Source organism: Macaca mulatta, chromosome 5 (assembly GCF_049350105.2).
Source record: "Macaca mulatta isolate MMU2019108-1 chromosome 5, T2T-MMU8v2.0, whole genome shotgun sequence".
Taxonomy (NCBI): Eukaryota; Metazoa; Chordata; class Mammalia; order Primates; family Cercopithecidae; genus Macaca; species Macaca mulatta.
In genome coordinates this window covers 50,131,822-50,250,370 of record NC_133410.1, presented here as the reverse complement: position 1 = coordinate 50,250,370, position 118,549 = coordinate 50,131,822, and the positions used below count along the sequence as shown (strand labels likewise).

General features: G+C 41.6%; 1 protein-coding gene and 2 pseudogenes across 6 annotated transcripts; 2 read left to right on the top strand and 1 right to left on the bottom strand.

Annotated features, from left to right (window-relative positions):
- Nucleotides 1–10,754: 10,754 nt before the first annotated feature.
- LOC100423168 (large ribosomal subunit protein eL30 pseudogene) lies at nucleotides 10,755–11,098 on the top strand (annotated as a pseudogene).
- Nucleotides 11,099–16,713: 5,615 nt separating this feature from the next.
- Nucleotides 16,714–31,670, bottom strand: LOC144340943 (transcription factor NF-E4-like; annotated as a pseudogene).
- A 6,546-nt stretch (nucleotides 31,671–38,216) lies between these two features.
- Nucleotides 38,217–108,715, top strand: GPAT3 (glycerol-3-phosphate acyltransferase 3). Of its 6 annotated transcripts, none has more exons than XM_078003400.1 (13): nucleotides 38,217–38,556; nucleotides 39,175–39,434; nucleotides 47,136–47,202; nucleotides 83,709–83,979; nucleotides 89,655–89,729; nucleotides 90,579–90,668; nucleotides 92,596–92,689; nucleotides 97,221–97,336; nucleotides 99,965–100,020; nucleotides 100,541–100,626; nucleotides 101,176–101,304; nucleotides 101,773–101,852; nucleotides 107,436–108,715. In XM_078003400.1, exons 1-13 carry the CDS (start codon nucleotides 38,400–38,402, stop codon nucleotides 107,533–107,535), a joined length of 1,581 nt encoding a protein of 526 aa, XP_077859526.1. In that variant the 5' UTR covers nucleotides 38,217–38,399; the 3' UTR covers nucleotides 107,536–108,715. The 6 variants fall into 6 exon arrangements, with proteins under 6 accessions (XP_077859526.1, XP_077859527.1, XP_014993866.1 ...); XM_015138380.3 differs by lacking the exon at nucleotides 38,217–38,556 and adding an exon at nucleotides 38,614–39,026; XM_015138378.3 differs by lacking the exon at nucleotides 38,217–38,556 and adding an exon at nucleotides 38,622–38,878.
- The last annotated feature ends 9,834 nt before the right edge of the window (nucleotides 108,716–118,549 follow it).

The following is a 118,549-nucleotide window of genomic DNA, read 5'->3' as shown; positions in this document are numbered from 1 at the left end:
GGTGTGGTGGCATGCACCTGTAGTCCCAGCTACTTGGGAGGCTGAGGCAGGAGAATCTCTTGAACCCGGGAGGTGGAGGTCTCAGTGAGCTGAGATGGTGTCACTGCACTCTAGCCTGGGTGACAGCAAGACTCAGTCTCAAAAAAAAAAAAAAAAAAAATTGTGGGAATGGCTGGTGGCCCAGGCCTGTAATCCTAGCACTTTGGGAGGCCGAGGCCAGGAGTTGGAGACCAGCCTCGCTAACATGGTGAAACCCCATCTCTACTAAAAATACAGAAATTAGCCAGGCATGGTGTCAGGCGCCTGCAATCCCAGCTACTCCAGAGGCTGAGGCACGAGAATCGCTTGAGCCTGGGAGGCAGAGGTTGCAGTAAGCCAAGATTGCACTGCTGCATTCCAGCCTGGGCAACAGAGTGACACTCTGTCTCAAAAAAAAAAAAAAAGAAAAGAAAAGAAAAATATATATAAATATACTTTAAAAATTAAATTTAATTATAAAAAGATACTGAATGGGCTGGATGTGGCGGCTCATGCCTGTAATCCCAGCACTTTGGGAGGCTGAGGTGGGAAGATCAGTTGAGGTCAGGAGTTCGAGACCAGCTTGGCCAACACAATGAAATCCCATCTCTACTAAAAATACAAAAATTAGCCGGGTGTGGTGGCACACTTCTGTAACCCCAGCTACTAGGGAGGCTGAGGCAGGAGAATGGCTTGAACCCAGGAGGCAGAGGTTGCAGTGAGCCAACATCGTTCCACTGTACTCCAGCCTGGGTGACACAGCCAAACTCTGTCTAAAAAAAAAAAAAGAATACTGAATGGATAGAAGCTAAAAATGCTACAAAAACTAATCCAATTAGTTGCTGTCAATACTACATTTACATTTTTTTTCATTTTTTAAAGAATAGTAATTGTATATATTCATGGGCTACATAGTGTTTTAATACAAACAATGCATAGTGATCAGATCAGGGTAGTTAGCATATTGGTAATTTCAAAGATTTATCATTTCTTTGTGTTGACAACATTTAATATTGTAAGAATTAAAGAGGAGAGAAACACAGAAGATGGCTTTTCAGTCAACAGGGACAGGTTTATTTTAAACAAACCTGAGAGGGGCAGTTGGCCAAGTTAGGTTAGAGTCACACTCTCTTACAGGCTAAGAGTTTTTAAAGATTCAGGGTGGGAGAGTTTATGAGAGGCTTGGACTGCTTCTGTGTCTCTTTGTTGTGCTTCTCTGGGAGGGACAGTTGCATGTCTGTTCCCATACATCTTTTTGCAGCTGCAGGCATATCCCTCCGAGTCTGCTTTTAGCTTTTCTATCTTAGTGTACCTGAAGGGAAAGAAAAGTACTTATTAAGGCCACTGTTTTACTGGGGCCCATTGTATGAGGGTGAAGTTTGGCAGTTACCCCAAGAGACTTTCTCCTCACCTCCCTCTGTGCCCAAGTGGTCACTTGTGTTTTACTGTCTGCTCTTTCTGGCTGCTTGTAGTTAGAAGAGAAGTGATTTCCTTGAAATGCATGAGGCTAGAAAGGGAGTTGGAACTTAAAGTGGCAGTGTTTGTCCGAGATGACGGTGCTCCTGCTCTATCAAATATCCTGCCAGGCATAGTGGCTCACGCCTGTAATCCCAGCACTTTGGGAGGTGGAGGCCGGGGGATCACCTGAGGTCAGGAGTTTGAGACCAGCCTGGCCAACATAGTGAAAAAATCTCTACTAAAAATACAAAAATTAGCGGGGCATGGTGGCGCACACCTGTAATCCCAGCTACTTGGGAGGCTGAGGCACTAGAATTGCTTGAACCGGGGAGGTGGAGGTTGCAGTGAGTCGAGATTGCACCACTGCACTGCAGCCTAAGTGACAGAGCAAAACTCCATCTTAAAACACCCACACACCAACACACCCACACACCCACACCCACACCCACACACACACAGCAACATTCAGTATCTTCTCTTCTAGCTATTTGAAACTATACAATGCATTATTGTTAATTATAAGCAACCTGCAATGCTACAGAGCGCTAGAACTTACTCCTCCTATCTAGCTGTAATTTCATATCCTTTAACAATTCTCTCCCTGTCCTTCCCTTCCCAGTCTCTAATATCCTCTGGTTCCACTTTTACTTCTATTAGATCAACTTTTTTTAGCTTCCACACGTGAGTGAGAACATGCAGTATTTAACTTTCTGTTAAGATCATTTGCCTACTTTTTCTTGTTTTGTTTTTTGCTGTTGAGATGTTTGAGTTCTTTGTATCTTCTGGATATTAATCCCCTGTGGGATGAGTGTCTGCAAATGTTTTCTCTGATCCTGTAGGTTGTCTTTTCACTCTGTGGATTGTTTCCTCTGCTGTGTAGAAGATTTTTAGTTTGATATAATCCCATTCATTTATTTTTGCTTCTGTTGCCTGTGCTTTTGAGGTCTTATTCATAGAACCAAGCCTGCTGACCTCTTGATTTTGGACTTAGAGCTTCCAGAACTGTGAGAAACTACATTTCTTTTTAAGCCACCCAGTCTAATGTAACAAGAATATATGTAGATACATTTTGACTTCTCTCCCTGCCCCCACCAAATATTTAATGGTCAGAATAAATAATAGCAGGGAAGACAAACATGTTTTGTTTTGCTTGAGAATGAAATGCGCCTGATCGTAGTGGATTTTAAGCTCTTTCTGTAGATATACTGGGGGGAATGGCTGGATGTCTTTTTTCACAATTATTACACTAAGATCACATACTAGTTAGTAACTTCAAATAGGGCAGCCAGATAGGCTTCATTTGCCTCCTTCAAAGCACTAAAACCTATACTCTGGAAGCTCCAAGATCAGTGTTAAAGTCCTACACAATTTCTCACACCAGATGCTGGATGAGACATTTGAAAAATAAAAGTTTAGTGAACTTCTAACAATGTCTGGTTTCAAGGAATGCCAGAGTGCCAAGCCTGTAGTGATAAGATTTCTTCACTCCCTGGTTGATTTGCAGGCAATCAGCTTGGAAAGAGCTATGGTATAGAAAACTTGTTCCTTACCAGCCCCCTGCCTTTTGCCCGGAGCTCAGCAAGCTAGAGGTGGCACTGATGCCTGAGAGAGATGGCTGAGCAGCTGCAAACACAACTGAGAGAGGATCTTGGCTATGTAAATTTTATCTCAAAATAAATTGCTACCTTCACAAAGTTGTGGAAAAGTTAACTGCATTTAGATAGGACAGTTAGGCCAGGTGCAGTGGCTTACACCTTAATCCTACCACTTTGGGAGGCCGGAGCAAGAGGATTGCTTGAGCACAGGAGTTAGAGGCTACAGTGAGCTATGATTGCACCACTGTACTACAGCCTGGAGCAAAAACTTGTCTCCTGGAGAAAAGGAAGAAAAAGAGAAGAGAGGAGAGGGGAGAGAGAGAAAGAAGAGAGGGAGGGAGGGAAGGAAGGAAGGAAGGAAAGGAAGGAAGGAAGGAAGGAAGGAAGGAAGGAAGGAAGGAAGGAAGGAAGGAAGGAAGGAAGGAAGGAAGGAAGGAGGGAGGGAGGGAGGGAGGGAGAAAGAAAAAAGAAAGAAAGGGAGAGAGAGAGAGAGAAAAAAAAGAGAAAGGAGAGAGAGAAAGAAGGAAAAAATGAAGGAAAATGGACTCTGTATGTCCTGTAGGTTCATGCTAAAAAGTTAAAAAAACAAAATAAAATAAGGACAAACTCTTTGATAGCTGTTTAATGAGACAGAGAGGAAATATATATAATGATCTTATATATTACTGTGTGTGGTAGTTTGTCGGCAAACATGACCATCAACAATTTCTCCCACCTTATGCACTCATGCTGCTTCTGCCATCAAGTAGTCTATTTTCCCTTCCTTTTAACTGAAGTGGCCTTGTGACTTCCTTTAATCAATAAAATGCATCTTGTGTGACTTTGCCACTTCTACACCTAAGCTTTAAGTATTCTGGAAGCTTCCACCTTCAGTATCTTTGAAGTCAGCCACTGTGCTGTACAAAAGCTCAGGCCAGACCACTGAATGATGAGAGCCATGTGGAGAGACACTTTGGAGGATGTGCTTCTCTGGAATGGTTTGGCCCCAGGTGTGCTTCAGGCTGAGCATAACCTCATGAGTGACTTCAAATACAAGTGGAGTGGAAGAACCACCCAGCTAAATTCAGTCAACCTACAGAATCATGGGAAATAACAGATCATTGTTATTTTAAGCTACTAAATTTTAGTGATTTTTTTTTTTTATGAAGCAAGAGAAAACTAAAATATCTTATTTAAATGTTTATTTTTATTTTTTTGAGACAGAGTCTTGCTCTGTCACCCAGGCTGAAATGCACTGGCACAATCTTGGCTCACTGCAACCTACACCTCCCAGGTCTGAGTGTTTCTCGTGCCTCAGCCTCCCGAGTAGCCAGGATGAAAGGCATGCACCCCCATGCCTAGCTCATTTTTGTATTTTTAGGAGAGTCAGGGTTTTGCCATGTTGGCCAGGCTGGTCTTAACTCCTGACCTGAAGTAATCCGCCAGCCTCGGCCTCCCATAGTGTTGTGATTACAGGCATGAGCCACCACGCCCAGCCTAAATGTTTATGGGTTTATTTATTTATTTTTTGAGATGGAGACTCGCTCTGTTGCCCAGGCTGGAGTGCAATGGTGCCATCTTGGCTCACTGCAACCTCTGCCTCCTGGGTTCAAGCGATTCTCCTGTCTCAGCCTCCCAAGTAGCTGGGATTACAGGCACATGCTGCCACGCCCGGCTAAGTTTTTGTATTTTTCAGGAGAGACGGGGTTTCACTGTGTTGCCCAGGCTGGTCGCGAACTCCTGAGCTCAGGCAATCCACACGTCTCAGCTTCCCAAAGTGCTAGGATTATAGGTGTGAGCCACCGCACCCAGCCATTTATGTATTTTTTTAATCAGAAAAGCTAAACTTAAGAATATTTCTCTTTTTTGTGTATACAATAGAACCTATGTGTTCCTACCTAAAAGATATTTAATTACATGCAAAATATCACTGTTCTTTTGCAAATAAAGTCCACAACACACATTTTCTCCATGTTTATGTATTTGTCTTCACTTCGTTTGTTCAGAAGAGAAGATATCAGGGAAATAAAAATCATCTCATAAGAAAGTTTAATTCATTCATTTTATTTTATGCTACCTTATAAGAAATATTTCTACTTCAGGTATTGGCATGATTTATAGAGGAAAAGAATGCGCTAAATTCTTTTTTGGCTGGGTTCGGTGGCTCACACCTGTAATGCCAGCACTTTGAGAGGCTGAGGAGGGCAGATCACTTGAGGTCAGGAGTTTGAGAGTAGCCTGGCCAACATGGTGAAACTCCATCTCTACTAAAAATACAAAAAATTTAGCTGTTCATGGTGGCGGGTGTGTATAATCCCAGCTACTTGGGAGACTGAGGTGGGAGAATCACTTGAAAGTGGGAGGCGGAGATTGCGGTGAGCCGAGATTGCGCCACTACACTACAGCCTGGGCAATAGAGTGAGACCCTGTCTTAAATAAATAAATTATCTCTTTTTTAATGTAGTAAACGCTCTTTAAAAAAAATAAAACCTTGACCTGGTGTGGTGACTCACACCTGTAATCCCAGCACTTTGGGAGGCCGAGGTGGGTGGATCACCTGAGGTCAGGAGTTCAAGACCAGCCTGGTCAACATGGTGAAACCTTGTCTCTACTAAAAATATTAAAATTAGCTTGATACAGTGGCGCACACCTGAAATCTCAACTACTCGGGGGGCTGAGTGAGCCAAAGAATTGCTTGAACCCAGGAGGCGGAGGTTGCGGTGAGCAGAGATTGTGCCACCGCACTCCAGCCTGGGCGACCGAGTGAGACTCTGTCTCAAAAACAAAAACAAACAAAACATTTTTGTAGAGATGGGTTTTCCCTCTGTTGCCCTGGCTGGTTTCAAACACCTGGCTTCAAGTGATCTTCTCGCCTCCATCCCCCAAAGTGTTGGGATTACAGGCATGAGCCACTGGGCCTGGCCTTTCTGATGTTTTTAAATAAAAGCTTAACTTTAAATTTGTATGTACTTTGGAAGACTACAGAAACTTTTATGTAAATAATGACAATGTAGCTCTCATTGAGCTTATATAATGATAGCTTTTTCTTTAGAGCTCAAAGCTATTTAAACAGGTAGAAAGCTCTCAAGAGGACATGAAGGTTTATATGACTAAAACTGGAGGACCCTAAATTAAGTGATGTGCCCATTTAGTGGCATTGCCAAAGCTAGAACACTGGTTTCCTAATTCTTAGTCCAAGTGCTCTGCCCATACAATTGCGCTTTCTCCTACAAGGTAGAAAATGCAATTAAATAATTGTTACTTATGTGTTTATACTTATACACAATAATCCCTAAAAAAGTTTTAGGTAACAGGGATTTTTTTAAAATGTATATTTCTAGACTCCTTGGATACATATACAACAAAGAAAGCAGAATTAAATGTGACAGGGTCTTGCTCTGTTGCCCAGGTTGAAGTGTAGTTGTGCAACGATGGCTCACTGCAGCCTCGACCTCCTGGGCCCAAGAGATCTTCCCACCTCAGCCTCCCTAGTAGCTGGGGCTACAGGTGCACACCACCACACCTGGCTAGTTTTTAAATTTTTTTTGTAGAGATGAGGTGTCACGATGTTGCTCAGGCTGGTCTCAAACTCCCAGGCTCAAGCGATTCTCTCGCCTAGGCCTCCCAAAGTGCTGGGATTACAGGTGTGAGCCACTGTTGGACTTGATACCAATGGGCTAGGGGAGAGGTCCCCAAATGCCAGTGGGACCTTGACTCTGGTTGGTGTCCAGGCTCTTGACACCATTGCAAGAAAGAATTAAAGAACGAGTTGGTAAAGATAGTGAAAGTATGAAGATTTGTTGCAAAATGAAGAGTACACATTCAAGAAAGGGGAGTGCAGGTGTACTCAAGAGAGGTGCACAGTGGGGTCTGGGGTTTCTATCTCTATGAGTTTCTTTAATCAAGGGGTGGATAAAGAAATCCAAAAAATTAAAATTAAAATATATTTAAAAAATAAAAAATAATAAATAAAACAAAAATAAAATATAAAAATCAAGGCATGAAATATTTCATGAAGATTCCTGGAAAGGTAAAGATTTCCTGGAACTGTGGTGCCACCCATTTTTACACCAAATGTATGTGTTCCTGGAACTGTCATGGTGCTGGTGGGTGTGTGATCGAGTATTTTAATGAGCATATAATGAGGTCCTAGGTGAAACTCAGGTCAAATCCAGCACTATGATGGGTCTGGTCAGTCTTAGCCAGCTTGGTTCACACCTGGTTTTCAGGGTCTTATCAGCCCCTAGTTTATGCAGACATTTCAACAGTTTCCTTTCTTCTAATCATGTGTAACTCCTGCCTAAAATTTTCTATTCTCCTGTGACCATCCTGTATTCTTTCTGTTTCAGACTCACTGAAGCCCCAAACTCCTGGGCTCAAGAGATCCTCCCACCTCAGTATCCTGAGTGGCTAGGACTATAGACATCCACCACCAGTCAACTAGTTAAAAAAATGATTTTTGTAGACATGGGGTCTTGGTGTGTTGCCCAGGCTGGTCTGGAACTCCTGGCCTCAAGTGATCCTCCCACCTTGGCCTCCCAAAGTTCTGGGTTTATAGGCATGGACCACTGTGCAGAGTCATCTGCTGTTCTTAATCAATGAGACTGTGATGATAAATTGGGACATACGGTCTCCAAAGAGAAAGAAGCTGGATGGCTCATGGCCTGACAATTGATGTAGCTTTACTGAATGCTTTACAGATATGGAAAGCTAAGAGTAATGCAAAACTACAAGGGCTGCATAGTATTCCGTGGGGTATATGTACCACATTATCTAGTCTTCCATTGATGAGATCTTGTCCTTTGCAAGAATATGGATGAAGCTGGAGGCCATTATGTTACTGGTGGAAGGTATCTGAGTTACTGGTGGCAAATCTGTATGGGTCTGCAGCAACCTCAGTTCTTGCCTCCTCAGAAGAAAGAATTCAACTGAGAGGCATAAGGCAGAAAAGGAGACCCAGACAAATTTCAGAGCAGGAGTGGAAGTTTATTTAAAAGGCTTTAGACCAGGAAAGAAAGAAAAGGAGAATAGGCTTGTAAGAGACCCAAGCGGGCACTGAGATCAAGTGTGGTGTTTAACCTTGATTCTAGAACTTGATAGGCTGGCCCCTTTCCCCTGACTCTTCCCTTAGGGTGGGCTGCCCACACGCACAGCGCCCTCCTTATCTTTGGCTGCACGTGTTTAGGAAGTTGTACACCTGCCCATCTGAGGCTTTCTCCCCTTCTTCAGTGGTGTTTTCTTGGAGAGTCATACCCTACCATTTTATCTCTTAATGCGCATTCCTGGGAAGTTGCTTCTCCCTGGTGTCTGCCTTCAATTAACGCTTTAGTGCAAAAGGTGTGGACCATCAGGAAATGGCCTCTCCCTGGCACCGGCTGCCAATTTATCACTTTTAGAGAGGACATGTGATAATACTGAACCATCATCCACATTCTTAGTGGGTTGGGGAGTCTTCTCCCGCCCCACTCATGCCTAACTACCTGTAACAATTATCCTTAGCAAACTAATCCAGGAACAGAAAACTGAATACTGCATGTTTTCACTTACAAGTAGTAGCTAAGGCCGGGCGCGGTGGCTCAAGCCTGTAATCCCAGCACTTTGGGAGGCCGAGACGGGTGGATCACGAGGTCAGGAGATCGAGACCATCCTGGCTAACACGGTGAAACCCCGTCTCTACTAAGAAATACAAAAAACTAGCCGGGCGAGGTGGCGGGCGCCTGTAGTCCCAGCTACTCGGGAGGCTGAGGCAGGAGAATGGCGTAAACCCGGGAGGCGGAGCTTGCAGTGAGCTGAGATCCGGCCACTGCACTCTAGCCTGGGCTACAGAGCGAGACTCCGTCTCAAAAAAAAAAAAAAAAAAAAAAAACACAAGTAGTAGCTAAATGATGAGAACACGTGGACACAAAGAGGGGAACAACAGATCACTGGGGTCTGCAGGAGGGTGGAGGGTGGGAGAAGGGATAGGATCAGGAAAAATAACTAATGGGTACTAGGCTTAATACCTGGGTGATGAAATAAGCTGTACACCAAACCCCTATGACACAAACTTACCTGTGTAACAAACCTGCACATGTATCCCTGAACTTAAAGTTTTTTATTTTATTTATTTATTTATTTATTTTTTAGACAGTCTCGCTGTGTTGCCTAGGCTGGAGTGCAGTGGTGCAATCTTGGCTCACTGCAACCTTCACCTCCCAGGTTCAAGCGATTCTCCTGCCTCAGCCTCCCAAGTAGCTAGGACTACAGGCACCTGCCACCATGCCCAGCTTGGTTTTTTTTTTTTTTTTTTTTTTTTTGGATTTTTAGTAAAGATGGGGTTGCACTATGCTGGCCAGGCTGGTCTTGAACTCCTGACTTGGTGATCCACCCGCCTCGGCCTCCCAAAGTGCTGGGATTACAGGTGTGAGCCACTGTGCCTGGCATAAAATTAAAGTTAAAAACAAACCAAACAAAAAACTATAAGGGCCAGGCCCTTACTCAGGGTCTTTTATGGAACTTTCTCTCACTGGCCCCAAAGCAACACTAGTATAGCCCAAGTCTCAGTCCCACTACTACTGTGTGTAGCGTTAAGATTCTCTTCTCTCAGAGTCTAAGCCGAATGGCAGAAGACAAGATAAAGGAAAATTTTTCCTTCCTCCCTTCTAATGAAAGGTGCACTGCCTCACATTATTTTCTGTTCTAGAATCCGCCTCCCCTCAGGATGACTGCCAGTGAGAATATGCACCCCTCCAAGCGAAGATCTGCACCACCACAGAGGGTGTGGTCTTGCCCGCCACAACTCTCTTAGACCAATTGCCTCAGAACCCATTGAACTAACTTACTTTCTTTCTTTCTTTCTTTCTTTCTTTCTTTCTTTCTTTCTTTCTTTCTTTCTTTCTTTCTTTCTCTCTCTCTCTCTCTCTCCCTCTCTCTCTCTCTCTCTCTCTCTCTCTCTCTTCCCTCCCTACCTTCCTTCCTTCTTTCCTTCTCTTTCTTTTTTTTGACAGGGTTTTGCTCTGTCACCAAGGCTGGAGTACAGTGGCGCTATCTCGGCTCACTGCAACCTCTGCCTCCCAGGCTCAAACAGGATTCTTGTGCCTCAACCTCCAGAGTAGCTGGGATTACAGGCATGCGCCACCATGCCCGGCTAATTTTTGTGTTTTTAGTAGAGATGGGTTTCTCCATGTTGGCCAGGCTGGTCTTGAACTCCTGGCCTCAAGTGATCCGCCCACCTCGGACTCCCAACATGCTGGGATTGCAAGTGTGAGCCACTGTACCCAGCCCCATTGAACATTTAGATTAAATCTTTGGCACCCTTTAACAAGGTAATGGCATTTGATGCCATTTTAAGTAAATTAGTTAACACATTTATATCCCAACTAAAAAAAAGTACTAGAATATATGAATGAAGATTTTGTATAAGTAGCTGAATAGTGGGATTGGGAAGTAGTATAAATAGTAACTGGAAAATTAGGTTTTAGTATGCCAGTAATATATATGTCTATAGAACCCTATTATAAACCTGATAAATTTTAGTGGGAAGTCATTAAAGCCTGCAAAAATGGGGAAGGTACCTGAAAGGCAGAACTGGAGACTATGATTTTAAAAAATATTTAATGTAGGCTGTGAATAACTTTGCATTGTGAGAACTCCTTCCTTTCTTGCTCCCTGGCTATCTTAGTGGCAGCTCTTAACCGGGGAGCATCACATACCTAAGGCAGGAAGATGCTGGCTGCAGTGAAGATGAAAAAGTCACTGGAGTTGATAAACTCTAGGGTCCAACTCATTGTGAAAAGTGGACAGTACATGCTGGGATACAAGCAGACTGTGAATATGATCAGACAAGGCAAAGCGAAATCAGTTGACCTCACCAACAATTGCCCAGCTTTGAGGAAATATGAAATAAAGTACAATGCCACACTGGCCAAAACTGGTGTCCATCACCACAGTGGCAATAATATAGAACTGGGCACAGGGTGGGGAAAATACTACAGAGTACACACACTGGCTATCATTGACCCCATTCTGATATCATTAGTAGCATACCAGAGCAGACTGGTGAAAAGTAAAACAAGTACAGTTTTTCTTTCTTTGTTTTTTTTTTGAGACAGAGTCTCTCTCTGTCATCCAGGCTGGAATGCAGTGGCATGTGATTTTGGCTCACTGTAACCTCTGCCTCCTGGGTTCAAGGGATTCTCTCTCCTGCCTCAGCCTCCCAAGTAGCTGGGATTACAGGCGCCTGCCACCATGCCCAGCTAATTTTTATATTTTTAATAGAGACGGGTTTCACCATGTTGGCCAGGCTAGTTTTGAACTCCTGACCTCAAGTGATCTGCCCGCCTCGGCCTCCTAAAGTGCTGGGATTATAGGCGTGAACCACCACGCCCGGCAACCAAGCAAAATTTTTCTTTAATAAAACTTGCCTCAGCTTGTTTCAAATAAATATTTAACATAAAAGTTAAGTCATAATTTCTTAAGAAGAATAAACTATGTACAAGTGGCCCCATTTTCAAAAGTCAGACTCTTTCCCAAAACTTACTTTCTTTATTCATCAGAGAAAGAAACCAGTGATATACCACTGGGCATACTTTGAAGGTTGCATATATGCTACAATATTATCTCATGCAGCTGGACTTTTCAGGTCTTTTTCTTAAGATGGTAATTTTTTTCTTCACTAATGTATTTTTTTCATCCCTGTTTCATTTTATTTAGTTTTGAGATAGAATCTTGCTTTGTCACCTTGGCAGGAGTGCAGTGGCACAATCATGGCTCACTGCAACCTTGAACTCCTAGGTTCAAGTAATCCTCTCACCTTGGCCTCCCAAAGTGCTGTGCTGGGATTACAGGTGTGATTCACTGCACCCAGCCTATTTATGTGTGTGTGTTTGTGTGTGTGTTTGAGACAGGGTCTTGCTCTGTCTCCCAGGCTGGAGTGCAGCGGCACAGTTATGGCTCTCTATAGCCTCAACCTACCAGGATCCAGTGATCCTCCCATCTCAGCTTCCCAAGTAGCTGAGACCACAGGCATGTGCCACCACACCTGGCTAATTTAAAAAAATTTTTGTAGACAGAGTCTTCCTGTGTTGCCTAAGCTCTGTTTGTGTTTTAAATTAATCTTTGCTCATTATTGTGGTGAGTTACTCTTCACAGAAATGTGTCAGGAAATTGAAATAGACTTTTTTGTAATGTAAAAGTTGTGATTGGCTGGCTGGGGCTGGGACCAGGGGCAGGAAGTGGAGAAGTACTGTGTGTCTGTTGTGTTTGTACACTATTTCATTTCATAACAAACCGCTATTCTACTATATCAAAGTCATAGATTTAAAAATTTAGGCTCACAAAAGTTATTTGCTGAAGGCCATGCTCACTTCAGACCAGGCACTTTGCATTCATCATATTATATAATTTTGTCTCACTAAGATCCTAAGAGGTACTGTACTTTTCCTATTTAGGAAGAAACTGAGGCTTAATGCTTTCCTTCAATTCAAACTCACAGTTAGCTGACTCTAAGGTCTGCATCTTCACCTGAGTTCACTGTGAGTGAACCTGTATGTAGCCTTGGGACAGAGATCTTGTTACTGGAACACCAGGGGTTTGGTCTCTGTCCTGCTGCTTGCTGCATAGAAAGCCAACCACTGAAACGACGAGTATTACCAAGGAAGAAAGCTTTAGTCAGATGCTGTAGCTGAGGAGATGTGAGCTCAGTCTCAAGTGCATCTCCCTGACTACTAAAATGCCAGGTTTATATATCAGGGAAGAAGTGTAACAATGTGTAAGAAAACAAGAACTGGGGAGGGGCAAGGAAGCAATCATCTGGTGTGGTGATCTGGTGACTTTCAATTCTTTGATACTTACATTTTGAGAGGCCTGAAGGTCCTTTCCTGAGGAAGGAACTCTGAATAAAATAAATATAACGTTCAAGCTGAGACCAGAAGGGTCAATTTCTATGTTTATCAGAAAGAATAGTCTATGGAACTATTGGGCCAGTTTCTTTTTTTTTTTTTTCTTTTTTTTTTTTTTTTTGAGACGGAGTCTCGCTCTGTTGCCCAGGCTGGAGTGCCGTGGCCGGATCTCAGCTCACTGCAAGCTCCGCCTCCCAGGTTCACGCCATTCTCCCGCCTCAGCCTCCCGAGTAGCTGGGACTACAGGCGCCCGCCACTTTGCCCGGCTAGTTTTTTGTATTTTTTTAGTGGAGACGGGGTTTCACCGTGTTAGCCAGGATGGTCTCGATCTCCTGACCTCGTGATCCACCCGTCTCGGCCTCCCAAAGTGCTGGGATTACAGGCTTGAGCCACCGCGCCAGGCCCGGGCCAGTTTCAATCTTTTTTTTTTTTTTTTGGAGCAACATGCTGTTTTAATGAGCGCCTGGGTGTAGGCGGGCTGAGGCCTAAAATGGTGTCAGTCCCAAGTTAGGATGGGGCAAAGGTTTTATAGTCTCATGTAAACAGGAAGTGTCCTAGTCTGAAGTAACTGCTACGTCATATCCGGATGGCCTGTTTCTTGATCTTCAGGGGTATGTGTCTTCCGGCCGGCTCTCTTCCTGCTTCTGCTATCTTGCTGACGCACGCTGCTGATGCATGTGGCCTTGTGCCTTGGGACTGGGCCTGAGCACGGAGGAGTTACTCATCCCCTTAAGCTTTCAGGTCCCGGGGAGAATCTTACATTCTTGTCTATTTGGTTATAGAAAAGGGAAAAGGAATGACTTTCTCAATAACTACTTAAGGCGTGACATAGTGGGTGGCATGGGCACCTTGGAAAAAGAAAACCTCAATTTTTTGGGTATTCTTGAGAGATGGGTTGGTATCCACCATGTCGCTGTAGCAGGAGCATCGTCTGGATCTGGAAACACGTCTGTGCCTGTAAGACAGTTATGTTGAGAGGACAAGGAGGTGTCGACAGGGAGAGGCATGGCCTCATTTGCTGCTTTACGAATGAAAGTGTCTGGATTAAGGATGGGAGGTAATTCCTGAGTGGCTCAGAGTCTGGTAAGGGTGGAGGCTCCAAGACAAAAGTTTGGCCATACATGATTTCAAAGGCACTATAAAAAGAGGGTGCCTTTGGTGTTGTGCAGAGTCTCATGAGGGTGAAAGGAAGATTTTTTTGTCCACGACTGGTGGGTTTCTAGAGCCAGCTTGGTGAGTGGGGCTTTAACGACAGAGTTAACTTTTTCAATTTTGCCTGAAGATTGAGACCTATAGGGTGTGTGGAGAACCCATTTTATACCTAAGGATGTAGAGACGCCTTGGGTAATTTGGCTGATGAAGGCGAGTCCATTATTGGACTGGATGGATGTTGGGAGTCCAAAACTGGGAATTATATGCATGACGAGAGTATGTGTGACAATATTTGCACTTTCTGAAGTTGTTGGGAATGCTTCTACCAACCTGGAGAAAGTACAGACAAAGACTAGAAGATAGCGAAGCCCTTTATCGGGTGACATGCGACTGAAGTCTACTTGCCAATCTTGCCCGGGTACCTGGCCCTGGGCTTGGTGGGTAGGAAAAGACTGTGGCAGGAGGGAGCCCTGGGGTGACACTGAGTGGCAGATAGAGCAGGACTGGGTAATTTCTCGAACACAGATGGAAAGGTGAAGACAACTGAGAATAGGGCAGAGAAGTTGCAGGAGAGGTTTGTAACCAACATGGAAAGAGTTGTGGAGGCTTTGGAGGTGAGGAAGGCTTTGGGAGTAAGGAAGAATGAAGCACTGTTCCTTGACATACCATGGTCCTTGCTTTTTGAAGGTTTTGGGCTTGGAAGTCCTCATTTCTTCTGAGGAGTAAAGAGGAGAGAACAAGGATAGGGACAGAGCATGGCCGGGTTTAGACGGGAGCTGGTTAGCAAGGTGATGTGGGGAGTTTCAATGAATAGAGCATACAGTTGGAGGAGCCGTGGGGCAGGGAAGAGACTTAGTACACTGTGGTGAGCTAGCATGTCTTTGATATTATGGGTTGAATGAACTGTTAGGTTGGCGTGGACAGATAGTTTTAGGCTTTCAAGACTGAGGACAACAGCTGCCACCAATGCTTGGAGACCGGCAGGCCATCTGAGAACTGTGGCTTCAAGCTGTTTTGAGAGGTGGCAACAACCTGGAGGGTGGGTCCCTTAGACTGGGTTAGAACACCTAGTGCAACTCCATGCTGTTCATCAGTATAGAGGGAGAAAGGTTTGGTGAGGTCTGGGAGAGTGAGGACGGGAGCTGAGATGAGAGCCTTTTGGAGTAGACGGAAAGGTTGGGTAATAGGCTGTGCAGGTTTGAAGGCTCATGGAGAGGGCCTTTAGTGGCTTGGCATAACAGTTTGGCAAGTAGAGCAAAGGAGGGAACCCAGAGCTTAAAATATCCTGCTAGTCCTAGAAAAGAGAGAATTTCTTACTTAGTTTGTGGAGGCGGGAGGGACTGGAGGAGGGATATGAGGTCAGTTGTTAGCCCTCGGGTTAGCGGGGTAAGGACTAGGCCTAGATAGGTGAATGAGGGGGTGCATATTTGTGCTTTCTTAGGGGAGACCTGATACCCCTGTTCTGCCAAGAAGTTTCAAAGAGTATGGGCGTTGCAGTCTCTTTGAGAGGGGTGACACAGGAGCAGATCATTAACACATTGAAGGAGAGTGGATGGTTTCAGGGATAAGGTACAGATGTTACAAGCAAGGGCCTGTCTGAAAAGGTGGGGGATGTCTCTGAAACCTTGAGGTAGTACGCACCAGGTGAGCTGACATGAAATGTGGGTGTCGGGGTTTTCCCACGTAAAGCCAAAGAGGTTTTGGGAATCAGAGTGTAAAGGCACTGTGGGGAAAAAAAAAAAAAAAAAAAAAAAAGCATCCTTGCCGGGCGCGGTGGCTCAAGCCTGTAATCCCAGCACTTTGGGAGGCTGAGACGGGCGGATCACGAGGTCAGGAGATCAAGACCATCCTGGCTAACACGGTGAAACCCCATCTCTACTAAAAAATACAAAAAACTAGCCGGGCGCGGTGGCAGGCGCCTGTAGTCCCAACTACTCGGGAGGCTGAGGCAGGAGAATGGCGTGAACCCGGGAGGCGGAGCTTGCAGTGAGCTGAGATCCGGCCACTGCACTCCAGCCTGGGCGGCAGAGCGAGACTCCGTCTCAAAAAAAAAAAAAAAAAAAAAAAGCATCCTTTAGGTTTAGGACAGAAAAATGGGTGGTATTAGAGGGAATTGTGGAAAGTGAAGTATATGGGTTAGGAACTACTGGACATACTGGGAGTACAGCTTGGTTAATGAGCCTGAGGTCCTGGACTAAGTGATTAAGTTCCATCTGGCTTTATTAACAGGTAGAACTGGTGTGTTAAAAGGGGGATTTGCTGGGCGGAGTAGATGACCAGCGAGGTGATGAGAAATGACAGGCTTTAGGTCTATGAGAGCTGCTTGGGGATAGGATACTGCTTCTGTGATAGGAACTGGGTGGGCTGTTTAAGGGTAACGTGGACGGGGGTGTGGTGTTCTGTGACTGAGGGTGTGGAAGTATCCCAAAAAGCAGAGTTAACTACGGATGGGGGATAAGAACAGGTTGCATGTTTTAAGGTGGGAGGTTGGAGGAGGAGAAGAAAGTTAGACGCCCTGGAGGGGTCTAGGTTAATGTGTTGGGTACAATGGGGAACATGGAGGTGGAGAATAGTGTGAAGTTTTGAAAGGATATCTCTGCCTAGGAGCAGAGTTGGGCATGAGGGCAGGACTAAGAAAGAGTGAGTGAAGGAAAAGGTGTTCAGGGAGCAGAAAAATGAAGCAGGGGACTCGGGGTTTGGAGACGTCTCCATCAATTCCCACAACAGAGACTTGGGAGGACTGGGTGGGTCCTGAAAAATTAGGTAAAGCAGAGTAGGTTGCCCGGTATTAATTAAAAAAACATACTGGCCTACCTGCCACCATCAGAGTTACCCTTGGCTTGGATGAAGCGATGGTAGTTGTCGGGGCGTCTGTTCCAGGGCACCGTCAGTCTTCAGCGGCAGGGTAGGAGGTTCTGGCTGGCTCAGGAAGGGATGGGGGCGGTCCTCGCGGGAGCTGCTCACAGTCCAACTTCCAGTGGGGTCCAATGCAGAGGGGGCATGGCTTGGTGGTCTTATTTGGGTTTGGGCATTGTCTGGTCAAGTGGCCTTCATTGCCACACTTGAAACAGGTGCCAGGTGGAGGTGGATTGCTAGGAGGCTTCTGTGTGGAGCTGTGACCCCGTGGGCCTGCACGGTCTCTAATGGCAGAGGCAAGCATTTGGAACTCTGCCTGTTTTTGCCTTTTACTTTCCTCATCACGATTGTTAAAGACTTTGAAGGCTAAATTAAGGAGGTCTTATTGTGGGGTTTGAGGGCCGTCGTCAAGCTTCTGAAGCTTGCACCAAATATCGGGGTGGATTGGGAGATGAGCTGAAGGTTTAAAATAGTGGTTCCTTCTGGGTTGGTTGGGTCTAGGTTGGTGTATTTTCTCATGGCTTCAGTTAAATGAGAGAGAAAAAGGGCTGGGTTTTTGTCAGGACCTTGGGTGATTTCTGAAAGTTTTTCATAGTTTACCACTTTATGGGCACCCTTTTTGAGTCCTGCAAGGAGACACAATCATGTGGTCTTGATGGCAGCATCCAGAGGCCCCCGTCTTGATAATCCCAGTGGGGGTCCTGGTTGGGGACCGCTTTTGCGCCAGTAGGCTGGGCAGGAGCTTGGTGATGAATTGTATCAGCATGTGCCTGAGCTAGGGTCCAGATATGGTCCCAGTCTTCTGGGGTGAGGGTGGAACAGAGGATAATGTAGAGGTCATGCCAGGTTAGTTCATAAGACTGGTTAAGGTACTGAAACTCCCGAATATAAGAGGCAGGGTCTTCTGAAAATGAACCGAGTCTTTTGTTAATTTGAGAGAGAGCAGTGAGAAGGGAACATGAACTCTAACAATACCTTCAGTTCCTGCTACTTCCTGAAGGGGGCACTCTAGCACAGGCGCTGAAGTAAGAATGGGGCATGGACCAAAGATGGCGCCTGAGCGAGTGTGGGCAGGAGCAAAGGAAGAACCTGGAAGTGGTTCCGGCTGAGGGTTTGAAGGGGGAAGGGGAATTAACAGGCAGTGGAGGATAGATAGGGGTGTAAGCTGGCGGAATGGGTTTACAAGCTCCAGGAGAGGGTGGTGGGGGAGGAGAATGGGTCCAGGCAATACTAGAATTGTCCTTAATGACGTGATAGTGTAGGAAAAGAAGTGGATACAGCTGACTGGGAAGATGGGTGGGAAGATGGCAGCTGGGAGGATGGAGGCTGGGAAAATTGCGGCTGGGAGGATGGCGGCTGAGAAGATAATAAGGAGGCTCGGGGGGTTAAAGAAGATGGTTGAGAGGAAGAGTTAGGGCCTAGGAGAGGTGGACAGCAGTCAGCGGGATTGAATAAGGGAAAAAGAGGAAGGGTCAGGAAGAGAAAGGCGATCAGGGCAGCGAGAATGGAGGAGAAGGCTTTGAACAGGTAAGCAATAATTGCAGAGGTGGGGCTGTGATCTGAATGCAAAAAGGCCTGGACATAAGGAATTTCTCCCCATTTCTCCAGACGTTGGCAATAATTGCTTAAGTCAGTTAAAACTGTAAACTCGAATGTTCCATGTGGGCCATTTGGACCCATTATTTAATTCATATTGTGGCCAGACTGAATTGCAAAAAAAGACAAGGCGCTTAGGGCGAATATGTTGCCTGAGGCTTAAGGTTTGCTGGCGGTGGAGGAGGGGGTGTTTTTTTGTTTTGTTTTTAATGAGGCAGCCTACAGTGTTGTTTTTTGGAATGTAGGACCGGGAGTTTCCCATAACTGAGGGTAGGCTCCGGAGAACAGGGAAAAGTAGACCATCCTGAACTGCTAGTGGGAGACAATAAAAGGAGCAATCGTCACCGCTGCCTTTTTCGTTCTGGAACAGGATCAAATGGCTTAGAGGCGTCCCCCTAAGATCAAATGATCAGCGAGTGCCTGGCACACGCTCGGAACCTTCTTGGACCAACATTGGATTTTCGGATCGGAGAAACCAAGAGAAGCTGTGCAGATTTTCCCCTGTAAACCAAACCGGGCTCCCAGGGAAACTTACCAGTAAGCGAGATTAGTGATGGATGTGCATGCACAGAGAGGCGACTGGAGGCTGAGGAGCTTCCTTTGTCTGGATACTGTGGCCTGCTTTCTGAGGTGGAGGGGTAGGTCCACGGGGGACTCAGACCTGAGCCCCTCTCGGGTTTGGGCACCAGATGTAAGGTTATTGTATCGGTCTGAACCCTGAGAGCGTGCCTACAGACAACCTGAGGCGGTGTGGAGCAACATGCTGTTTTAATGAGCACCTGGGTACAGGCAGGCTCAGGCCTAAAATGGCGTTAGCTGGCCAGTTTCAATCTTAATCACATTGTTGACAAATAGACCACTTTCCAATTTAGGACAGCACTACTTGCAGCTCTCCACCGTATGACCTGTTACTGCAAATAAGGCTTCTGCAGTGATGATCAAAACTTGGGGAAAGGGTTGCCTGAGCTGAAAGAGAAAACTAAAATGTATTTTGGAATCTCATTTTGAGTCCACTGTGAACTGTTTCTTTGTTGTGGGAAATCATGTGAATGGACCCTTTAATTGCACAAATGTAGAGGAAGCACTTATCCTTCATTTTCAGGAGGAAACTGAAAGAAAAGATTGGAGATGTTTTGGACATAAGTCGGGGGCAGTGCCATTTAAATAATTGTGTATAGTTAAATGATTATTGTGCCCTGGGACTCATTTACTTCTGTGTTGAAAGGTGTTTTTGACTTTATTTACACCTGGTGAGTGTGGTACAGCAAAGGAGACCTTCCCTTGGGAAGATAGGTGTGAGCTTACTCAATAATTGCTTTAGTCTGGACAACATAGTAAGACTCTGTCTCTGCAAATTATTTATTTTTTATTTTATTTTATTTTATTTATTTTATTTTTGAGACAGAGTCTCACTCTGTTGCCCAGGCTGCAGTGCAGTGGGGCCATCTCTGCTCACTACACCCTCCTCCTCCCAGGTTCAAGCAATTCTCCTGCCTCAGCCTCCCACGTAGCTGAGATTACAGGTGACTGCCACCACGCCTGGCTAATTTTTGTAGTTTTTAGTAGAGATGAGGTTTCACCATGTTGGCCAGGCTGGTCACAAACTCCTGACCTCAAGTGATCTGCCTGCTTTGGCCTCCGAAAGTGCTGGGATTACAAGCATGAGCCACCATACCCAGCCTATTTTTGTATGTTTAGTAGAGATGGAGTTTCATCATGTTGGCCATCATTGGCCAGGGTGGTTTCGAACTCCTGACATCGGGTGATCCGCCCACCTCAGCCTTCCAAAGTGTTGAGATTACAGGAGTGAGCCACCACGCCCAGCTTACAAATTATTTTAAAAATAGCCAGGCATGGTGGCACACAACTGTAGTCCCAGCTATTCAGGAGGCTGAGGCAGGAGGATTGCTTGAGCCCAGGAGGTTGAGGCTGCAGTGAGCCATGATCTTGCTACTGCACTCCAGCCTGTGTGACACAGCGAGACCCAGTTGGAAAAAAAAAAAGAATTGCTTGCTGAAGATCAGCGATTTTGTCGCAGAGTCTTTACCCTCGACCAGGAGAGCAGTAAGGAGGGATGAGACTGCGCTTGGCATAACCCAACCTATGCTGGATTGTTGATAACTTACACATGACTATAAGACTGAGTAAATCACAATACACTGATGCTTGCTTTAGAAATGACAGCTGTAACAGCAGAGTGGAAAAGAGTTTGAAAGATGCAGAAATGGATTCGTTCTAGGTTACTTTGTATTTATAGGCCTTTCTTCACCAGGCACAGGGTCATTTTATTCATTAAACTCCTAAGATTCATCATCATATCTGGGATATATATAATATATTATGCCGTCCACATTTACCTATGGAATAAATGGACTTTTTCATTAGGAGATTACTAATAAAGTCATTATATAAAGTATGGAGTAAGATATCCCCAGATTGCCAGAATTTGAAAATAAGAATATTCTTTGAGAATGAGAATAATGTATATATTTATTTATTGCCTATCATTTCCCCCCTCAATTACTTATTCTGAATCAAGGGGATGAATGAAACTATGCGTAATGTCATTTGTAGCAATCAATCCCATCACAAAAAAACTGGTAAATGTGGTCCTGAAGAGATCTGAGGAACACCCATGAAGCTGACTTGAGTAGATTTCCCAGATAAATGACTGAAAATATGACTAATATGAAAGGAATTGGTGATCTCACTGGGTATTGTAATCTGTTTAAGGAAGGAAGACAGGGAATCCAGGTGAATCAGGAACAAAGGGAGACACCAGAGAGCCCCACCTGGACTGTGTGCAGGTCACCTGGCCAGCAGAGGCACTGCATGTTGGTCACTCATCCTTTAGCCACACAACAGTGGCCTCATATCAGGCTTTTCCTGGCCTGGATAAAAAAGCCGTCAACAGTATACTGCTCTCTCACTCTCATTTCTTCTTCTGATGAGTTTGGACTTCCTTCCCTTTGACACAGTGAAGGAGGAGGCATTATATTTCAAAGATGTTCTAGTTACTAGAAAAATACATACAGCACTGTACATGGCATTCTGACTTATAAAGTCTCCTGTGAATTTGATTATTATGAACTGACCACAAGATTTTTGATGAAATCATGGTTTTGATCTTAAAATTAAGAACCATGGCCGGGCGTGGTGGCTCACACCTGTAATCCCAGCACTTTGGGAGGCCGAGGCAGGTGGATCACCTGAGGTCAGGAGTTTGAGACCAGCCTGACCAACATGGTGAAACCTGGTGTCTACTAAAAATACAAAAATTAGCTGGGCATGGTGGCAGGTACCTGTAATCCTAGCTACTCAGGAGGCTGAAGCAGCAGAATTGCTTGAGCCCAGGAGGCAGAGGTTGCAGTGAGCCGAGATTGCGCCATTGTACTCCAGCCTGGGCCAGAAGAGCAAAATTCTGTCTGGAAAAAAAAAAAAAAAAAAGAGCCACTTCATGTATATCAAAGGGAGATAATCACACTTAAGTAGTGCTGTGCCTCTGTTTTTGACGTTCTGTCTCACTATAACAACACAGGACTCCTGCAGAAGGAACCTGTCTCATCAGGATAGCTCATTACTAGGCAATCTTGCAGGATCTCTACAAGAGATGTGTACATTTGCATGGCCTTGGCTGTAGGAATGCTGGGGAGACTGGGTCACAGTATTATCCAGGTCTCTTGGTATTATCTAGGTAGGAGAGGAGCTAGTAAGAAACTGCCCCAGCTGGGCACGGTGGCTCACGCATGTAATCTCAGCACTTTAGGAGGCTGAGGCAGGTGGATCACAAGGTCAAAAGATTGAGACCATCCTGGCCAACGTGGTGAAACCCTGTTTCTACTAAAAATACAAAAATTAGCTGGGTGTGGTGGCACGAGCCTGTAATCCCTGCTACTTGGGAGACTGAGGCAGGAGAATCACTTGAACCTGGGAGGCAGAGGTTGCAGTGAGCCGAGATCCCACCACTGCACTCCAGACTGGCGACAGAGCGAGACTCTGTCTCAAAAATAAATAAATAAATAAATAAATAAATAAATAAATAAATAAAAATAAAAAAGAAACTGCCTAGGCTCGTGGCTCATGTCTAAAATCCAGCACTTGGGGAAGCTGAGGCAGGAGGATCACCTGAGGCCAGGAGTTTGAGACCATCCTGGGCAACATGATGAAACCCTGTCCCTACTGAAAATACAAAATTAGCTGGGCATGGTGGTGCGCACCTGTAGTCCCAGCTACTCAGGTGGATGAGGCCTGAGAATAACTTGAACCTAGGAGGTGGAGGTTGCAATGAGCCAAGATTGCATCACTGCACTCCAGCCTGGGCAAAAGAGTAAGACTCTGCCTAAAATTAAAAAGAAAAGAAAAGAAAAAGGAACTGCCCCTCAGCAGCACTTTCATAAAGTGTGTTAGTGTTCTCCAGAGAACAGAACCAATACAATAAAGACAGAGGGAATTTGTTGGAGGACTTGGTTCACGTAATTATGGAGGCTGAGAAGTCCCACAACAGGCAGTTGCAAGGAGATCCTGGGATGCTGGTAGTGTGGCTCAGTCCAAGTCTGACAGCCTCAGAACCAGGAAAGCTGATGTGTAATTGTCAGTTTGAGGCCAAAGACCTGAACACATGCAGGGTTGCTGGTCTAAGTCTGAAGTTGCAAGGTCAGAGAGTCCGGAGTTCTTATTTCCAAGGGCAAGAGGAGAAAAGTGTCCCTGCTTCAGGAGGGGAAAAAGAAAATCCTGCTTCTCTTCTTTTTTGTGCTATGTGGGCCCCCAGCCAAATGCTTATATTGAGGGTGGATCTTTCCCACTCAGTCCACCAACTCACACGCCCATTCCCTCACAGACATGCCTGGAAGTAATGCTTTACCAATTATCTATTTCTTAATTCAGTCAAGTTGACATCTAAAATTAATCATCAGAAGTCAATCCCCAGCCAGCCACAGTGGCTGATGCCTGTAATCCCAGCACTTTGGGAGGTCGAGGTGGGTGGATTGCTTGAGGTCAGGAGTTCAAGACCAGCCTGGCCAAAATGGTGAAAACCCATCTCTACTAAAAACACAAAATTCTCATGGTATGGTGGCATGTGCCTGTAATCCCAGCTACTCAGAAGACTGAGGCAGGAGAATTGCTTGAACCCTGGAGGCAGAGGTTGCAGTGAGCCGAGATTATGCCATTGCACTCCAGGCTGGGTGACACAGAGAGATTCCGTCTCAAAAAATAAAAAAAAAAAAGTTTACCCCTTGTCAGCTTGGCACCCACATGTATCTCCTTAAAACATACTTAATTTCTAAGACAATAACAAGGTAAATAATTCTGATTAACATGATAGAACTGTATTGTATACAACAAAAAGTGCATGAATCTCTTCCCTAGAAAAGGGAATAAAGTCCCTGGTTGATGTTTACTCTTTTCCTGGTATCCTATAACTTAAATACTATGATGTAAAATTAGCAATACTTAAATACTGACTCAAAGTCAATATATTTTATAAGATGAATAAGGAACAAAAACAGGTCATCTGCTTAATATGTGTATATACACAGAAACATATACTTTTTTAAGCTTATTTATTTTTTATTTTAAGATAGGATCTCACTTTGTTGCCCAGGCTGCAGAGCAGTGGCAAAATCACAGCTCACTGCAGTCTCGATCTCCTGGGCTTAATCAGTCCTCCCACCTCAGCCTCCTGAGTAGCTGGGATTACACACATGCACCACCACACCCAGCTAATTTTTAAATAATTTGTACAGATAAAGTCTCACTATGTTGCCCAGGTTAGTCTTGAACTCCTGGACTCAAGCCATCCTCCTGCCTCAGCCTCCTAAAGTGCTGGGATTACAGGTATAAGCCACAATGCCTACAAAAATATTTTTAACAAAATAGTGAGGAAATAATCATGACAATTATAATCCTCAGTTCTGTAAGTGGTAATGTAGTTATAGTTGGTATTTATAACGACCTTCTTCCAGTACACATTCTGTATTCCTTTTGTCTTCAGCAGGCACCTCACTTGGTTGTGGTTCTTTACCTGGCAGGGTGACCCAAACCTTTATTTCTGAAGGGTCTTGGCCAGTCATAATCCTGCCTGGATTGGGTTGTAATTTCCCATTGACCTTAATCACAGGGCATGGTAATACTAGCAGATGCCCTAAGGGATCTCTAATATTCCAGACACATCCTTCCTTACCACCATTGTGGAATAATAGTCCAATTTCTCTTTAGTAATCTGATCAGTCATCCCAGTCAACACTGTAACTCCCTTCTTAGCCCCTTGACTCAGAAGCACGAGGAAACCAAAGTGACTGGGTGGCAGTCTTAACTTTCAGTTTAATGAAGTCATTGTTGTGAGTCTTGGTAGCAACATTCCTCCCTCTGGAACTGAGACCTCTAGGCCAGCAGAGCACATATTGCACAAACAGGAAGCAAGGATTTTGCTAGTTGGTCACTAGGGGTGATGGTGACTGGTGCCACTCCCATATCCCCCTGGATTCCTGGACTCATAAATCCTGGCAATGGGATTAATAGTACCATATATTGAATGCTGATTCAGAGCACATACAGCCTTCTGGAGAACCTTGCTCCAGACTTTCAAAGTATTGTCACCTAGCTGGCACCGTAACTGACTTCAAAAGGCCATTCCATCATTCTGTCAAGCCATATGCTTCAGGATGTTGGGGAAGATGGTAAGACCAGTGAATTCCATGAACAGGAGCCCGTTGATGCACTTCTTTGGCTGTGGAGTGAGTTCCTTGGTCAGAAGCATTGCTGTGTGGAATACTATGATAGTGGATAAGGAATTCTGGATTTTTGTTTTTGTTTTTGAGATGGAGTTTCACTCTTGTCACCCAGGCTGGAGTGCAGTAGTGCAATCTTGGCTCACTGCAACCTCTGTTACCTGGGTTCAAGCAATTCTCCTGCTTCAGCCTCCCGAGTAGCTGGGATTACAGGTGCACACCACCACTCTTGGCTAATTTTTGTATTTTTAGTAGAGATGGGTTTCATCATGTTGGCCAGGCTGGTCTCAAACTCTTAACCTCAAGGGATCTGCCCACCTTGGCCTCCCAAAGTGCTGGGATGACAGGTGTGAGCCACTGTGCCCGGCCTGATAATGCATTCTGTAAGTACATGGATGGTAGTTTTGGCAGAAGCACTGTGTGCAGAGAAGGCACGTCCATATCCAGAGTGTCTATTCCAGTAAAGATAAAATGCTGCCCCTTCCATGATGGAAGTGTTCCAGGTAACTGGTTGACTACCCTGGGGAATGATGCCATATCAGGGGCTCAGTGCTGGTCTCTGCTGCTGGCATATTGGACACTCATCAGTGGCTGTAGCCAGGTCCATCTTGGTGGGTGAAAGTCCATGATGCTGAGCCCAATCCTTATTGTTCATCCCTCCCACCATGGCCACTTTGTTCGTGAGCCCATTGGCCACTGACAGGGGTGACTGGGGTAAGAAGCCAGTTGGTATCCACAGAACAGGTCATCCTACCCACTTGATTACCAAAGTTTTCCTGTGCTGAAGTGACCCTTTGGTGAGCATTCACATGGGACACAAATATCTTCACGTCTTTTGCCCATTCAGAGAGGTCTAGCCAGTAACTCCTTCCCAAACTGCTTTGTCACCAGTTCTCTAATCGTGTTCCTTTCATGTCCCTGACCATCCAGCCAAACCACTGGCTATAGCCCATGAATTGGTACACATCTAGGAACATCCTCACAGATACATTCAGATGTAACGCTTTATCAGTTCTTTAGGTATTCTTTAATCCAGTCAAGTTGATACCTATCATCACAAAAAGGCAGATCAACAGGAAAATTTAAGAGGCTGAGACTTCAGTCCGTAGTAAGAAAACAGGTATTTTCCTTGATTCATTCAACACATTTAGGTAAGTGAATCACCTGCTTTTTAAGGTCTTTTATAATAATCTCATAAACTGGGCTTTTCCTGGTTTCAAAAAACACTTCCTGTAGCTTCAAGTTATTCAGAACGATATCACCATTCTCCCAGGATGCTCAAACAAGAGAATTCTCAGATCCCAGAGATGTTGTTTATATACTCTAACTTAATAAATATCAGGCTAGGCACAGTGGCTCATGCATGTAATTAATCTCAGTGCTTTGGGAGGCAGAGATGGGAGGATCCCTTAAGCCCAGGGGTTCAAGGCTGCAGTGAGTTATGATCACACCATTCACTCAACAGAGTGAGACACTGTCTCTAAAATTGGTTTTTTTTTTTTTTTTAAGATGGAGTTTCACTCTTTTGCCCAGGATGGAGTGCAGTGGTGCAATCTCGGCTCACTGCAATCTCTGCCTCCCAAGTTCAGGCGATTGTCCTGCCTCAGTCTCCCGAGCAGCTGAGATTACAGGCACGCGCCACCACGCCCGGTTAATTTTTGTTTTTTTATTAGAGACGGGGTTTTACCATGTTGGCAAGGCTATAAAAATCTTTTCTAAAAAAAGAAATATTGGATTTAAAGAGTAGGTGTCAGCCATGTTTTAAGTGCAAATTTGGCAATATACAAATCTAAATGGTTACTCATGAGGCATGTGCTAATTGTAGGTCATCCTATTAATGAAAGCCCAAACAAAAAATTTTCACAGGTGGCTTACAGGCCTTTGAGAGTGAGTCTGTGCCCCTCACCAGTTCCAGGGACCCCATTTTGAGAACCAATGAGAATTCTTTTCATAGGATTATTTTCTCATGCATTGCATTTATATTGATATCTTGCCTCAAATGTTGTCAGTCTTCTACAGAAAACAGTATCTGATAGATTTAAATGTAAGTAAAACAAAAAAGTTTTGTTAAAATAACAATAAGAATAGTGGAAATAAGTGAAGCATAGGAATCATGCTAGGAAATTAGGGTCCTTGACACCATTATCCGTTTCAAACTCCGGTTTGATGGGAAGTGTTTTTCCTTTGGAACTCTAGGAAGAAGATACCAGGAGGGGGTAAATAAGAGTAACAGTGGCCAGGCGTGGTGGCTCACGCCTGTAATCCTAGCACTTTGGGAAGCTAAGGCAGGTGGATCATGAGGCCAGGAGTTCAAGACCAGCCTGGCCAACATGGTGAAACCCCGTCTCTACTAAAATTACAAAAATTAGCTGGGCATGGTGGCATGTGCCTGTAATCCCAGCTACTTGGGAGGTTAAGGCAGAACTGCTTGAACCAGGGTGGCAGAGGTTGCAGTGAACTGAGATCGAGCCACTGCACTCTAGCCTGGGTAATAGAGCAAGACTCTGTCTCAGAAAAAAAAAAAAAAAGAAGAAGAATGGTTGAGGCATTATGAATAATAAAAATGTGTAATAACAGCCATCACCGTAGTTGAAGAGATTTTATTTTTAACAGAGGCCAGGGTACACTGAAGCTACTAATTAGTCAGCAAATTGTTTTCTTTTTAATTGTTGCCATCAGCTAGTTGTTCTCTGCTCAAAGTGCAGAAATAAACTTTAGCACTATATATTATAGGGTGGTGACAGCAGTCCATTAATTAAAGACAACTCTCTTGATTTGAACAGATTTTTAGCTTATGAACTTGTAGAATAAAAGAGTTTAAGACTAATTCTGGGAAAAATTTGACTGTTTATCAATCTACTTATTTTTATCCTGCTTTAGTAAAGGAAGGGTATGCCTTTTAATAACATTTAAAATATCAATTTCTAGTTTGGACCACCTATCTAAATAGTTAATTCACAGCTGCATTTTGTTTTTTAAAAATCTAATTTTTAAGTTTTTGGGCCAGGCATGGTGGCTCACGCCTGTAATCTCACCACTTTGGGAGTATTGCTTGAGTTCAGGAGTTGAGATCAGTGTGGGCAACATAGTGAAACCCCATCTCTAAAAAACTTTTTAAAAATTAGCCAGGCATGGTGGCACGTGCCTGTAGTTCCAGCTACTTGGGAGGCTGATATGGGAGGATTGCTTGAGCCTGGGAGGTTGAGGCTGCCATGAGCCATAATCGCACCACTGCACTCCAGCCTGGGCAATGGGGCGAGACCTTGTCTAAAACTATAAACTAAATTTCTCCCAAAGTTAGCTTGGCCTGCACCCAGGAATGAGCAAGGATAGCTTAGAGGTTAGAAGCAAGATGGAGTCAACTATGTCAGATTTCTCTTACTGTCATCATTTTGCAATGGCAATTTTTCTTTTCTTTTTTTTTTTTTTGAGACGGAGTCTCGCTCTGTCACCCAGGCTGGAGTGCAGTGGCCGGATCTCAGCTCACTGCAAGCTCCGCCTCCCAGGTTCACGCCATTCTCCTGCCTCAGCCTCCTGAGTAGCTGGGACTATAGGCGCCCGCCACCTCGCCCGGCTAGTTTTTTGTATTTTTTAGTAGAGACGGGGTTTCACCGTGTTAGCCAGGATGGTCTCGATCTCCTGACCTCCTGATCCGCCCGTCTCGGCCTCCCAAAGTGCTGGGATTACAGGCGTGAGCCACCGCGCCCGGCCGCAATGGCAATTTTTCAACTGCACCCTCTATCTCCCAGCCTCAAGCAATCCTCTCACCCCAGCCTCCTGAACAGCAAGGACCACAGGTATATAACACTTGGCCTGGCTAATTTTTAAAATTTAGTTTTTGTAGAGATGGAGTCTCACTGTGTTGCCCAGGCTGGTCCAAACTCCTGGGCTCAAGCAATCTTCCCACCTCAGCCTCTCAAAGTGCTGGGATTGCAGGTGGGAAACACTGTGCCTAGCCAATTCAAAGTTTTTACAGAACATTTTATGAGACCTTTGTAAAGGGCATCTGGCCTGTGGCTCTCTCACTTGTGGCTGCTGATTTACATATAACTAGTGTATAAATGAGTTGGGAAGAGGAGAGCCTGGGCTTTCTCTTCAGAAGTTTCTCTCCCCGTTTACACACTCCTTCAAGCTTCATACTTGCCCCTATGAGACCTCCCGTTCAATTCAGCAAGTGTGTAGTGACAACATCATTGTTTGCCCTGGGATGGAAATTCTCATCCCTAGCTCTCACTACTACTTTGAAGACTTGATATAGTAGGTTCAGGTATCAGATACTATGACAGTGGTTCCAATAAGACTAGATTAAGGCCCAGCACTTTGGGAGGCCACGGTGGGCGGATCACCTGAGGTCAGGAGTTCAAGACCCGCCTGGCCAACATGGTGAAACCCCATCTCTATTAAAAATACAAAAAATTAGCTGGGCGTGGTGGCAGATGCCTGTAATCCCAGCTACTCTGGAGGCTGAGGCAGGAGAATCACTTGAACATGGGAGGCGGAGGTTGCAGTGAGCCGAGATTGCACCATTGCACTCCAGCCTGGGCAACAAGAGCAAAACTCCGTCTCAAAAAAAAAAAAAAAAGACTAGATTAGAATCATCTGTGGCCGGGTCACATCCTAGTATTCAGTTAAGTTTAGCCATGGCCAGGTGTGGTGGCTCATGCCTGTAATCCTAGCACTTTGGGAGGGTGAGGCAGACGGATCACCTGAGGTCAGGAGTTCTAGACCAGCCTGGCCAACATGGTGAAACCCAGTCTCTACTAAAAATACAAAAATTAGCCAGGTGTGGTGGTGCATGGCTGTAATCCTGGCTACGTGGGAGGCTGAGGCAGAGAGTCGCTTGAACCCTCAAGGCAGAGGTTGCAGTGAGCTGAGACGGTGCCACTGCACTCAAGCCTGGGCAACAGAGCGAGTTTCTCTTTAAATAAATAAACAAATAAATAAAGTTTAGTCTAAAGCTACCTCATTACATATTTTAAGTTTGGCCTAAAGGTTTATCTGTACATAGCAAACTGGATGTGTAACTGGATGTGTAAACAGGCTATAACCTACTCTTGTAGCAAGAGCAAGAAGCCAACTCTCAGACAATCACAGCAGCCATACTTCAACCATTCACAGGTGGCCAACTATTTAAGCAAGAGAAACACTGAGTGTAACCAATCCAGCTCTTTCTATACCTCACTTCCATTTTCTGTGTGTCACTCTTTTTTCTGTCTAGAAATCTCTGACCAGGCAGTAGTGCCAGAGTTGCTCTGAATTTGTTTCTGGTTTTGGAAAGTGGGCTGTCTGATTCGTGAATCATTCTTTGCTCAATTAAACTCTGTTTAATTTGTCTAAAGTTTTTAACAGTAGATCCAAGGATTAGGCTCTAAGCCCACCCATAAAGAAAAAGTTGGATGTATCAATATCATCCTTGAAAAGTTCCCTGGAAATTCTCCATCATGGCGACCATTTCAGACCACCTCTCACCATGTTAGTTTTCCTTCTGAAACTGCCTTTGCAAAAATTATGACAGTAAAAAAAAATCTGTCATAGAAAAATTATGACAGTGAAAGAAATTTGACCTAACTGACTCCATCTTGCCTTTAACCTCCAAGCTGCCCTTGACAATTCCTGGGTGTAGGCCAAGCTAACTATGGGAGGAATTTAGCTTATCACTTAACTTTGAAACAAAGGAAATAGCTGTGATAACAAAGGTTCAAACGATTCTCCTGCCTCATCCTCCTGATGGAATTACAGGTGCCTGCCACCACGCCCGGCTAATTTTTGTATTTTTAGTAGAGACTGGGTTTCACCATGTTGGCCAGGCTACTCTCAAACTCCTGATCTCAGGTGATCCGCCCACCTTGGCCTTCCAAAGTGCAGGGATTACAGGTGTGAGCCACCGCGCCTGGCCTAAACTCTTTATTGCAATTCTCTTGTCTTAATAAATTAGCTTTATTTGGGCAGTGGGGAAGAAGAATCTGTTGGGCAGTTACACTTCCATTATTGGAATCGATTCATTGTTTCTTGGGCTGAGCACAGATGAAGTACTTATGTGGATTTTAGGGCTGAGTAGTTTGAAAATATAAACTATAGCTTTAAACACTAGGATTGCACTCCATAGAGAAAATGTTCACATTTTGAGAGATCCTCCCCCAGGAACTGAGACCTCTAGAAGGAAAAGCACATTTATATTCCCCATTTCAAAAAGCTCTCTGAGTGGAATGACGACGATTTTAATTTTTGTTCTTTACATGATTTTAGTCATATAGTTTAATTCACATATGTTAAATGGGGCATGGGGTATTAGGCAATTCCACTGTAGATAATGTACCTCCAAGCACTATTATTTTTTGTTGGATACTTACTTTCATGTAATCCAGCATTTTTCCAAGTGTAGCCCAGCTATTCCTGGAAGTCTTCGCCATCTTTCAGGGGGACTGGGCACTGTGGCTCATCCCTGTAATCCCAACACTTTGGGAAGCTGAGGCAGCAGGATTGCTTGAGCTTGGAAGTTCAAGACCAGCCTGGGAATAAAGAGACTCCATTTGTGCAGAAAAATTAAAAATTTAGCTGGGCATGGTGGTGTGCATCTGTAGTCCAGCTACCCTAGAGGCTGAAGTGGGAGGATAGCTTGAGACCGGTAGGTTAAGGCTGTAGTGAGCTGTGGTCATGCTACTGTGCTCCAGCCTGGGTGACAAAGTGAGACCCTGTCTGGAAAAAAAAGAAAACCTTTCAGAGGGTCCATGAAGTCAAAACTATCTTTTTTATAATACTGAGATGTTATTTTCCTTTTTTACCCTCATTCTCTCATACGTGTGATTTATTATCTTTTTGATGTCTCAACCTGGCCAGGATATAGTCTCCGGTTATTCAGGGGCTATAGTCCTCTAGTTACAATCTAGGTGTTACTGTGAAGTTATTTTATTGATGTGATTAAAGTTGAGTTTAAGTAAAAAGGAGATTATTTTAGATAATCTGGGTGGGTGGATTCAATCAGTCCAAAAGCCTTAAAAGTTGAGCTGAGGTTTCTTTGATGAAATTCCAACTGGACTTTTAGCTTCTTATGCCTTAGAATTTCAGTCAGCTCCATCTGATAGCCTTTCCTGTGAATTTCAGACTTGCCTTGCCTGTCCCCACAATTGCATAAGTGATTCTTTACAGTTAATCTCTTAATACATAATTCCTTCTGTTCTGATTAAGATTTTGACTGATAGAGGCCAGGCGTGGTGGCTCACGCCTGTAATCCCAGCACTTTGGGGGGCCGAGGCAGGTGGATCACTTGAGGTCAGGAGTTTGAGAACAGCTTAGCCGATATGGTGAAACCTCGTCTCTACTAAAAATACAAAAATTAGCCGGGTGTGGTGGCATGCGCCTGTAATCCTAACTACTCAGGAGGCTGAGGCATGAGAATCATTTTAATCCGGGAGGTGGAGGTTGCAGTGAGTGGACATCATGCCACTGCACACCAGCCTGGGTGACAAAGTGAGATTCCATCTCAGAAAAAAAAAAAAAAAAGATTTTGCTGGATAGAGATTTTGGACAGAATCATAAGAATGAGTTTTTGGAGTTGGTTTTCTAATCTGATTAAATTTGAAGGCACCAATGCCTCTATTTTCGAGGTAAAGAGGGCACTGGTAGTCCATGTTATGATATGGTAAGAGATACGCAAGGCATGGCCCCTGGATACTTCTAATAAAATATCTACAAGAGGCAAGGTTCTGGCCAAGTATTTACTTTGAGTCAAACTATGGAATATAATGAGATGGGCTGATTGTTCCTAACTTCACTGAGTAGTAGGAAAAGAAAAGGATGAGCTCAAGCCTTCAAATTCTCAGGTCATACTCCACATAAGAAACCTGAAAGCTTCTATGTCTGCCCTGAAATAAACCCTCATCTCCTGTAGCCACATGGCAAAGATTTCTGAAAACCAACCCCCGCGTCTCCCTCTGCCAAGGGCTGAATTAGACACAAAAGTGAGTCCTTGATTGAGAAGGAACATGATCCTGAAATTTCGTATGGGAACAAGGCAGATCTTGATGAAGCTGAGGCTACAGAATCCCTAAGTTCTGATGCATCTCCTTTGCCAGTTGGAGGGGCTTTCCACCACTCCCTGAAGAAGTTAGCCCTCCTATGCCTATGCCTGAAGAATGTGTCATGGCCTCCCCTGAGGTACTTGCCTTGCTCATTCTCCTCAGGACCTGCCTCCATCACTCCTGTCTGGTTCTAGACTAGAACTAGACTCCAGTCCTAGCACGTCATGAAAGGTGAGGTATACTATACTCCAAAGTATGTCCTAGGAGAAGGTATACTGTACTCCAAAATAACTGGTTTTTTTTTTTTTTTTTTTTTTTTTTTTTTTTTTTTTTTTTTTGGAGAGTTTCTTGCCCTGTCGCCCAGGCTGGAGTTCTGTGGTGTGATCTCAGCTCATTGCAACCTCTGCCTTCTGGGTTTAAGAGATTCTCTGCCTCAGCCTCCCAAGTAGCTGGGACAACAGGCATGTGCCACCACGCCCAGCTAATTTTTGTATTTTTGATAGAGACGGGGTTTTACCTGTTGGTCAGGCTGGTCTCGAACTCCTGACCTCAGGTGATCCACCCGCCTCAGCCTCCCAAAGTGCTGGGATTACAGGGGTAAGCCACTGTGCCCAGCCAAAGAACTGCGTATTTTTTGCAATGTATGCTGAAAGAAACCTGGAGAATATCTGTGGGAATGACGTGAAGGAAGTGGGAGCATGTCATCCTGGTTCACAAGTAAAACTAGGAGCTTATGTAGGGCAGGTGATCAATGGAGTTTTATCTCAGGTCCATCTTATATTGGGCCCAATGAGTCTTTGAACTCATCCTGTGGTTACTTCCCCAGTCCTGAATGCAAAATTGGGACAGACATGCTCAGCAACTGGTAGAATCTCCATGGTGGATCCCTGACCTGTGAAGTGAGGGATGTGGATGAGAACAGGAGACACGTGTGTGTGTATGTGCATTGGGGGAAGCACTGGGATGTGACCAAAGACCCAGAGAAGAAGAAACCCTGCATAAACCAGAAGGTGGGAAAGATTATTTTTTGGCATGTGATGAAATTTGGGTTGGATGCAGACTGTGGAATGCTTCCAGATCTAACCTAAAATGTTCAATATGTCATCTTTAACTTCTGGCTATTAGGTAGCATTAAAGTAACTAAATATGGTCTGAGAAGGACTCTGTACTTCTATATTTGAGTCCTCGTGGATGAACTGCAACCTAACTTAATAGGCAGACAAGATCGAAAAATCCAACTTAAGAGTATGTGCCTGGCCGATGCAGTGGCTCGCGCCTGTAATCCCAGCACTTTGGGGGGCTGAGGCAGGCAGATCACCTGAGGTCAGGAGTTTGAGACCAGCCTGACCAACATGGTGAAACCCCGTCTCTATCAAAAATACAAAAATTAGCTGGGTGTGGTGGCGCCTGCCTGTAATCCCAGCTACCTGGGAGGCTGAGGCAGGAGAATCATTGGAACCTGAGAGGTAGAGGATACAGTGAGCCAAGATCATGCCACTGCACCCCACCCTGGGCAACAGAGCAAGACACTGTCTCTAAATTCTAACCTAAATTCTGTTCACATTGGCCACAATTGCTGTCAAAGCAGAGGCTTGAAGAAGACTTGAATAACACAATGAGTTAACAGGTAAGGGCAGCTGTTTGGAATCAATTATTTTTGCTTTGATATCCAGACACTTAGCTGGACCTCAATTTTTTTTTTTTTTTTCCTTTTTAGACAGGGTCTTGTTCTGTTGCCCAGGCTGGAGTGCAGTGGGGTACATGTCGTCAGGACCTCCTGAGCTGTCATGAATATATATATATATATATATACACACACACACACACACACACACACAGAGCCTGTAATCCTAGCACTTTGGGAGGCTGAGGCGGGCACTTTCCCCGCTATGGATATGACCTATGGATATGACCTTATTTGGAAAAATGGTCTTTGCAGATTAATGCAAGAAAAAGATGGAGGATTTTTGCCCTTGCACCAGGCTGCCTGCTGATCTCTGCATAGAGCTTTGCATATATACAGTATACTGTATATATATTTTATATATATAAGTGTGTGTATATAATATATATACACATGTGTGTATATATAATATATGTGTGTGCATATATATGTATATACACACCTGTATATACATATACATACACACTTGAATATACATATATGTAGAGATCAGCTGTGTATATATATAATATATATACACACACACAGGTGTGTAAGTGTACCTATATACAGGTGTGTATATATATTCATAGTTACGGGTGTTAGGACTTGGACATATCTTTTGGGTAGGCGTGTATATATATACATGCCTGGATTAATAGGTAAAAAACAGGAGTATGGATAACTTCATTATTGAGCATTGACTATTAGCTACCATTTAATACGTACCCTTCATTTAATACATAGCCAATAACAACCTCGCCAGGTAGGTGTTACTATCCTCATTTTACAGAGATGGTAATTATAATGGGTTGAATTGCAGCCTCCCCAAAAGACATGTCCAAGTCCTAACACCCCTAACTGTGGATATGATCTTATTTGGAAAAAGGGTCTTTGCAGATTAAGTTTAATTCAGGGAAGAATCCCAAGATTAGATCATCCTGGATGAGGGTGGGCCCTAAATCCAGAATAATGTGTCTTTGTAAAAGAAAAGAAGGGAAGAAGAGACACAGGAAGGCCATGTGAAGACTGAGGCAGAGATGAGTGTGCTGCCACAAACCAAAGAATGCTGGGATCCACCAGAACCTGGAAGATTCTCCTCTACAGTTTTGGAGGGAATGTGGCCTTACAGATAGACACCTTGATTCCACACTTCTGGTCTCCAGAACCGAGAGAATCAATTTCTGTTGTGTTAAGTCCTTAAATTTGTGGTGATTTGTTAAGGCATCCCTAGGAAACAAATACAGTAAGTACAGGGGGTCCTGACTTCAGGGACGGAGTAGGTAGGTTCCTACCTAGGTTTAAGTCTCAAGGAATGGAGGAGGGAGGAGAGGTGAGGTAAGTGAAAGAGAGACAAGGAGAGCGGCAAGTTGGGACCACCCTTCCCTGACTTGAGACAGGGTCAGGATCACCCTACATTTCTTCTCTTCCCTCACCCTCCTCCAGCACTGCAAAGATGAGCCTTTGTTACCCTGGGGAGCCTGTGTTGGCTCTCCTGCGTTTTAGGCAAGAAAAAGATGGAGAGTTTTTGTCCTTGCACCAGGCTGCCTGCTGATCTCTGCATAAAGCTTTGTCATTTACCATGCAGTTTCATGCTCACAATCACTTTCAACCCTGAAAAGAACCCATCTTACTGATGAGAAAGGTGAAGCACAAAAGCACTTGCTCAAACTTACATGTGTCAAGCTGGTGTCAATCGAAGACTCCAAATTCCATTTTATTACCATTGCACCATACAGCTGTGGAAGAATAATTCTTCCGTAAGAGTTAAAACAAAACCAAAACCATTTTGTGGAGTTTGTTCATGAGCACCAAAAATCATTGGAGAGTGTGTGCACTCAGCACACGCAAAGTTGTGTATATTATCTCCGTTGTAGGGTAAACTTTGGTACAAGGATTCAGCCTTCCTTAGTCATCTTGGTTTGAGGAATAAAAGGAAAATAAGAGTTTTGCCTGAACATATGGTATTAAATATGCCAATATAATCTTTGGAGTTTTGCACTAAATATATATAGTTTTTGGAAGCAAGGACTTTGGGCAGCTTTCGGTAGTTGTGTTTTCCGTGTTTTTCTAAACTAGCCAACCCATACAGAGGTTTAATTTTGAGAAACCAAGCTCCTAACACGTCTTCATTCATAATCTGTTTCTTTGTTTCGTTTTTGTTTTTTGAGACGGAGTCGACCAGGCGCGGTGGCTCAAGCCTGTAATCCCAGCACTTTGGGAGGCCGAGACGGGCGGATCACGAGGTCAGGAGATCGAGACCATCCTGGCCAACACGGTGAAACCCAGTATCTACTAAAAAAAATACAAAAAACTAGCCGGGCGAGGTGGCGGGCGCCTGTAGTCCCAGCTACTCGGGAGGCTGAGGCAGGAGAATGGCGTAAACCCGGGAGGCGGAGCTTGCAGTGAGCTGAGATCCGGCCACTGCACTCCAGCCTGGGCTACAGAGCGAGACTCCGTCTCAAACAAAAAAAAAAAAAAAAAAAAAAAGAGACGGAGTCTCGCTCTGTCTCCTAGGCTGGAGTGCAGTGGCACGATTTTGGCTCACTGCAACCTCCGCCTCCCAGGTTCAAGTGATTCTCCTGCCTCATCCTCTTGAGTAGCTGGGACTACAGGCGTGCGACACCACGCGGGGCTAATTTTTTTTGTATTTTTACTAGAGATGGGGGTTTCGCCATGTTGGCCAGGCTGGTCTTGAACTCCTGACCTCAGGTGATCTGCCCACCTCGCCTCCCAGAGTGCTGGGATTACAGGCGTGATCCACCGCGCCCGGTCCATAACCTGGTTTTAATCATCAACTTATAATTTTTTCCGTTCTTAGTGCGGGAGGGGGCTTGTGACAGTTACCTGGCAGTAAGTACATAAGGCAGACATCTACATTATTTACAGAGGGTCTTCTCACTTTCTTGCCTCCCCACTTCCTCCACACCCTGGGCAGGGACCATTTTCTCTGCAATATTTGCTATCAACGCTGTTTCAATTCAGTTTGCTGGCCCTCCCAGTTTTTCCAGCTTGAAACAACACCTGAAAAGTACCTGTAAGATATTTTGGTCGAATTCAGCGGCAATCTGGAAAATCCCTTCTCAAAATCCCTTCTGCTCATTCCTTAAAATAGTTCAGGTCTCTAAGAGAACTGCAATGGAGTAAATAACATACAGGGTTTTGCCCTTCGTTGCTCTGATAAGGGCTGGCACGGTAGAAGCGCGGAGCCTGAACACCCAGGAGACACGTGTCAGCTTGGTGAATGAAGGCTTGCGCCGGCCTGGCATTTCTGCTACCTCTAAGCGCGGAGAGTATTAGCTGAATGGTAGGGGAGGGTGTGGTTGGAATCTTCTCCAGGAAGGGAGTGACAGATAGGTTTCAGTGCTAGGGAGATGGCGGCTCAATGGGTTAGGCGACACGTGGACAGAGCTTCCTAGTCTCGGGATAAGCAAGATTGAGCCCCACAGCTGTAGGCCATGCGGGGAAGGAGGTGTGGGAGCCTGAAGCGGCGTACACGGCTACCTGGTGTGCTCTGCATTTTCCTGTCCTTGGAAGTCCTTCCCAAGAGTTCGTTTTACACCCACACAAACAAGACCTCAAGCGTCCCAGAAACGTCAGCAGTTCATTCTGCGGGTGAAGAAAATATTAACATTTTTCAGATGAAAACTCTCCTCCTGAAAGGACCTTTGCTGAGTGCTGGGGGAGGCGGGGCGCAGGGAAAAACTGAGACCGCCCAGGAGGCTGCGGCGCTCCTGGGCTAAGTTCTGCCAGGGAGCTCCCCCGTTGGGTGACGGAGGAGGTGGGGCGAGGGCAGCGCGCAGAAATAGGGCTCTGGACGCCCGAGCGCAGCCAGCCTCCAGCACAGCCCGCGGCCCGGTGCGAGCTCCGCCCGCTGCCCTGCCGGTGTGCCAAAGTGCGGTGGTCCCGCAGGGAACCGGGCTCGGGGAGGGCCTCTGTGAGTCATCTGCTGAGTTGTCGCAATCACCACCCAGAGGAACTCAGGCACCGGGCGGGGCGCGTTCCCGGCTGCGCTCGCGCGCTCTGCCGCGCTGCGGTGTCCCTCCGCTTACCCGCAGCTCCAACCACTGGCTCGCGCTACCCAGGTCTGCGCACGCCGCGGTGGCTTCAGCCCAGACCTGGGCCGCCGGCGGAGAAGGAGTTAACTGACAGGGGCGAGGAGGAGCCCGGGGAGGAAGGAAGGATATTGCCGTAATTCTGAAAGTTTTTTTCCTTCCTCTCTTCCCCTCGCAGAGGTGAGTGCCGGGCTCGGCGCTCTGCTCCTGGAGCTCCCGCGGGACTGCCTGGGGACAGGGACTGCTGTGGCGCTCGGCCCTCCACTGCGGACTTCTCCCGAGTGGGTGCGCCGAGTCATGGAGGGCGCAGAGCTGGCCGGGAAGATCCTTTCCACCTGGCTGACGCTGGTTCTCGGCTTCATCCTTCTGCCTTCAGTCTTCGGAGTGTCTCTGGGCATCTCCGAGATCTACATGAAGATCCTGGTGAAAACTTTAGAGGTGAGTGCCGGGAGGGATGCAGCCAGCCCCACGCCACTGCGGGCTCAGAACCCTGGGGTCCAGCTCTCAAGGTCAGTGGTCGCGGATCAGGGGTGTGTGTGCGCGCGTGTGCATGCGTGCGTGCATTTCTGTTCCTTGCCCGCGGCAGTGCGAAAGTCAGCATCTCGGCGGCTTTTGCGGACCTGGAGGGATTTGGGCTGAAACCACTGGACCACTATTGTTCCTCTGGTCGGAAGCAAAAATCACTCCATTCCCTGAGCATCGTTATTATTTTACTGATTATAATAACAATGCGACCAACTTTTTGTATCAGAGGATTTGCTTATATCCATTATGCAGTGCAGTTTCCCCTTCACCCGCTTGTTTTTACAGCCCCAGGTTTCAGAGGTCCTTTTGTGTACTCAGGCATCCTGTTCAGAAAGGCATCGTGTTCTTCTTTATGCCCAAGATAAGAGACCAATTCCTGGATGGCAGAAAGAAATCGTATTTTCTTTTAGTGGAGTCATGGAATTTTATCTAACTAACAGCACTTGAAATGCCATTGAAAAGGTATATATTCTTTGACCTCAGGTCTCCCTACCCTCCTGTTTCCAAATTCTGCAAAGAAAAATGTTAGATGGAAGTGGGCCTGGTAGAGAACAACTGCAGCTTACTCTTAGGGTTTTATTAAGTGTCAAAAGGCTGGGTAGGGTAGGGAGGGCAAGTGCTATCCCCCTTTTACAGAGAGGGAAACTGAGAGTCAGAGATCAGTGGTTTGTTTGAATTAACTGTTAGAAGCAGGAGTCTTTTTTTAAAAAAAAATTGTATGTATATAATTTATATCTACTTGTTTCAAAAATATATATATTTATATGTTACATATACTTTTTTTTTACATAAGAGACAGCGTCTTGCTATCTTGGCCTGGCTGGTCTTGATCTCCTGGCCTCAAGCAATCTTCCTGCCTTTGCCCCCCAAAGTGCTGGGATTACAGGTGTGAGCCCCACGCCTGGCCAGAAACAGGAGTCTTAACTGAGTACAGCCTAGTGGTTAGGAGTAGAGATCCTGGATACAGGTTTGCTTAGATTTGGTACCAAAATTGTAGCTCTGTTTCTCAAAATGTGACCTTAAGGAGGTCATGTACTCTTGTGCCTCATTTTCTTTATCTATAAAATAGGAGTAACAATAACTCCTATTTCCACAGGGTTGTTCAAATAAGTTAAAATGTATCAAGCACCTTAGAAGGCTGCCTGCATCGACTATATGAATGTTTGTTGCTATTAAAAGAATAATATGATTACTGAGATTCTAGCATTCCACAGTGCCTTCTTATAAGTTTGGTTCCCATTTTTGTGACCTTATTTTCTCTCTGCCCTTAGGATGTGGCTTTATCTGCTCTTCTTCCTCAGCTAATTGGGGAATACATCTCTAACCCACTGGACACTGTCTTGTACCTGCTAGCCTCCTGTATTGCCCTAGACTCTCGTTTGTGGCTATTTCTTTGCCTAGTCTTTGAAGTTGTATGTGATTCTTCATTCTCAGTGCTCATGCTTTTAAAGTTTTATTGTTTCTACTTGGGAGCTATTTCTGTTTTGAACTCTTACTGACTTTACATTGTGAGCTTGGTCACATTATGCTGTGAATTTCTTAGCTGCCTGCTACTGTTAGACCTTCTTCAGAATCCTCTCCCATAGCAGATGATCCTCTTCAGCTGGTGTTCTGTCTTTCTCTGAACTCTGAAATGATTGAACTGTTCTCCCATACAGTAATGTCTTTTGGAATTTATACCCTGTTTAAGAATGGTTTAAGGTAAATCATACCCACTGGCTTCCAGGGGCTCACTCCTGTTTTTCTTTAGTGACTCAAGGTACAGCTAAGGGCAGAGGCCAGCTGGTTGCTGTCAACCTGGCAAATTATTGCACCTGATAGGATGATCTCCAGTCCAGGATCTGACTTTCAGTTTGACAGGGCCACAGATTTTAATTTTTGTCCTTCTGCACAACTCCAGAGCTGAACTCCTTGTCAATCAAACTGTCAAGAATGCCAGTTTTCTAATTCTGGTGGGAGAAACTAGATAGCTTGGAAACTAGGTAGGTGACACATAAGGAACCCACCCTGTCTGCTGAGACTAAGTTATTAGGTCAAAGAGGTGCTTGATGTATGTGGAATTTGAATACAGATTCATTGTGTGAGCCAGCTCTGATTTGTTGGCTGTGACTGCCTGGAACTCCTATGGGAGCATCTGAGCTCATCAGGAAGGAGAGCTGTGATCCCATAGTGATTTCTGCTTTAGGTGCAGGAGAACAGTAACCCAGGATCTTCTATCCTTCAACTAGAACAGTGTTAGATGTTTCAAAGACATTTCTGTTAGACTGGGGTTAATATGGTGGACTGCTTTTCTCAACTATAGGAATAATTCCTTAAGGGATTATGTTGATGTTTAGCATGAGAAAATCTTCAGTGCTGGACAAATACACTGCCTTTTTGTAGACTGCATTCAAGGCCCAGCCCTTGTATCACTCCTTGGTAAATTCTTAATTGATTTAGTTGTTTCTTTCTTTACATTTCATTCCCAAGAATATTCTTTGAGCTCTGATCATAATTGGATGTTTCTCAAGTTTCTTTGCTTATAATTTATGTACCATTTAAAAAGATCATTTAGTTTTGTCTATTATATGTTTACTTTGACAAGTTTTACTGTCAATGGGTATCTTTCTCATGACCATAAACGCAAATTCTAGAAGTTGAAATGTGTGTAGGGTACCTTCTAAATTGCTGATTTTGATAATTGTTACTTGTTAACTCACTGAGCTTTATGCTCTTCTCTGACCCCTTCTTAAGCCACTGGTTCAAGTAATAATCATTTATTGAGCACCTACTTCTACTTTCTTCTGCATTGCTGGGTATCTCTAGATGTATGCATAAGTCACTGATATGACAAGATACTTGAGGATAAGCCTTGAATACTTAGAATAAGTTTAGTGATTCTCCAAGCCAGTGATTTTCAAGGGATATATGATAATTTGTTGGATATGTATGCTAATATTACAGCTTTATATTCGAGAAAATTGTTTTAGGAATACAAATTATGAAAAGTAAAACTTGGCCAGGTGTGGTGGCTCATGTCTGTAATCCCAGCACTTTGGGAAGCTGAGGCGGGCGGATCACTTGAGATCAAGAATTTGAGACCAGCCTGGCCAACATGGTGAAACCCCATCTCTACTAAAAATACAAAAATTAGCCAGGCATGGTGGTGTGCACCTGTAATCCCAGCTGCTCAGGAGGCTGAGGCAGGAGAATCACTTGAATCTGGGAGCACAGGCTATAGTGAGCCAAGATTGTGCCACTACACTCCAGCCTGGGTGACAGAGCAACACTCCATCTAAAAAAAAAAAAAAAAAAAAAATCAGACTTAAAGCCATTTCTTTTGGTGAATTTTGGACAGCTACCTTTTTCCCTCCAAGAGGATTTGGAAATTAGGTGGAAAGATAACTTCATTGATAAGTATCTTTCAACTTTCCTGGGGAGGCAGAAACTGTGGGTTGTTAGAAGCCACTTTTGTACTTTAGGACCATTTTGCTGACAGAGCTGCCTCTTTTGTGATGCCTTGAGGCAGATATGTTCTGATATACCCCTGTAAGAGATTCAGAACGTCTGGAAGAGATATTCTGTCTTTGTATTTGGGTTGATCTGATTGGCTAGAGAAGCTGGCATGGTAAAAGAGAAATAACTATTTATGGGGAGAAGCACTGGACAGTCTGGAAAAAACTGGCCATTTCAGAGGCCTGAAATGTGGAATATAGGGAGGAGGAAGCTACTTTGTGGCCTGCTGTGTGGTAGGCAGGAGCTACATTATCTCCTTTAGCCTTTACAGCCACCTTTGGTATTGCCCCTGTTTTATTTTTATTTTATTTCTTTTTGTGAGACAGAGCCTTGCTCTGTCACCCAGGCTGGATGGAGTGCAGCGGCACAATCTCGGCCCACTGCAACCTCCCCCTCCTGGATTCAAGCGATTCTCCTGCCTCAGCCTCCTAAGTGGCTGGGATTACAGGCGTGAGCCACCATGCCTGGCTAATTTTTGTATTTTCAGTAGAGACGGGATTTCACTATGTTGACCAGGCTGGTCTCCAACTTTTGTCCTCGAGTGATCTGCCCGCCTTGGCCTCCCAAAGTGCTGGAATTACAGGCATGAGCCACCCCGCCTGGCCTTGTCCCTGTTTTAGAGATGATGAAATGGATGCCCCAAGACGTTAAAGTCTCTTGTGTGAGATGATTCCAGCCAGGAAGTGGCAGAACTGCAATTCAAATGTATATCTATCTAGCTGCAAGGCACAGGCATGTTTTTACTTTCAGTGGAGGGTCATCCTACAGAAGAAAAGGGTTTTCTAGTACAAATTCCCTTAGGTACTAAATGTCTGCTTCTTCAACCTTAACATTTGCATATCTTTTTTTTTTTTTTTTTTTTTTAGGCAGGGTCTCCCTGTCACCCAGGCTGCAGTGCAGTGGCATGATCACAGCTCACTGTAGCCTCGACCTCCTCAAGCAGTCCGCCTCAGTGGTTGGGACCACAGACGTGTACCACCATGCCCAACTAATTTAAAACTTTTTTTTTTTTTTTGGAGAGACAAGGTTTCACCCTGATGCCCAGATTGGTTCGAACTCCTGGACTCAAGCGATTTTCCTGCCTTGGCCTCCCAAAGTATTGTGATTATAGGCATGAGCCACAGTGTCTGGCCTAAAATGTGCTTACCTTAACACAGTAATTGTGTTATGCAGGGTAGACCTTTAGAGCTATCATTTCAGGAGACAGAATGCATTCTGAGACTTGTCTGGTGCCAAAACATGGAGTGCTTTTGAGCAGATCATGCTTTTTGAGGAATGTCACTGTATTAGTTTGCTAGAGCTGCTATAAGAAAGTACCACAGACTGGTGGCCTAAACAACAGAAATTTATTTTCTCAGTTTTGGAAGCTAGAGGTTCAAGATCGAGGTGTCAGCAGGTTTAGCCTCATTCTGAGGCCTCTCTCCTAGGCTTGCATGTGACTACCTTCTAGCAAGAAGGTGTGGTATCCTCACATGGCCCTTTCTGTGCTCACATCCTTGTGTCTATTTGCGTGTCCAAGTTTTCTCTTCTTACAAGGACATCAGTCAGATTGGATTAGGGCCCACCCTGAGGGCTTCTTTTTAACGTAGTCACCCTTTGAAGACCCTATCTGTAAATATAGTCACATTCTGAGGTACTGGGGGTTAGAGCTTCAACATATGAATTTTAGAGGGACATAATTCAACCCATTAACAGGCACAGAATACCAGCATTTTCCATCACATGAGCATGGAATAATAGTTCTAGTCTAAGGTAACTACTATTTGTATAAAATAGAAAATCACTCGCCCACAATGAAAAAAAATGAGTCTGAAATGAACAATGATTGATTGTTTACAACATTTTATTTTAATTATATCTTTGGTTTACTTACAAATGATAATAGGCCCTGAAGCTTTAAGTGAAGAACTATGAAAACAGTTACTTCAGTTGAGAAAAGCTGAGTGGTATTAGTCCAGAGTTTGAGAACTCGTGCACTAAATCTGCAAAAGATAACAGGATGCAATCAGATTAAGACTGAGTCTTATGATTTAGTCACTTGTCACTGGAAGCTGGAAAGACTGGCCTCTATTTATAGGCTGTTTTCTAAGTGCAAATGGCATGTTCTTGTTTGGCTCTGTGGGTTGTTTTGAAGGGTCCTGACGTAGTCAGATATCATGCGTTACTCCCTGACCTTGATGTACGTTTTAGGTTATTTATTCTCTATCAGTTACGTTCTTATTTGAAAAAATTTTTAACCTCTCGTCAACAAACTCTTTTGAGCCTAGCAATAACTGAGGTTTTTGACTTGGCCTATTAATAAATCTGTCTCTGGGCTGGGTGCGGTGGGTCACACCTATAATCCCAGCACTTTGGGAGGCTGAGGCATTTGGATCACCTGAGGTCAGGAGTTTGAGACCACACTGGCCAACTTAGTGAAACCCCATCTTTACTAAAAGTACAAAAATTAGCTGGGCTTGGTGGTGGGTGCCTGTAGTCCCAGCTACTTGGGAGGCCGAGGCGGAAGAATCACTTGAACCCGGGAGGCGGAGATTGCAGTGAGCCGAGATCATGCCATTGGACTCCAGCCCGGGCAACAAGAGCGAAACTCCTTCTCAAAAAATAAAATAAAGTAAAATAAAATAAAATACGATATAAAATGGTAGCTCACTCCTGTAATCTCAGCACTTTGGGAGGCTGAAGCCAGTAGATTGCTTGAGCTCAGGAGTTCAAGTACAGTCTGGTTGACAAGGTGAAACCCGGTTTTTACAAAAAATCTAAAACTTAGCTGGGAGTGGTGATGCGGGCCTGTAGTTCCAGCTACTCAGGAGACTGAGGTGGGAGGATTGCTTGAGCCCAGGAGGTCAAGGCTGCAGCAAGCCCCTGTCTCAAAAAAAGAAAAAATTGTCTCTGCCCCTTCAAGGGTACTTATGTTCAATTATAATTATTACAATACTTTTTAGTGTAAGAGCCCTGGGGATTCTCTAGAATGAGAGACTTGAAAAGTTCACTAGCAGTTTTTGAACTATGATGTTAATAGTGAATAATTTGGGAAGTGTGTAAAAAATGTATAAAGAAAAAAAAAAATCACATCCGGGTACATTTTTTTATTTCCTAGGTACCTTCAAAACAACACGAGAGTTGTTTTCCAGTTCTTAAATTCCCTAAAATCTGTAGATCTTCATAATTATAACATTTTCCTATGCATCTTCATAAGTAACCATGTGGACAGACGATTTTCTGTAGTTAATGATTTCTTTTTCTTTTTTTTTTTTTTTGAGAGAGTCTCACTCTGTTGCCTAGGCTGGAGTGCAGGGGCCTGATCTCTGCTCACTGCAGCCTCTTCCTCCCTGGTTCAAGCAATTCTGCTTCAGCCTCCAGAGTAGCTCCAGCATGCATCACCATGCCTGGCTAATTTTTGTATTTTTAGTAGAGATGGGGTTTTGCCATGTTGGCCAGGCTAGTCTTGAACTCCTGACCTCAAATGATCCACCCTCCTGGGCCTCCCAAAGTGCTGGGATTACAGGCGTGAGCCGATCGTGCCTTAGTTAATGATTTCATCGAGTCCTTTCCAGCTTTCCAAGTCTGTGCTGCCTCTTTCTGCAAGCTTATTTCTGATGCATCTTTGAGTGTGTCCTACCCCTGAATGTCTAATTTGTTGTGAAAATACTTATACTTTATGCCCTACATTTTAGGCCCTTACATGTGTCATCTTGTTTAATGTGACAGCAACCCTATGGGATAGGATCTATTATCCTTATTTTACAATGAGGAAACAGAGGCCTATAGGGAATAAGTAATTTTAAACCCAGACATTCTTGATGCCGTGACCTGTACTCATGCCCCCCATGCTTCACAGCCTTCTCAATGAGTAATTTATCAGGACACCCATGCATGTGAGGTGGTTGAGAAAGGGTAAATATTGTCCTTCCCACATGTTATTAGGGCATTATCAGTAACTGATATAAAAGTATACTTGGGACTTGGAATACTGCTATATCAGAGATTCACTGGAGTTATCTCTTTAGTTCAGATACTGTCACAGCTTGATGTGTAATTTCACTTGTGTATAATATGGTTGAAGTATTTTATGTTGTGTCTGTGGGACAGTTTAAATTAGTATTTCTTGTTTTTGAACAGTGGGCCACAATACGAATTGAAAAAGGAACCCCAAAGGAGTCGATTCTTAAAAACTCTGCTTCTGTTGGTAAGTTTTCCTTTTCATTATGATTGTTACCATATTCAAATTGCGTAGATGTAAACCTACCCAATTTGAACTTGAAATATGCAGAGAGCAGTATGTTCTATAGGCTTTGGATCTTTCATAATTCTGTCAGTGTAAAATAGCAGCTGCCTGAGTTTTCATGGACTTTTTATTATAAAGGTGGTAATATGTGTTAGCTCCTCTATGTGTTCTTATAGGTATTGTTTTCCTTTCTAAGGGCATGCATTTGAAGATGGCTGTCCATGGTTTTAAAGATGTAGTCAATGGCCAAAAGAAAAAAGAAAAAGAAAAAGAAAAAGGCTAATGGGAGTTCCTGCAAGTTAAAACCTATTATTGAGGTTTCATTAACCAACTTGTGGTTCTCAAAGTATGTTCCTCAAAATACTCTTTTCTGATGAAGGCTGATTGGTAATACATGAAATAAAAAATAATTTTCTTGTGAAATAAGCTTAGGAATCATCACATACTCCACTTTCCTTTTGGAGAGTCTATTGCATACTAATAAAGGCTCAGAAAAGTCCTGCAATAAAGAAACATGCTTGACCAGGTGCAGTGGCTCACGCCTGTAATCCCAGCACTGTGGGAGGCTGAGGCGGGCAGATTGCTTGGGCTCAGGAGTTCAAGACCAGCCTGGGCACATGGTGAAACCCCGTCTCAACAAAAAATACAAAAATTAGCTGAGTGTGGTGGTGCGCACCTGTAGTCCCAGCTACTAGGAGCGGGGCTGAGGTGGGAGGATTGCTTGAACCATGGAAGTTGAGGCTGTAGTGAGCCGTGATCACACCACTGCACTCTGGCCTGGGCAATACAGTGAGACCTCATTTGGAAAAAAAAAAAGTCAAACTATCAAATACTTTATTGGAAGGAATTTATCTTCTGGAAGCTTTTCTAAAAGGAATTGTAGAAATTGTATTCTATATCGAGTTTTGGAAATAACAAAATATTTGACTGAAAACATTGGAGTATTTTTGTAAAATCAAATTATGATTTTCAAATGATTGAAGCAACTAGTAGAGCTTCATTGTGTATACTTAAACACCAAAATATTATCACCAATAACATTTTTACCAAGTCTGGATATTTCTGGCTATATTTTATCCTTTATAGCCAGATACCTTCTCTGAGATATAGCAGATCTATAATTTTAAAAAATTATTCTGAGTTCATTTAAAAATGTATGTCCTTATGATTTAAGGAAAGAACAAACTTTCTTGCTGGTTTTCTGTTGTGCTTGGTGAGACTGAGCTGTTGATCTTGAGTGAAAATCAGTGAGCCTTAATATATTGGGGTGATTGCGGTATATGTTTTGGGCCATGAATTTTAATTTAATTTAATTTTCTTATTTACATTAAATTAGTTAAATTTTCTGCTTTTGAGACAAAGTCTCACTCTGTCCCCGAGGCTGGAGTGCGGTGGCGAGATCTTGGCTCACTGTAACCTCTGCCTCCCAGGTTCAAGCTATTTTCCTGCCTCAGCCTCCTGAGTAGCTGGGACTACAGGCGTGTGCCACCATGCCCAGCTAATATTTGTGTTTTTAGTAAAGATGGGGTTTTACCATGTTGGCCAGGCTGGTCTCAAACTCCTGACCTCAAGCGATCCTCCCACCTCAGCCTCATAAAGTGCTGGGATTACAGGGCATCAGCCATTGCACCCGGCCAGGCCATGAGTTTTAAAGGACACAAAGTATTTCAATTTGGCAGGTGATGGGATTAAAAAATCAGTAGATGAGAGGGTCCAGTAGCATGGGTTTAGTTTTTTTTTTTTTTTTGCCTATGCAGAAATGAGAACTTTTAAAATATTTATACTTAGTGGATTACTATTTTTATTGCAATCTTTGTCAAACATCTGCTTTTTCTATTTTTGATCTTTGTCTTTCCCATGGTATCTCCAGGAAAGAATGGAAGTGAACAGGAGGAGAAAATAGAAATCATAATATTTTAGAGTAATGCTGATGCCTGCAAAATTTGTCGTATTTCATTCAGAGTGTCTGCCCTTCCTTGTAGCCTGTGAAATTGGAAATTGACTCTCATAGTTATTGAACAACTGCAACATGTAGGGTTGACAAAGGATCCAAAGTTGATTAAGACATGGTCCCTGTGGGGAGATAGGCATTTCACAGACCACTGTGATAAATACTGAAATAGGTGCATAAGCAAAGGACAGTGTGAGATCTCATTTCGGCTCTGATATGTACTGCTTTCGTCTCTGCTAATCCCACAACTGTGCATGGTATGCAACTCTGCTCCCCTCCTGACTTGGTGCTTGGGTATCCAGGGGTACTTAGTACCAGGGGTATTAAGTAAGGGGTGTGTGCCCTGTTGATACATACTAGTGTTTGGAGTCATCTGAGAAGTAGTGTCACAATCCTAGACAGACTGATAGAGGGTGATGATGAAACATTGAGTACTTGTGTGCTTGGCTGGTGCAGTTTTTGGCCTTGAGAGCACCACGTCTCTGTATCAAAGTTTAGGCAAGGGTCACAGGCAGGCCAGGGACCCCAGGAGTGTGGGTACAATTTTGAGATGTGTCTGAATGATATAGTCCTGAAAATAGATTTTGAGGAGCTGAGAGGGAGAGTTATGCTTATTTTCTGCACTGAAAAACTTCCTTCTGCTGCTCTTTCATTTAGTGAAACACACTTTTTTTTTTGAAATGCATTTCAAGTCTCCCCAGTTAAATCCCTCTTGCATTGTATTTCTTCTGTGCTTTTATTGAATAAGCCAATTGAAAGGTGAGCCTAGGCAAATTATTAACTGTGGTTAAATAATTCTCTTCTGTCTTTGGTCATATTCTGCTGTGTCTTTTATTTAAAAGCTATTTAATTTGTTGAGCTTCAGATATGATTATGGGTAAATCTTGTTAAGAAGTCATGTTATTGTACTTTCACCTTCCTCTTCTTCTTTCTTTTTTTTTTTTGAGATGGGGTCTGGCTGTATTGTGCCAAATTCCTGGCCTCAAGCAGTCCTCCTGCCTCAACCTCCCAAAGTGCTGGGATTACAGCCATGAGCCATAGTGCTGGGCCGTACCTTACTCTTCTAAGCTTAAGGACTTTTCCTCATTGTTAACACAAAAAAGGGTAAATCTTTTTCCCCACTTCAAGTAACTATTTTATTCTGAGCATTAAGCTTCAGTGGAGAATATAGTTACCCTTCTACCCTAGTTTTGTCCCCTGAAAGCAGAAGTGCTAGAGCCACAGCATAGAAGGCTAGGACAAGAAAATACAAGAATAATGGCTTGTTTGCTTCTTTTTATCAGCTGTGCTTTTGTTGCTCCAGCCATAGGACAAATGCATCTCCTCGGACCCTGGGACTTGGTCTGACTGAGATCTTAGCAACTTTTATTTTAGCCTGTTTTAAATATACAAAGGATCGTTTGACTTTTAAGAGGCACCGGCCTTACTCTTTGGGCATCTGATTTTCAGGGATTATGATGCTGTTAGGTTTGAGTTTGAATTTGGTTCATAGCTTTGATAGTAATTGTGATTAATATTAGTAATTATGTAATTTTAGTGACTCAAGATGAATTCTACTCTAATTGCATTATGACACTAGGACATTTTGAATGATTACCATGAAAAGTCACCAAGCATGAATAAAGGCCTGCATTTACCTGGGAGTGAGTCATAAACACCACAAATACATAAAGGCGGTAGCTTGTCTTTTGGCATTGTTCCCTTAGAGGGTGATGCTGGCGTGACTCAGCATTGTTGGCCACAAAGTGCACACAACCACTGCAAGTCCTACACCATCCCCTGCTCCAGCAGCACTGCACACGAAGACTGTGGTCGCATGGCCTGCTGTTGATTTAGCCCCTGTGCTGAATTTCTCTCTGCCTTGTGTCTCATGCCCCCAAGTCTCTTTTGCCCACCTAAACACTCAAAAAGGAGAAGGTACTAAGGTGAAACTTCTGTTGTTATACCTATTCAGAGAGAATTCAGGTTGCCTAACATGGCCCTCTAATTTTACTTTGGGAATTTTTTTCTGTGAGGCAATTGACTAACTACATGAAATCCTGTATACATTGGTTATATGAACATTAATAAAATCTTATACATTCACAGAAAAATATAGGATCATATTTTGTGACAGAAGTTTGGAAATATGAAGTCAGGTGGGGTCATGCATGTCTATAGTCCCAGACACTTTGGAGGCTGAAGGGGGAGGATCTGGAGTTTGAGGGTAGCCAGGGCAAAATAGTGAGACCTATCTAAAAAAAAAAAAAGAAAGAAATTTGAGGAATATTTTTATACACTTATTTTGTTTTGGGCAGGCCGTTTTTGATAGTCTAAATTAGCTAACTTAATTAATGGTGTACACTCTGAATACAAACCAGTATGTGTTGCCCTCAAGAATATGAAGTATAATGCATCTAATGGGGTTATCTTATTGATACAATACAGGAAGTTGTCATATATATATATATATATTAAACATGTATTAGTATGTGAAATATATAAACTTATCATATATATGAAACATTATGTATTAGTATGTGAAATATATATTATTAATACATAATATATACATAATATATATTATTATTATTTTTAAGACAGTGTCTCACTCTATCACCCAGGCTAGAGTGCAGTGGTGCAATCTTGGCTCACTGCAACCTCTGCCTCCTGGGTTCCGGCAATTCTCTTGCTTCAGCCTCCTGAGTAGCTGGAATTACAGGGGTGCGCCACCACACCTGGCTAATTTTTGTATATATTTATTATTATTATTATTTTTTTGAGATTGAGTCTGGCTCTGTTGCCCAGGCTGGAGTGCAATGGTGTGATTCCGGCTCACTGCAACCTCTGCCTCCCGGGTTCGAGAGATTCTCCCACCTCAGTCTCCTAAGTATCTGGGATTACAGGCATGCACAACCACGCCTGGCTAATTTTTACATTTTTAGTAGAGGTGGGGTTTCACCATGTTGGCCAGGATGGTCTCAATCTCCTGATTTCATGATCCACCCACCTAGGCCTCCCAAAGTGCTGGGATTACAGGCGTGAGCCACTGCACCCTGAGTTGTTAAACTCATTTTTGGGGGTTAAATTGATATTGTAAGCATAAAAAATAGAAAACCTCAACCAAATAAAACATTAGTAATCATTCAGCTAATGTTTATTCTGACAAATAGAACTAGTTATATATGAATGGAAGATAGGTACCTTCTTGAGGTGTGATTTGATGGTTATCTGCTCCAAAACAGCTCCATTCAGCCTGACCAGTGCCTGGAATTTAAACTTAAACCTATGGAACAAAAGAGTTTTTAATAAAAATACATTACCTCTTAGAGCTGGTTTTCTCAACCTCAGCACTACTGATACTTTGGATTGGGTAATTCTTTGTTGTGGGGAACAGTCCTGTACAATGTGAGATGTTCAGCAGTATCTCTGGCCTCTACCCAGTAGATGACAGACAGTAGCACACTCCCATTTGTGACAACCAACAATGTGTGCAGACATTGCCAGTTGTCCCCTGGGGGCACTTCTCTCTCTTTCCCTCATCCCACCCCTGCTCATTTGCGAATCACTGCTCCTAGAGAAGAATGCATTAGTGTATTGGTACCCACTATCGTTAGCATGATTTTAGTTTTCTAACAAGTAGGCCCTTGAAGGAGCAGAATTTGATTTCTACAGTTTTTGGTGGTTGATTTGGGGAAGAATGGAACGACAAAGTAAGGCATAGGTGGGGGTGGTTAGATGAGCAGCAGGGTTAGCAGATGGTAGAAGAGGAGGCAGGTTCCTTAAGGAAAGGTAGAAGCAGACAAAGAAATCTTCCTTCAAACTTTGCCTCATAATCTAATGAGAACATACTGGTCTATTTTGGAGGGACCTTTACTTTAAAATGGATTAGAGACTGGCATATAACTGTGCTTTATGGACTGAATGTCTATGTCCCCCCTCCCTAAATTGATATGTTGATATCCTAACTCCCAAAGTGATGGTATTAGGAGGTGGGGCCTTTGGGAGGTAATTAAGTCATGAAGGTAGAACCATAATGAGTGGGATTCGTGCCCTTGTAAATAGGGGCCCCAGGGAATTGTGTAGCCCCTTCCACCATGTGAGGACACAGTGAGAAGATAGCCATCTGGAAATCGGAAAGAGAGCCCTCACCAGAACCTGACCCCACTGGCCCCCTGATCTTAGACTTCCAGCCTCCAGACCTGTGGGAAAATAAATTTCTGTTTTTTGTAAGCTACTCGGGCTATGGTACTTTGTTATAGCAGCCTGAAGTGACTAAGGCAGTGCTCTAAACCTCTGAAACTAAATGACTTAGCATTTAACTTTGACCACTGATGAATGAGCAGGATGAAGTGGTTCTGGCAGGAAATGAGAAGGTAAAAGGTCAGATCAGGGCTATGGTCTTGTAACTGCATTGCGAAGTGATGGGTGTGAAGAGAGGGAAATAAGCCTTGAATCACAGAAAGGAAGGCTCCCATCTAAGGAAACTAGCTAGGACATTCATAAAATGTCTTGAATTATTTTTTAGATTGTTTTTCTTTTCAAATAGTAGTAACAACATGGATAATATTCCTGTGCCTTACCTCTATTTTCAGTGAAACTAGTTTTAAAATTTTCTGTCTCTAGCACTAACTGCTGAAGTTCTGGTTGGTGATTTAGCTGTATTAGTCCAAAGCCCCTCAGCAGCTTGGAAGAGGGTACTTGCATCTCAGAGTTGTGGAGGTTTGAAAAGGTTGAGTGAGAACTGAGATTCAAAGATTATTTGAGGTCTGGTGCAGTGGCTCACACCTGTAATCCCAACACTTTGGGAGGCCAAGGCAGGTCGATTGCTTGAGCCCAGCGGTTCAAGACCAGCCTGGGCAACATGGTGAAACCCCGTCTCTACAAAAACTACAAAAAATAGTCAGGCATGGTGACTCAGGAGTCTGAGGTGGGAAGGTCTCTTGAACCTGAGAGGTCAAGGGTGCAGAGAGCTGAGATCGCACCACTGCACTCCAGCCTGGGTGACAGAGTGAGAGCCTGTGTCAAAATAAATAAACAAAACAAAATAAAATAAAATAAAATAAAATAAAATGAAATATTTGAGAGTGAGAAGATAATAGGATCAGACAATAGTCCCTTATAGTCAGCTCAAGAATACATAGCCTTTTATTTATTTATTTAGGGAGACAGGGTCTCCCTCTGTTGCCTAGGCTAGAGTGCAGTAGTAAGGACCACTATTTACTGTGGCCTTGACCTCCCAGGCTCAAGCTGTCCTCCCACCTCATCCTCCTAAGTAGCTGGGAGACCACAGGTATGCACTACCAAGCCTGGCTAATTTTTTCCTTTTTGCAGAGGCAGGGTCTCATCATGTTGTCCAGCCTGGTCTGTAACTCCTGTGCCCAGGTGATCCTTTCGCCTTGGCCTTCCAAAGTGCTCGGATTAAAGGCTGCCTGCCTTATTTATTTAGGGAAGTTCTCTTCACTGTTGATAGGAGCAGACCTCTTAGCCAGTATCTACCGCACTGAAAATCCAGCTTGTCATTTTAGAAGTATTTCCCAAACCAGGCTCCCCACCCTCTGTATATCTCCTGGTCTCTTTATCTCCCAGAGAAAAATCCCAATTAAAACTCCAAAGCTTCTTTATTTTGTTTCTATCTTTTAGGCAAGAACCTGTCAATAATAGTAATCATAGTCACCACCATTTGTTAAATATTGGCCCCACTCTTCCAAATTATTTATTATATATGAGGGGGTCTTGTTAACCATCATTTTACTTGCTCTACATTGCATGGCTGGTCAAAGGCAGCTTGAAAAGAATCCCAGTTTGTCTGTTCTACTCAAAAGCCCCTGTTACCACTTCCTACTATTCTCTTACTATGCCTTCCTTACTAGCTCCTCTGGGCCATACTTTCTGATTCTCCTTTTGATGTTTAAGGTGACTCTTCTACACATGGAATGGAAGCTCCCTCTTCTTTTCTTTTTTTTTTTTTTTTTTTTTTTGAGATGGAGCCTTGCTCTGTCACCTAGGCCGAAGTGCAGTAGCGTAATCTCGGATCACTGCAACCTCTGCCTCCCAGGTTCAAGTGATTCCCCTGCCTCAGCCTCCTGAGTAGCCAGGATTATAGGCGCACGCCACCATGCCTGGCTAATTTTTGTATTTTTAGTAGAGACTGGGTTATGCCATGTGGCCAAGCTGGTCTTGAACTCCTTATCTCAGGTGATCCACCTGCCTTAGCCTCCCAAAGTGCTGGTATTACAGGTGTGAGCCACCGTGCCTGGCCTCCTCTTCTGAGAATTGGCTTTGTCACTGTGATATAATAAGAAATATGTATTGGACTTCTGCTCCCTCTCCCTTTCCTGGCACATAGGTCCTAAAACCTTTGGCATCTCTGCAGTGATAAGTGATAGTATCTTTGTATATGCTGTTGAGATGACTGGTGGCTGGAAGCTCCTGGATAGCCTTAGGATGGTGGCTGATTGCCAGGGGAGCCAAACATGTGATTAGAGGGTTGGAACTTTCAGCTCCCCTCCATATTGCTCCCCAAAGGGCAATGGTTTAATCGATCATGCTGATATCCTGAAGCCTCCATAAAAACTCAAAAAGACAGGGTTTAGAGAACTTCCAGGTTGTTGAACACATCCAGCTGCCTGGTGGGAGGTGCACCCCAGCTTCATGGGAACAGAGGCTTCTGTGCTAGGGACCCTTCTGAACCTTGTCGTCTGTGCAGTCTTCATCTGGCTGTTCATTTGTATGCTTTAAAATATCCTTTGTAATAAATCAACACTAGTAAGTAAAGTGTTTCCCTGAGTTCTGTGAGCCATTCTAGCAAATGACTGAATCTGAAGAAGGGGCTATGGGAACCCTCAATTTATAGCTGGTAGATCAGAAGTACCAAAGGCTTGGACTTGCAGTTGACACCTGAAGTGGAGGTGCTCTTGTGGTCTTGTAGAACTGAGCCCTTCATTTGTGGGATTTGACTCTTAACTCCAGGTAGATAGTGTCAACATTTAGTTGAATTATGGGACATCTAACTGGTGTTGAAGAATTGTTTGGTGTGGGAGAAAAACCCACACATCTGGGGTCACAGGAGTGTTCTGTGTTGTGGTGAGAGTATAGTAGAAGAAAAGTCAGTCTGTTTTTGTCTTGTTATGTAGTCACTTACCAGGAAGCTCATGACAGTTTGTCCTCAAGTCGTCAATGACATTTTTGAAGAAACAAATCTATTGAGAATGTTTAGCATTACAATCAAAGATACTCTACATAAATGCCAAACCACAAGGCTGACATTTTAAGTGAACTGATGGTTCATTTGACAGTGGAGTTTTATGAATGCTTCTGTGTTGTGGGATTTCTTGTTTAATCAAATTAGCTGTGTCCAAATCAACAGAGTTAATGTGTGCTGCCAGCCAAGATGTGGGTCAACTGTGTGTTGAGTGAGTTGTTAAAATGTTAGTCATTAAAATGGAACTCTGTTGAGACCATTCTGGCCAACATGGTGAAACCCTGTCTTGACTAAAATACAAAAAAATAGCTGGATATGGTGGTGCACAGCTGTAATCCCAGCTACTTGGGAGGCTTAGGCATGAGAATCGCTTCAACCCAGGAGGCGGAGGTTGCAGTGAGTCGAGATTGCACCACTGCACTCCAGGCTGGGTGACACAGTGAGACTCAGTCTCAAGAAAAAAAAGAAAAAGAAAAAGAAAAGAAAAAAAAAAAAAAGAGGAACTCTGCCTGTTGTTCTCAACACTGGTTTTTTTTTTTTTTTTTTTTTTTTTTTTTTTTTTTTTTTTTTTTTTAGTGCTAACTGACAACTAACTGATTAGTGTCCACAGCTCCACCCCCACCCCCATTTAGGCATCAAAATTCACAGTTAATTATGTGGCTAATACTTATATTTGGGGTTAAAATTTTCCTATTTTATAATCAGCATTGATTATTTTGTAAGTTTTTGGAGAACTACTAGAATATGTAATGATGAAAAAAGAAATAGATTTTCTCATCTACCTTTCTCAAAAAAAAAAAAGTAAATTTATTACTTCTAGCCTGGTATTTTTCTTTTTTCTTTTTTTTGAGACCGAGTCTTGCTCTGTCACCCAGGCTGGAGTGCAGTGGCGCGATCTCGGCTCACTGCAAGCTCCGCTTCCCGGGTTTATGCCATTCTCCGGCCTCAGCCTCCCGAGTAGCTGGGACTACAGGCGCCCGCCACCTCGCCCGGCTAGTTTTTTGTGTTTTTAGTAGAGACGGGGTTTCACCGTGTTAGCCAGGATGGTCTCGATCTCCTGACCTTGTGATCCGCCCGCCTCGGCCTCCCAAAGTGCTGGGATTACAGGCTTGAGCCACCGTGCCCGGCCTAGCCTGGTATTTTTCTTAGTCCACTCAGGCTGCTATAACAAAATACCATAGAGTGGGTGGCTTATAAATAACAAACATTGATTTTTCACAGTTCCGGAGGCTGGAAAGCCCAAGATCAAGGCCCAGCTTCCTATTTGTACAGGTTTGTACAGAGCTATCCTTTTGCTGTAACCTCACATGATGAGGGGAGTGAGGGATCTTTTTAGAACCTTTTTTTTTTTTTTTTTTTTTTTTTTTGAGACAAGTCTCGCTTTGTCGCCCAGGCTGGAGTGCAGTGGCTCAATCTTGGCTCACTGCAAGCTCCACCTCCCAGTTTCATGCCATTCTCCTGCCTCAGCCTCCCAAGTAGGTGGGGACTACAGGCGCCCACTACCACACCAGGCTAATTTTTTGTATTTTTAGTAGACGTGGGATTTCACCGTGTTAGCTAGGATGGTCTCGATCTCCTGACCTTGTGATGCACCCACCTTGACCTTCCAAAGTGCTGGGATTACAGGTGTGAGCCACCACGCCTGGCCTAGGACCTTTCTTATAAGGGCAATAGTCCCATTCATGAAAGCTTCACCCTCATGATCTAATTACTTCTCAGAGGTCCCACCTCCAAATACTCTGACATTGGGGATTAGGTCTCAACACATTAGTCTTGGCAGATACGAACATTTAGTCTATAGCAGTACTTTTAACTTGGTTTTAATAACTGAGAGATGCTAGCAGAAAATTACTCAGTTATAAAAAAAAGGGGAGGGGTGCAAATTATTCTGTTACAAATATACAAACCATGTAGAAATGGGAATATTGAAGTTACCTTTATTTTAGTAAAGCTTTTGATTCTATTGTAATCCCAAGTAACAGGGTCAGCAAATCCATTCTGCCTGTTCCCTTGCCATCATCCTGGCAGACATCACTAGTTGATGAAGTCTGACTCTAACTCAGGGGTATCCAGTCTTGTGGCTTCCCTGGGCCACGTTGGAAGAAGCAGAATTGTCTTGGGCCACACATAAAATGCACTAACACTAACAATAGCTGATGAGCTTTAAAAAATTGCAAAAAATTTCATAATGTTTTAAGAAAGTTTATAAATTTGTGTCGGGCCTCATTCAAAGTGGCCCGAAACAAATTTATATGCAGCCCATAGGCCATGGGTTGGACAAGATGCCCTAAACCGTGATATGGCCTCAGAACTCTTTCATGCAATCCAGCAGACAGCTTCTCATGTCTCACTGTTTTGGAGTTGGCCTTTGCACCACCTCTCATCTGGAGGATAGGTAGGGGTTCTCATGCTGTGTACCAGAGAGGGTCACTAACTGAGAGTTGGGGAACCTGTTGAGTAGCTGGGTTTTGGCATGCATTTGATTTTATTGTTTGAGGTAGTATTAATGAATTTGACATAATGTAAAGGGCAATGTAGTTGATTGGAGACTCTTAGAGTTTTAAACAATGTAGGAAACCGGATTTTAAAGCCATCTTGATTGGGTGTGGTGGCTCATGCCTGTGATACCAGCACTTTGGGAGACCGAGGCGGGTGGATCACCTGAGGTCAGGAGTTCAAGACCAGCCTGGCCAACATGGTGAAATCCCATCTCTACTAAAAATACAAAAAAGTAGCTGGGTGTGGTGGTGCATTCCTGTAATCCCAGCTACTAGGGAGACTGAGGCAGGAGAATCACTTGAACTGAGGAGGCAGAGGTTGCAGTGAGCCAATATCATACCACTGCACTCCAGCCTAGGCGACAGAGCAATACTCTGTCTCAAAAAAAAAAAAAGTCATCTTGATAGTTTTGATGAATGAGCCATCAGAGAGCAGAACTACTTTCAAGATTGTTTACCCATAGATGATGCTCTAAAATGGCATTAAAAAAACTGGGCTGGGTTATGTGATAAAGGCGTGCCACATAATGGCAGAGGCAGAGGTTTAGACAACCAAAAGGTGAAAAACAAGGCAAAACATAGAACCTAAAAAGATGCGGCAATGCATATCAGAACCAGCACGTTCAACTACACAGCCATGACTGAACCACTCACCCTGGTTTCCGCATGCAGTATGAAAGGAGATCATTTTGGATGGGGGACATTGGAAAATGTTTTTTGGTGGATATGTTGGTGTTGAAGCGGCCATGTGGAGATGGATTGGGATTAAATAAAGTGAGAAGACTGTCTAAACTGGAGGGATGAGGGAATAGCTTAATTAGCAATGGGAGTGTATTTAGTTTAAAGAAGGGACAAAACATAGAAATAAAGTTGTAGGTAGGCAAGATTGGGTTCTGGAGGCCCTAAAAACAAAGCAGCTTGGCTTTGATGTAAAAGCATAGATAAACCTAGGTTTACTGTTCATATTAAGGGTGGTAAAGAGGAAATTCTGAAGCCTAAAAAAATGGTTAAGAGATCTGTGAATCTGTTAAATGAGATCTGTGAAGGCTGATTACTGAATTTAGAGAAAAACCAAGGGATGACTCATATTAAGTTGGTTAATTAAGTTGGAAAGAGGAAGCAAACCCACGGTTTCTCAAATTCTTAAGAGGTGGAACCAAAAGATTGGCTTAAATGGAAATAAAAGAATTAATATTGTATATAAGAAAAAACTTCTTATTAGCAAAAACTGATTAGAAAACTGGACCAGATTAACAGGTAGATTATATGAGATCTTTTACAAGTAGGATAAATAGTTTAGAATTTTGGGAGAGGTGTAAGTTACATAACAAAGCTCTTTTCATTTTCTTAACAGTGCCTGGCCATCTTGGTTGTAAAACACCTCTATAAAAATTTTAAATGTCTGTTTATTTTTAAATCCTTCTTTAGGCAGTGTTTATAATTGTGGGACTATCTCATGTGGATTACTTAGTATATAGCAGATAAAGCAGGAAAGTGTTTTTTTTTTTTTTTTTTTTTTTGGTGATGGAGTCTTGCTCTGTCCCCCAGGCTAGAGTGCAGTGGCCCAATCTCTACTCACTGCAACCTCTGCCTGCCGGGTTCACGTGATTCTCCTGCCTCAGCCTCCCAAGTGGCTGGGATTACAGGCGCATGCTGCCACGCCCGGCTAATTTATTGTATTTTAGTAGAGATGGGGTTTCACTGTGTTGCCCAGGCTGGTCTCGAACTCCTGAGCTCAGGCAATCCGCTTGCCTCGGCCTCCCAAAGTGCTGGGATTACAAGTGTGAGCCACTGCGCCCGGAGAAAGCAGGAAAGTTTTTCATCAGTTCTTTTAATCTGCCAGCGAGTATCAACAATCCTTTCATTCTCCTTTGCCTTTTCTTCTTTCTCTAAAAGGTTTTGGTAATGGAATTTCCCGTTTTTCTCTGTCATCTCACTGAAGCTCCTGGGACCCATGCATTCTCATATGAACAAGAAGATGAGGGGGGCAGGTGGCAAGGCATGCTTTGTACACAGAAGGCTGGGGAGATGGAAGTAGATAACAGTGCTTCTGTTTGTTGAGAACAGGCTTTTGGGCTCAGAGAAAGGAGACAGCCAATTGGACTTGTGATTAGACAGAATCCTTTTCTTGGGTTGGAGTAGGAAAAAGCCATTGATGTCTGGATGCCCAGGGAGCAGGCAAAACCTTCAGGCAGGAGCTTTGGTCTTTGTGAGGCAGCCTCAGAATAGTATAGTGGAGGCTCCACTGTGGATCCCCTTCACTGACTTTTCTAGACCGGGTGCCTGGTGTTCCTGCTCTCTTCCTCAAAGCTCTGTTTTGTTTTGTTTTTTTCCCAAAGATTGGGCTGGTGAAAGAAGAGCTTTGATTGCCTAGAGGCCCATCAAGTTTCCAGAAGGTCCCTCAGGGAGCAAACCAGTAGACCTTTACATCTTCTGTAATTTCTGAGGAACAGCTGGTGAACAAGAGCAAGAGGAAAGTGCGATGTGGCCTGATTTTCACCAGTTTGAGCCTCAGCATTTCTCCCTGGGGTGGGTGGGCGTTGCCTCTGAACTTCTCTGGTATGGTGCCCAGGCAGCCCATACCTGCTCATTTCTTATTTATTTTTGTTTAAATTTTTTTTTTTAAATTTAAGTGACATCACGGTCATACGTACCTGCTCATTTCACCTGAGAAATAGGAGTGGACCCTGAAGCATGAGGATGCAGGGGATACTGAGGACAGATTTTTGTGGGTGGGATACTTTGGCCCCTTTACCTTTGAGTATCTGGGAAAAAGCACTCTATGCAGAGGACTGCAACTTGGAGGAATACTGGTGATACAGTTTGGATGTGTCCCCGCCCAGATCTCATGTTGAAATATAATCCCTGGTGTTGGAGGTGGGGCCTGGAGGGAGGTGATTAGATCACAGGGGTGGGTTCTTATGAGTGGTTCAGCACCATCCCCGTGGTACTGTCCTCATGACAGTGAATGAGTTCTCACAAGATGTAGTTATTTAAGTGTGTGGTACCTCCCCTCCTTCTCTCTCTTGCTCCTGCTCTGGCCATGTGATGTGCCTGTCCCTGCTTTTGCCTTCTGCCATGATTGTAAGTTTCCCGAGGCTTCCCCAGAAGCAGATGGTGCCATGCTTCCTGTACAACCTGCAGACCCGTGAGCCAATTAAACCTCTTTTCTTATAAATTACCCAATCTCAGGTATTTCTTTATAACAATGTGAGAACAGACTAATACAACTAGCATCAGGCCTTTATAAGAAGTTAATGTATTTTGGAGACAGTGTATAAACATAGCAAATGACACCCTTCTTCAAGTTATTAGAGAAAACAGCACAATGGGGGGTGATTTCTAGTATCCTTTTGCAACCAGCAGTATTCTCTTGGTTTAAGTGGAGAGAAACTGATAATGAATTCCAGAGGCTATCATTTTAATATAACAAAACAGAATTTTTTGAAGAAAGGAGATTAATGCCAGAAAGAGATTACAGGCTTTGGCTATGTGTAATTAATAACATGCTTGGTAGAATATGTAAAGTACTTAAAGTCTTTGCAAGGTGTAAGTGCATGTTCCTTTTTTTTTCAAGATTGGCAAGCTGTTTATTTGTTGATATCTGTCAGTGTATCATTTATATCCCTTCTTCTTCTTGCCTCTGCAATGACGTTGGCACAAATGTGCTAAAATAAAATAACATCCTCGTTTTCACTGACTCATTGTCCAAATCAGTGAGTTTACTTGCCAGTGTGTAGGCCGACCCACATGACCTCCCACAAATAATATCAAGTGTGTGGTGTGAGCAGGGATTGCAAAATTAGAGCATGTGCTGGTATTCAGCATCTGATGTTCCACTGGCGTCCTGTACAAAAAGTATAAGCCCAACAGTGCTAATCGATAAAGAAGCATGTGTATCAGGGTTTGTGTGAAGGAGAGTTAAAAACAGGCATTTTGTAATTGAGAAAGATAACATAAATAATGTTCTTTTTCTTCCCTTTTTGGGTTAAAAAAAAAAAAAGAAAGAGCATTGCCTTGCCATTCCATCCTTATCTCCATAGGACAAGGCATCTATCATGTTCTTTAATATAAGCCTGATTTAATTTTAGAAATTTGGAAATGATATTTCATAAGTTTGATATAAATTGGTCATTTTTTGGTCTTATAATCATTTAAGACAACCCCTTATGTAATGAATGGAGTCATGAGCTCAAGGAAAATAAGAAACAAGACAATAGAGTTCTACTGATGTGAAAACTGAGAATGATTTCAGGGAAAGGGGCATCTGGTAGAAGAAATTGTAAGCAAAGGCAGGAGGTTAGGAGACCCTAGGAGATATTAGACACCCAATAACTGATTTCTAGTTATTATATATATATTATATAGTTTGGCTGCAGCTAGAAGGCATGAAGATGAGTTGGGCATGGATGGACTTGAGATTGAATATGCAGCTTTACATTAAATCCTAAAAGGCTTTAAGTGAATGCCAGGCTATGAAATTCATTCCTGAGAGGAGGAGATCACAAAGTTTTGAAAAGATGAATCTGGCAGTTTTATGAAAGTGGGATTAGACAGGATGTGTGTGGGGGAAGTGGAGAAAGGAGGCGTAGTAGACAGGAGGACATTGTAGAAGATAATGGGGGCTTGAACCAGAGCAGTGGCATTGGTGGAGTTTCCTAGCAGCTGTATAATAATGTGAGCCTGGGGAAGAAGTCAGGACTATAGGTACGTATTTGGGAGTTATTTGCAGAGGGTGAAAGTTGTAGATTTAATGAACTCACAGAAAGTGAAAGACATTTACAAGGGCTGGAGAAAAATTCATAGAAAAGGGGCAGGAAGAGATGAATGAACGAGACAAAGATCAACGAGGAAAGAGAATAAGAGCAGAGAAAATGGAAACAGAGAGAGAGAGAAAGAGATAGAGATAGAGATAGATAGATAGATAGATAGATAGATAGATAGATAGATAGATAGATACTTCTAACTATATATATATATTCTCTCTCTCCTCATTCTTCTGTCCACTGCTACTCTTGTGGGCTATATTTTTCTCCCAAGAATAATAGAAGTTGTCTACCAACTCCTCTTCAGAAACAAAAGTATTGAATGTCTTATCTGTAAACTGTGCTTTTCTGTGAGTTAATAACACATATGAGGCGGGGGATTATTAGGGGCTTCTAAAGCTAACACAGAAATTAAGTATTTTATGTAAGATTTGGAATGAAAGGGTAACACTAGTTATCGGGAGAACCCACTCCTGATGGTTACGTAGGTTCTTTTCTATTTCCTAGGTGTCTTGGCTGGTTTGAGAAATAAAGGGAAAGAGTACAAGAGACAGAAATTTAAAGCTGGGTGTCCGGGGGAGACATCACATGTTGGCAGGATCTGTGATGTTCCCCGAGCAGTAAAACCAGCAAGTTTTTATTAGCGATTTTCAAAAGGGGAGGGAGTACATGAATAGGGTGTGGGTCACAGAGATCACATGCTTCACAAGGTAATAAACTATCACAAAGCAAGTGGAGGCAGGGCGAGATCACAGGACCACAGGATGGGGCAAAATTAAAATTGCTAATGAAGTTAGCAATTGTCATTGATAACATCTTATCAGGAAACAGGATTTGAGAGCAGACAACCTGTCTGACCAAAATTTATTAGGTGGGAATTTTCCTCCTCCTAATAAGCCTGGGAGCGCTACAGGAGAACCAGGATTATTTCATCCCTTCCGCTTTGACCATAAAAGATGGCACGCCTTAAGGAGCTGTTCATAGGTCTACCCTCAGGGCGCATTCTCTTTCTCAGGGGTGTTCCTTGCTGAGAAAAAGAATTCAGCGATATTTCTCCTATTTGCTTTTCAAAGAGGAGAAATATGGCTCTGTTCCAGCCGGCCCACCAGCCGCCAGAAGTCTTACCTCTGATGTTCCCTGAACATCACTGTTATCCTGTTCTTTTTTCAAGATGCCCAGATTTCATATTGTTCAAACACACATACTCTACAAACAATTTGTGCAGTGTACACAATCACAGGGCCCTGAGGTGACATTTGTCCTCCTCAGCTTACAAAGAAGATGACAGGATTAAGAGATTAAAGACAGGCATAGGAAATCACAAGGGTGTTGATTGGGGAAGTGATAAGTGTCCATGAAATATTCACAATTTATGTTCAGAAATTGCAGTAAATACAGGCATAAGAAATTATAAAAGTATTAATGTGGGAAACTAATAAATGTCCATGAAATCTTCACAATTTTTGTTCTGCTGTGGCTTCAGCTGGTCCCTCTGTTCGGGGTCCCTGACTTCCTGCAACACTAGTTATGTGGAAGGCACCATAATCCAGTTTTACTTTGTTTCATCTTTACAATTCTGAGGACATGCTGAGCCATCAGACTGATGTTATTCTGGGAGGGCTAGTACTAGTGGACAAACACACAAGGGATATGTGTGTGCAAGTTATTGTGTAAACACTTTAAATTTGGGTTTTACTCATCGTTTTGAAAACGTTTTAATTTTTTGCATAAGTAATAAACTCACATCGGTCAGAAATTATAGCAATTTAAAAACATACGCTTTAATATATGTAGCTTCCACTCCTATTACTGACTACCTCTATCCCAAGTTAGTTTCTTATGTATCTTTCTATTGTTTATTTATGCTATTACATCACAAACATGTTATTCTAATGCAAGTATTTATTATTTTCTTTTTTCTTTCTTTTTTTTTCTTTTTTTTTTTTTTGAGGCGGAGTCTCACTCTGTCGCCCAGGCTGGAGTGCAGTGGCCGGATCTCAGCTCACTGCAAGCTCCGCCTCCCGGGTTTACGCCATTCTCCTGTCTCAGCCTCCCGAGTAGCTAGGACTACAGACGCCTGCCACCTCATCCGGCTAGTTTTTTGTATTTTTTAGTAGAGATGGGGTTTCACCGTGTTAGCCAGGATGGTTTTGATTTCCTGACCTCGTGATCCGCCCGTCTCGGCCTCCCAAAGTGCTGGGATTACAGGCTTGAGCCACCGCGCCCGGCCTCTTTTTTTTTTTTTTTGAGATGGAGTCTCACTCTGTCTCCCAGGCTGGAATGCAATGGCATGATCTCAGCTAACTGCAGCCTCCGCCTCTCAGGTCCAAGCGATTCTCCTGCTTTAGCCTCCTGAATAGTTGGGATTATAGGCATGCACCACCACACCCAACTAATTTTTGTGTTTTTAGTAGAGACGGGGTTTTACCATGTTGGCCAGGCTGGTCTGGAACTCCTGACCTCAGGTGATCCACCCGCCTTGGCCTCCCAAAGTGTTGAGATTACAGGCATGAGCCACTATGCCCAGCCAAGTATTTATTATTTTCTTGACTTGCTAACACCAAACATGATGTCCTATAAGCAGTATTCTGAGCCTTGTGTTCTTCACTTATTATATACCCCATAAACCTTTCTATATTATTACTTAGAAAGTTTCTTCTTCTTTAAGAGTTGTAAGAAATTTCATTATATGAATGCAAATAGTTCAATTTACCAGTAGTTCCCAACCTTTGCTGCTTAAAAAATGATGCTGAAGTAAATATATCTGTAACATGAATTCTTAGCAATAGGATTGCTCTGTCAGAGAACATGTGTGATTTGGATTGATAGGGTCAAACTGCCCTCCATAATGACCTCTATTATGGAGGCTAGTGGGGCTATGAGTTCCCGCTAGGAGTGTATGCAAGTGCCTGTCTCCCCACAGCTTCACCAATGTTGTAAATACATGTCTAACTTTTGGATTTGTGCCAATCCAATAGACAAGAAGTGGAAACGCAGTTGGGTTCTAATTAGCATTTCTCTGATAAAGAGTGTGCGTTTGAGCATGTTTTCATGTTAAGGGTCAGTTGCATTAATTTTTCTGGGAGCTATCTACTCCTGTTTTTTGACCTTTATTCTATCAGGATGTTCTGTTTCTTTGTTTTCTAGGACCTTTTCATATATTAAAATGATTAGTGGTGGGTGTGGTAGTTCAGGCCCATAATCCTGGCAGTTTTGGAGGCTAAGGCGGGAGGATAGTTAGAGCCTAGAGTTCAAGACCAGCCTGGACAACATAGCAAGACCTTGTCTCTACAAAAACTCAAAAAATTAGCCAGGTGTGGTGCTGCATACCTGCGGTCCCAGCTACTTGGCAGGCTGAGGTGGGAGGATCACATGAGCTCAGGTGGTTGTGGCTACAGTGAACTGCGATCATACCACTGAACTCTAGCCCGGGCAACAGAGCAATACTCTGTCACAAAGAAAGAAAAAAAAAGGATTAGCTTTTGTCTGTGGTGAGAGGCAAATATTTGTTTCAGTTTGCAATTTGTATTTTTACCTCTGCTTATCATACTTCTTATTGTGTAGACATATTTTATTTTTATATAGTCTAATGTATCAATATTTTTTTTCTAACTTCTGGATTTTGAGCTTTTAGTAGAAAGATTTTTTTTTCCTCTGCTAAGTTTTAAGGGAATTCTCCAAAGTTTTCTTCAATTACTTTCATGGTTTTATTTTTTATGTTAAAATCTTTGATTCATTTATTCTTGTGTGTTTTTCCAGATGTCTGTCTAGTTAATTGTCTCAACACTCTAAAAAAATCCTTTAACCAACTGATTTGAGATGCATCTTCAATAATTTCCAGAATTCCATTATACATTTTATTTATTTATTCATTTATTTATTTATTTTTGAGATGGAGTCTTGCTGTGTTGCTCAGGCTGGAGCACAGTAGCGCAATCTCAGCTCACTGCAAACTCCGCCTCCCGGGTTCAAGTGATTCTCCTGCCTCAGCCTCCCAAGTAGCTGGGATTACAGGTGCCCACCACTATGCTTGGCTAATTTTTGTATTTTTAGTAGAGATGGGGTTTCACCACGTTGACCAGACTGGTCTTGAACTCCTGACCTCAAATGATCTTCCTGTCTCGGCCTCCCAAATTGCTGGGATTATAGGTGTGAGCCCACATGCCCGGCCTCCAGTTTATACATTTGGATCTGTTTCTGAGCTATTTTATTTCATTTGTGTACTTGTCTTCTCATGCACTGTTATCATATTATCTTAATTATTGATTTTTTTTTTTTTTTTTTTTTGAGACAGGATCTCGTTCAGTCGCCCAGGGTGGAGTGCAGTGGTGTGCTCTCTGCTCACCACAACCTCCGCCTCTAGGGCTCAAGCAATTCTCCTGCCTCACCCTCCCTAGTAGCTGGGATTACAGGCACCTGCCATCATGCCCGGCTAATTTTTGTGTTGGGGATACCAGCCCCACACCACTCGGCGTGTACTCCGAGTCCAGCAGAGACAAAGCAATTGGAAAGAGACAGAATAAGAGTTTAAAAGGCGGTCAGGGGTCCGGAGCATCGGAGGCTTGCTCACAGCCCCAAGCTCTTCGTCTCCACCCAATTTATTGGTTTACAAGCTCTTTGTTCTTAAGGCAAATGGGAGGGGTAGGAAGGGATGAAGAAAAGGATTCATCAGTGGAGGAGAACTCTGAATTTCCTTGAGCAAAGGCGTGTGTCTAAAGTACTTCAGATCTTTAACTTATCAGGACTGAAGTCAGTAGGAGTGGGTTTCAGGAGAAACCAAGATGATTAGACTCCACTGCTTCAAGGGGGTGTTATTTCCCTGAGCAACCTGTGGAATGCCAGAGCTGTTATGCTCTCGGGGCATAAAGACATGAAGGCAATAAGGAGACTTTTCTCCTCAGAGGCCGCCCATGGCTCTCCATGGCTGTCTCACACAGGGAAGACCAACTCATCTGGCATCCAAGAAACTCTCTTTCCCACATTTTCGTATTTTTGTAGAGACGGGATTTCACCATGTTGGCCAGGCTGGTCTCGAACTCCTGACCTCAGGTGACCCACCTGCCTCGGCCTCACAAAGTGATGGTATTATAGGCGTGAGCCACCAAGCCCAGCCAATAGTTGTTTTAGTGTCTGGTAGGAATAGTTGTTCTTATTGCTTTTCCTACTTATTCTTTTTTTTTTTTTAATTAATTTGTTATTATTATTATTATTATTAATAGAGACAGGGTTTCACCAGGTTGGCCAGGCTGATCTGGAAGTCCTGACCTGAAGTGATCCACCTGCCTCAGCCTCCCAAAGTGCTGGGATTACAGGTGTGAGCCACCACGCCCGGCCTCCTATTTATTCTTGTTTTCTTATTTTTCCATATGATCTTGAGATTCAGCTTTCTGTGATACAAGGACATACAACAACCCGTTTTTATTGGAGTTGCATTAAATTTGTAAATTTATTGAGGAAGGTTTGACATTCTCTATGTTGGGTTTTACTTTCTGAGAACATTATATCTTTCCATTTGTTTAGGTTTTCTTTTTTTTCTCCCATTTGTTTAGGTTTTCTTTTTTTTCCCCCCCATTTGTTAGGTTTTCTTTTGTATCCTTAAGAGATGTTTTAAAATTTTCCTCAGATAGGTGTTGCACATTTCCTCTTAGTTTTGTATTTTAGTTGCTATTATAAATAGGGTGTGTTCTTCCATTATATTTTCTAAATAATTGTTGTTCATGCATAGGACTTACTACCTTACTTTATTAGGGTAGAAGAATATAAAATTAAGAATTCTCATGCTGTATATGGTTTTTCAGGAATTTCCTTTTGTTCAGATATATAATTATTTTATCTTCAGATATTGATAGGCCTGCCATTTCTTATTCAATTTTGGTTTGCATTTTATTTCTTTCCCAGTTCGTACTTCGTTTTTTTCTCTTGTCTGGTTGTGCTGGCTGATACTCCATGCAGTGCTGAACAGTAGTGGTGCTAGTTGGCATTCCTATGTGGATGGTCTTCAGTGCCTTTAGGGTCTTCCCAATAAGGATCATGTCAGCTTTGATCTATTTTTCCATCTCATATTAAATAGTTGTTGTTTCTTGTTTTGTTACTTTAAATTAAGAATGAATGTTGAATTTTTCATGCTTTTAAAGCATGTCTGATGGTGAAGATAGATTCTCCCCCTTAGACCCATTGTAATGAATTTTATTAATAACTTAAAAAATGTTTGAATTAACTTTGCATTTATGGAATAAACATTACCTGGTCATAATATAATGCTGGAAGTTGTCTGCCAGAATTGAAGTTAGGATTTTTACAGTTGATTCTTATACTTGTGATTAGTGTATTACTTACCTATCTTCCTTCATTTCTCCCTCCCTTGTCAGTTTAAATGTGTGGTAGAATTCCTTAAAAAAAGGTCTGGTCTGGGAGTGGTGGCTTACCTGTAATCCTAGCACTTTGGGAGGCTGAGGCAGGTGGATCATTGAGCTCAGGAGTTCAAGACCAGCCTGGGCAACATGGCAAAATCCTGTCTCTATTTTAAAAAAACAACAAGAAAGCCTGGGTCCGGTGCTTATTGGTTGGTTAGGGTGCATATATAAGTATTTTTTTTTGCTCCCTGCAACGTTATTTCATCTGTGCAAGTGGTTCTTTTTAGCATGTTCATCTCTTGGTGTCAGTAAAGCTTTGAACAATTCTTTTTTTTAATAGAAAGTTGTGTATTTGCCCAGATTTTTATTAAAGTTATTTGCATAAGACTTTGTGTAGAATTCTTTCTTATGATTTTTATGATTTTCTGTTTTTTCTTTGCACATTTTCATTTTGTATTGTATGTGGGCTTTCTCTCCTGCCCTTATTTTATTTTTCTTAATTGGGTTAAATAGTGGGGTGTACAGTACTTAAAGTAAACTTTACCCTTTGTCACATAAAAAAAAATTGATTGTAACTTGTAACTTTAAATGTGCCAACCCAGGCCACGTTACTAGGGGGAGCGTGAGAAATTTCATAACTTGAATGCTTTTTTTCAAAATAGGCAGTCATGATTGAGTCATCATGATTGAGTAGTGCTTAGGAAAACCAAGGGAGATGCATTTATTTTGAGCACATTTCATGTATATTAAAGGTCATCATAGCTGTGATGACTTCTTCCGCTTTTCATTTTATGGACCTATTGTATGGTGTATCATAATCTATTTCTTCTAAGGCAGGGTTGTTGCTACCAGGAAACCTGTGAAACTTTTATGTAGTGAGTTTTTTTCATTTTTCAGTTGTATTCACTTTTTTTTTTTTTTTTTTTTTTTGAGATGGAGTTTCACTCTTGTCGCCTAGGCTGGAGTGCAATGGCATGGTCTTGGCTCACCACAACCTCTGCCTCCTGGGTTCAACTGATTCTCCTGCCTCAGCCTCCCAAGTAGCTGGGATTACAGGCACCCGCCACCATACCTGGCTAATTCTTTGTGTTTTTAGTAGAGACGGGGGGTTTCACCATGTTCGCCAGGATGGTGTTGAACTCCTGACAGGTGATCCACCGGCCTCAGCCTCCAAAGTGTTGGGATTACAGGCATGAGCCACCACACCCTGCCTGTATTCACATTTTTCTTTTTTTTTTTTTTTTTTTTTTTTTTTTTTTGAGATGGAGTCTCGCTCTGTCGCCCAGGCTGGAGTGCAGTGGCCGGATCTCAGCTCACTGCAAGCTCCGCCTCCCGGGTTTATGCCATTCTCCTGCCTCAGCCTCCCAAGTAGCTGGGACTACAGGTGCCCGCCACCTCACCTGGCTAGTTTTTTGTATTTTTTAGTAGAGACGGGGTTTCACTGTGTTAGCCAGGATGATCTCGATCTCCTGACTTAGTGATCCGCCTGTCTTGGCCTCCCAAAGTGCTGGGATTACAGGCTTGAGCCACCGCGCCTGGCCCACATTTTTCATTTGTCATCCTCTTCAATTTCCCCACTTCCAATAATTGAGAAACTTAAAACCTTAAAATAACAACAAAAGTGCCTAACAAGGAGCAACCCCTCTTACTAGTACATTGCTAATGTAACCATTAAATAGGTAAAATACTATTCATAGTAAGTGAAATTAAGTGGAAAGATGTAATGTGTTTCTGTGACCTCCCAGTGTTCTAATACTTATTGGTAATAAGTTGGTTCTCCCATCTTAAGTATTTCTCCTAAATCAGCTTCATTTGTAAGGTGAATGGTTTAACATAGATCTGTTGTTTGTATCAACAAAATGATAATGTTATTCAGAGGTAGGGGCAAGTCCAGGTCTTGTGGGGGCTTAAAGTTTATGTAATTTGGAGGCCTTCTTTAATAAGGAATCCAAAGTGACCCAGGCAAAAGTAAGTACAGGACCTTGGAAGGGGCCTCTGCAAGTTTGGACCCTGAATTTAACCTTACTGGCTTCATGGTTAATTTGTCTTTTGCTCAAAGACCTTGAACTCAAACCTGGAGTGGTGACTGAGGATGTAGCAGGGCTGCTTGACTCTTCAGAACAAAAAAGAGAGACCATTTTCTACAAACCTTGCCTGGCTGACAGTCCAGGTTATTAAAGATGTAAAAATGGTGGAAGGTGTGAGAATATATGTAACAACAATAACACCAACAACAAATCAAGGGTGATTATCCTTTCTAAACCTTGACTAAGCCGTAAGATGTGTAGGGAAGCTGCTGCTGCCGTGTAGAGGCCTTGAAGAGTAAGGATACTGGCAGGATGCCTGGGCATTGATGTTACAGTCTTAACAGAGGGCGGAATGGTCTCCTTGGACACCGTGGACCTGGCTGAACTACAGCACTGGGGGACCACTGGGTGCACCACAGCCCGGGGGATGGTTTTGTTTGTTTGTTTGGCTTATGGTAGGATGGTCCAGAGATTCTAAATGAGAGGAATTTAAGTGGGTTCCAAGCTATAAAAGATCCCTGCCTCCGTTTAAAAAAAAAAGGTAAATTGAGTCACAACTTGCTGGGAAGAATGATCAAGTGTAAGTGAATTATAAGTGCATCTCTAGATTAATGTTAGATAGGGGCCATATATAGATTTTCTTGTATTAATTAAAGTTCTCTTTCTTCCCTCAAAGGTAGGAGAAATGCTAGGAAGAGCTGCTACTCAGGGCTTTCTGTTTGGCAAGGAAGAACTGGGGGTGGTGTGATATTGACGGGAAATATCTTACATATTTGGGATTCATCAGTGGGCAGGTATTAGACAGAGTGATGTGAAACTTGAGGCAATAACATATGAGGAAGCACTTGGTTTTGGAGTCACTGACTTGGTTCCAAATCCTAGCTCAGTTCCTTCTTCTCTCTGGCCCCAGGCAAGTTACTCAACCCCTCTGAACTTTAATTTCCTCATGTATACGTTGGAGATAATAAAGAATACCTCATAGGATTGTGAAGACTACAAAAGTGTAGGTGTCAAGGGTTTTATATACAGCCTGGCATCAGGAAACCCTCAGTCAATGTCAGCTGCCTTCTAGTTTGGGAAGGAAGACTTTAAAATATACATGGGAAGATAGATAGGATTGGCTAGAGCCTTTAGCTGAAATTATAGCTAGAAATTTGAGAGAACTCTTTTTTTTGAGACGGAGTCTTGCTCAGTCACTCAGGCTAGAGTGCAGCAGCATGATCTCGGCTCACTGTAACCTCCGCCTCCTAAGTTCAAGCGATTCTCCTGCCTCGGCCTCCTGAGTAGCCAGCACTACAGACGTGCACCACCACACCTGACTAATTTTCGTATTTTTAGTAGAGACAGGTTTTTACTATGTTGGCCAGGGTGGTCTCGAACTTCTGACCTCAGGTGAGCCACCTGCCTTGGCCTTGCAAAATTTTGGGATTACAGGCGTGAGCCACTGTGCCCGGCTTGGGAGAACCCTTAAAGGTAACCTTTTTTCTCTGATTAAAAAAAAATTGAGGTATAATTTACGTCTGTTAAAATGCACATATTATATGTACAGATACATGATTTCTTACATATTTGTAGGCTCATGTGATTACCCTAATCGAGCTAAAGAACACATTTATGATCTCAAAGTTCTCTTAAGCCCCTGCTCAATATTTGCCCTTCATCTCTCAGTCCCTGTGGTACTCTGTCTTCCGATTTCTGTCAGCATCTGTTTTTCACATTTACATAAATGGAATCATACATTGTATATTCTTTGTGTCTGTTTTTGTTCCCACTCTGTATAATATTTGTGAGATTTCTCCATGTTGCATGAATCGGTGGATTTTTAAAAATAATTGCCATGGAGTATTCCTTTATATAATACCAATAGTTTGTTTATTATAATGTTGATTGATAATTGGGCTAGTTCCAGTTTTTAGCCATTAGGAATAAAGCTGCTATAAACATTGTACAGACATTCTTATGACTGTCTGTGCCATAGGGTAAGCAAGTATTTGTTGAACTTTATTAGAAACTGCTACATGGTATTCTAAAATGTTTGTACACTCAGCAGCAACGTTTGAGAGTTCCAGTTGGTCCCTAGCATCTCCAGCACTTGGTATTTTTGGCCTTTTAAAATTTTAGCCATTTTTGTGGGTGTGTAGTAATATCTTATTATAGTTTTAAAAATAACATCTTAAGTATTTTTCTCAATGTAAATTAATATATATACTTTATTGAAAAATTAGACATTGCAGAAGTATAAATAAGAAAGTTAAAAATCAGCCATATGAAATACTTATTAATCAGAAAAAGCCTAATATTTTTATGTATTTCCTTATAGTTTTTCCCCATTCATATATATATATGTATGTGTGTATATATATATATATAGTTTTGTTGTTGTTGTTGTTTGAGATAGTCTCCCTCTTTTATCCAGGCTGGAGTACAGTGGTGCCATCTCGGCTCACTGCAATCTCTGCCTCCCGGGTTCAAGCAATTCTCCTGTGTCAGCTTCCCAAGTAGCTGTGAGTACAGGTGCTTGCCACCACACCGACTAGTTTTTGTGTTTTTTGTAGAGACGGGGTTTCACTATGTTGGCCAGGCTGGTCTCAGACTCCTGACCTCAGGTAATCCACCCCCCTTGGCCTCCCAAAGTGCTGGGATTACAGACGTGAGCCACTGCGCCTGGCTTCATATATATATTTTTAAATGTAACTGACATTTTATTTTAATATATCTGGGAGTGGGCCCTGGTGTCTGTTTTTTAAAAGATTCCAGAGAGAATTATGGAATGCAGCCATGCTTGAGAACCACTGAGTTAGCTTAACCCTTTTTTTCTCTCTTTCCCTTATAACTTAGTATCTTGTCTGGTGCCTGTCACTCTTTATATATTGACTAACTGAATGAATGAGTGAATGATTTTTTAAAATTTAGATGAGGAAATTGATCCTCAGCTAAGCTGGTATCTCCAACAAATTTCTTAAGTGCATTTTTAAGCATAGTATTAATTTTTTAAAAGTAGAAAGAATAGTACAATTAGTCACCTTATACCCATCACCCACATTCAACAATTATCAAGAATTTGCTACATGTATCATTTTATTTCAGGTTTTCCTTTGTGTAAGTATTTTTCAATTTAAAAAATTAATTACAGAAGCAATATATGAGCAATGTAGAAAGGTAGAGAACACCAGTAAGTAATTAGAAATACCATAGTCTCATCTTCATGTATATCCTTTTATGAAAGTATTTTAAAGTTAATTGCAGATATCATATCCTTTTACATACTTCAGTATACATCTCAAAAAATGGACTTTTTGAAAAATATAACCCTAATGCCATTATTACGCTTAACTAAATTAATAACAATTAAAAAATTTAAAAATGTTTGGCAAGGGAAGCAGTGATAATCAGGATCACAAAGGAGTCACTGTGAAATGAACTTAGCCGTGTGGCCTAACTTATGTCCTGGAAATCCGGGCTTGACTAATGGCTCAGGGAATGGTTTGGATTTGGTATATCTACAGTTTAGCCTTGCAGTGTTACATCTAAATTATTGTGAGAAAAGGTGGCAAAAAGTGGACTGGAAATCTGTGCAGTTAGGTGACTATGTTGTTGATGCAGTAATTAACATATTAACATATCTAGTGAGTAATGAACTGTAGAAGGACAAGATGGAGATCAGTTGTACGTTCCTGGGATCTGTCCTTGGTACTAGCTTGTTAAGATGGTATAATGATCTTTTTATTTTTATTTAATTTAATATTTTATTTTTTTGAAATGGAGTTTTACTCTGTCGCCCAGGCTGGAGTGTAGTGTCATGATCTTGGTTTGGTTCACTGCAACCTCCTCTTCCTGGGTTCAAGCAATTCTCTACCCCAGCCTCCTGAATAGCTGGGACTGCAGGTGCATGCCACCGTGCCTGGCTAATTTTTGTATTTTTAGGAGAAATGGGGTTTCACTACGTTGGCCAGGCTGAGTCCAAGTGCCTGACCTCAGGTGATCCGCCCACCTCAGCTTCCCGAAGTGCTAGGATTACAGGCATGAGCTACTGCACCCAGCCATAATGATCATTTTAGTCTTTACATCTAGGTGATTGCTTGAGTATGGGCCAGGCCTCTTCCTTGACATTGAATATTTCTGCTCTTTAATCCTAGTAGCACTGGTCCATCTCATTCCCCAATGTATACATACAGTTGGTCATTATACTACCTTATCGTGGTCTCTTCTTTAATCACACTAATCACATTTATGGGTCAGGGAGGAGGTTGGGGATGGTAGGGAAGGATCTAGACCTGGCTTCTTTGCCAAGGATCTGAGCCCCTCAGAGGAGCTTCTCATGCCAGGAAAAGTACACTACCACCAATAATTGGTGCTGGAACAGGTAAACTCCTCCCTGCCCAATTTTAAAATAATTACATACATAGACAGGAGTGTGAAATAATAAGTGTACAACTTCATGCATTTTCCAAAATGAACTTGCTCATATACCTCTCATCTAGCTAGGTCAATAAATTGAACATTACCAGTACCCCAGAGCATTCCCCCAAAGCCCCCTTCCAGTCTCTGTGGGATTTAGAAGTATATTTTTGTCAATTCCAAACTAGATTTAATTAAAAATTTTCCTATAGAAACAGTGTTAAGAGAGACTTTCTATTTCATGCTATTACTGCTCTGTGATCACCTGTTTTTGAGTGAGTTAAGCTTATGACTGGGTAGGGTTCCTGCTCACACAGACCACTTCAAACAAGGCTTCCATGACAAAGTGTTTTTCATGCTGAGGGTTTTGCTGCTGTGTTTGGAACACAGACCATTGGTAGATTAAGGGTCTACTTCTGTATATAAGCTACTATATCTTCTTTGGTCTGCAGTAGACCCTGATTTTCTTAACTGCTTGCTTAGGAAGTTTGCTTTACAACTGGAGGACAGAAAAACTAGTGTGATTTATAAATGCACTGTTATTCTAAGAGTTCACTCAGCTAATTTAGAGTTAATTATGTTTGAGATGGTTTCAACTTCTGCCTTCATTTCCACAGGCCTTTCATGTCTGGTATTATTTATGTACAAGTGACTTGGTAAGGCACAGGGGCACAGGGCAGCTTGTGCAATTAATTGCTTGCGTGAGATAGAGGGACAGTTGTAATTTTATCTTCATCCAAGCATGGACTGTGTTGGCTGGGTGAAAGCATTTGGTGTAAGAACAAAGTTCAAACGTTTATGGCTTTACCCTTTTAAAGCTGACTTGTAAAGTAAAAGGAATTTTTTTTTTTAGAATTAGAGTTTTACCAATTTAAGAACTGTGGACTGCTTTGAAGGATCAGGATTAACTTATTAAAAATAAGGAGATTGCTTTAATGATAACAAAACTAATATAATTGAATCTGTGTTAGCTAATCTGATATGTGTTTATTTCTATGTATTTTGAAGACTTTTGGTCTGCTCACGAACATTTCTTGGTGCCAAAAAAAGATTTCCTCTCTTCCTTTCTGATCTGTAATTTGAGGTCTGATGCATAGTGAGTGTTCCTTGTATCTTGATTGAATTGAATATTTTTTTCTGTCAGAGCTTATATTTAGGTAAATTGGATCTGTAACTCAGACCCTCAATAATCAACATATTTCAGGAGAAAGTAACATTATGTTTTCAGTCGTGCTCCTTTTGACATCTTATTTTATTTTATTTTATTTTATTTTATTTTATTTATTTATTTTGAGACGGAGTCTCACTCTGTCGCCCAGGCTGGAGTGCAGTGGAGCCATCTCGGCTCACTGCAAGCTCCGCCTCCCGAGTTCACGCCATTCTCCTGCCTCAGCCTCCCCAGCAGCTGGGACTACAGGCGCCCACCACCACGCCCAGCTAATTTTTTTGTATTTTTAGTAGAGATGGGGTTTCACTGTGTTAGCCAGGATAGTTTCAATCTCCTGACCTCGTGATCCACCCGCCTCGACCTCCCAAAGTGCTGGGATTCCAGGCAAGAGCCACCGTGCCCGACTGACACTTAATTTTATAATAGTACCCATTTTCAGATATTGTGTGCCTAATATTAGAGCACTCATAGTCTGGTACCTGCTCTTTTACAATACAGATTTTCATCTTAGGGACAACTGTCAGTTCCATGTAGCACTTTATTTTTTGATTATATCACATATGTACTTGCCACCTCATTTAATAAATACAACATTACAGAAACAATGGAATTCTCCTAGGTATCCTTTCCTGATCCCTTACCCTGCTACTCCTTGGAACTACTACTCTGACTTTCATGCTTATCTTGATGCATATTTTCTTTCTTTTTTTCTTTTTTTTATTTTTTGAGACGGAGTCTGACTCTGTCGCCGAGGCTGGAGTGTAGTGGTGTGATCTTGGCTCATTGTAACCTCTGCTTCCTCGGTTCAAGTGATTCTCATGCCTCAGCCTCCCGAGTAGCTGGGATTACAGGTGTGTGGCACCATGCCTAGCTAATTTTTTTTGTATTTTTAGTAAAGATGGGATTTCGCATGTTGGCCAGGGTGGTCTCGAACTTCTGACCTCAAGTGATCCGCCCACCTCTGCCTCCCAAAGTACTGGGATTACAGGTGTGAACCACTATACCCAACGGAGTGAGAAAATATCATTTTAAAAGACACATAGTACTTACTCATTAAGGCCAGAATCATCAATAGATGGTAATACCATGGGTGAAAGTTTGAATATACAAAGTTTGATATCCTAAATATCCATGGGGAGCAGGTTATTTACATAGTCTCAAAGTATCTCCCCTTTATAGATGCTTGTACATAATAAATACTTACTTATTAATCATAAGGAGAAAAAATGCTAATGTTACATGGAGAAACCTGGAAGTACCACTTTAAGCCAAGTGATCAAAGTCACACATCACCAGTCATGACACACTGTCTCCTGATGAGATGCACTGAGAGCACCACATTCCTTACATTGTATTACTTCCAAAAGTATACAGTCTGCATCTAATCATGAAGAAACGTTAGGCAAATCCAAATTAAGAGCTACTCTACGAAATAAATGGCTCATACTTTTAAGAAATGTCAGTATCTTGAAAGACAAAGGAAGGCTGAGGAACCTTTTCACATTTAAGGGAACTAAAAAGACTTGACGTGTAAATGTAAGGTGCAATCCTGAACCAGGAAAAAAGAAATTGCTGTAAAGGATATTAGTGAGACAATTGTCAAAATTTGAATAAAGTCTGTAGATTAGATGCTCATATTGCATTAATGTCAAGCTCCTTGATTTTGATAATTATAATTTGGTTAAATAAGTGAATCTCTGTGTCCTAAGGAAACATATGCTGAAGTATTTGAGGGTAATGGGTATGATGTTTACTACGTATTCTAAGTGGCTCAGGAAACTTTTTTTATACATATAAAGATAGAACAATAAAGCAAATGTGGCAAGATGTTGGCAATTAGTGAATCTGGGTGAGGTGACCTATTGTTGCAACTTCTCTGTACGTTTGAAATTATTTTTTAAAAAGATCTTCCTAGGTTATACCTGGGAGTGAAATTGCTAGGTCATAGGCTCTGAATATCTTTGAATTTACTGGCTAGTGCCACGTGGTTTTCCAGGATGGTTGTACTAATTACATTCCGTTGTTCCACATCTTTACCAGTACTTCACATTATCAGATTAAACATCTTTATCAGGCTTATGGGTATGAAGGAGTATCTCATTGTGGCTTTTTTTTTTTTGAGACAGGGTCTCGTTCTGTCACCCAGGCTGGAGTAGTGCAGTGGCGCAATCTCAGTTCACTGCAACCCCCGCCTCCTGGGTTCAAGTGATTCTACTGCCTCAACCTCCCCAGTAGCTGGGATTACAGGCGTGTGCCACCACGCCTGGCTAATTTTTTGTATTTTTAGTAGAAACGGATTTTCACCATGTTGGCTAGGCTGGTCTCAAACTCCTGACCTCAAGTGATCTTCCCACCTCAGCCTCCCAAAGTGCTGGAATTACAGGTGCGAGCCACCATGCCTGGTCTCACTGTGGTTTTAGTTTGCATTTCTTTGATTATAGTGAAGCAGAACATATTTTCAAATGTTTCATCAGTAAGGCTACTCTTTTATGAATTGCTTGCTATATTCTTAGCCATTTTTAAAACAGAGTTCTTTGACACTTTTAAATTAATTTATGTATTAATATATTCTGGAAATTAATCCTTTGTCAACTAGATACATTGCAGTTACCTACATACTTTTGAAAGATGCTTAACTAAAATATAAAATTGAGTTATATTTTATTTAAGTTACACAGAATACACTAGGTAAGAAGGCAGAGAAAACATTGCACAACAAGTGTGTAGGGGCTGGAGGGCTGGCATTGTTTGCAGATCTCTTCTCTCTTGGCTCAGTCTAATAATATGGGGCAACTTGAACTTGCATTCTTATCTCTGGCCCCTCTGAAAAAGGTTATTTTTAGGAAGGCTATCTGTCCCCAGTGTATTTCATTCAGAAATTTGCTGAAGAATGTATTCTTCCCTCTTGCTGTAACGAAACTCTTGCACTGCTAAATACTGGCCAGTACTTGGATTGAGTAACGGGCTTTGAGTGGTATTGCAGTGCCTGTAGAGCAAGAGGGTAATTCAGTAGGCACGGTATCGTGGTTCATCCTCTAATACTAATTAAACTTCTTTTGGAGATGGTGAAAAAAGATTAAACCACTTAGACTTGACTTCTGAAAGAGAACCTAGTAATCATTCAAGAACTTAATTTTTTCCTTCCTTCCCTTCCTTCTTTCCCTCCCTTCCCCTCCCTCCTCTCCTTCCTTCCTTCCTTCCTTCCTTCCTTCCTTTCTCTCTCTTTCTTTTTTTCTTTTTCTTTCTTTCTTTCTTTCTTTCTTTCTTTCTTTCTTTCTTTCTTTCTTTCTTTCTTTCTTTTTCTTTTCTTTTCTTTTCCTTGCTTCCTTCCCGCCTTCCCTCTCTCTCTTTCTTTCTTTCTTTTCCTTCCTTCCTTCCCTACTTCCTTCCCTCCCTCTCTCTCTTTCTCTTTCTTTCTTTCTTTTCCTTCCTTCCTTCCCTCCTTCCCTCCCTCCCTCTCTCTCTCTTTCTTTCTTTTTCCTTCCTTCCTTCCCTCCTTCCCTCCCTCCCTTTCTCTTTCTTTCTTTCTCTTTCTTTCCCTCCCTCCCTCCCTTTCTATTTTCTTTCTTTTTCTTTCTTTCTTTCTTTCTTTCTTTCTTTCTTTCTTTCTTTCTTTCTTTCTTTTCTTTCTTTCTTTCTTTTTCTTTCTTTCTCTCTCTCTCCTTCCTTCCTTTCTCTCTTTTCTTTCTTTCTTTCTTTTTCTTTCTCTCTCTCTCCTTCCTTCCTTCCTTCTCTCCCTCTTTTCTCCCTTTCTCTTTCCTTCCTTTCCTTTCCCTTCCCTTCCTTTCCCTTCCCTTCCTTTCCCTTCCCTCCCCTCCCCTCCCCTCCCTCCCTCCCCTCTCCTCCCCTCCCCTCCACTTCCCTTCCCTTTCCATCTCATTTTGTCACCCAGGCTGGAGTACAGTGGCATGATCACGGCTCACTGCAGCCTCCATCTCCCGGGCTTAGGTTATCACCCTGCCTCAGCCTCCCAAGTAGCTGGGACTACAGGCACATGCCACCATGCCCAGCTAATATTGGTATTTTTTTGTGAAGACAAGTTTCACCATGTTGCCCAGGTTGGTCTCACACTCCTGGGCTCAAGTGATCCGCTCGCCTTGACCTCCCAAAGTGTTGGGATTACAGGCATGACCCCCCATGCCCAGCCCCTATTGCTCTAATTCTTAAGGTGACTAGGTATAAACTTTGCATGCGGGACAAAAACAAACTCCAAAATACTCATATATCCCAAACCTAAAATCATAAAACATTAACCCTGTAAGAAAACTAAAATTGTTTCCATTCTCTCAGTTTATAAAAGACATCAGTCATGGAGCTGGAGGTTGTCCTAAACAGGACTTGGCTTTTGACTCCAGGTCCTCTTTCCTTTCTCCTCTAGTATTAGTCCTTCCAAAAACTGGACTATTACAGCTCTTTCTACTGATACACATATAACTCTTCCTGGGGATAGGTAATACAGCACTGTCCATTTTACTCATTGATTTCCTAGTAAACTGGAAAATGAGGTGATCAAAAAAGATCTTCTTTCAGGGAATTTAACATTTTAATCACTATCTCAAAAGAAAATATTTTTCTTTGTAGTCTAATGTCAGAAGTAACCTTTTGTGATACACCCCAAAGGAAGCAATGAATGATCATATGACTGTGTATGTAGTTACTCTTTATTCTTTGAAGACGTTCTCATTTTTTGTACTTAGTAGTTAGAACTGAATGACAGTAGTCATTTTTCAATTCATAAAAATTTATGCTGCTTTAAAAATCATGGGATTATTTTCTTGATGGAAAATACAATAACAGTATAGAGAGGAAAATCTAATCCTATTTTCTAGAAATAACTACTTAATGTTTTCATTTTGACATTTTTTCTATGTATAGTAGTTCATAGAGTGAAGCTATAGTTTTAGATTCTGTCTTTTCTTGATTAACATTATAGTATTTAGTAATGGATGCATTTTATATCATTGTGTGGATTAATTCTAATGAAGAATGCTACAGTGAACACCCTTGCCTACATTTGCCTACATTTCTAATTATTTTCTGATGACAGATTCCCAGAATTGGAGTTACTGATCATCAGCAAAATTATCTTCAGTCTTTTCATGCCAAACCAACTTTGACCAAGTTGCTACTACTTCCATACTTGTACAAGTTGAATATGAGAGTACCTGTGTCTTTCAAGTCATTGAATCTTATCATTGAGTAAAATGCTGCTGATTTGCTACTGTAAATAGGCCTTTGTCTAATTCACATTTCTTTTTTCACTAGTGAAAAGTTTTGTGATATTAACTATTAATATTTATTTTGTTTCTGTGAACTTTGCTTACTTTTATGCAGAAGGCTGTGTTTTTCTTATTAAATAATTTTCATATATTAAAAAATCGGCTGGGTGCGGTGGCTCACTGTAATCCCAGCACTTTGGGAGACCGAGGCAGGCAGATCACGAGGTCAGGAGATCGAGACCATCCTGGCTAACACGGTGAAACCCTGTCTCTATGAAAAATACAAAAATTAGCCGGGTGCCTTGGCGGACGCCTGTAGTCCAAGCTGCTCGGGTGGCTGAGGCAGGAGAATGGCGTGAACCCGGGAGGCAGAGCTTGCAGTGAGCCGGGATCGTGCCACTGCACTCCAGCCTGGGCGACAGAGCAAGACTCCATCTCAAAAAAAAAAAAAAAAAAAAAAAAAAAAAAATCAACTTTTTGCCATTTACAGTAAATCTTTTGCCATTTTGCTTGCTTTTTGATTTTATGGTTTTTGTCAGGGAGAACAGAAATCTTTGTTTTTACACAACCTAGAGCTATACTTGGGGAGGATTATTTTTGTGTGCATGAGTTCTTTGGCTAATGGTACACAGGGAAGAAATCCAAGCAAGAGGATTATGGAGGACCAAAACTCCTGTTTATAATTAACAAAGATCATGGGGTAGAGACCATTCCATGCAGACACAGTGATTTCACCTCTTTTCCCATTGCAATTGTTTGTCTCTTACTTCTAAAGATGGCTGATGTCACCCATTAAACTTATTTACTTGTTTTGCATATTTAACTTCTACACAGTTAAAGTTGCCCCTTTGGTCAATTCTTCTGTCCTATGGCATTTTCTTATGTCCTGATGCTTTCTTTTAAGGTATTATCCAAAGAGATGAGTCACCCATGGAAAAAGGGCTCTCTGGTCTACGAGGAAGGGACTTTGAGCTGTCTGACGTGTTTTATTTCTCCAAGAAGGGATTGGAAGCCATTGTGGAAGATGAAGTGACCCAGAGGTTTTCCTCAGAGGAGCTAGTGTCATGGAATCTCCTCACAAGAACCAATGTAAATTTCCAGTACATCAGTCTGCGGCTCACTATGGTGTGGGTGCTGGGCGTCATAGTGCGCTATTGCGTCCTACTGCCTCTGAGGTAAGTCACGTGCCTGGTAATTTGATGATATGCTTGACTCAGCTTTCTTTTTGAATCATGTACATAGTGGCCATATAAGTGTTCTGTGGTGCTTATTCCACCCATTTCTACGTAGGAAATGCTACCAAACATGACCTCTGCAGGAATGTATTAAGTCTCCATTTTCCTTTCACAATTTTTCCCCAAATGAAGTTGTATATTCAGAATCCAACGTGTATCTTAGAATCTGGATCCACTTTGCTATTAGAGTCCGAGCTAACTTGAGGATGGAGAGAAAAGGGAAGAAGAAGAAAGAAGAAAGAAGAAGAAGAAGAAGAAGAAGAAAGAAGAAGAAAAAAAAGAAGAAGAGGAAGAGGAAGAAGAAGAGGAAGAAGAAGAAGAGGAAGAGGAAGGAGAAGGAGAAGAAGGAGAAGGAGGAGAAGGAGAAGGAGAAGAAGAAGAAGAAGAGAAGAAGAAGAAGAAGAAGAGGAGGAGGAGGAGGAGGAGGAGGAGAAGGAGGAGAAGGAGAAGGAGGAGGAGGAGGAGGAGGAGGAGGAGGAGGAGGAGGAGGAGAAGAAGAAGAAGAAGAAGAAGAAGAAGAAGAAGAAGAAGAAGAAGAAGAAGAAGAAGAAGAAGAAGAAGAAGAAAGGAAGAAAGAAGAAGAAGAAGAAAGAAAGAAGAAGAGATCATTAACAGTTTCATGTTCACTAGAGCATCAACTAAACTGTAAGAGCTGACGAGAACCCACTGCCTTTCTTTGCCAGTCCATTGCACTTCATAATTGAGTGTGGTTACATGTGGGAGACAGCCATTTAGAAGTGTGAGTTTGTTCCATCTAATTCATTGTGATCACCTGGGTCAGCTTCTGCTTCTGAGCTTGAGTGCCACCTGCTGAGAAGGCGGTGTCAAGCCTAGTTTATGGAAAGCACGATGTGGAACGTGAGTAGAAGGCACTGCGTGGTGGGATGAAGCTGTAAGTGGCCGAGATCTGATTAGCATGGTGGTAGCAGTAGTAGGCATGTATACCAGCCACAACATTATTGTTGATCATCTTGCTTCATTTCCCTGGACATGGGCTTGGCATCCTCTCAGCAGAGCTTTCCAGGCAGTGGCTACCTGCCAACTAAACTTGGCACATGAGTTGAAATCTTTTTACTACCCCCAGGGTGGCCTGTGCTTGCCTCATTCAGATTTATTACCAGAGAAAGTATTGCTTAACTACAGGCAAATGTAGATTTCTAAGAAATTCTTTCTTTCTTTTTTTTTTTTTTTTGCCCATATTGCTAGTTCAGACATTGGGGCATAGTATGTCTTTTGGGAATCATTTCAGCTGTGATAGTGAAGCAAAATTCAAGGTTTCACGTACACTTTTGCCTGAACCTTAAACTAGTGCCCCCAAAGTGGGGTTCATGTACTCTGGGAGTGTACAAGACTATCCATTGGCATGCAGGAAGGAAATATTAGAGCTCTTATTTATTAAAAGCTTCTGTTCTGGCTGGACGCAATGGCTCACACCTATAATCCCAGCATTTTGGGAGGCCGAGGCAGGCGGATCACGAGATTAAGAGATCGAGACCATCTTGGCCAACATGGTGAAACCTTGTCTCTGCGAAAAATACAAAAATTAGCTGGGTGTGGTGGCGCACACCTGTAGTCCCAGCTACTCGGGAGGCTGAGGCAGGAGAATCTCTTGAACCTGGGAGACAGAGGTTGCAGTGACCTGTGATCGCGCCACCACACTCTAGCCTGGCAACAGAGCGAGAATCCGTGTCAAAAAATAAAAAAAAGAAAGAAAAGAAAAAAGCTTCTGTTCTCTTTATAACTAGCACTTCCATTTATTCTGTTTTCATTCTTAAAAAGAAAAAGGCTAGGGGCATAGTGGCTCACACCTGTAATCCTAGCACTTTGGGAGGTCAAGGTGGGTGGATCACTTGAGGCCAGGAGTTCGACTGGCCTGGCCAACATGGCAAAACCCCATCTCTACCAAAAATACAAAAATTAGCCAGGTGTGGTGGTACGCACCTGTAGTCCCAGCTGTGTGGGAGGCTGAGGCAGAGAATTCCTTGAACCCAGGAGTCAGAGGTTGCAGTGATCCAAGATCACGTCACTACACTCCAGCCTGGGTGACAGAGTGAGACTCTTGTCTCAAAAAGAAAAAGAAGTTTGGCCAGGCATAGTGGCTCATGCCTGTAATCCCAGCCCTTTGGGGGGCCGAGGTGGGTAGATCAGTTGAGGTCAGGAGTTCTGTATCAACCTGGCCAACATGGTGAAACTCCATCTTTACTAAAAATACAAAAATTAGCCAGGTGTGGTAGCATGTGCCTGTAGTCCCAGCTACTTGGGAGGCTGAGGCAGGAGAAATCACTTGAACCCGTGAGGCGGAGGTTGCAGTGAGACACTGTATTCCAGCCTGGGTGACAGAGTGAGGTGAGGCTCCATTTCAAAAACAAAAACAAAAAAATACACGAAGCTTTAGTCAAGTTCAATATATGGATTGGTTCATATCCAAGGTAACCTGAAGGAAGAATGAGGAATTCTACAGCACAGTGCTTGAGATGCCCTTGTTTGTTATTGGTTAGCTTTCACCGTCCTGTGGGGGCCCAGAAAATGCTGTTGTGATTCCCTTATCTACTAAACAAATGCTCACAAAGTAGATAAGTGACTTAAAATATTTTTGCAAAGAAACTGATTTAAGATAATAAAGCAATGTAAACATTTATCACTTCTTGGCCTTTGGGCTAAGATCAAGTACAGTGATACAAGCATCTGAGAACAAAAAGAAAATGCAGAGTTAACACTCCTACTCTTAGTAGATACTTTTCAGTGTGGAAGAATTGCTTTGTAAATGCTTTTTAAAAGAAGCACCTAGTACAAAATGAGCTTTTCAAAAACCAGATTGTATTAAGATAGACTGTGGTGATGGTTGCACAACTCTGTGAATACACCAAAAACTATTGAATTGCATACGGCGCTATCTTGGGTCACTGCAACCTCTGCCCCCTGAGTTCAAGCGGTTCTTACGCCTCAGCCCCTCCAGTAGCTGGAATTACAGGCATGTGCCTCCGGGCCTGGCTAATTTCTGTATTTTTAATAGAGATGGGGTTTCGCCATGTCAGCCAGGCTGATCTCAAACTCCTGACCTGAAGTGATCCACCTGCCTTGGCCTCCCAAAGTGCCAGGGGGAACTCATTATAGACGTGAGCCACGGTGCCTGAACTGAATTGCATATTTTTATGGGGTGAATTGTATGGCACATGAATTGTATCTCAATAAAGCTCCTAAAATGCAGACTGTGGCTGAAAACTTATATCATCTATGAGAACTCTAACATTGGCTCACTTAAACTGGGATACATAATGTTCTGGCCTGTTAATCTAGCAGGTAAAAAGTTTCAGTAGTTTTGAACCCAATTGTTAAACATGTTAAAATGAAAGTCCTTCTGATTTAATGGACAGGAACAAGTGATTCTCCTTGGGGCAAGATGGCAAAACATTATTTTAAAAGTTTTGCATAAATGATGATGAGATTAAACAATAATTTAGTTATTGCATCAGTAACTGACAAGAAAAAAGAACCTGACCTTCAAATTGCTATGTCAAATCTTTAACAAGATTTAACACCTTATTTAACAAGGTATTTATAGGAAAGCATATTCAAAAAGCTTTCTTCTCGCTCAGAATAGTAATAGTATTAATTATACTTATTAGCTATAGTAATATATCATGCTATTAAATTATAATTATACAATTGATAACATCATTACATACAATTGATAATTATAATAAAATTAATAATATGTATTTATTAATGTATTACTATATTATCCTATTTTGAGTGAGGACAAATTGCAACATTAATATAATTTCAAAATACTGTATTTTTTCATAAAAATACATATTTTTTTTACATTCTTTATGTTTCCAGATGTTTTATAATGTACATTATATCAGTACAGCATATGCACATTATTCTTAAACATATTGGGATACCTGTTCAGATATGTTATTGATGGAGTGTGTCTCCAACTGGGTTGAGACCACTGCTTTTTACGCCGTTTCTTTTTTTTTTTTTTTTTCCTTTTCTTTTTTGAGACAGTCTCGCTTTGTTGCCCAGGCTGAAGTGCAGTGGCACGATCTTGGCTCACTGCAACCCGTGCCTCCTGGGTTCAAGCGATTCTCGTTAAAGGGATGTGCCACTATGCCTGCCTAATTTTTGTGTTTTTAATAGAGACAGCGTTCACCATATTGGCCAGGCTGGTCTCCAACTCCTCACCTTAAGTGATCCGCTCGCCCGGGCCTCCCAAACTGCTGGGATTATAGCCATGAGACACTGCTTATTTCATTTTAAATAATGTTAAACTGCTATGTTAAATAATAATAATCTCCTGAAAGACAGAATAACATCATGCTTATGAAAATGAATTCTGGAGCCAGACTCCCTGGGTTCAAGTCCTGGCTCTGCTGCTTATTGTCTGTGTACCTTTGGGTAAGTTATTTAGCCTTTCTATGCTCCAATTTTTTCATCTGTAGAATGGGGATAATGATAATATTATTGCCTCATAGAGTCTTGGGGATGATTAAATGTGTTAGATACAAAAGGTGCTTAGAATATTGCCTGGCATACAGTGTTAGCTGTTGCTTTATCATCATCTAATGTAAAACCTGGAATTGGTTAAGACAAACAATTTTATGCTCCAACTATCTGATCAGGAGGTAAAGCAGTAAATGAGCTTCACCCTGGAGAGGGTTACTATTCCTGACCCTTGACCGTAGGCAGCCATTGTAGCTTCCCCAAACACACAGGGTCCTTCTGATACTGCAGTGATGGTCCCCTTCAGTCTTCTTACTGAATACCTCACGCATTCAGCAAAATGTGTATGCTCTTCTGGGAACAGGAAGACATAGATAGGCCTCTGGTTTGATTTGAGAGAGCAATGAGATAATCTAAAGTTTCTGCTTTCTTCATTTGACAAAGATGATTTAAAGAATCTTATTAGTAAAATGTGATTCAACTATTGATTTTTCCTCTTTTAACTAAATCCTATTTATTTTGAAAGATTTTAAGTCTTAACTTTCCTTTTTGAATAATTCTATTTACATTTCTAGAAATTACTACTTTCCTTTTGAAGTCATTGGAATGTATATTAAAAGCACTTTTCAAAAAGAAGGCAATGTCTCTATGGAGGTTAGAGGTGCTATCAGTCACCTTGTTTGCTAACTTCTGAGTTATCTTGAACCATGCAAAGGGACAACAGTTAGATTTGCATTAAAAGATGTCTACACGGTGATATATTTTGGTGTTCTTATTATTAAAGCACCTTTAAATGTATTCCCTTCACTAGCCCTCTTAACCCTTTGATGATTATATAGATTTAACTTGATAGTTTTATGAAAATTTCCAGGCCTTCTCTATGCAGGTACAGACTTGTTACACATGTGCCTGTTGTTATTTTGCAGATGGCATCATATTCTGTACTTTATTCTGAAACTTACTTTGCTTTTTGTCTCTCAAAATGCATCGTGGAACATTCTTCCGTGTTAGATCTATGTAGATTTACCCAGTTATTTTAGTGGCTGCATCATATTTCATCATGTGGATACTCTACAACTTATTTACAATTTTGTTATTTATGAGCTTTTTGGTTACTTCCCTACTATGTGTCAAAATCTTATATGACCCTTTCTTTTCTTTTTCAGGGTTACCTTGGCTTTCATTGGGATCAGTTTGCTGGTTATAGGAACTACACTGGTTGGGCAGCTGCCAGACAGCAGGTGAAATGTTTCCTTCCATCCAGCCATACATAGGATTGTTTTTACTCTTAGCTGTGTCCACAAAGAGAATATTTGTTTGATTCCTATGTATTGCATCATTATTATTATTATTATTTTTGAGACGGAGTCTTGCACTGTCGCCCGGGCTGGAGTGCAGTGGTACGATCTCGGCTCACTGCAACCTCCAGTGAGGATTCTCCTGCCTCAGCCTCCTGAGTAGCTGGGATTACAGTCACCCACCACCATGCCCAGCTAATTTTTTGTATTTTTTAGTAGATACAGGGTTTCACCATGTTGGCCAAGGGGATCTTGAACTCCTGACCTTGTGATTTGCCTGCCTTGGCCTCCCAAAGTGCTGGGATTACAGGTGTGAGCCACTGCGCCTGGCTGTATTGCGTTAAATTTCTCTACTCATTTATTAGAATCCTGCTCACTTACTTCATCTTCATAGTCTTTCTTTGATTTTTTATCATACTTCCATATTAATCGAAAGAAGTTGTTTTTTCGGAGAATTGAAGAAAGAAAATGAACTGAGTTACCTAAGAGAGTCTTATATATTGGCAAGCTCATAAGACCAAGACGAAAGAAGCTTCAGTTTATCTTGTTCAGGAATTTGTCATAATAGCCTAGTGGTTTTGAGCTACTTTTCATCAGAGTTATGTCCAGTTCTTTTGGTAGACTTTTATGATCTAATACTAAATGCACCAATGAGACTATAAGAATTGAACTGTACTGGTTCACCAGAATAGAATGCAGTATGCTGTTGTGAAAAAGCACATTAAAACTTTCATTATACTGTTTCTTAAGAGTGCCCAGAATGGCACAATAAAATGTTTCTATTTCCTTCAGCCTCAAAAACTGGCTGAGTGAACTGGTCCATCTGACTTGCTGCCGGATCTGTGTGCGATCCCTCTCTGGTACCATTCATTATCATAACAAGTGAGTATCTGCTGCCAACGTGCCTGTCTTTTTCTAGGTCAATTCAGCATGAGATTGACAAGGAAGCACTGGAAGTGGGTGGTAAGAAGTGGGTGGAGTCAGAGTGCTTCCAGTGTGTTCATCTCTACTTCTCAGGGTGGCACAGGCATAATGCACAAAAACACTAAATAGCAGTGTTTGCAGAAAGAATATAATAATAAATATGTAGTTGTGCTCAATAATTGGGCATTTATGGTGTGCAGGCCAGACCCTGTGTTTCTTATAGTTCATCCCTATGAGATAGGCACTGTTAACCCATTTTAAAGGAGAAGAAATGTAAGCTTTGGGATTTGTTGTTTAGGGTTACAGTGAATAAGCAATGGAATCAGGTTTTGAACAAGGTCTGTCTGATTCTAAAAACAATGAAGTTGACAGGTCTGTAGTGTGGTGGAAATAGGACTAGACGTGGAGTCTGGAAATGTGGTCTCTAGTCTTAGTCCTGCTACTTCTAAAATTCCATAATTGAGCCTTAAAACAAAATTCTGCTTTTCTCTCCCAGAATTGTAGAGAATGAAGGTAGCAAAGGAAAATAATTAGCTAAGTGAAAGGGATTTTGATTGCGTTTGAACTACTTTTCTGTTATCTCAATTTTTTTAGATTTAGCATCATTGTTTTAAAAGTTCTAGGCCAAGCATCTCTTTTTTACTGATTTGGTCTTTCTTTCTCATTTGTAGAAGAGAAACATTTTGCCATTTGGCTTTACCGTGTGGTACCAACATAAAAGACCCTTTAAACATTTTAAATTATATGATCTTGCAATTGGACTATGAGTTTTAAAGTGAAGAGTTAAAGAAAACACTCTGGCAGAGGTGCAGTCAGAAGAAACACCTGTAGAAAAGGCACACTTATTACATAAAGAGGAGTTCCTAACTTCTTATAGAATTACTTCTAATTTTAAAGAAAATGTGCTAAATAATTGTGTATTTGGTTCTCTTTCTTCTCTGTATAGGCCCAAACAAAACTACTTTGCTTTATTGGTGTCAAAGGCTGGTTTCACTCTAGGGTAGAGATCCACAAACTGAACGGGAAGCCTATAGGCCAAATCTGGCCCACCATCTGTTTTCTGTAAATAACGTTTTATTGGCACACAGCCGTGGTCATTCACAGCCATGGCTGCTTTTGTGTCACAACAGCAGAGTCAAGTAATTGTGACAGGCATTGTCTGGCTTGCAAAGCTTAAAGTATTTACTGTCTGGCCCTTGATAAGAAAAGTTTGCCAACCTCTGCTATAGAAGGATAGGAGGGAGGAAACTACGGTGACTTTTCTGCATGGATTACCATGAAACCACTAAAAGTGATGTATATGAAGATAAAAATAATATGAAAATGCTTCAGATTAAATAAGTGAAAGCTATGTATTATCAATGTTAAAATCATGGGCCCCCTACCACACTCTCATCATACTGCCTAGAGATCACCTTTTAAAGATGGGCCCATCTACCTCCAAACTTAATTTTTAAAAATATGCTTAAAAAAGACCAGGCACTGTGCTCATGCCTGTGATCCCAGCACTTTGGGAGGCCGAGTGGGGCAGATCACTTGAGGTCAAGAGCTCGAGACAAGCCTGGCCCACATGGCGAAACCCTATCTCTGCTAAAAATATAAAAATTAGCCAGGCCTGATGGCACATACCCTTAATTCCAACTACTTGGGAGGCTGAGGCAGGAGAATTGCTTGAACCCCTGGAGGCAGAGGTTGCAGTGAGCCAGGATTATACCACTGCACTCCAGCCTGGGCCACAGAGTGAGACTCCATCTCAAAATACACACACACACACACACACACACACACACACACACACAAACACACACTTAAAAAAATAAGGTGACTATTTACATGCTGTGGCTATTTTAGAAGACTTTGAATTTTCCGTTGTTTGTAATTGCAGGCAATACAGACCCCAGAAGGGAGGCATTTGTGTTGCCAACCATACTTCCCCAATTGATGTTTTAATCTTGACAACGGATGGATGTTATGCTATGGTAAGAGCAGCTCATTGATATTTCAAGTAGTTGCATGTTTTATGGATTGATCAAACTTTTTATTTTGGCACAAATTAGCAAGTTGATTTTATGTTAGAAATTTGGCTGCGTTATACTATTGTAGCTATATAAGTTATTTGTAATATATTTACATGAGGAATATGTAGTGCAAGAAAAGGAAGGAAAGTAGCCATTATATTTAAGATGGTAAAAATTTAACTTACTGAAATGCAGACATTCTTGAGCTTGATAGTACCTTGTAAAGTTGATTCCATTTTCCTTGTAAAATCCCTGCCAGTGTTTAATAATGTTTGCAACATTAAATTCTTTCTTTTTACAGTTGTACATATCCCCCAGCCACCCAATTAGCTCTTTCTTCCTTCAGGGACTTATATGCAATTAAAAGAAATCTGGCTTTTTAACAAGGATCTAGCAAGAAAGGCAAATATTTATATCAGGTTGCCTTTCTCAGTCCTTGCCCGTAGCCCCAAAAGAAAAGAAAACGAAACAAAACCCAAGAACAAACTACAAAGCCCACAGTAAAACTGTATACCTCAAAACAGCCTTTCATGGGGATGAATACAGGAATCATATTCTGGCATTTTTTTTTTCAAATCTGTGTTTTCTGTTGCCCTTACAAATTTGTCAAGATTTCCTGCATCTCCTTTCTGTGTCAGGTAAATTCTGCAGGATAATTGAAGCTGCATGGTGGTTAAATGTGCCTTCAGTTGGTGTTTGCCTGGACAAGGGTCCTAGAGGATTACCTTCTCATATTTTCATGGTGGTGGGTTGGGCTTCAGGGAGAGTAGATGGATTTTATTTCACTTACCAGTTCCAGGGATTGATAATCATGGTCTGGTGTGTTTTTCTGAGAAGGCATTTGAAGGGAGCCATTCTTGATTAAATGGCGCTGCAAGTAGGAGGGTGGAGAGTATTGGCACGTGTGCAGGTATTTGACTCTGCATGGGTTACACAATCATTAAGGGAATTTTGAAGGCCTTTGCAAAAATTTCTACTTATTGCCATGTGTTTAATCTGTCTAAAATACATGGTCAGATACATAACTCTTGAACACTACATTTTAACACATTATTAAATTTCTCTAAATACTGAGCTCTTTCTGAATCCAAGGAAGCGTTAGCCACCTTTATGAAAAGACTTACGGGAATTGGTAATTCTTAATCTTTTCTTAGGTTAGGAATTAGTTGATAATTATGTACCTTTTTAAAGAAAAAACTAACATGTATCTGCGTCATACAAACACAATTTTATGTATAATTTCAAGATGTTTATGGGTCTCCCTAAAGACCGTCCAAGGATCCTCATGTTAACAGCCTTGATAGACCCCCCAGCACAATTCTCAGTGTATGTAATAATCCTTGTATTTATGTAGACAAACACTTTCATGCATATATTTGACCCTCCCTGTAATCCAATCAGGTTAGGTCTAAAGTTTTATTATAGATGAGGAAGCAGAGGCTTAGGCAACCAATCTGAATGTCAAAGTTGATTTTGTGCTGCTATAACAGAATACCACAGACTGTAACTTATAATGAACAGAAACTTACTGGCTCACAGTTCTGGAGGCTGGGAAGTCCAATATCAGGGTGCCAGCATCTGGCCATGGTCTTCTTGCTGAGTCATCACATGGTATAAGGCAGAAGGGCCAAAAGCCCAAGAAAGCAAACCCACTCCCAGAGCCATTTTGTAAGGGCATTAATCCATTCATGAGAAGAGCACCCTCATGGCCTCAGTATCTCCCGTTATGCCCCACCTCCCAAAACTGTTGCAAACCATAACACTCCTTGGTCATGGTTTTGTGTTTCAGAAATCATATTCCTCCTGTATTCTGGTCAACAAAGAGTTGAGTATAACCCATTTGTGACCAAGGACCTCAGAACTTTGTTGCCATTTTTCTTATTTTTGGATTGAGTATAACTGCAATTGCAATATATTAGTCAAAATTTAGAAAAGCATAGTAACTGCAAACTGTCCAATGGGTTGAGTGTAGAAAACTAAAGCTGACTGAATTTAAATTGGAGGTGGCGCAAGGCAGATGTGGGATGATATGGTGCCATTAGCCTCCAGACATCATAATTGGCCTCTTTTGACTAAATATAAACTCTGTATCTGAAGAACATCAAAGATCTCTTCTCAGTGACTCTCCTTTTATTAAAAGAAATCTATTGTTTAATTGACAAATAAAAATTATATATATTTATAGTATACAACAGATGTTTTGATAGATGTATATATTGTAGAATGGCTAAATCAAGCTAATTAACATATCCATTACCTCACTCAGTGACTTTTCTAGTCTTTTTTTTCCTTCTAGACAAAGACCTCTACTTTTCTAAATTTAGAAATATTTTCAAGCTTACAGAAAAGTTGTAATAATAAGAAAATCACAGTAGAGCACCCTTACGCCCTTTATCCACTTTTACCTATTGGCAACATTGTGCCTCATTTGCTTTGTCATTTGCTTTCTCAGGTACTGGGAAAAGCTGTCTTGTTCTATCTCTCCCTATAAAAATGTGGGTAAAATGTTTGTATTTTTAATATATTTATTTTTAAAATTTCTTTTTTTTTGAGACAGCACCTCACTCTGTTGCCCAGGCTGGAGTGCAGTGATGTGATCTTGGCTCACTGCGACCTCCGTCTCCCAGGTTCAAGTGATTGTCCTGCCTTAGCCTCCCTAGTAGCTGGGATTACAGGTACCCACCACCACACCCAGTTAATTTTTGTATTTTTAGTAGAGACAGGGTTTCACCATGTGGGCCAGGCTGGTCTCAAACTCCTGACTTCAGGTGATCTGCCCACCTTGGCCTCTCAAAGTGCCGGGATTACAGGTGTGAACCACTGTGCTTTTTTTTTTTTTTTTTTTTTTTTTTGAGACATAGTCTTGCTGTGTCATCCAGGCTAGAGTGCAGTGGTGTGATCTTGGCTCACTGCAACCTCCGCCTCCCAGGTTCAAGTGATTCTCCTGCCTCAGCCTCCCAAGTAGCTGGGATTACAGGCGCCCACCACCACATACGGCTAATTTTTGTAGTTTTTAGTAGAGATGGAGTTTCACCATGTTGGCCAGGCTGGCCTTGAACTCCTGACCTCAAGTAATCCGCCTACCTCAGCCTCCCAAAGTGCTGGGAATACAGGTGTGAGCCACCACGTCTGGCCTATATTTACTATTTATTTCTAATATTTACATTGGAAATCTGAATACATCCAACTCTTAAGGTTCTTTCTTGCTTTCCTTCAATTCATATTTGTATCTCGCTTTTTCATAGTGAAAATCCTGTTTCCCAAAAATATCAATATGTTTACTAATTTTCTCAATTCTATAATACATCTAAAATTATTTCAGAATTGCTTCACTATTACAGACAAAAATCTAGTGAAAAGAATTCAGAATGTTTTGCATCCAAGATGGAGGGTATGTGGTTAGACACTGTCTGTGTAAGTTTCTTGGATGTTTCCCCCTTCTTTTAATGCTATTCTTTTATTCACTTAAAATACAATTGGGTTCATTTGCTTCAGTTTGCTTTAGTTTGTCATTTGTTCCTTACTGATTTACTTTTATTTATTTTTTGAGTATGTAGGGTATCAATACGTTTCCGAATGTCAAAACAAAGCAGAAAAGGTATACTTATTGAAGTGCTGCTACCTTCCATGTTCATTCCATCCCATTCCTTCCTACTCTTGTAGGTTCATTGACTTTGGTATTTCTTTTTGTAGAGATAAACACATGTATGTGTATTATTTCCCCTTTAGTCTTACACAAAAGGTAGCATACTGCATTTGTTCTTTTGTCTTTTTCATTTAACAATATCTCCTGGAAGTTACTCTTTATCAGTCATAGAGATCAACCTTGCTGTGTTCCCAGCTGCATAGTACTCCATTATTTGTATGTACCATTGTCTATTTATCTAATTTCTTATATTTGGACATTTGGTAGTTTCTGATATTTTGCCATAACAAGTAATGCTGTAGTTAGTAGCCTTGTGCATATATATTTTCATTTTGTTGGAAGTTTATCTTCAGGATAAATTTCTAGGAGAGGAATTATTGAAATGAAAGATGAATGTATATGCAGTTTTGTAGATGTTGCCAAATTTTCTTCCATTTGTGTTGTAATCTGCTGCCTTCTCCCAGGCAATGTATGAAAGTTATCCATAGCTTTATGTCAGAATGTATTGTCAAGCTTTTAAATCTTTGTCAGTGTGATGGGTTTGAAATGGTATTTCAGTGTAGTTTTAATTTGCATTTCTCTAATCTTGACCAAGTTGAAAACCCTCTACTTTTTGAAGTTAGAGGATTGCTAGCACAAGAACATAACTTAAAATTCAAAGGTGCTACTAAAGAATACCTTTTTGCTTACATTTGACCTTTCAGACTCTTTGATCAGACTAAGAACTTCAGTCCATAGAAGGCCAATCTTGTCTTTGAGTGGAGAACAGAAATTTGTTGGTACTTAAAAAACTTTTTTTGGACAACTGTGTCTTTTACATTTTTTTTTTTCTTATGGTACTTCTAGGTTGGCCAGGTTCATGGCGGCTTGATGGGAATTATTCAGAGAGCTATGGTCAAGGCTTGTCCTCATGTCTGGTTTGAACGCTCAGAAATGAAGGATCGACATCTGGTTACTAAGAGGTAAGCAGTGAAATTACTCAGAGTTCACTGGAGTAGCATAAAAGCTGATAAATCTTGGCCTTCCTACCAAAGAGGGCCGAGCAGCACTGAGTCTCAAAACTAAAACAGAACTCTGTTTGCAATTGGATTTTCCTGGCAAATCACCTGTCTTAGCCACATTTTTTTTTATATACTTTAAGTTCTAGGGTACATGTGCACAATGTGCAGGTTTGTTACATAGGTATACATGTGCCATGTTGGTGTGCTGCACCTGTTAACTCATCATTTATATTAGGTATATCTCCTAATGCTATCCCTCCCCAAGCCCCCACCCAACAGGCCCTGGTGTGTGATATTCCCCACCCTGTGTCCAAGTGTTCTCATTGTTCAATTCCTACCTATGAGTGAGAACATGCGGTATTTGGTTTTCTGTCCTTGCGATAGTTTGCTGAGAATGATGGTTTCCAGCTTCATCCATGTCCCTACAAAGGACATGAACTCATCATTTTTTATGGCTCCATAGTATTCCGTGGTGTATATGTGTCACATTTTCTTAATCCAGTCTATCATTGATGGACATTTGGGTTGGTTCCAAGTCTTTGCTATTGTGAATAGTGCCGCAATAAACATACGTGTGCATGTGTCTTTATAGCAGCATGATTTATAATCCTTTGAGTATATACCCCAGTAATGGGATGGCTGGGTCAAATGGTATTTCTAGTTCTAGATCCTTGAGGAATCACCACACTGTTTTCCACAATGGTTGAACTAGTTTACAGTCCCACCAACAGTGTAAAAGTGTTTGTATTTCTCCACATCCTCTCCAGCACCTGTTTCCTGACTTTTTAATGATCACCATTCTAACTGGTGTGAGATGGTGGCTCATTGTGGTTTTGATTTGCATTTCTCTGATTGTCTTAGTCAGATTTTTTAAAAATGTAATTCTGTAGTCATGGTGGGATATATGATGGGATTAGAAGGCCAATGTATTTATATTGCTGTGACTTAGATATAGTCCAGTCACTGAATCTTCAAAGATAAAAATTACCACCTTTAAATTTGATATGTTCTCACTTGAGTATGAGCAATTAAAAAAATAAATTAGATATGTATATTTCACCTCAAGGAAAAATATATGAAAAAGGAAAAAGATACCACCTTGAAGGTTAAATAATTGATAACTACTTGCTAAATAGATGATTGATTGTTTTCTGAATGATTGTTATCACTTAAGTCCAGCTAGAAGCTGGGCATGGTGACTGACGTCTGTAAGCCATGCACTTTGGGAGGCCATGGTGGGAGAATGGCTTGAACCCAGGAGTTCGAGACCAGCCTGGGCAACATAGTGAGACCTCATCTCTATAAAAAAATAAATAAAATTAGCCGAATGTGGTGGCATATGCCTGTGGTCCCAGCTACTTGGGAGGAAGGATCACTTGAGACCAAGAGGTTGAGGCTGCAGTGAGCTGAGCCTCACTACTGCCCTCCAGCCTGGGCAACAAGGGGAGACCTTGTCTTAAAAAAAAAAAAAAAAAAAAAAAAAAGATCCAGCTAGAGACAGAGGAATGGGAGAAGGAACCTTTGGGGTTTAGGGTAGAGTTGAGCTACCAGAAACCTTTGTTAGGAAACAGCTTTTGGCCTGAGGCCTTTAACTGAAGGCACATTGGTTATTGTTTTATAAACACATTATATTCTTAAGAACATAATGAAAAGTATTTGCTGAATCTGCATCAAGTTAGAGAAACAATTCCCTATCTTGAGATCATTTGGCAGTGGGACACTGTGGCAGCTGCAGTCTGGCTACCTCAGCCCTTACCAGCTCTAGAGAGAAGAGTTGGGAATATAGTGTTGGCTGCAGGGAGGACAGGACCTAAGCCTGGAAGAACGTCAGTCTTTCTCAGCTTCATGGTGTACACATGGAAAGTTCAACCTGAATCGTTTAAGGATTGTCTTGTACTTAATGGCCATAATGCAGATAGATCCAGCAACCCAATATTCCCATTTTTCAGATGAGGAAACCTAAGTACATGGAAAAGAGCACAAAGCTCCTGACACAGAGTCTCCAGAGTCCATGTCACATGTCTAGTACTCTTTTTTAAGAACAGGCAAAGACACTGAAAATCACTTACTTTGGTCCAGGCATGTTGGCTCATGCGTGTAATCCCAGCACTTGGGGAGGTTGAGGCAGGTGGATTGCGTGAGCTCAGGAGTTCCAGACCAGCCTGGGCAACATGGTGAAATGCCATCTCTACAAAAAATACAAAAACTTAGCTGGGTGTAGTGGTGCACATCTGTGGTCCCAGCTACTTGGGAGGCGGAGGGCAGATTGCTTAAGCTCAAGGGGTAGAGGTTGCAGTGAGCCGAGATCATGCCCCTGCACTCCAGCCTGGATGAAAGAGTGAGACCCCATCTCAAAAAAAAAAAAAAAAAAAATCACTTACTTTGAAATTTGAGAAATTACAATAGTGCAGCTCTTCTTATACTTTTTTAGAAAGGAAACAACTTCAAATTTATTTCTTTTACCTATATCTCAATTCTTTTCTCCTTATTGCTTCATAATTGTGCCAGTAAAGTGCAAAGAATATCAAAAAGGACATCCACCTCTCTCTTAAAAAAGGCAAAATTTTGATCCTTTATTTTTTTTCATAGACTAAAAGAACATATTGCTGATAAGAAGAAATTACCCATATTAATTTTTCCTGAAGGTAAGAATGGGCCTGCCTACCGAGCTATAGTTGATAACAATAAACCAGCAAAAATGTTTGAGGAATAGAATTGCCATAGAATTGGCAACCTTAGCCCAGATCTCTGCTCTTACAGGAATGGGATGTCATTCTCTGAGCTATTAATTCCTTGCTTTCTTTTGAGATTTGATAGAAATCATGTTACCTTTTTAATTCAAAAGTCATTTCTGGGCAGTGAACTGAGAACAGAATTGTCCATGGCTTTAAGGGTTGCATGTATTGAAATTATCACCTGTTGAGAGGAAGTTGTACCCATAGGCCCATAGAGTGTTCAGTAGAAAAGTCAAAGCTTGTTGTTAAACTTGCTTAGTTAGAACTATTGGATTACTACTTTGACAGGGTTTGGTTTATGATTTGGTAGTACAATGCCTATAATTTTGATATTTTAAAATATTTTATATCAAAATAATTTCTTTTAAAATTTATTTTTAAAATGACTCCCTTTAAAAATATTCATGCTCCTACCCTCACCCCCTTGCAGGAACTTGCATCAACAATACTTCAGTCATGATGTTTAAAAAGGGGAGCTTTGAAATCGGAGGAACCATACATCCCGTTGCAATTAAGGTAAAACAGATACGTAATAAGAATAATAATAATTATTATAAAGATATTGTATTGGTAATTTTATTTTGGTAGCATTTTAAACTTAACATTTGCAAGAACGAAGAACACCAGTTTTTGCATGTACCAGTCCTCTGCACTTTGCCCCCTCTGCTTTCTCATGCGCTCACTCTCTATCTGTAGATAGATGTATACTGGGTGACTCTGTGCCAGGCGCTGTTTTTGCTCGTAGTGTTAAGTGAAACAGTTGCTGTTCCTGTTTTCATCAGCCTTCTAGGTAGTGAGGAGACAGATATTTAATAGTCACATAAATAACTCTTGTTGCTGCACTCTGTGGTTCTATTTAGAAAAGTAGTCAGCTCTAGTCAGACGTGTTAGCTGGCCTGGTTTACTTTTATTTTTTAATAAATTCTATCAAGTGAAATAACTTCTCTTTTTCCTAGAGTCTGATAAAGCTGTTTGGCCTACCACATTTAAAACGCTGGGCACGGATGAGAAACTACTTTTAGTTCATAACTGGGATATATTTTCTTTTCTTTTCTTTTTTCTCAGTATAACCCTCAGTTTGGTGATGCATTTTGGAACAGCAGTAAGTACAACATGGTGAGCTACCTGCTTCGAATGATGACCAGCTGGGCCATCGTCTGTGACGTGTGGTACATGCCCCCAATGACCAGAGAGGTATTCCTTAGCTAACACTTTGTCTAATCAGGTAGAAGCAAGGAGACCTTCACCTGAAAACCTGGGTGTCTCCCTTCTCCATGCCATGCTTTTCTGCTTGCTCAGCAAATGAGTCATTTTTTAAATAATGTATTTAGCTCCCTTTAAATCAAACCATGTTATATTTAGAGATTCTTTTCCATGTTGGTTTTACAATTGCTCTTGGTTTATTGAACCTACGGATATTATCTTGGGTAAGACTAATAAAGAGCGTGATAAATATATGCACATGGTAAAAAATTAAACAATACAGCACTGCATTTTCTTGATAGAACAAATGATATTTGCTATGATTGATTAAGAATAGAAAGCATTTGAGCTGAAATATGAATCTTATATTTTAAAACAAATACAAATGATTATGAGACGGTATTAAAAACTCGATAAACTAAGATGTTCTTTAATTTTTTTTTGTTTGTTTTTAACCAGGAAGGAGAAGATGCAGTCCAGTTTGCTAACAGGGTTAAGTCTGCTATTGCTATACAAGGAGGCCTGACTGAACTTCCCTGGTAAGAGATCTTTCAGAAGTACTATCACTTTTTTTTGTTTTGGTTTTAAGAGAATGCCTCACTCTTTTACCCAGGCTGAAGTGCAGTGCATGATCATAGTTCATTGTAGCCTCGACTGCCTGGGCTCAAGGGATCCTTCCATCTCAGCCTTCCGAGTAGCTGGGACTACAAGTGCTTGCCACCATGCCCAGCTATTTTAAAATTTTTTGTAGAGATGGGGTATCCTTGTGTTGCTCAGGCTGGTCTCAAACTCCTGGGCTTGAACTCCTGCCTAAGCCTCCCAAAATGCTGGGATTACAGTCATGAGCTACTGTTCCTGGCCTTTTTTTTTTTTTTTAGCTAAAAAGAGTCACTGGTAATAATGTCATTTATCATTCTAGTTAGTTACAGATTTAGCTGAAAGTAATAGTGGTTTATACATAACAATGGCTTAAGTAAGATAGAAGTTTATTTCTCACTTAAACATAACCAGTCAAGGCTGGTAACAGCTCAATCTGTATTGCTTTACTCTCCTCAATTTGTGCTTCTCTTATGGTCCACGATGGCTGTTCCAACTCTACTCATTGTGTGTAGCAAATGGCTATGAGGAAGGAATTTTAAAAAGGATACACCCATCTCTAAGAGCACAAGCTGAGAGTTGTATATCCCACTTGTGCTTGTATCCATTGGCTAGTACTCAAGTCATGTGATAACACCTAGCTGCAAAGGAAGCTGGGGAACGTAGTCATTGTTCTGGGTGGTCATGTGCCTATCTCACATTTAGGGTTCTTTTTCTGAAGAAGAAAGGGAGAATGGATTTGTGAGTAGGGCAGACATTGGGAGGCAAGGGGCTACTTTCAGGCTCTTTCATATTTAACTCTAGCTATAACTGTATAATAAGAAAATTGAACAACTTGAAAGAAGGGAAATAAGTGAAATATTTTAGTTATGGATCACTATGGTTTTAGTTTTTGTTTGTTTGAGGAAGATTGAACATAGGTGAATGTATTAGTCTGCTTGGCCTGCCAGACAAAATATAGTAGTCCCCTGGGATAATGGGGGATATGTTCCAAGAGCCCTAGTAAATTCCTAATACGATAGTACAAATCCTATATAGACTATGTTTTTTTCTTTATGTACATAGCTATGATAAAGCTTAATTTATAAATTAGTCATAGTAAAAGATTAACAACAATAACAACTAATAAAATAGAACAATTATAATAATACACTGACTAATAAAAGTTTTGTGAATGTGGTCTCTCTCTTTCTCAAAATATCTTAATATTTTCCCAGGTTGACTGTGGGTAACTGAAACCATGGAAAGCAAAATCTTGTATAAGGGGGGAGTTACTGTACCACAGACTGGGTGGCTTAAACAACAGACCTTTGTTTTCCCACAGTTCTAAAGGCTGGAAGTTTGAGATTAGGGTGCAGCATGGTCAGTTTTTGATAAGGGCTCTCTTCTTGTGTTGCAGATAGCTGCATTCTCCTGTGTGCTTACATGATCTCTTCTTTGTGCAGGCGTGAAGAGAGAGAGTGCATGTTCTCTAGTCCTAGTTTCTTTTTATAAGGGCACTAATCCCATCATGAGTGCCCCACCCTCATGACCTCATCTAACCCTAATTACCTCCCAAAGGATCAGTCTCCAAATAGCACCACATTGGTAGTTAGGGAATTTTGGGGAGGACAAAAACATTCACTCTATATCAGTGAAGGTTAACTATACCTACATTATAGTGGGAGGTTGAATTATTATTATTATTATTAGTTGAGATGGAGTCCTCTCTGTCACCCAGGCTGGAGTGCAGTGGTGCAATCTGGGCTCACTGCAACTTCTGCCTCCTGGGTTCAAGCAATTCTCCTGCCTCAGCCTCTTGAGTACCTGGGACTACAGGTGTGCACCACCATGCCCAGCTAATTTTTTTTTGTATTATTAGTAGAGATGGAGTTTCACTATGTTGTCTAGGCTGCTCTCAAACTCCTGACCTCAGGTGATCTGCCTCAGCTTCCCAGAGTGCTAGGATTACAGGCATGAACTCCCTGGCCTGGAGACTGGATTCTTATTTACATACAGGGTGTTAAATTAGCAGTCTGTCACAAAACAGTCTATACTTCAAGTCCTATGCAGTTAATAAAGTTCCTGCTGTCGTTTTTGGTGTTTGAAAAACACTTTGCATGAAAAGTTTATTTGAGGCAATTGTAGCAATGTTTCTAGGAGGAGGATTTGGCCATCTGAGTTAGGCTGTCAGCCAGGAAACCAAGGACCCTCCTGAACCAGCAGAGGATGGTTTAAGGTGTCTGCCTCTAGAAGAAGGGCTGGCTAGATATTATACAGTAAGCATTCACTTCACATCATTGATAGGTTCTTGTAGGCTGTGACTTTAAGCAAAATGACTTTATAGTAGGTTCTTGAATAAATAACATCATTTTGTTCCATGTACTTTCTTTATAATGTTGATGAGAAAAAATATTGGGTTTTGTTATAAATCATTTTGTTTAAAGTTACAGTTTCTAAGAACCTATCAATGGTGTTCAGGGAGGACTTACTGTACTCCGTTATGCAAGGGTGGGGAGTATCACTAAAATATTTATCCATTCACATAGTGTGAATACAACTAATTGTGTCCAGGTAAACCGTTTCTGATATCCATTATGCAAATTAACAAGCCACTAATTTCTACAGTGAAAACTCATTTCTAAAATTTGTTATGCAAGGACCTGGTGCAGTGGCTCATGCCTATAATCCCAGCACTTTAGGAGGCTGAGGTGGGTAGATCACCTGAGTTTAAGAATTTGAGACCAGCCTGGGCAACATGGTGAAACCCTGCCTCTACAAAAAGAATACAAAAATTAGCTGAGCGCTGTGGCGCACGCCTGTAGTCCCAGCTACTTGGGAGGCTGAGGCCTGAGAATCCTTGAACGCAGGAGGTTGAGGCTGCAGTGAGCTGAGATCGCGCCACTGCACGGCAGCCTGGGTTACAGAGCAAGACTCTGTCTCAAAAATAAATAAATAAATAAATAAAAGTTGTTATGCTAATTAACAAAGCTTGAGAAATCGATGGGCAATAAAGATAAAGATAGCTGAAGCCATTAGTGGCATCTCTGAAAGGCAGCCTTCTGATTAAATGCTGGCTGACCACCCTGGAGTATGAGTTCTTGACTAACAGGGTATATGATTTGAGTTCCATACACCCTGGAGTATGAAACTGACTGGTCCTAAGGCATAGGTTAGGACTAAACATTTGTATTACACTATCTACATTGGAATATGTTAAACTAAATGACAGAATCATAGCATCATAAAACTATATAAAACGACCTTGGTCCACAGATGTCCTATAACCCATGGTCATATGTGCAGCTGGGTTCCTTTTCCTTATTCAGTTTTTAAAACTCTTTACACACCCTTTGTCTTACCTGACACTCAACCCTCCTGCTTCTACCCTGAAGTCAGTGTCTGTGGTCTCAGACACAGAGGAAGGGAAGAAAGCCTTGAGAGGCAAGAACCACCTAGGGGAGTCAGCCAAGTACAGACTCTCCATCAGAGTGGCTGAACTAAATCCGTCAAAAATGATCGTCAGAATTGTCCAATTTCCTTTTATCAGGCCATATGCAATTGTACAATAAAATTACTTTTAATTACCTAGCCTCTTAAAGAAAAGAAAGTGGCCTCTTTGCCTTTCTAGATATATTTGTCATTTACCTATTGGATATGAATTAACATATCTAGATTTTTTTTTCATAGATTGAGTGAAAATATAATTTTATGATCTTAAACTGGCTCTTACATATGGCTGCTCCTTTCCTTAAGAAGTAGGACCTGCTGCCATTGCAAAGGGGAATTGGGTAAAATTTTGAAGTCTCTAGGGGTGGCAAGTCACAGTTTAAGTGCTTAGGGCAGCGTGAGGTTTATTGGGTGCTTGGGAAGGAGAATTGTACAAGATGATGTCAGATTGCTCAAGACTTACATTTTTGCCTGTTTTGGGCTTGGATCTTGTGAAAGGAGAAAGGCCTTTCTTATTTCTTTAGCTGCCTTAGTTCTCACTATTCAGAATTCGGGTAAGTGCTGTTAATAGAAGAAGCTCATTTGGATAAAAGAGGCTTATGTGGACAATTCTGTGGACCTAACAACGAATTATCATCTTGTTTCATGAAAACTTCCCACAACTGACCCCCTGGATGATTTGTGGATCACAGTCTGTTTTTAAGTTGAGGACTTATTGCTGCGTCTTAGATTTGACTCTAGAAGCCAGAGCACTGCATTGGTCTCAAGCAGGTGTCTCTATGGAGGTCAAGTTCTGTCCTCACGGCACTGAGTTCACTGGCTAACCTATGATCATTCATCATCATCAGAAAGCATTTGGTAAACATGCATGCTTAACTAGGTTAAAATTAAACAGTCAGAGTATAAAGTAAGCAAGTTCTTAGCCCATGCTCTCTTAGCAGTTAAAATCTAAAACATTAGATTAGGAGCCAGATAGTGACCTATCGTAGTCCAAACTACTCCCAGCAACTCCTTTGTTTCTTTGTGTGTAATCCAAAGAAGGAAAAGCCTGCAGAGTTCTTATACCCAGACAGGCACCCTGGAGAGAGTTCAAAGATTTACAGGTTCTGAATGAAGGAATGCTGCTTACATAGGCACTTCTGGTTGAATGCAACTTGTGATTTTGTTGTTTGTTTTATTCTGAGTCTGTTTTGGAATATAAAAGATTATAAATGCTGGAAATATAGTGCTTTGAATGAAAATACAACTTGTTAAACATAGATAGGGTTATATCTGAACAATGATTTATCTTTTTTAAATAATCATTTATCTTTAAGAAATTTACCCACACATATACAGTATACCCTTACCGTTTCTTCTGTGTATATTTTAAATTTTCCTATGGTTTTCCAGTAAGACATAGGTAGATGAAAAACCAGTATTTTGTTTTCCTTAAGGAACAAGATAGAGAAATAATCCTAGTTTTAATAATCCTTGTTTCAATCCAATTTTTGTTTTTTTTTTTTGTTTGTTTTTTTGAGACGAAGTTTCACTCTTGTTGCCCAGGCTGGAGTGCAATGGCATGATCTCGGTTCACCACAACCTCCGCCTCCCAGATTCAAGCGATTCTCCTGCCTCAGCCTCCCAGGTAGCTGGGATTACAGGCATGCGCCACCATGCCCAGCTAATTTTGTATTTTCAGTAGAGACAGGGTTTCACCATGTTGGCCAGGCTGGTCTCGAACTCCTGATCTGAGGTGATCCACCCACCTCAGCCTCCTAAAGTGCTGGGATTACAGATGTGAGCCACTGCACCTGGCCAATCCAAATATTTAATACACCACCCCTTAACTTCTAAAGAAACTGAGTTGGAGATATTGTTACTTATATTAACCAAACATCAGAGAGATTGTTGCTTCCTCAAAGCAATGTATGCTTGGCAAGTGGTAGGGCAGAGACTGAAATCTGGGTCTTCCTGTTTCCAAATCCAGTGTTCTTTCCCTTATTTCATCCCAGCTGCCTAAGCGTCATGGCATCATACAGCATGTTATTATTAAGTTAACTCTTTTAAATCACCGCTGTAAAGTATCTTTTATGTATTTGTCTTTCTGTTCGCAGGGATGGAGGACTAAAGAGAGCAAAGGTGAAGGACACCCTCAAGGAAGAGCAGCAGAAAAATTACAGCAAGATGATTGTGGGCAATGGATCTGTCAGCTAAGAGGACAGCTGACAGCCTTTAGATCTAGAACTAGCCCTTAGAAATGGAATGGCTTTGTTTTCTGTTTTGTTTTTATTATGATTGTGAATCTTTTCTACAGAATGATTGTCTCTACCTCTTTATGCCAGAGGCAGAACCTACAGGTGCCCTTTTTGGCTTTTGTTGTTGTTGTAACATTAGCCCCATGGATTGTAAGGTGGTTTACTGAGTTCAAACAGATTCTGCTTTGATAAAATGATGGCGTCACTGTTGACTGAATGAAATATTTGTATAGAAAAAAGTGCTTGAAAGTGTGTTTGGAACTCATCGATAGGGTAATTCTCCAAAAATGCCCAAACTCTCTTTTTATAATTAGCCTTGCCACTTTCTTCAGTCACTTAAATGGTGAGATTACACATCAGTGCAAGATGACCATTATGGTTATGGTCTACTGCAAGGTTGAAAGGAACCCTCCATTGTATTTAGGATTGTATTTAGGAAAAGGGACAACTTTGTGGCCACCTGCTCTGAAAGTCAAAAGGAAACATAAATTAGTGTTATTAGTATGTTGGAAGAGAAATACTACTTTTCTTTTTCACAGGAGTTCTCTGGCCCTGTGAACTCCACCTTGAGCAATGTCACAGATTACAGTTATTTTGCAGGTGAATTAAGCTTCACCAAAGAAAAGTGAGTCAAAGTTAATGTGTGTGTGCATTTATATGTAGGCAGCTCATAGACCACATTTTAGCCAGCAACTGGTAACAAAGAGCTTAGTTTTCCTTGTTTGAATGCTGTAGATCTATACCTAGTACCCCTCCCATCTACTGATTTGTTTGTTTTTATAACCAAACACATTTTCAGATAGAAGGAGCCTTAAAAAAAAAAATCACATTGAGTAACTTCAGTATGAATGAATGAGAGTGTGCGGAGCTACCCCTCACCCTCCACCCCTTTGTGGTTTATTCCCTGATTTTCCCAGTCTCTTAAACAGAAAAAATGACTGATATAATTACCTTTTGGAAACTGAGCCTTAATTTTTTTTAGAGGGAGAAATAAGTTTTCCCCAACTCACACAGCATAAGCAATGTTTGACAGCAATATAATGCCGTTGTGAACTCCTGAGAGTATGGTATCTGTTCTGGTAGCCATGTACAGAATGTGAAACTGTCTTATGAATATAAATAAATTCTATATTTCTAAATGTGTATTGCATTATTCCTCCCTCCCTTCCCCCCTTTTCTGGTTTTGAGTAAGTTAAATTCTTTTCTATTACAAACAAGAGTTTTTTGTTTTTCATTTCAGTGACATAGTTAGATTTTATTGGACTGGAACAAATGGGAAACAAGAACATGAGCCACTGACTCTCTCCCCCCTCCCCCCACTTAAATCTTATTTTTTAGTCTAGTTATTTGGACTCTGGCCCTCTGAACTCCACCTTGAGCAATATCACAGATTACAGTTATTTTGCAGATGAATTAAGGCAATTTAACTAGGTAGGCCTAGCATAGCATATATCAGTTTATACTCTTCTTATCTATCTAGCTAGTTGGATTTCATCCCAAAAGAGAACTTGCAAATAGGTTACTCTCATGGCCATCCACCTCTCTGTTCTCACTCTCCCTACTTTCCCTTTGTTGTTTGGGGAAATTTTGCCCCACAAACTCTATTAGGAGTGATCTTGACTGAAAATTAGCAAATTCAAATATGTATGTTGGGTGACTTTTTGTCTTATTTTTTCTCAGAAAAAGGAGTGCCTTAAAAAAAAAATTCTGTGTTAATTATGGCATGAATTAATAAATCTATTTCATTAGCCCAGTTCTCAGAAAAGTGTATCTTTCTAAGATCACTGTATTCAAAATAGCAATGCTATCATGTATTCACTAGATAACCTAGTAGTGTCTCTATCTGAACTTCTGTCTTCCAGGTCTGATTTACACAACTAGTTTTCGGGTTGCTTGAGGAATTGCCATGTTGTTGAAACCATGTTTTTGGAAAGCTGATATTGCTCAGATTTAGCATATGCTCCTTAGAACTCCTTTTACGTTTGCTTTCCTTAATATTATTCCATACCCACTTTAGAGATACTGTGTCCAGAGTTTAGTATTCCGGAGTCTTCCCTAATTGTAAGGCGATATGAAGGGAAGGCAGGATTTGGTAGAAAAATCTCATCAGATAAGCTGAGCTTTCATTGAACCCTTGCATACATTCATTAATTTAGCCTCAAGGTTGCCCTATTTTTATTTCAATTCTTTGTCCTGGGGTCATATTTATAGATAGCAGGTTCTAGGAATGCCAAGGATTTCTAAAATATGCCACATTCTGGGACTGGATGAGCAGCCATGTATGAAACAGTAAATATACTTGGAGCACGGGGGAAATAGTTTCAGATGCCACTCTGGGGCAAAGAACAATCTCAGGGGAAGTTTCCCTGCGTCAACAGACTTTCCAAGGCATAGTCACCTTTGTCTTGGTGATTCGCACGATCTCAGTGCCTATGTTGCAGTTTGCACATTCTGTTGATATTTTAACGTACATGATAAGGGTTGTTGGTTTCTTGTGAGTACAAATAACGTATTGTAGTCATGAGGACTGCCTCTTGGCCAAAGCTGCTCTCACGTTTTTTTTTCCTTCAATATGGCACTATTGACCTAAACTGCTTCATAATAGAAAAGGGTAGGTTATAATGGGAGGATAGGCCGGGGGTGGAGGTGGGGTGGAGGGAAGTGGGGAAGGGTGTTGGGGGTGTTGGGGGCAAGGCTGGGATCTGGGATTGATACTGCTAGGGGCCCTAATAAGTATCTTCACAAAAGCTGTGTGTTTGCTTTTGTTTTTTAACAGCTGTTTCTAGTGGATTAATACTAGATATGATTTTTTTAAAAAAATAATGGTTAAGATAATGGCAGTAAAGGGACAGAGAGTCATAAAACAAAACATTTTCTTTATTTTTTCTTTTTTTGTTTTTTGAGATGGACCCTCATTCTGTTGTCCAGGCTGGGGTGCAGTAGTGTGATCTCGGCTCACTGCAACCTCTGCCTCCTGGGTTCAAGTGATTCTCCTGCCTCGGCCTCCTGAGTAGCTGGGATTACAGACATGCGCCACCACGCCCGGCTAATTTTTGTATTTTTAGTAGAGACAAGATTTCACCATGTTGGCCAAGCTGGTCTCAAATCCCTGACCTCAGGTGATCAGCCTGCCTTGGCCTCCAAAAGTGCTGGGATTACAGGCGTGAGTCACTGCACCTGGCCAATTCTATTTGTCATTACACATTCCTTTTTTAATGATCAGTACATATTTTTTTATTATTACTACTGCTGTAAGCAAGCATTGGAGATTGGCTCATAATGTCTTCTACTTGCCATATGTCTTTATTAGCTCAATTCATATTCATACCCCTTTTTATAGGTGATAGATGGCAACTTCTCAATCCTGTGTCTTTTCATTCAGAATCAGCACTTGTTCCCCAATAAAATAATTTCAGTCATCCACAACAGTGTCTTGCAGGCCTATTTTTCAAAATTGGGCAGTCTAGGGAAAGGGCTTTCCTTTGATTTTGTTGTTTTCTTTCCTCGTGTATAGTGACTGTGCCCAAAATCTAAGGAAAATCAAGAAATTGCAAAAGATATCATCAGCTATTCATATCAAATGTAAAACACTAAGTAATATTTAAGTTAATTTGTGGCTTGTAAAAACTTTGGAACCTTATATAATGAACTAATGGCACATAATTTCTGAGAGTTTTAATTAGACTTGGTATTTGCAGCATCAGCCTTAGCATACCTATTTTTAAATTATTAATTGATAGATAATTGTGCATAATTATGAGGGACAGTGTGGTATTTTGATACATGTGTACAACGTGTAGTGATCAAATCAACATAATTAGCAAATCCATCACCTTAAACATTTGCTGTTTCTTTATACTGGAAACATTCAAAATCCTGTCTTCCAGCGATTTGAAAATATACAAAAAGTCAGGCATGGTGGCTCATGCCTGTAATCCCAGCACTTTGGGAGGCTGAGGCTGGTGGATCACCGGAGATCAGGAGTTCGAGAGCAGCCTGGCCAACGTGAAACGCCGTCTGTACTAAAAATACAAAATTTAGCTGAGCATGATGCCGTACACCTGTAATTCCAGCTACTTGGGAGGCTGAGGCAGGAGAATCACTTGAACCTGGGAGGCGGAGGTTGCAGTGACCTGAGATCACACCACTGCACTGCAGCCTGGGTGACAGCGTGAGACTGTCTCAAAAAAAAAAAAGAAAATATACAATAAATTGTTAACTCTAGCCACCCTACAATGCTATATAGAACACTAGAATTTATTCCACTTATCTGGTTATAATTTTGTATCTGTGAACCAATCTCTCCCTATACTCCTCTTCCTCCTACCCTTCTCAGCCTTTAGTAATCACTATTCTACTCTCTACTTCCATGAGATCAACTTTTTTAGCATCGATATATGAGTGAGAACATGTGGCATTTATCTTCCTGTGCTTGGCTAATTTCGCTAACCATTACTGTCCTCCAGCCTCAGTCATGTTGCTGTGAATGACAGGATTTCATTCTTTACATGGCAGAATAGTATTCCATTGTGTATATACACCACATTTACTTTATCCATCCATCTGTTGATAGACACAGGTTTATTCCATATCTTGGCTACTGTAAATAGTGTAATAAACATGGCAATGCAGATATCTCTTTGACACTCTGATTTTCTTTCCTATGGATAAATACTCAGTACTGGAATTGCTGTGTCATATGGTGGTTCTATTTTTAGTTTTTGAGGAACATCCATACTGTTTCCTGTAACAGCTGTCCTAATTTACATCTTCATCAACAGTGTAGATGAGTCCCCCTTTCTCTGGACCTTTGCCAGCATTTGTTATTTTTTTTGTCTTTTTTATGATACCCATTCTAACTGGGGTGAGATGCTATCTCATTGTGGGTTTGATTTGCATTTCCTTGATGATTAATGATGTTGAATGTTTTTTGTAAACTTGATCATATGCATGTCTTCTTTTGAGAGATGTCTATTCAGATCATTTGCTCATTTTAAAATCAGATTATTATTATTATTTTGCTCTTGAGTTTTTTAGTTCCTTGTGTGTTCTGGATATTAATCTCTCATCAGTGGCTAGGTGCAGTGGCTCACGCCTGTAATTCCACCATTTTGAGAGGTGAAGGTGAGAGAATAGCTTGAGGCCAGAAATTTGAGATCAGCCTGGGCAAGACAGTGAGACCCTGTCTCTACAAATTTTTTTTTTTTAAATCAGCTGTTCATGGTGGTGCATGTCTGTAGTTCTAGCTACTTGTAAGGCTGATGCAGAAGGATCACTTGAGCTCAGAAGTTTGAAGCTGCAGTGAGCTATGATCACTGCACTCTAGCCTGGGTTCAGTGAGACCCTACTCAAAAAAAAAAAAAAAAAAAATTCCCTTGTCAGATGATTAGTTCGCAAAAATCTTTTCCCATTCTACAGGTTGTCTCTTTAATCCATTTATTGTTTTCTGTGCTGTGCAGAAGCATTTTAGTTATATATGATTCCATTTGTTTATTTTTGCTTTTTTCCCTATGCTTTTAAGGTCTAATTCATAATTTTTTTGCTCAGAACAATGTCCTGAAGCATTTCTCCTATTTTCTTCTAGTAGTTTCATAGTTTTGGGTTTTTAAAGAAGACAAATGTTCTGAAACATTCACCCTATTTTCTTCTAGTAGTTTCATTGTTTTGGGTTTTTCATTTAAGTCTTTAATCTGTGTCGAGTTGATTTTTATACTAAGGATTTAGTCTCATTTTTCTGCACATGGATACATAGTTTTTCCAGTACCATTTATTGAAGATACTGTCCTTTTCTCATTGAATGTTTTTGGCAGCTTTGTAAAAAATCAGTTGGCTTTAAGTACATGGATTTATTTCTGCATTGTCTGTTCTGTTTCATTGGTCTATTTTTCTTTTTATGCCAGTATCATGCTGTTTTGGTTAATATAGTTTTGTAGCATATTTTGAAAGTCAGGTAGTGTGATGCCTACAGCTTTGTTCTTTTTCCTAAAAAATGATATGGTTTTTGTTTTTCATTCTGTTAATGTGATGTGTCACATTTATGAATTTACATATATTGAGTCATCTTTGCATTCCTGGGATAAATCCAATTTGATCATGTTGTATATTTTTTATGTGCTGTTGAATTTGGTTTGCTAGTATTTTGTTGAGGATTTTTGGATCTTTGTTCATCAGATATTTTGGCCTATACTTTTCTATTTTTTACTGTGACTTTGTCTGGTTTTATTATCAGAGCAATGCTGGCTTCAAACAATGAGTTTGGAAGAATTCTCTCCATTTCAACTTTTTGGAATAGTTTGAGAAGCATTGATATTAGTTCTTTTTAAATAACTTTGTAGGATTCAGGAGTGAAGTCATTTGGGCCTGGTCTTCTCTTTATTGGGAGATGTTTTATTACTGGTTCAATCTGGTTACTTGTAATTATTCTCTTTAGGCTTTTCATTCTTTCTTGGTTCAGTCTTGGTAGGTAGTATGTGTCCAGAAATTTATCCATTTCTGTTAGGTTTTTCTAACAGAAATTAGGAAGTAGAGTTGTTCATAATAGTCTCTGATGATCCTTTGTATTTCTGTGCTATCAGTTGTAATGTCTTTTTTTTATTCACTTCTGATTTTATATATTTGGGTTTTTTTCTCTTTTTTCTTAGTCTAGCTATTCCTTTTCAAATTTTGTTTATTATTTTGAAAGCACAGCTCTTTGTTTCATCTTTTTTTTTTGCATTTTTTTGTCTCAATTTCATTTATATATATTTGCTCTGATATTATTATTTGTTTTTTTCTACTAATTTTGGGTTTGGTTTGTTCTTGCTTTTCTAGTTCATTGGGGTGCATTGTTATTTATTTGAAATCTTTCTACCTTTTTTGATGTATGTGTTTACTGATGTAAACTTCTCTCTTAATACTGCTTTTGCTGTATCCTATAGGTTTTGGGTGTTGTGTTTCCATTTTTATTTGTTTAAATAAATTTTTAAATTTTCTCCTTAATTTCATCATTCACTCATTGGTCATTCGGGTGCATGTTGTTTGATTTCCATGTATTTGTACAGCTTCTAAAGTTCCTCTTGTTATTGATTTTTAGTTTTATTCCACTGTGGTCAGAAAAGATACTAGATGAGATTTTGGTTTTTAAAAATGTGTTGAGACTTTTTTTGGGGCCTAATGTATGTCAGTCATAGAGAATATTCCATGTACTGATGAGAAGAATGTGCATTTTACAGCTGTTGAATGAAATGTTGTTAATGTCTGTTAAGTCTTTTGGTTGTAGTATGTTTAAATTTGATGTTTCTTTGTTGATTTTCTGCCTAGATGATCTCTTCAATGCTAAGAGTGGGGTCTTGAAGTCCCCAACTATTATTTTACTGGAGTCTATCTCTCCTTTTAGATCTAATAATATTTGCTTTATATATCTGGGTACTCTAGTGTTGGGTGCATAAACATTTACAATTGTTATATCCTGTTGCAAAATTTATGCCTTTATCAGTGAATAATAACCTTCTTTGTCTTTTTTTTTAGACGGAGTCTGACTCTGTTGCCAGGCTGGTGTGCAGTGGTGCACTTGGCTCACTGCAACCTTTGACTCCCAGGTTCAAGCGATTCTCCTGCCTCAGCTTCCTGAGTAGCTGGGATTACAGGCACATGCCACCATGCCCAGCTAATTTTTGTATTTTTAGTAGAGATGGGGTTTCACTATGTTGGCCAGGATGGTCTTGATCTCCTGACCTCATGATCCACCCACCTCAGCCTCCCAAAGTCCTGGAATTAGAGGCGTGAGCCTCCATAGCTGGCCCTTTGTCCCTTTTTAAAAAAAATAGTTTTCTTTACCTAATGCCTATTTTATCAGATATAACTATAGCTACTCCTGTCCACTTTTGGTTTCTGTATGGAATATCTTTTTCTTTCCCTGCGCTTTTGGTTTATGTGTATTTTACAGGTGAAGTGAGTTTCTGGTAGGCAGTATATGGTTGGGTCATTTTAAAAAAAATCCATTCAGCCAGTGTATATCTTTTGATTAGGAGATTTAATCTGTTTAAATTCAAGATTATTATTGATAGGCGAGGACTTTATTCCTGTCATCTTGTCAATTGTTTTCTAATTGCTTTGTATAGCCCCTGTTCTTTTCTTTCTCTCTTATCATTTATCTTTGAAGTTTGGTGGTTTATGTGGTGATAAGATTTGATTTATTTCTCTTTCTCCTTTGTATATCTGGTGTATCAGTGAGTTTTATGCTTTCATGTTCTTTCATGTGTTTTCATGATGGTAGTTTATTATTCTTTTGCTTCCAGATGTAGAACTCCCTTAAGCATTTACTTTAAGGCAAGCCTAGTGTTGATGAATTCCCTTAGTTTTTGCTTGTCTGGGAAAGGGTTTGTGCACTTCATTTTTCAAGGATAGCTTTCCTGGGTATAGTATTCTTGGCTGGCATTTTTTTTTTCTTAATGCACTTTAACTATGTTGCCTCATTATCTTTGCCTTGTAAGGTTTCTGTTGATAACTATGCTATTAGTCTAGTGGAAATTCCCTTATATGTGACTTGACATTTTTCTCTTGCTGTTTTTAGAATTCTCTTTGACTTTTGACAATTTGACTATATGCACCTTGCAGAGGACCTTTTGGGTTGAATCTATTTGGGAATCTCTGAGTTCCTTGGATCTGGCTGTCTCTATGCCTCCCAAGACTTTGGAAGTTTTCAGCTATTAATTTATGAAATAGGTTTTCTATGTATTTTCCCATCTCTTCTTGTTATAGTTTGGATATTTGTCTTCCCCACATTTCATGTTGAAATGTGACCCATCCCCACTAATGTTGGAGGTGGGGCCTATTGGAAGGTGTCTGATTAGTGGGGGTAATCCCTCATGAATGGTTTTATCCCCTTTCCATGGTAATGAATGATGGCTTGGTCCCCTTCCCGTGGTAATGAATGAGTTCTTACTCTATTAGTTCATACAAGAGCTGGTTGCTTAAGGCATGGCACTTCTCCCATTGCTGTCTTGCTGGCTGTCTCACCATGTGACATGCTGGCCCCCCTTGCCTTCCACAATGAGTAAAATCTCCTTGAGGTTGTCACCAGAAGTAGATGCAGGTATCATGCTTCTTGTACAACAATAAACCCCTTTTCTTTATAAATGACCCAGCCTCAGGTATTTCTTTATAGCAATGCAAAATGGACTTATACGCTTCTCCTTTTGAAATTCTCATAATGTGAATTTTTATTTTGCTTTATGATGCCCTGTAAATCCTGTAGTCTTTCTTCATTCTGTTTTATTCTTTTGTTTTTGTTGTTGCCTGCCTAGGTCATATCAGAAGACCTGTCTTCAAGTTTAGAAATTCTTCTGCTTGCTGTGGTCTTTTGTTGAAGGTCTCAGTTGTATTTTTTTATTTCATTCATTGAATTCTTAAGTGCCAAGATTTCTGTTTGTTTCTTTTATTCTATCTATCTCTTTGTTAAATTTCTTATTCAGATCACAAAGTGTTTTCCTGATTTTGTTGAATTGTCTATACGTATCCTCTTGCATCTCACCAAGTTTTCTTAAACTCATTATTTTGAATTTCTTTTTTGGCATCTTGTAAATTTTTTTGAGGGGGGTGCTGGTATTGGAGAATTATTATGTTCCTTTGGAAGTGTCATGTTTCCTTGCATTTTCGTTTTCTTGTATCTCTATGTTGATACCTGTGTATCTGCTGAAACAATTGCCTCTTCCAATTTTATGGAGTACCTTTGGTAGGTAGAGTCATTCCTGTAGGTGAGTCATATGATGTCCATCAGTAAGTTGAGTTGGCCTTGGTTCTGGGTGGACACAGTAGTGTAGTCTATTAATCTGTTAAGATTCTTTTGCTATAATCCATGCTAATGATCTTTGTGGGTACTTCAGTGGCCTAGGCTGTGAGAATCTATGGTGGCAGTGGTACATCTTTGTGGGGATGGGACTACTGACCTTTTCCTCTGGCCAGAGGCATAAGTGTGCAGTGGGTTGGTTGGTTTGGTGACTGGCTTGCTGGGGGTGAATCTTCCATGCAGTTTTGCTGGCCATGGGTGCGGGGACACAGATGCTTGGTGAACCTGGGGGTGGGTCCACCAGGAGTGTTTCTGCTGGAGGTGGGTTCACCTTGTTGCTTCTCCAGCTGGGACATGGGTGTGCAGTAGTTTGGTGGCTTGTCTCAGGGACAGGTTTGTCAGGCTGTTTCTTTGGTGGGGAGTGCCAAGAAGGGGGACTTTCTGGGGGAAGGTCCATTGGACTATTTAGTTCAGCCAGCCAAGGGTTGGCTTTCCCACTGTGCAGTACTGAAGTTGTGGCTGTTCCTGGCCCCATGTTCCAAGCAGACAGCATTGTGGTTTTATAACCATCTGTGTGGACTTGGTAAAATAATGGCAGAGACTCAAGGCTGGAGACATGCAGTGACTGCTGGACCCCAGAGCAGAGTGGACTCTAGCAGTGGTTCCAATTTCAAGATTGCACAGTGCTGCAGTGGCTTGGCTCACAGGGGTAGATTAGGGTGGGGAGTGCACACCTTCTGTTCCTACTCTGGAGCAATGCAGCTATGTTAATTCCAAGCAGCTCCCCAAACTGGGCTAAGGGCTTTTGAGGACTGTGGGTTTCTCCTATAGTAAGTACTACAGGAATCTGCAGTGGCAGTTCGGGCAGATGGGGGCCTTCTGCTTACCGTTTCCCCATATGGGGAAGTCCCTCCTGGATCTGAGCCAATCTCAATGGGAGAGATGGGGTGGCAGGGGCAGGGTGCTTAGCTCCCCTCCTTTTGCTGACATCCTGGGCTTCTGTGCTCCATAGGGATTTCCCCAGTCCCTTTCTGCACTCCAGTGCTGTCCTTCAGACACTACAGTTGAATGTTAGTTGTTTATTTGTTGTTTTGGTTTTCTTTGTTGGTAGGGAGGGATACGTACCAGGCAACTCTGGTCAGTCATCTTGTCGATGTCCTTTATTTCCCTTTGTGTTTTTTCTTTTTCTTTTTTTTTTGAGACTGAG

Excerpts from the sequence above, each read along its gene's own strand:
- GPAT3 (XM_078003400.1), top strand. The coding sequence starts at position 38,400 with ATGCGGGGAAGGAGGTGTGGGAGCCTGAAGCGGCGTACACGGCTACCT. Across the intron at positions 92,690-97,220 it reads CGGATGGATGTTATGCTATG|GTTGGCCAGGTTCATGGCGG; the intron begins GTAAGAGCAGCT and ends TGGTACTTCTAG. Across the intron at positions 100,627-101,175 it reads TACATCCCGTTGCAATTAAG|TATAACCCTCAGTTTGGTGA; the intron begins GTAAAACAGATA and ends CTTTTTTCTCAG.